The 104,914-nt window shown below is 35.4% G+C and overlaps 4 protein-coding genes across 4 annotated transcripts; 2 read left to right on the forward strand and 2 right to left on the reverse strand.

Moving 5' to 3' along the window:
• Window positions 1–25,972: 25,972 nt before the first annotated feature.
• LOC148597564 (uncharacterized) lies at window positions 25,973–33,869 on the reverse strand. The gene is made up of 3 exons (XM_088562923.1): window positions 33,712–33,869; window positions 28,151–28,559; window positions 25,973–27,177 (listed from the first exon to the last, which is right to left on the reverse strand). The coding sequence occupies exons 1-3, from the start codon at window positions 33,739–33,741 to the stop codon at window positions 26,012–26,014; spliced, it is 1,605 nt and encodes a 534-aa protein (XP_088419049.1). The 5' UTR covers window positions 33,742–33,869; the 3' UTR covers window positions 25,973–26,011.
• A 7,346-nt stretch (window positions 33,870–41,215) lies between these two features.
• On the forward strand, window positions 41,216–52,755 carry LOC148597565 (ras-related protein Rab-27A-like). Its single transcript, XM_088562924.1, has 6 exons — window positions 41,216–41,331; window positions 43,613–43,687; window positions 44,849–44,955; window positions 45,540–45,625; window positions 47,196–47,423; window positions 48,249–52,755. The coding sequence occupies exons 2-6, from the start codon at window positions 43,621–43,623 to the stop codon at window positions 48,436–48,438; spliced, it is 678 nt and encodes a 225-aa protein (XP_088419050.1). The 5' UTR covers window positions 41,216–41,331; window positions 43,613–43,620; the 3' UTR covers window positions 48,439–52,755.
• Window positions 52,756–54,344: 1,589 nt separating this feature from the next.
• LOC148597566 (cytoplasmic polyadenylation element-binding protein 1-like) lies at window positions 54,345–87,395 on the reverse strand. The gene is made up of 14 exons (XM_088563049.1): window positions 87,392–87,395; window positions 86,855–86,997; window positions 82,637–82,802; window positions 80,481–80,591; window positions 80,089–80,260; window positions 77,371–77,542; window positions 74,189–74,456; window positions 72,937–73,050; window positions 69,591–69,653; window positions 66,479–66,603; window positions 64,927–64,953; window positions 63,831–64,124; window positions 60,716–60,918; window positions 54,345–59,483 (listed from the first exon to the last, which is right to left on the reverse strand). Exons 1-14 carry the CDS (start codon window positions 87,393–87,395, stop codon window positions 59,465–59,467), a joined length of 1,881 nt encoding a protein of 626 aa, XP_088419175.1. The 3' UTR covers window positions 54,345–59,464.
• Window positions 87,396–87,495: 100 nt separating this feature from the next.
• On the forward strand, window positions 87,496–101,545 carry LOC148597567 (uncharacterized). Its single transcript, XM_088563432.1, has 5 exons — window positions 87,496–87,624; window positions 95,998–96,345; window positions 100,314–100,475; window positions 100,858–100,944; window positions 101,421–101,545. The coding sequence occupies exons 1-5, from the start codon at window positions 87,564–87,566 to the stop codon at window positions 101,519–101,521; spliced, it is 759 nt and encodes a 252-aa protein (XP_088419558.1). The 5' UTR covers window positions 87,496–87,563; the 3' UTR covers window positions 101,522–101,545.
• Window positions 101,546–104,914: the final 3,369 nt, after the last annotated feature.

Here is a 104,914-nt window from a genome sequence, read left to right on the forward strand (position 1 = left end):
AACCCTAACCCTAACCCTAACCCTAACCCTAACCCTAACCCTAACCCTAACCCTAACCCTAACCCTAACCCTAACCCTAACCCTAACCCTAACCCTAACCCTAACCCTAACCCTAACCCTAACCCTAACCCTAACCCTAACCCTAACCCTAACCCTAACCCTAACCCTAACCCTAACCCTAACCCTAACCCTAACCCTAACCCTAACCCTAACCCTATCCCTATCCCTAACCCTAACCCTAACCCTAACCCTAACCCTAACCCTAACCCTAACCCTAACCCTAACCCTAACCCTAACCCTAACCCTAACCCTAACCCTAACCCTAACCCTAACCCTAACCCTAACCCTAACCCTAACCCTAACCCTAACCCTAACCCTAACCCTAACCCTAACCCTAACCCTAACCCTAACCCTAACCCTAACCCTAACCCTAACCCTAACCCTAACCCTAACCCTAACCCTAACCCTAACCCTAACCCTAACCCTAACCCTAACCCTAACCCTAACCCTAACCCTAACCCTAACCCTAACCCTAGCCCTAACCCTAACCCTAACCCTAACCCTAACCCTAACCCTAACCCTAACCCTAACCCTAACCCTAACCCTAACCCTAACCCTAACCCTAACCCTAACCCTAACCCTAACCCTAACCCTAACCCTAACCCTAACCCTAACCCTAACCCTAACCCTAACCCTAACCCTAACCCTAACCCTAACCCTAACCCTAACCCTAACCCTAACCCTAACCCTAACCCTAACCCTAACCCTAACCCTAACCCTAACCCTAACCCTAACCCTAACCCTAACCCTAACCCTAACCCTAACCCTAACCCTAACCCTAACCCTAACCCTAACCCTAACCCTAACCCTAACCCTAACCCTAACCCTAACCCTAACCCTAACCCTAAGCCTAACCCTAACCCTAACCCTAACCCTAACCCTAACCCTAACCCTAACCCTAACCCTAACCCTAACCCTAACCCTAACCCTAACCCTAACCCTAACCCTAACCCTAACCCTAACCCCAACCCTAACCTTAACCCAAACCCTAATCGTAACCCTAACCCTAACCGCTAACCCTAACCTTAAGCCTAACCCTAACTTTAACCCTAACCCTAACCCTAACCCTAACCCTAACCCTAACCCTAACCCTAACCCTAACCCTAACCCTAACCCTAACCCTAACCCTAACCCTAACCCTAACCCTAACCCTAACCCTAACCCTAACCCTAACCCTAACCCTAACCCTAACCCTAACCCTAACCCTAACCCTAACCCTAACCCTAACCCTAACCCTAACCCTAACCCTAACCCTAACCCTAACCCTAACCCTAACCCTAACCCTAACCCTAACCCTAACCCTAACCCTAACCCTAACCCTAACCCTAACCCTAACCCTAACCCTAACCCTAACCCTAACCCTAACCCTAACCCTAACCCTAACCCTAACCCTAACCCTAACCCTAACCCTAACCCTAACCCTAACCCTAACCCTAACCCTAACCCTAACCCTAACCCTAACCCTAACCCTAACCCTAACCCTAACCCTAACCCTAACCCTAACCCTAACCCTAACCCTAACCCTAACCCTAACCCTAACCCTAACCCTAACCCTAACCCTAACCCTAACCCTAACCCTAACCCTAACCCTAACCCTAACCCTAACCCTAACCCTAACCCTAACCCTAACCCTAACCCTAACCCTAACCCTAACCCTAACCCTAACCCTAACCCTAACCCTAACCCTAACCCTAACCCTAACCCTAACCCTAACCCTAACCCTAACCCTAACCCTAACCCTAACCCTAACCCTAACCCTAACCCTAACCCTAACCCTAACCCTAACCCTAACCCTAACCCTAACCCTAACCCTAACCCTAACCCTAACCCTAACCCTAACCCTAACCCTAACCCTAACCCTAACCCTAACCCTAACCCTAACCCTAACCCTAACCCTAACCCTAACCCTAACCCTAACCCTAACCCTAACCCTAACCCTAACCCTAACCCTAACCCTAACCCTAACCCTAACCCTAACCCTAACCCTAACCCTAACCCTAACCCTAACCCTAACCCTAACCCTAACCCTAACCCTAACCCTAACCCTAACCCTAACCCTAACCCTAACCCTAACCCTAACCCTAAACCCTAACCCTAACCCTAACCCTAACCCTAACCCTAACCCTAAACCTAACCCGGCAACTCAAGTACGGCCAAGTATGGCTTCCCAAGTGCAGGCACCAGAAAAAGATAATTTGAGGGTGAGTATTCGTTTGGTTTGGTTTGACTAGGGAAAGAGTATTCCAGGTATTTACTGAACAAGGTTGAAGATGGTATTATGGCCAACTCAGGAGGACTATTATCATTTGTTAGAACTTTAGTTTCCTCACTCAACAACCTCCTCATAGGTGAAGGAGTGGTAGGTTCATTAAAGAAATCTGCAGTCAGGCATGTCCTTGTCGTAGGTTTCAATTAAATCCTTCTTGTCGGCATCTAAATTCCAGCTTGGGGTAGGTAGTTTTGTAGGTTTAGGTCTTTGAACTACATCAGATGGTCTGGGTATAACAATGGACTGCAATACATGTTCTGGTCTAGGGGTTTCAGCAGGTCTAAAGTTGGCATCTTGATGTTGTCTCAGCCGGTAACTATCCTGAGTGGAACAAGACCAGTTGCACCCATTAACTGGACATCTAAGTCTTGACCTATGCATTCTGCTACAATGCTTGGTAAGTTTTTGTCTCGTAGGGTACCGCTTCCCACAATCATTGGAACCACTCAGCCCAATCTTTTTCTCTTATTACCTCCTTGGTTTTTCATCTACAATAACAATTATACATCATTTTTATTATGGTTGCCTCGGCATTCACAGGTGAATACTCCACCACAGTAATAATTCAGGTCCACATATTAATAACATTGTACACACAAGTATATTATTTAAATACATATAAACATGATGTATATATATTTCATTTTATACATACATGTATTTTTTTATCAATCATTTATACACATTCATGGTAATCGAATGTGTGAACTATTTATACACATTCTTGGTAATTGAATGTGTGGACTCAATTCAATAACTTCAAAACTGGAACACAAAAATCATAAAAAGTCGCCCTGTCAAAGTCAACTGTCCATTTTTGGAATAAGCATTTGTTGGTCAATTACATGTTCATCAATTTCCATTGGTATGTCAACATTGCCTAGAGGTTCTAATTCTCCCCAATCTGCCATTCCTAATTTCTTGTTATATGGTTTTAATTTATTTTGAATAGGTTTTGGTAACTGTTTAAATATTTTAGTGTGAAGGACTCTCATAGTAGAGCCTGTATCAACCAGACAGTGAATAGGAATGTGACATATTTCAACAGTGACAAATAGATCTTCATGATCTGAATTCTTAATTTCCAATAAAGTGGGTCCCTTACTAATATTATCTGTAGCTGAAAATTGACCCACATGTTCAGCCCCTAATAGTTTTCCAGGTTCTGTGTTGAATATGTTGCCCGTGTTGTAAAAGAGGGAAGATTAGCTGGTTTATGTAATTTGGTATACTGATTTTGCTGCACACTACTTTGAGTCATGCTACCATGTTGGTTAACTGTTTTTTTTAGGTCTCGTTTTCGAGTGTTAGTCACGGACTATGTGGCCAATCTTTTGACAATAAACCCAAACTTGGTCTGTGTATGTATGGTTCATTTGATTTTTCTCAAACTCTTTGCTTTCATTTCCTTGAAATCTCAATGATGGTCTTAATTTACTCTTGTGAAATGCCTCATATTTCAGGGATCGATGTACCGCTTCGTCAATGGCATCCTGATTATTTTGACATACTGCCATTCCAGGTTGGTAACATTCAGTGCTTACCTGAAACTTTTATAGGCCAGCTGGTCTTTCAACTCACTGGAAGCAGTTGGATAAGATAGTCTGACTAATTTCTTGATATCTTGTGCTAATTCTTGTGGTGATTCTCCTCTAAAACATTGTCTACTATACATGACAAATGTGTGTCGTACCAGCAGACAAAACCCAAAACAACATTGTTTTTGTCTGCAAAACGTTATATATCCGATGTTTATTATCAGAGGTAGACGTAGAAAATAATAGCAGTGATAAGACCTAAACTGCTACCACTCTCTCCAAAGAAGAGATTGTGGAAAACCATAAATCTGTGCTATCCTCTTTTGGTCTCTCTACCAAGGACGATGATTGTGATTTACCGTCTATGTACTGGATTCCTAAACTTCACAAGAATCCATACAAACAACGTTTCATAGCTGGATATGCAAAATGTACCACCAAACCTCTTTCAAAACTTTTAACTTCTATACTCACAACTGTCAAAGAGGGTCTGCAGTCCTACCACAACACTTGTTACTCCCGTAGTGGTATTAATTCAATGTGGATCCTGAAAAATTCGAAAGATCTTTTGGAGACAATCAGTTCAAGACTATTATCTGAATATAATAGCATTAAAACCTATGATTTTTCAACACTGTATACTTCTATTCCCCATACTCAGTTAAAATCCCGACTTAAAAACATTATACATAGTTGTTTTTCCAAAAAAGATGGTACACCTAGATACAAATATATAGTTCTTGGTAGATTCCTCATACTTTGTAAGAAATAATTCCAAATCATCTTCCAAATATACAAAGGAAGATGTTTACAAAATGCTGGAATTTTTAATCGACTACATATTTGTCCAGTGTGGTGGACGTGTTTTTCAACAAACGGTCGGCATTCCAATGGGAACAAATTGTGCTCCTTTACTTGCTGACCTATTTCTTCACTCTTATGAGGCTGACTTTATAGCTGATTTGATTAGAAAGAAAGAATATCGTTTGGCTAGATCCTTCAATCTCAGTTTCCGCTATATAGATGACGTATTATCTTTAAACAATCCTAATTTCGGGGATTTGATACATCGCATCTACCCAAAAGAACTTGAGATAAAGGATACTACAGACACTGTGAAGTCAGCCTCATATCTTGACCTACAGTTAGAAATCGATGGTAAGGGAAAACTATTGACCAAACTTTACGACAAACATGATGACTTTTCATTCAAAATTGTCAACTTTCCTTTCATCTGTGGCAACATCCCTTCGGCTCCTGCCTATGGAGTGTTCATATCACAACTCATACGTTATACCAGAGCTTGCCGTAACTACGCAGACATTTTGTATCGCGCTAGAACTCTAACAAATAGGCTTCTGGAACAGGGTTATGTTGCTACAAGATTGAAGTCATTACTACAGAAGTTTTATGGTCGTCATCATGAACTCGTGGATCGTTATGATGTGTCCATCAGCATCATGAAAACTGATTTATTCAACGGGTCATAGTTTTCCTTTCCTTGTTAATCTACCCCGGACTTGACTTTTTATGAGCAACTCGGCGGGTGTTTCTAGAAAAACAGAGGACGCTTACCCTACCGGTGCACCTAGTCCATGCTCCCAGTTTTTAGTGGAGTCCGAGTTGCTCATTTACTTTTGTTACTTTGTATGTATGATTTTAGTTACTTTATGTTCTTTGTTGTATGTGTCTGTTTTCCATGTCTGGTCTTTGTCCCTGGATTATATCCTTTTGATTACCGCTATAACCTTGGTTCCCTTGATTACTCTCTCTTATCCTGGCCTCCATTTGACTTCTATGTAGTTCTGTTTTGTTTGGTGGTTCAAATCTCTGAGTTAAAAGGGTGAGTAACTGAAAGTATGATGGGCGACAGTTGGTATTGATATCACCTATTGCAGCGAGTGCATTATCAGTCATGCATGAAATGAGCTTAAGGGGTTTTGTCATGTCATTACAATTATTCAATTTTGAAACTGTTGCTAAATTGAATAATTTACCAACATTTTGAAACTGTTGCTAAATTATTCAATTTAGCAACAGTTTCAAAATGGACTCTATAGACTGATAAACTAGATTTGCCATCATAGGTGTTTGGTTTTGTATAGCCAATGTTGACATGGTTCAGTGGGTTTTGAACCTGCACAGGTCTGAATGCAGGGATACTATTGGACTGAGTCTGAATACAAATATCACTAACAGTATTTGGTGTAGTGCTTGGGTTAGGTGTATGGGCTGGTTGAACAACTTGAAAGGTTTCATTTCTACAAGCAGGCCTTTCAGTCATAGTGTGTAAAACTGAATTAACTGCATTATTGGTTTGACTATTTACTTCATTTGGTACAGCTAAAGGTTGATTGGCAGAATTTATTGTCAAACCCCTCTGGTCAAGTAACCTGTTCAGAATAGCTTCTATCTGCGTATATGTAGGTAATTGTTCAATTCTATGGTCAAAGTCTCTTTGCATTGTGTCAATGTGATTCACAATAGCCCTTATGTCTCTCTGGTTCATTTCAATTTGTCTAGACATTCTTTCCATTTGTGATCTAATTTGATCATAATAGAAGTATGTGTGTTCACCTCTATTTGCAACCCTATCAGAAGGTAAAATTATACTAGGTGTAGAGGCACGTGAAGAGAAAGCACTACTTCTAGGTGATTCATAATGTCCAGGACTATGTATACTGCTAGCTTCAGATTGGTGCTCTAAAGGAATGGTTTCATCCCAGTATTAGCAACAGAATTACTCATAATTAAAGGAAAAAATTCTAATGAATTGTTTTCCCAAACAAACTATGGAAAATGGTAGCAATTTTATAAAGACACTGGTTATAGTCACAAAGGAAAGCTTGGTCGAATCCCACCGCTGCCACCAAATGTTACGCCCTCACGGGTGTGTAGGTATATTTCAAGCGCAAGTGTATGGTAAAATGGTATTTCACATGTTCTTTATACACAACTCTACAGAATTTCAACTTATAAATAACATTTATTAACCTCTCAGGAGTCAATAATTTAATACATACAATATATATAATGTTAAAACCCTACCACTGAACGCTAAAGTATAAACGGAGGTCCACCCAAAATATGATACGGGCTGATAGGTTCTATAGGTTATGTCAAGGTCAGATCGTAGTAAAAATATTTACTACAAAAAATACAGGGACATACCACGGGTGTTGTTCTCCTGGCGAGCAGGTAGCGCTTATTGGTCAAAATCGAGCTGAGTAGTACTGACTACTCTCAGAATAATTCTGCCAGGATTTTTTTTCAGGACGCCGGCCCACAGTATATATATAACTGCCCCACTTTCAGGAATGTGGGGATTCGGCTAATATCATTGGTTTATCCTTGTGGGCCTCCAAACAATAAGAATTCTCTGCATTCCCACAGTAGTCTATATTCTCCTAACCAATTACTTCCGGTCTGCCAAATATAAGCATGGTTGACATCGAGGGGGAAAAATAAAATAACGGAATGGAAAAGGAAGACGGGACCTACTACAGCTGCCCCGTGCAGGTCCGGGTGTCAAAAGAATAGGCCTGCAGCAGCGCTAAGCTTTTCGTAAAAGGCGACTAAATAGTGCTCAGGAACCTAGCCGGGGGTTAAGCGCTCTGCCCACAGAGCAACTGAGATGTGTGCCCCAGGTGGTGGAATGGGGTACCCCTGACGTGTTACATGCTGGGGTTGTCAGGCTATAATACGGAAAACCTGACCGCAAACCAAAGTGGTTCACCGTGTTGGGAAAGATGTCACGTTCCTCGCACGTTAAAGAACCCTGCTGTGGTATTCGATAGGAGTAGGAACCTTTGCGCTCCGGCACAGAAGGCTCAATTGCTCGACCTTGCCCATCCCCCCTTTTTCTAGTGGCAATCAAAATTTGTCGATCCTGTTGTCCTTGTGTCCCATCCATTTTTCATTTCATGTTCATTTTATCATCCATTTCATGTTCATTGTCTGAAAAAAGCTGAAATATTGCTGCTCGGACGTTAAACCCCAATAAACAAACAATACAAACCTACTACAGCTTATAATTCAGGGAAATAAGCCCATAACAATCATATCCTTTACCAGAAAATATGAACATAATGACAGGTGAGGAATATGAATAAATAGACGAAATAAAGCTGGGGAGTGGTCGACAGCCTGGGACTGACTGGACATGAGGGATGCAACAATGAAAACGAACTGTCTTGACCCCTAGAAAACATTCCCATAATAATCCCAATACAATAATACAAATACAATCACATAACTATGTTTAAATTGTCCATATCGCACATGAATTCACTCAGACGGACACGAACAAACAAGAAAAAGGAACCTGCGTGACACTCAAAAATATATCTTCATTATAAACCTACTGACCTAAACCCTATTTTGTAACAGTATTATACAATATGGCGCTACAAATTGATTTGTTTGTGTGTAAAGTCGTATACAATATGGCACTACAAATTGATTTGTCTGTGAGTAAAGTAGTATACAATATGGCACTACGAATTGATTTGTCTGTGTGTAAAGTATTATGCAATGTGGCACTACAAATTGATTTTTTTGTGTTGTGTGTAAAGTATTATGCAATGTGGCTCTACAAATTGATTTGTCTGTGTTGTGTGTAAAGTATTATGCAATGTGACACTACTAATTGATTTGTTTGTGTGTAAAGTATTATACAATATGGCATTTCGAATTGATTAATCTGTGTGTAAAGTAGTTAATGGCACTACGAATCGATTTGTCTGTGTGTAAAGTAGTATACAATATGGCACTATGAATTGATTTGTTTCTGTGTAAAGTATTATACAATATGGCACTACAAATCGACTTGTTTTTGTGTAAAGAAGTATACAATATGGCACTACAAATTGATTTGTTTGTGTGTAAAGTGTTATACAATGTGGCACTATAACTTGCTTTCTTTTTTGCCATGTTTTATATAATTTTAAAATGCTTTATTTTCAAGAAGGGAGAATTCAAAAACCTTACAAATACAAAAATGTCAGATATACAAAATTTCCGATTTAAAGAGTTAATGGTCGTTCACTCAGCTATAAAAAAAACAATTATTAAACCCAAAGAGGACCTTTAAATAACTGATGTTTGATTGGGTAAAGTGGTTTGTCCAAAAAACTGTTAGCTATTATATAGAGGTTTTATGCATTTGAAAATATTTTTACTACGAGGATACGATGAAATAATCTTTTAAAGGCATGGTATATTCGGTTTTTTATATCATCACTAAAGCGATCTAAACAGCTGAATTGACCGATAATATATATTTCTATCTCAAAGTCAAGACAAAATATGTTTCAGTTAAAGAGTACAAAGTTACAATATTTGTAAATGCATGTTCAGTCCCCTATATATGAACATTTAATTCTCGTGTTCGATATCAAAACATCTACCACAAATGTAACCATCATATTTTAGATACAAATAGTGTCCCCTGCATGAATCATCGTTTCTAAGGTTTTGAAGTTACAATGACATAATTGTAGTTAGTCTTTATGTACTATCTGTTTCTAGAATGATTGACAAGAAAACTTTATTTGTCATAGCTTTTCTTGCTTTTTTTCGGAAATGACCTTCATCTAGGCAGCATTGTGGAAGAAAGATAAACAAATAAATGACACACGGCGACGATCTAGCGACACAAACTACTGGCTTCAAACTGCAAGATATACATATGATATAATGAGATACCAAGGAAAGATAATCAGTCAAAATCACTATGTTTAATAGAATCAAAGAGATAATAAACCATTAAGACATATGTCTGTATACATAAGTTGGTTATAAAACATAAAGCTTTGAACATAACTAGTAAATTGACTGATTCATTGTGCAATGTTGTTTATCGAATGTATTCTTATACTTGTTAGAAAAGACGTTTTGATATTGGAAAAAAGTCATAATTTTTGTTGCCTTTGTTAAAATATATTTATACAGCGATCTTATTATTATGGAAGGAGATATTACAAAATATTCATAGAAATTAAGGTAATGTGAACTTTATAATTGAAAATGAAATGCTACACAAGTAAATACACAACTGTTACTTGTAATCTAGGCGCGTTATACTAAAATGTATCTCTCTGATGTGTTTGATATTATGTTTATTCGAAGAACAAATCAGTGGAATGCGTTGATTTGACAAAGTTGTCGTTCTTTAAATGAGACCTCGATTAGAAATTTGACACAGTTAGTTTAAAATGAACCCGGTGCATCGTAGAGAAACGTAACTAAAGATTTAAGATTACACAAGTAAAGGTAATCAGTAAAAATGATCAATTACAATATAAAGTGGCTCACAATTAAATGATCAATTTCTATATAATGTGGAACGCAAATAAATGATCCTCTGTTTTTTTTAAATACCGTAAAGGCAAATTTTGTCCTACAATTATCAAAGGAAGTAGATGCTAAACCAGGGTTATACTGTTAGATAAGAAGTATATAGGAATAAGTATTAACTAGCAAGTTGTGAGTTCCAGGCTTACTTTCTATTGCAGGTCGTCAAGGACACCGTAAATTATGAGAACGGGTTTATACTAGAACTGCCTAATATATATGTATATTCCGGACGTCACTTATGGTGTTCAGAGAAAGTTGCGTTCATTTTTTAATTGTCACTATTTACTACATTTCTTCCCCTTCTGAAAATCTATAATGATAGAAGATATCCAAAACAAATTATGTCTTAATAAGGACTGTGGAATAAACACCGCATTTGTAAACAATTACAGTTCAATTTCGCATCACTGAACAAATAAACGATGAGCAAATAAAATAACATTCATTCACCATATATCAAACACGAAATCATTTTTAACGGTATAATACCTTGCAATTCTTTGTTGTTATGCTAGCGATTTCCTCAAAAGAAAGTGGAAAAAGTCCGTAAAGTGATGATTTTCCGAAATATAAATGGATAGCCGAAAGGTAGATGGAGGTATGGTGAGTCAGTCTCGACAACAATGTCGTCTATTTCCATTTGACCAATGACTGAACGTAACGACTGAACGTAACTCAGCATATTTGTCAAGTATTAAGATGAAGGTGGAAATTCCAAATCTGCAGTTTGCAGTTTGTAAATGCTGACTTCCATTGTATGTATAATTGAATTGAATAGAGCCGTTGAAATAATGTAAGTGAATCCGGTGATCTGATGGTAATATCCCGGTAAGACAATTAAAACACTACTCCTCCTAAAATGAATAACGATAAGTAAACCGTATTTGAATGATAATTTTGCTTGCTTTCTATAATATTTTAGTTGTCTAAGACTAAGACTAAGAAATTTTATTTAAAGTCGGGTTTCAGTACAACATAAAACATAAGCTCTGTAGAGCGTTTAGCCGAAATACATATAACAAAACATAATAAATAATAAAACAAGACACATACAAGAAGCACAGCACATAAACTTCACAAGACACACACAGTACAATGAAATAAATAATAAGTTTAGTTGAGATAATATGTAACTAAAAATGGTTGGAAAAGTAGAACTAGAACTAGAAGAAACACAAAATAAAGATCTGAAGGGGCCACATCTGCATGAGCTGCCATTCCAGATATTGATGAGGCTTTTAAACTGGTCCAAATTTGACTGAGAATTTCATTTGGCAGCTATATTGTATATATGAGTTGAATTAGATTTCTCTTCTATTTATTGTTTTTCGGAAACGGCATTTTCCGTCATCTGTTTTGTTAATTAGATTTTGAGCAATTTTTGTGTCGTCTGTTGCAAGGACATGTGCTTTTTCATTTTTGGGATTTGACAATTAAAGAATATAATCATATACCATTATTATACCTTTCGTTCCCCAATCAACTGATGGTAAAATGGTGGAGAATTCAAAGAAGATTTGAATTTCAGATAAGTATATTTGATTTGTTTTTGGAATTTTGTGCCAGTTCTCGAACTTTGAGAATGAGCTTATCCAGAGTTAACAAAAGGATTCTGGAACAGGGTCATGTTGCTACAAGATTGAAGTCATCAATACAGAAGTTTTACGGTCGTCATCATGAACTCGTGGATCGTTATGGTGCATCCATCAGCATGAAAACTGATTTATTCAACGGGTCATAGTTTTCCTTTCCTCGTTTGTCTACCCAGGACTTGACTTTTTATGAGCAACTCGGCGGGTGATTCTAGAAAAGCAGAGGACGCTTTCCCTACCAGTTTTTAGTGGAGTCCGAGTTGCTCGTTTGCTTTTTTTACTTTGTATTTATGATTTTAGTTACTGTATGTTCTTTGTTGTGTATGTCTGTTTATCATGTCGGGTCTTTGTCACTGGATTACATTCTTTTGATTACCGCTATAATCTTGGTTCCCTTGTAACTCGCCAGAATTCGCCATCTTTCTTACATGACTTAGAAAATAGCCATAAACGAGCAGGTCAAGTTAAACCTAGATACACATCATACATTGGCGAAACTTTGGCTGATACGTATGGCACTTCGGCTACCAAGAGACTATGGCAGCATATAGATCAAGATCTGAGTAAGATCCTTCTCACCCCAACGACTACATGCATTCAGGTCGCAGGTTCTTCCATACTACAAGACTTTGTGTCCTAAATATGTAATAAAAATAATGTGAGGTCTTCCTCATTTGCGCATGAAAAGTATTTGGGTTATATCATTTATTTATTATAAAGGTCTGATATAGAATCCGATTTAAGTGATGCTAGTTCAAGTCTGTTCAACTCTTCTGTTCTCTCTGATAGATTTTTGGTAGAAAACGTTCAAGTCCAATAATCCCTTTTGACCTTGACGAGTTGTATTTTATCACATATACGTCTAACGTCTCTGACACTCCTCTGCTACTTCCAGCTCTCACCTCACAAATAAATCATAAAACTATATATCCGAAAGCAAAATCAGTTCCAGGTGCAACAATCATAGAAAAACAAGCTGTGCTATTGCTTCAAAGAACCAAATGCTAGCTAGGTTAATAAAGAGAGAAGTACGCTGGTGTAATCTACAGGATATTATGCGTATTTGCACAAAGAGCCAACCGGAAAAGGACAGAAATTCAAATATTCGGGACCCTACATTATTCATAAAGTCAACAGTTCGCATATGTTTACATTGAAAGACTCGTTGACTCAAAAATATCTTCCACGGTCTGTCCATATTGATAGATTGAAAACAGCTTTTGTACGCAAACCGGATCCTTCCAAATATTTCATGGACACTGTTCAATCCAAATTAAGCGATCAAATTTTTTCTTTATCAGAATCAGGTTCGTTAAACGAAGAAATGTTTATACAAGAATCAGGTGCACCTGGTCCATGCTCCCAGTTTTTAGTGGAGTCCGAGTTCCTCATTTACTTTTGTTACTATGTATGTATGATTTTAGTTACTTTATGTTCTTTGTTGTGTATGTCTGTTTTCCATGTCTGGTCTTTGTCCCTGGATTACATTCTTTTGATTACCGCTATAAACTTGGTTCCCTTGATTACTCTTTCAGTCGATGAAAGTAATAGTGACGCCAAACATTCTACTGCACTCCACGAAACTGCGCAAGATTCGCATGTACGCTGTTCAAAGAGAAATGTAGGCAAACCAGCTAGGTATAGAGTTAGTTCATTTACAGACAACCCTTCTGAGACTGACAATTCAGTACAATTCAAAGTGTTTTGCCGAAAAAAAATAGTAAACGGACAATGGCATTAAATAATTCTCATAAGACTCCCCCGTTTAGTAATTTCAATCTCGTCGTGAAACAATACTTTCACGAAATCAGATATTGTGAGATCTTTCATATTCGGTAGACCACCTGAGTTTCCATGAACAAGACGAACCCATACTTCACCATGTTAAATGAAACTTCTTTTTAGTGAGATCTTTCTCATTGATAAATATTGACAATTTACAGACGTTTTAAGTCTCATGATACTATTATTTAATTTTGTTATAATGAGTACATGTATATGTATGCATTTTCTATTTTTTTTTATATTTGTGTGCGTGTAGGTTCTTTTAATTTTATTGTAATTACGGTTTTATATTACTTTGATGACAATTTGAATGACACTATTCATTCTTCGAGGTATAAAAGAACATCTTTTATATACTTATACATGTAGGGAGAATTAATTTTGCCTCACTGGAGTAATAAAGTCGTCCGGATATATTGCAGAATGTACGAATGACACATAAATAATTGAAATCGTGTTCTGTGGAATGGAGTGCATGATGTTCAGAAATAAACCCTGGAATATGAAATATTCTACTTGTATACATTTGTTATCAAGTCTTTCTTTTAATATTTCGTGAGATAGTGTGAGAGCTAAGTCGACAATCGAAACTGTGCAAAGTAGGGTTTTGTTTTTTAGACAGTGTTAACCTATGATTATGGAGTATTTATATTCTTGAATATGTTAGTAAGAGTTTGGGCTCTACTGAATTGCTACTCTAGTTTTGTTTTTGCCACTTTTATAAATGAGCACGTAAGATTTCATTGTTTGCAAAAGACGGAAACTAATAGCTCCTTGTACATGTTTAAATATTCTATTGGTAGAGAGAAAAGACAAATTTATTTGAGACACAGAACCAGATATAGTATAATGATGATAAAAGTGGAAGAATATTAAGAATGCTATTGATTACTAACTTAAATGTTGATTTTTATTGATCCTTCTATTTTTTTTTTTTTTTTTTTTTTTTTTTTTTTTTGTAAATAATTATGAAACATGATGATATGGAGATCTGTTTGGTATATTTGTATGTGCATTTTGTATTTTCATATCGCTATGCTGAAATCTGAATTCAACTTAATTGAAAAATGGACATTTTTCTTTGGGTGGGGATATTGTAGACATGAGTTGAATTCGATTTCTCTTACATTTATTATTTTCCGGAAGCGGCATTTTTCCGTTATCCATTTTGTTAATTAGTTTTGGAGTAGTTTTTTTTTTCGTCTGTTGCAAGTATATGTGCTTTTTCATTTTTGTGATTTGACAATTAAAGAATATAATCATATACCATTATCATACCTCTCATTCCCCAAACAACAGATGGTAAACGCTCATTCCAGAGTGTGGCCCAGTATACCTTGCTGAGTGTAAACCAAATCCTGTTGTTCTTACGCTAGGAACTTCTGCAAAATTGTCCTTCCTAAAAGAGTAATTAGATTTTTTAAAATGCTATAATGTCATGTAAATAAGTTGGAGAATTTTTATGGATTATTTTAAAAACTTCTATTGCCATATAGCGAAGACGTCTTATTTTAAGAGATGGAAAACCAGATTTTAAAAGTAATTCTTCATATGTACATTCATAATTTTCATAAATAAAGCGTAAGACGCGTTCTTGTATTTTCTCCATCTATTTTGTATTGCCCTCACTACAGATATGCCTAACCACTGGACAGTAATTAAAATAGACATTATAAAAGAATAATAAATTGTTAACTCCCCAATTTTGACAAAGTTTTCCCATGCGTTTTAAATGGTTAACAGCCTTGACGCTTTTTTACATATATTTGTAATGTGAGTATTAAATTTCATTTGAAAATCAAAAGTCACCCCCAGGAGCTTCACTTCATCTTCACAAACAAATTCGTTCCCGTCCAAATTAAATTTTAGATCCCTATTGTTTAGTCCTTTTCCCAATGGCAATTGCCTGGAATCCGATTATTTGAAAACTAATTTATTAAAATAGCACTTTCATTTTTAACGTTTTGACTAATCCGTCGATGTCGAAGCCTGGGTGTGACAATGTATTACCATTTGCATAGTTATATAAAGTACTTTCTGTAACAAAAGTGAAAATATCGTTTAAAATTATATTAAACAGTACAGGTCCAAGGATAGAACCTTAAGGAACTCCTTTATATATATTTTGCAATGTACTAAATACAGACCCTACTCTGACACACTATGTTCTATCAGATAAACAACTACATACTAAATCAACTGCATTTTCAGATAGACCATAAGATCTTAAAACATAAAATAAAAACATAAAATCATGTGGTAGGCAGTCGAAGGCCTTTGAGAGGTCCATCAACACAGCAGCAACTTTAATCGACTGCTTTTTTCCAGTCCTCAATTACTTTTAGTAACGTGTATTACAGCCGTACCCTGGCCTAAAGACAGATAAAGATGGATGAAAAATTATATCAAAATGATCAATTAGCTGCTGGTAAATGACTCTCTCAAGGATCTAGACATTACAGGTAAAATACTAACAGGTCTGTAGTTTCCGACCTCACGTTGCCTATTTTTCTTATGTAATGGAACTACCTGAGCCTTTTTAAGAGCGTCAGGAAATGTTGATTTCTTTAATGACATATTCACAAGTTTAGCAATAGACTCTAATAAAGCTGATTTTCCAAATTTTAATATTTTCACAGATATACAATCTATTCCGGTGGCTTTATTTACATTTATTTTATTTATCTGCTTTTCTACAAAATCACAATGAATCTTTTCAAAATTTAAATTACCTTCTACCTACTATTTTCAGCTATACCTTTAACACTAGAATGGTTGACATCTGCTTGGCAACTGTTAATCCCAATATATTTGGCTACATTAACGAAACAGTTGTTAAACACATTTGATACAGTTGTTTTGAAGTAGATTTTTTCTTGTGTCGTCATCCAACACACACTCACCTATTGCGTCGCCATCCAACACACACTCACCTATTGTGTCGTCTTGATCATCCAACACACACTCACCTATAGTGTCGTCTTGATCATCCAACACACCCTCACCTATTGTGTCGTCTTAATCATCCAACACACACTCACCTATTGTGTCGTCTTGATCATCCAACACACACTCACCTATAGTGTCGTCTTGATCATCCAACACACCCTCACCTATTGTGTCGTCTTGATCATCCAACACACTCACCTATAGTGTCGTCTTGTTCATCCAACACACACTCACCTATAGTGTCGTCTTGATCATCCAACACACACTCACCTATTGTGTCGTCTTGATCATCCAACACACCCTCACCTATTGTGGCGTCTTAATCATCCAACACACACTCACCTATAGTGTCGTCTTGATCATCCAACACAACCTCACCTATTGTGTCGTCTTGATCATCCAACACACACTCACCTATAGTGTCGTCTTGATCATCCAAAACACACTCACCTATAGTGTCGTCTTGATCATCCAACACACACTCACCTATTGTGTCGTCTTGATCATCCAACATACACTCACCTATAGTGTCGTCTTGATCATCCAACACACACTCACCTATTGTGTCGTCTTGATCATCCAACACAACCTCACCTATTGTGTCGTCTTGATCATCCAACACACACTCACCTATAGTGTCGTCTTGATCATCCAAAACACACTCACCTATAGTGTCGTCTTGATCATCCAACACACACTCACCTATTGTGTCGTCTTGATCATCCAACACACACTCACCTATAGTGTCGTCTTGATCATCCAACACACACTCACCTATTGTGTCGTCTTGATCATCCAACACACACTCACCTATTGTGTCGTCTTGATCATCCAACACACACTCACCTATAGTGTCGTCTTGATCATCCAACACCCCCTCACCTATAGCTACAACTCTATTTGCTCTTTGTTAACTCCCTCATCCACTTCCCCGAGAAAAATCCAGGTCTCTATTATGAAAATTCTTGGGTGGATGTTAAAAATCATCTGTATCCTGTCATCCTCCCGAATCTTAGATCGCACGGAAGTTTCGTTGGAAGCAAAATTTGGCAATTAGATGGCTAGTGAAATATTTAGTCCCACCTGTTGCCCAGTAATATGTCTAGATGGAATTGAGAATCCATTTACTGCATGAAAGGTTTCATTACGATCTGTGGGAAAGGTTTTGGAGCTTCGAAGCTTTAAAAAATCCCTTTGTTTTCGAACGTATTAAAAAGTAGTACCTCAATTTTCCAATGTGGAAGCAAGTGCTGTTTATATGAAATAAATAGAGTTGATGACAGCTCTGATGACGACTCAAGGTTGCTCAGTTTATTGAAAATTTCCATCCCATGTAAGTCTGCGTTCTGTAATGCCGATGGAAACTGGTGAATTTATTGGCGAACCAACACAGATTTTGAGGTGTTCTAAAAGACATTTCATTAATTCCACCCTACAACTTCAACACACATACATGTGATATATCCTTTTTCTATGATATAACATATACTAGCACAATATATTACACTGTCAACCGCTTAAAACATATTATCTTACGACATGTGTCGAAAAAGTAAAGTTCATGTGTATTAAGAAAATGTATAATTAGATTTGTTATTGCATTTTTGCTAAATGTATTGCATGAATTAAATTGTGTTTACAAGTACATGTATCATGTTGTAATGCTTGTTGAAATGTTCTTTATACATGTAGCAATAATGGTGTTTATAATTCTTTGACTCCTTGAAATCCAAGATAGAACTGTATTTAGTTCCATTTTAACATTGCAATAGTTTTGTATTGACTTTGTCTACGTGTATATATGGAATGTAACTTACATGTACCTGTCGAATATCGTTGACACAAAAGAACTGAATTTGAGGCTGTTTTAAACCAAATGACATCCTGTCAACTGGCATCAGTGGTTCTTAGGAATCTGGCCTGATCAGTTCTAAACACTTTGTGAAGTCCTTTACGACATTTGGTTTTATTTTCCATTTCAGTGTTTTATTGCCTGAACCGAAAGGCTCACACATTTATCAGTACCGGCCTACAGCCCATCCTTTTTGGAGTGAAGGGTGGCCTACGACTTCAGTCTCATGGTGTTTAAAATATGCCTGTTAGCTTTAAGTAATTGATTCTCCCTGTATAGTTATTCCTTTGATGCGACATTCCCTTCTTTACATTCTGCTGCGAAGTGACCAGTTTTTCAGTATACATAATATTCATTTGACCTTAGTGAACAGTGACTAGGACATTGTACTCTCTGTGGTGATCGAGAATTATCAGATGGACGCTGAAGTAACTCGAGAATTTTCTGTACACTTAGTTTTGTCTCTTCTAAATCTTTTTCAATCTTTTTTAATCCATCATCGTTTTTCTCCTGTCAAAGCTTCAATCTGTGTGTACTACTCTAACTTTAGCTGTGACTTGTTCATCAACAGATTCTGAAATGTTATATCCATTTTCTACTTAATTCACTCCCTTTATATCATTTTCTTAATCCCATGATGATTCTTTGGTTAGTAACAGCACTTTTTACATACTTTAATGCCTTGTCTAGGTTCTCAGGATCTTTATCAAATGTTGTTAATGCTGCATTCATGTCTGGGATGAGTAATGTCATTATATGACATATTTACATAAAGCATTATCAAATGTATGTGATAAGTAATGCCATTAAATGACATACCAATATAAAACAATATAAAATGTCTGTAACGAGTAATGTCAATATATAACATACCTACATAAGGCAATATAAAATGTATGTGATGAGTAATGTCATTACATGAGACACCTACATAAGGCAATATAAAAGTTCTTATGGATACCATTGAGGACTATGCAAGAAAATGGATAAAACGAGATCAAGAAGACATTGATTCTGTCAGAGTGGTTATAGGCCGTGAGGTCTTTAATTTTGAAACGAATGAAAGTTTTAAGTAGGTCAATGAGTGCCAAAGCTACATCAGTTTTCAAAGACCCCGATTTAGCAAAAACATTGTCTACTATACATGACAAATATGTGGTCGTGCCAGCAGACAAAGCCCAAAACAACATTGTTTTTGTCTGCAAAACGTTTTATATCCAATGTATATTATCAGAGGTAGACGTAGAAAATAATAGCAGTGATAAGAACTACACTGATACCACTCTCTCCAAAGAAGAGATTGTGGAAAACCATAAATCTGTGCTATCCTCTTTTGGTCTCTCTACCAAGGACGATGATTGTGATTGTCTATGCACTGGATTCCTAAACTTCAAAAGAATCCATACAAACAACATTTTATAGCTGGATCTGCAAAATGTACCACCAAACCTCTTTCAAAACTTTTAACTTCTATACTCACAACTGTCAAAGAGGGTCTACAGTCCTACCTTAACACGTGTTACTCCCGTAGTGGTATTAATTCAATGTGGATCCTGAAAAATTCGAAAGATCATTTGGAGACAAGAGTTCAAGACTATTATCTGAATATAATAGCATTAAAACATATGATTTTTCAACACTGTATACTTCTATTCCCCATACTCAGCTAAAATCCCGACTTAAAAACATTATACATCGTTGTTTTTCCAAAAAAGATGGTACACCTAGATACAAATATATAGTTTTTGGTAGAGATTCCTCATACTTTGTAAGAAATAATTCCAAATCATCTTCCAAATATACAGTAGGAGATGTTTACAAAATGCTGAAATTTTTAATTGACAACATATTTGTCCAGTATGGTGGACGTGTTTTTCAACAAACGGTCGGCATTCCAATGGGAACAAATTGTGCTCCTTTACTTGCTGACCTATTTCTTCACTCTTATGAGGCTGACTTTATAGCTGATCCGATCAGAAAGAAAGAATATCGTTTGGCTAGATCCTTCAATCTCAGTTTCCGCTATATAGATGACGTATTATCTTTAAACAATCCTAATTTCGGGGATTTGATACATCGCATCTACCCAAAAGAACTTGAGATAAAGAATACTACAGACACTGTGAAGTCAGCCTCATATCTTGACCTACACTTAGAAATCGATGGTGAGGGAAAACTATTGACCAAACTTTACGACAAACGTGATGACTTTTCATTCAGGATTGTCAACTTTCCTTTCATCCCTTCGGCTCCTGCGTATGGAGTGTTCATATCACAACTCATACGTTATGCCAGAGCTTGTCGAAACTACGCAGACTTTTTGTATCGCGCTAGAACTCTAACAAATAGGCTTCTGGAACAGGGTTATGTTGCTACAAGATTGAAGTCATCACTACAGAAGTTTTACGGTCGTCATCATGAACTCGTGGATCGTTATGGTGTATCCATCAGCATGAAAACTGATTTATTCAACGGGTCATAGTTTTCCTTTCCTCGTTTGTCTACCCCGGACTTGACTTTTTATGAGCAACTCGGCGGGTGTTTCCAGAAAAGCAGAGGACGCTTACCCTACCGGTGACCCTGGTCCATGCTCCCAGTTTTTAGTGGAGTCCGAGTTGCTCATTTACTTTTGTTACTTTGTATGTATGATTTTAGTTACTTTATGTTCTTTGTTGTGTATGTCTGTTTTCCATTTCTGGTCTTTGTCCCTGGATTACATTCTTTTGATTACCGCTATAACCTTGGTTCCCTTGATTACTCTATGAGACACCTACATAAGGCAATATAAAATGTATGTGTTGAGTAATGTCATTACACGACCTACATAAAGCATTATCAAATGTCTGTGATAAGTAATGCCATTTAATGACATACCTACATACAGCAATATCTAATGTCTGTGACGAGTAATGTCATTTAATGATATTCCTACATAAACATATCAAATGTCTGTGCTGAGTAATGTCAGTTATAACATACCTACATTAAATAATATCAAATGTATTTGATAAGTAATGCCATTATATGAGACACCTACATAAAGCAATATAAAATGTATGTGATAAGTATTGTCATTACATGACATAGCTACACAAAACAATATCAAATGTCTGTGATAAGTAATGCCATTTAAAGACATACCTACATCCAGCAATATCTAATGTCTGTGATGAGTAATGCCATTTAATGATATTCCTACATAAAGCATTATCAAATGTATGTGATAAGTAATGACATCATATGACATTCCTACATAAAACAATTGCAAATGTCTGTAATAAATAATGCCATTATATGACATTCCTACATAAAATAATATCAAATGTCTGTGATGTTGCAGAGAAAAAGCTGTCGGATCCGTAAAACAGAAAGTACTACATCAAATCTACAGGTATTTTTCCATGATGTGTTGCTACCTACCACGTTTCGTGAGATTAGGTTGTGTAGTGTCAGAAGAATTGCGATGATAAGCTTATAAGCTGCTTCATTTGTATTTTGGGTTGTTTCTTTTTTCCTAAGCGCTAAAAGGGTATTAACAATTATTACAAGAAACACGTATGCATTATCAGGTAATTACTTGACCAATTCCTTCACTCTTATGAGGCTGACTTTATAGCTGATCTGATTAAAAAAAGCATCGTTTAACTAGATCCGTCAATCTCAGTTTCGGCTATATAGATGACGTATTATCGTTAAACAATCCTAGTTTCGGAGATTTGACGCATCATATCAACCCAGAAGAACTTAATGTAACGGATACTATAGACACAGTGAAGTCAGCTTACATCGTGACATACACTTATAGATTGATGGTAAAAGAGAAATATTCATCAAGCTATACGGCAAGGAAATCACTCACTTTTCATTCCGTATTGTCAACTTTCATTCCATCTATGGCAACATCCCTTCAGCCCCCTCGTATGGAGTTTTCATATCACAACTCATTCGATATGACAGAGCTTGTCGTAACTAATTTTTGTACCAAGCTAGACTTCTTACAATTACACTTCTGGAATAAGGTTATGTTGCTTCAAGATTGAAGTCATCACTACAGATGATTTACATGTGTGGTCGTCATGCATGAACTCCTGGATTATACTATATATCCAGCTGCACCATGAGAACTGATTTGTTATGTGTGTCATAATTATCGTTTCCTCTTTCGTCTACACTGGACTTGACTTTTTATGAGCAGCTCATCGGATGTTTCTAGAAAAAACAGAGGACGCTTATCCTACAACAGTTATAAGTGAAGTCCGAGTACATTTACCTTTGTTGTTGTGTAAGTATGATTTTGATTATTTTATGTTCATTTTTGTGTTTGTTTTCTATGTCTGGATTTAATCCATGGATTAAATTCTTTTGATTTACGCTAGAATGTTGGTTTCCTTGATTACTCTTTCCTTTCTCTTATCTTGGTTCCTGTGAGATTACTCTTTCACTTTTTTATGTGTAATCTGTATGGTTCAGTTCGGTAGTGTGTATATATCGTCTTTGCTTCCTGTTTTCACATTCATGCCATGGTTTTGGATTTTAATAAGTTTGAATTTTCCCAAATGCATTTTTCCCCATATATCACATTGTCTTGATTGCTGTCCAATTCTTATTCAGCTCATAGTCGTAGTTAGATGTAATTTTTGAACCTCCACTTTGTTAAATGAATATTATTATAAAAATACAAAGATAATAAAATGGTACCATAATTCATTGCGTCATTAAGTTTCAGAATATATGTTTTGAGTTATATGCTTAAGAAGGATAGAATTTGGAATGGCTTCCTACTTCGAATGAAGCAGCAGGGAGAGTTTCCCAAAGGTAAACCAGCACAAACCGAAATCTTTTTATTGGGTTTGTTATCGAGTAGACCATTTCAGACGAAGTTTTTATTGGGTTTGTATTCGAGTAGACCATTTCGGCTGAAGTTTTTAGTACGTTCAAGTGTTGGTTTGTGGCCACGCGATAACAAATGACCATAGAGTTAATCTAGACGTTACTGTGTGGTATCGTCAGATACGCATATGCGCCGAATATATAAATATAACATACAGATATAACATATATCATATATGCATTTACATTTCAAACTATATATAAACTCTGGCATATTTCCATCTGCGCCATGAAAACTGATTTGTTCAACATGTCATAATTATCGTTTCCTATTTCGTCTACACTGGACTTGACTTTTTTATGAACAGCTCAGCGGGTGTTTCTAGAAGGGCGGAGGACGCTTACCTACCGGTGCACCTGGTCCATGCTCCCAGTTTTTAGTGAAGTCCGAGTTGCTCATTTGCTTTTGTAATTTTGTATGTATGATTTTGGTTACTTTATGTTCTTTGTTGTGTATGTCTGTTTTCCATGTCTGGTCTTTGTCCCTGGATTACATTCTTTTGATTACCGCTATAATCAAATAACCTTGGTTCCCTTGGTTACTCTTGGAATAAATACAAAAAATACCAGTTTTATATATTGTTAATTTCGATATGCTGTACACGTGTTTCAAGGAGTAACCTCTCATCAGCAGAATTAAAATCAAAAATGTAGGAAGACCATAATCAAAATATTAGTTGTATACAAGAAGTACTAATAACAAAACTATCGAAAGACGAAGCCAAATCCATCACCGAGAGGTTTTACCATATGCAATGCAAGGAATGAAGTCTCGGTGCTTTACGTTTGTTTGTTTGTTTGTTTGTTGTGGTTTAACTCCCGAGCAGCAATATTTCAGCTATATTCAGGCGATGAACATGAAGTTGATGATAAAATGAACATGAAATGATGATGAAATGAAAAATGGGATGGGACACGAGGGTAATGGGGTCGACAAATTGTGATTACCACTAGAAATAGGGAGAGGTGGGTAGGGTCGGGCAATATAGCCTCCTGTGGTGGATCCCTATGGTTCCTACTCCGAGAGAACACCACAGCAGGGTTCTTTAACGTGCGAGGAATGTGGCATCATTCCCAACACGGTGCACCATGGCTTTCCGTATTATAGCCTGACAACCCCAGCATGTAACACGCCAGGGGTACCCCATTCCACCACCTGGGGCACACAACCCAGTTGCTCTGTGGCCAGCGCTGCTGCAAGCTTATTCTTTTGCCACCCGGACCTGCACGGGGCCGGTGTTTTATGTATTTCAAAATTTGGAATTCAGCAAAATTTCATAAATAGGGTAGATAAAATATGATACTATTCGGGGTCAGACAAGTCTGACTACTGGGTAGGTGAATATCCTCGGGGACCTCAAGTTCACCAGCAGTGGTATCGACCCAGTGGTTCCTAAATACAAAAAAATACCAGTTTTATATATTGTAAATTTCGGTATGTTGTACACTTATTTCAAGGAGAAACCTCTCATCAAGATCATTAAAATCAAATATGTAAGAAGATCATAATCGATATATTAGTTGTATACAAGAAGTACTCATAACCAAAACGATCGAAAGAGGAAGCCAAATCCATCACCGACAGGTTCTACCATATGCAATGTAAGGAATGAAGCCTCGGTGTTTTACGTAATTTAAAATTTGGAATACGACAAGATTTCATAAATAGGGTAAATAAAATATGATATTATTCGGGGTCAGACAAGTCTAACTACTGGGTTGTTGAAAATCCTAGGGGGCCTCAGGGTCACCAGCACAGGTATCGACCCTGTGATTCTTAAATACAAGAAATACCAGATTTATATATTGTAAATTTCTGTATGCTGTACAGGTGTTTCAAGGAGTAACGTCTCATCAGCAGCATGAAAATGAAATATGTAAGAAGATCATAATTAAAATTTTAGTTGTAAACAGGAAGTACTCGTGACCAAAACTATCGAAAGAGGAAGCCAAATTCATCACCGTGGTTGGAGGGAAGATAAAGGAAGACATTTAAGACATGAATTGATAGCGTTAAGTCATCCTCATACATGTAAATTAAATATTGTAGCTACTTTTGATCCTTTCTTGCTCTTTGAGTTAGATTTTTTTTTTATGACATCAGTTGAGTTTGACAAAATCATCGTTAAACTTTACATTTATTATCACTTTGCATCACTCTATGACGTGTCACTTCAGGACGGTGATTTTTTTTTTCTCATCATTCTGTTTCCCGCTAACTTCAACGTATATGTTGCCGTAGATCAAGAGTTATCCTCTATGACTGTGTGTGCTTTTTTACAAATTAACAGATTGATAGTGAATACAAATAGGAAGGGCACAGGAAATAGAATAGAAAATAATGCAATGGAGAATTGGAAGTAAGAAAATGAGAAACTTTTAACAGAATTTTAAAGTATCCTTTTATAATTTATTTGATTAGTTTCATTTAGTTTCTTCTGTTGTTAACTTCTTTATTTTTTTTATTATTTACTTATTATTATTATTTTTTTTTTTATTATTTTCATTTTTTTTTTTTTTTTGGTCATGGTTATTGCTGGAATCAGCAATGACAGGAACCTACTTACTAGTGTAATCTGTAACCTATAAAGTACAGAACTAACATTGTAAATATCAATTAAGGAAGTTAACAGTCTCCTTTTTCAAAAGTCTGACCTCATTTAAAACATCTACGATAATAGATTTTTGCTCTCATTCTTTATAAAGGTTACTAAAATTGTTATTTTTTAATGATTTGTATGACACCATCTTGTTTTGTGTCATTTAAGATAGTTAAGAATTCCTCTGTTGTTAAGTCTGATTTTGTAATCTTATCTAACAATTCACGGTTCGCTTCAAGTCTGTCTACTTTGTGAAGATTTCTCAGTCGTTCGTGGAACTCCATAGTCACTTTATTCATTTGAACAAAATGATCTGATAAAGCAATAGGTTCCATGTTATTTACTAAGTCTTTGTATTTGTTCCGTAAAACTTCTTTCAAAGGTGATGAAATTGTTCGAATAGGGTCACAAGCATCTTGTATTAAATGTTTTGTTTGTGGATTAGTAAGTTGGTTTGATGACTGTTCTTGTAGAATGACTCGTTTCTCTATATCTTCTCGAATTTTATTCACATCTTTTCTTAAAGACCTAATCTCATCTGTGTATTCAAGATATTTTAATTCCTTTTGACTAAACTTGTTTTCAATCTTTTGACCTAAATTATGTTCAATAGAGTCAAGTCTCCTAACTATTTCATGTAAAGTTCTCTCATTCACAGTCTCTTTGCCAGCAGCACTTTGTACCTCGTAACCTAAAGTACGGTTTTGGTCATCACACGACGGGCTTCTTGTACTTTTTAAAAGTGAGATATTGCTAATTTCATCACGAACTTCTTGTACTTCCTCTAGCACTAGCTTGGCATCAGGTACATTGCCGTCGACAATCCTTTTCTTTCCAACGCATTCAATGGTAACCCTACAAATCTCGATTATGCAAAACACTTTACTAAATTTCTTTGATGTGTTAATATTTGATCCATTCCTGTGGTTTAACTTTAGTTGCCCATTTTCCATCAACTCAATTCTTAATTGGCCATGTGATTTTAAAGGCAAGTCTTGAATGACAACATCTTTCAATGTGGAAATATCGTTGTAACTCTCTGTAGTAAAATTCACACTGTCAGGGACAGTTTCGGAGACACTAAATTTAATGCTGTAATTCTTTGACTTCTTTCCTTCTCTTACTTGGGGATCTACTTTAAAAATAAAATACTCGCCAATATTCAGTGGATTCGGTAAGAAGCAAACCGCATCGGGGTTTGGATATCGCAACTTTGCCTGACTAAAGCTGTTAAAAAATTCTATATTTCCACCTTTGAGATCAATGAACTTATATTCTAGTGATTCTGAAAGAAATAATCATTATTAAAGATTAGAGTAGAATTTGATTATATCTTTAGTATTTGGTCATTGTAGCTATATAGTTTTTTTTTAAACTTCGATTATAAATAAATATACTGCATTGTAGAAAGGTTAGTTGTTTAAATTGGTATATATACTTAACTTCAACGCAAATCGTTAAACGTCTGTAAATGAAGCATTCGAGTAGAGAGGTGATTTCTTTTTCAAAACTCTTCATTATGGTTATCACGGTGGGTTTGGTTGTCATTCGATAGACAATTTTTTACCAATTTCTAACAAAGTGCAATTTAATAGCTGCATTCATTCTGTCTGTGAATTGAATTGAAATCTGACAGAATTGCTGATTAGCTTAGTTTTTCTTTCTATTGTATTATGTTTTTCGAATCACTACTTTGTTGACATTAAGATCCCCGAAATAAAGGACAATTCAATTAGTGAAAAATATTATCGAATGACATCACTGTCTACCGTGAGAGTTGTAGATCAAGGGTGGGTCCATGATTTTATGAAGGGAAGCGTAATTACGAGAATACGTAATAGAAAATCAGAAAATGACATTTTAAATGAATAAATATGATAAATTGCCATATTCAATACAATATTTAGCAGTTGGCGATATTTTTGTCGTTTTTTTTTTCTTTGAAAAAGGGGGGTGTGTGCCAACTACGTCCTAACCTGGGCCCGCTCCTGCTCTCAAAAGTTTATGACGTAGAGAGTATGTATTTACAAAAGTCGGTTAAATATACCAATGCGTCAACAGCGGGATAATTTAAATGCGTCAAAATCGAAAAAAAGTTTAGACTAGGAAAAAAGACGATCTTAGTACACAATAGAGAGAACCTAATAAAATTTATTACATACAAAAAAAAGCTCAAGGTAAGTTAAACAAGACATCACAAAAAAGCTAAAGCACTAGCAATGTGAATTCCACAAAAAAATCAATGATGATCTACTTACCTATGTTAACCGTAATATCGCCGAACACTAGATACACAGTGATCCAGATCTGTTCCTGCCTGTCTACAGCAATCACGTTTTGTTTGCCTTCTGATTCAGTAACAACCGCAGAATTTGTTCTCCGAATTTTTGTATTTCCGGTCTGCTTATAGATTCTAGCTGTCTGTACGGGGAGGTATTTTTCCCATTTACTGACACCCTTTATGTCCGGTATAAATTGTGGATTCTCCTTTAGGAGTCCGACCTCTGCATGACCTTTACCTTCAAATATGAATGAAAGATCAGCTCTGCCATCAAGACTTCTATCAACAAACAGACGCCCACCAGAGTCAATGCTGTCCCATTCTGCTATCGGACCTTTAACCCTTACATTACATCCGTGGGTACTGGAAAAATGACATCTCTGGTCCTAAAATAGATATAGTTAGTTATTTGTATATATATCATTATTTTATTCAGAAACCACCCCTTTACAACGCGTGGTCATGACGATTGCTTCCATAAAGTTCATTTAAAATACAGAATAATACAGGTTAAAATAATTTAAAGTGACAAGCTTACAATGAATATATGTACTTGTATAATGCAACTGAATGGTAAAATGAGCTGATAATTGCCTCTATAGCAAGAGTGTTCGTTAATATTCTTCTTCCTTAAAACGATACACAAATAGAAACTTAGCCGGAAAAAAGAAAAAAAGTTCCTTACCCATTGGTGACCAATAAAAGAGACGATCTTTTGTTAAAATGATTTTCAATAATTCAGTCCCCAACATATCAAAATAAGTTAGGTAGCATCATCACTTATAAAATAGTCACGTTCGCTATAGTTCGGGTAAAATAATGCGACATAAATGGTCAGTCCATGGGAAACAATGAAAAAAATGGAGTTTCCGGGACTTATTTCTTAAATTCACATTCAAATATTCATTATCAACATAATAAAATACAATTTCTGACACCTACAATCAAGGGCAAATTTTGCGTTTGATGGCCAGAACAGAATTCGCAATTATCAGAATATTTTAGACGAAATCGATTTAAGCTGCTATTTAAGGTTGCACTATACAGATGTGATTGCGTTGCACTGTTTCGTACACAATTTGATCCGATCTAATTTAGTAAAACCTAAAGATGAAACTTGGTAAAAATATTGATTGTGGATAGTTGATCATTGTGAGTAGTTGAACATTCGTACATGAATAGATGCAATATTTGTGAAGATAAAGAGGGGCCGCTAAAATGCATTATTTAAGTTATCCAGAAATATCCAGGTCCTTGTCGCAGTGGGTTCTCTTCTCTGTACCAGCTGGCTGTTTTTGTTTTCAAATATGCTGAATTTTGCACAAACTTATGAACAAAAGAGATTAAAAGGGTGCACATATTTTTGTTTTTTTTTTTTTTAAATAGCACCATGCCTGCTTACTTTCCCTTACAGTTTTAATGCGCCTGATATTTTAGAAAACCTACCTTTTGCCAGTTAATTTTGAGAAGGCATCCAAAATTTGTCATTAAAACTGAATTTATTTTCCATTATGTAACCATAGCTACAGATTTTTATGACAAAATATGAGAGAATATCAATTATTTTCATGGTTCTCCATAATGTAAGGATTTGAAAAATATATACTTTTTTTACAGGAAAAACAATTGTTTGATTTTCTTGTTTGAGTGTCTCAATATAGCTTTATTTCAACAAACTGTCATAAAATTATCTGCATTGGCATATCTATAAAGTGGAAACTTAATATAATGCATTTGTGGGGCACAAAAGCTTCAAACTTGAACCTTCGCTGTTGTCCCCTCCGTCTGTAAGAATATACGTACTCAGACAGGGTAAACTTGCAAATACATCTCGTAGCTGCTCAGAATTCGAATACTGGCCCATTAAAACATTGAAGTTACCTATGTTAACACTATCCGCACCAAAACTGAAGTCAGGTCCAACGTTCTCAAAAACTGATTTGATGTAGGGATGGTAAATCCACTCAATAGAGGAAGTGCGACACAGCTCATTTAACACTATTTTACACAGTCTCCCCTCCGGAGTGTTGAGTAAATACTAATAGTTGTCTACCTATAAAATCATTTATTTATAGGTTCCCTGCCTAGTTCTAGAGAATGGACGGTTTAGATATATTCACTTTAGTTTTTCGGAGAATAATTGTCCCAACTAATCAAGACCTCTTGGCTTGCTTGATAGAAAGACGTTCATGTGCCATATTCGTGAGAAATGACCGGTGTAAGCACATTACTCAATAGAGCTTTCCCAAAATTCAACACAGTTGAAGTTTTAATGGTCACCAGGAATACGTGTCATATAATTAAGTTTGTTTATAAGATATCTGATACAAGTGTTGATATGGTATCAACGCTGGGGAAATGAAAACGCCGAGATATTTGTATTCGTTTGTCTCGGTGATGAAGCTATGGCCTAATTCCCAACGTTTGTCTCTATGGATTCGTTTTCCGACGACCATAACTTTAGACTTATTCGCATTGAATTCCAAATTCTATTTACTATCAAACTTCGCGGATGTATCGAACAAAGTGTATTAATTAGTACAGTGCCTTTTTTTCTGGTGTTCCCTATACACTGTTGCTAAGGTTAACAAAGCATGATTGCATGTTGCAGAGGTTTAGATTTATTGGATGAAAGGACAATACGTAATATGGAGAGAACATCAAGCCCACAACCGAAACTTAATTATTGTCTTCGACATGCTAATATACTCATTTAGGAGAAAATATTTTCTATTTCGACTTTCAACTACAGAATACCTCCAGAGTCAATATTAATTGGTTAAATATCTATTTGTAGGTACATGTATTTGCCTAAATTACCTCACTTTTAAAAAGACATTTAAAACCAATACATATTTAACTTATATACGTATTTTACTCGACACCAATTTATTTATTTTAAAAATCAAGATCCTGAGTCGTTGAATAGAGAATTTCTTGAATGTTTACAAACAAATAAAACCGTTATGGCAGCTCACTGCATGCAATATCATGTTTTATGGAACCCTGAAAAGATATATAGGCTTCGGCCACAGGCCTTGGTCAATATCTCTTTTCAGTGTTCCATAAAATATAATATCGCAGGCAGTGAGCTGCCATAATTGTATAGAATCATATCAGCATTTTTACCGAACATTTTACTTCCATGATTTTCCTATTTAAGTTTTCATCGGAAATTTTTGTAATAAAGTTTGAACTAAGGACTACCGTGTAGCATTTTCGCTCAGTAACGTTACACACTAAATGTACTTCAGATATTTCACATATTCGTTAACTTCCCACATTATTATAATATGATTAGATACGTATTTTAACTCTATAATGAAAATATATTTCTTTGTCCACTTCCATATCCCCGTGTCTACCAGGGGGATATGGTCTCATATCCCCGTCATGCTGGCCAATCAAATTGCAGGATTAGCCCTGTAAAATAGTTGAAAAGTATGTTTGCATGTATAATGGTTTTTCCCATACTTGTTTCCCCACGTATAAAAGTGGACAAATTCATGCTGAGACAGACAAATGTTACTCCATGCTAGATTACCCCTTGTGTATTATAGCTTTTTCCTCTCTAAAGTGTAGAAATTCCTATATGAATTTATAGAGTTATGTCAACTATATTGATTGATCTTCAATGGAATGCTGTGTAGGCTATACAGACAGCAACCCCTTTTTCCCCGTGACATCAACTATATGAAAATCGGAATAGTCGCTACTGGTCCTTGATTTAAAAAAAAAAGTCGTACGGCGTGGACCGCGGACCTTAATCTAAAGAGATATAGTTGTTGAGTCTACGAAAAGGCATGGACCGCGGGTCTTAATCTAAAGAGATATAGTTGTTGAGTCTACGAAAAGGCATGGACCGCGGGTCTTAATCTAAAGAGACATAGTTGTTGAGTCTCAGAAAAGGCATGGACCGCGGGTCTTAATCTAAAGAGATATAGTTGTTGAGTCTCAGAAAATATCGATATTGTAGTTAATACTTTCCAGAGAGTCACCATTTACGGATATAGGATTATAGCAGTTGAGCAACAGAAACCATCTTAGGCACCAACCATTTTATTAGCAATTGGTAGAGGTTCGGCTTTATCATTATACTTTGCAAAAAAAAAAATACTCAGCCATATGATTCAATGTTCTTCCCAATACTAAACGATGTAGATTTCAATGTGAAATTTCAACTCCAATAGCTGGTAAAAAGAATAATCGCTCATTAAAAAAAGCAGACCAAAGGCGGATCAAGGGAGGGCCTCCCCCCATTATGAAATTTACAATATTTAAGAAATAGTTCATGTTAAAATGAGTACAAATCTACCTCCGGAATGAATTATTTCTTTTCTAATATGACAAATACAGTAATTTTTGTGACAAAAATTATCCTAGGCGTACCTAAAATAACGGCTGCTTCGTTTATCCCCCAGTATGGCGTGGGGAAGTGGGTAAGTACATTTTGACCGGGGTTGGGAAAGTGGGTAAGTCCATATTGATCAGGGATGGGGTAGTGGGTACAAGTACATATTGACCAGGGGTGGAAAGTGGATACAAGTACATATTGACCAGGAGTGGGGAAGTGGGTAAGTACATATTGACCGGGGGTGGGAAAGTGGGTAAGTCCACATTGACAAGGGATGGGGTAGTGGGTACAAGTACATATGGACCGGGTGGGAAGTGGGTATAAGTACATATTGACCAGGGGTGGGAAGTGGGTATAAGTACATATTGACCAGGGACGGGAAGTGGGTATAAGTACATATTAACCAGGGGTGGTGAAGTGGGTAAGTACATATGGACCGGGTGGGAAGTGGGTATAAGTCCATATTGACCAGGAGTGGGGAAGTGGGTATAAGACAAAGCAACGCGTACAATGTCAATTTAGACATTAAGAAAATCTAGCTTCTATATTAGGAAATTCTTTAAATAGCTGTTATGACGTAAACTTGTATTACTTGTGGATCATAAATAGGTATTTTCTGTTTTATTAAATTATTACTGCTTTTCTGTAACTAACAGAAAAATCCATTAAGTTCTGAAATGATGAGCTTCAAAAAACAACATTAAAAGGCTGTGAGTTAATCACAATTATATTATAGCAATCGTCACTTAACAAGGGAAATGTTAAACCACGTGGTTTGTATGAAAATCATGCGAGTTGACTTTAATTTGCTCGTTTTTAACACTATTTCGTTGGATATATAAAAAAAACTAGATATTATCACATATCATAATATTGTATACGCCCTCACTAAATTCACAAATTCGAGGTAACTTCCGGGTTTCCAGCCAATCGTTTGGTTGTTGTTTTTTTTTCTTTTTCTTTTTCTTTCTTTTTTTTTGGGGGGGGGGGGTAGTTCCAGAGTTTCCATTTCTGCCTTTTAATCCATACTTAAGTATTGAGACAGTTTGAAACTGTTAACTTACATATAGATATATTGGTAACCATGAGCTGAAATGGGGTTTTTGTCATATAAATAGACCTTTAGATGGCTACCCAAGCTTTAATTTGTGATTATCATCTATAATAGTATCGAGTTTACTCACAGTTTGGGGTATTCCTGGACCTTCAGCCATGTATTAAACCTTAGGAATTAACGTGTCATAAATAGTCTTTATAGACAAGACAAATTACACTACTTGGTTGTTTTATCTATAAATAGATTTCAGGTTTTTAAAACGAAAATGAAGTGGGTTCTCAGAATTATCACTGGAGTAACCCAATCTCTTTGACGTTTAATTGTTCATATATTTATAAAAGTAATTGTATATAAATGTATTGCGGTTTTTGTTTACTATCCGTTCGTTTTGTATGTAGAGCGCAAAAAGTGCTGAGACAAACCCTAACATATCACAATTAAGCTGACACAAGCAGTTACGAAGTTCAAAGAACACATGGCCGATTTATTGATGTGATAACTGAAGACGTTATTTTCTTCCTATTTGAACAAAAACTTCTATTTTTATCCTGGAAATTTTAGTAAAAAAAAATGAACTGGTAGTAAACAACGTACGTTTTTAGACCTAACCCATTTTTCAAACTTTTGCCTAAATTTCCACCTTTTTGAAAATGAGCAGATCATGCCACTGAAATATATAGAAAGTACAATACAGACCCATCTGGTTTGTATCAGTGACTTGTTCAAAAAGACCTTCATCTCATAATACACTAAAAAAATGTTTATAAAGACTTGAAAGTTTTCCTAAAGCGTTGAATGCATCGTTTTCTCTGATTGATAGGGTTTACATTGGCCCTGAGATTGATAGGGTTTACCTTGGCTTTGAGATTGATAGGGTTTGCATTGGCCCTGAGATTGATAGGGTTTACCTTGGCTTTGAGATTGATAGGGTTTACATTGGCCCTGAGATTGATAGGGTTTACATTGGCCCTGAGATTGTTTTTATAGTCTTGATTAGCTGCAAAAAATACAAATAAAAGGCTTGATCATGTTTTATCATATTTATTTGATTATTTTTCTCCAGACTTGGTGTTGTTGGGAATTGTACATTCCCATGTTGTTTTTCTTCAGATTAGATGTTGTTGGGAATTGTACATGTCCATATTGTTTTTCTCCAGATTAGATGTTGTTGGAAATTGTACATGCCCATATTGTTTTTCTCCAGACTTGGTGTTGTTGGGAATTGTACATGCCCATGTTGGTTTTCTCCAGACTAGGTATTGTTGAAAATTATACATGCCCATGTTGTTGTTTTTTTTCAGACAAGGTGTTGTTGGGAATTGTACATGCCCATGTTGTTTTTCTCCAGATTAGGTGTTGTTGGGAATTGTACATGCCCATGTTGGTTTTCTCCAGACTAGGTGTTGTTTGGAATTGTACACGCCAATATTGTTTTTCTCCAGACTAGGTGTTGTTGGGAATTGTACATGCCCATGTTGTTTATCTCCAGATTAGGTGTTGTTGGAATTATACATGCCCATGTTGGTTTTCTCCAGACTAGGTGTTGTTGGGAATTGTACATGCCCATGTTGGTTTTCTCCAGACTAGGTGTTGTTGGGAATTATACATGCCCATGTTGTTTTTTTTTTCAGACAAGGTGTTGTTGGGAATTGTACATGCCCATGTTGTTTTTCTCCAGGCTAGGTGTTGTTGGAAACTGTACATGCCCACGTTGTTTTTCTCCAGGCTAGGTGTTGTTGGAAACTGTACATGCCCACGTTGTTTTTCTCCAGGCTAGGTGTTGTTGGAAACTGTACATGCCCACGTTGTTTTTCTCCAGATTAGGTGTTGTTGGGAATTGTACATGCCCACGTTGTTTTTCTCCAGATTAGGTGTTGTTGGGAATTGTATTTGCCCCTGTGTGGGTCCAGAGATTTTGAAAGGAATGACAAGAAAGATATTATTTACTCATTCTTGCAAAAATTTTCACAGAAATATAAAAGTTTTCCAACAAAAGGGGGACCGTTTGTAAACAGATATAATGTCGATAGTACTTATTTGATGGCAGTTAAACAATTTCCAGTAATCGTAATATTAATAAGTAAAATATATATATATATATATATATATATATATATATATATATATATATATATATATATAAAGGTCTGAAAAATTCCCAACGATGTTAGAACTGTCAAATTTGCGATGCAAATTTTCGGTCGTTCCCTCCGCGGGACTCGAACTCGTACCGCTGTGGCATCTATGGCAACACCGCCTGCCCCAAGTCCAGCGCCCTAGACCACTCGGCCAGCTAGGCTATATAAAAATACAGCTTTCGCTAGCCGGGTCAATATATATCTTTATTGCTCAAGAAAAAATAGATAGGCATGAAAGGTTCATTTGTTGGTGTGTTCACGTTTCTCCAACATTTAATTATTAGACTAAAACAGCATCAATTAAGGTTAGGGATTATTGGGTCCTCAAAAGGGTTTGATAGTTTAAATTTACATGTATTTTACCTTTTCCAATAAAAAAGGTTGGATGATATTTTTAATGATATCATTGACTAAAGACACAATAATATAATAATAATGTAATGGGGTTTTTTTTTGGTTTTTTTCTGCTTTTGCAAAAAAAAGTCAAAAATTAAAGCAATAAATATCTTAAAAAATATATTTCTATCTTTTAAGGTAATTATTTGAATTCTTCATTAAAATAAAATAATTTAAAATTTGTTTATATTAAAATCATCTACAAAAGTAAAAGCCAAGGCAGTATTCAATTCGATTAAAACAGAGATGTACCAAAAGAAACTACACCAATACCAACTATAAAAACTATAACAGAAAGAGCTAAACTACGCTCTTAATCCCTAACCTTAATTGATGTTGTTTTAGTCTAATACTTAAATGTTAGAGAAACGTGAATAAACCCATATGTTTTCCTGATGAAATAAAAACATAAGAAAATAGAATATTGACTACTCAGCATCAGCTCATTAAGATAAGATCTGGTTTGCATGGCTGTTCGTCAGCTCATTAAGCTAAGATGTGGTAGACATTGGTTGTTCATCAACTCATTAATTTGTGACTGGTAGACATTGGCTGTTCGTCAGCTCATTAAGCTAAGATCTGGTAGACATTGGTTGTTCATCAACTCATTAATTTATGACCTGGTAGACATTGGCTGTTCGTCAGCTCATTAAGCTAAGATCTGGTAGACATTGGTTGTTCATCAACTCATTAATTTATGATCTGGTAAACATTGACTGTTCGTCAGCTCATTAAGCTAAGATGTGGTAGATATTGGTTGTTCATCAACTCATTAATTTATGATCTGGTAGACATTGGCTGTTCGTCAGCTCATTAAGTTTAGATCTGGTAGACATTGGCTGTTCGTCAGCTCATTGAGTTTAGATATGGTAGACATCGGCTGTTCGTCGGCTTGTTAAATTTAGATCTGGTACTTATTGACTGTTCGTCAGCTCATTAAGCTAAGATCTGTTAGACATTTGCGATTCATCAGCTCATTAACTTTAGATCTGGTAGACATTGGCTGTTCATATGCTCATTGATATAGTATTCGGTCGGTCATGAAATCTAGATTTTAGATATAATTTCCATTCATTGCTAAGCGGTGTTCATATGAGTATCTAATGATATTCATCGACAATGTTTTTGGATTGGCATAGAACACAATTCCTATTTTCTCTGGGAGTGCAATGCCATAGGTAACTTATGATGAAGGTATCATCCAAAATTATAAAATGGTTTTGAAACTCTAAATTTTCTTTTAAATATCTACAATTAAGAACTTTTGGTTGTATTGAGAATCATTGTTGTTTAAAATGGTATAAAAGCGTAAGTTTATAATTGGACAATCTTATCAAATAGATCTAACTGACATTCCAGGGATAAGTTATGTAGTCTTCCTTTACGCAAGACGTCGTACATAGCACGAATAGCTTTATCGGCATTGTAATTTTTGCTTTAAGAGAGCTACCAGATCTAGCAAAAGTACGCCGAAATATGTGAATTCGTTTTCTATTTCTTTGCCATCATAGTTGAATTTTAAATTATTACGCAATCTTCCCTGGCAAAATATATTACTTTTATCGACATTAACTTTTAGTTTCCATGTTGTACAATGTTCATGCATTGAATCAGTTATCTTTGTAAGTCTTTTTCTGATTCAGATAAGAAAAAAAAGAACAGTATCGTCTGCATGCGTATAATATTAAGAAAAGGTTTACAAAAATATTGAGTTCTCTATCTACATGTACGTACATTATTACTGGACTTAACATTTTTCAAATCATTAATATGTACAATAAATACAGTATAGGGGATACATTTTCTTTCCGTCTGACACCGGTTTTACAAAGGAAAAAGTCAGAGTTTTCTGTACCTTTAGATTCTAGATTTGATATTACTATACATGTAGATGTATCAAGCAATTTTGCCCATAAGCCTGGACGCCGAACAGTATCGAATGCTTTTGAAAATCAATAAATGCACAATAAAGCCTTTTTCTATTCTTTTTGTCTTAGCATTTCATAGAATACACCTGCCTGAATCCAAACTGGTTTTCTTTTCACAAACGATAATCCTCTAAAAAACATGTTCAGTCTGGCATTTTCAATTTCATCAATTAAGATAGCATTAGATTCGTTCTTATCATTGTAAAAATGTATTTTGTCCTTCATCGGCACTATTCAAAACAGCTAAACGGTGCATCGAGGGATATTCATGAGTCTCTCTACGTCAGGTCTCAGTATCGTATTAATTTTCCCATAGACTTCTATAGTGAAGTGCATATTTTTAGGATTTTTTAAAAAATATGTAAATTGATTCAATAAAACTTTCACTTATGTAGCATTTCTAAGGACATGTGAAAAAATAATTTCCCGCAAAAAAATAGGGTGAGTCCACGAAGATTGGACAGAAAAGTAGTCTTGAACTATAAATAGCCATTTTCCCTACTTTCACTTTCGTTTTGCACTCACCAAACCAACCTTTTCAGTGGAACATTTTTATGATATTATGTTAGATTTTCTTTTAAACAAGTTCTTCATCTTACAGTGTGATGTTTGCTCTATTTTTTAAGTCATTGTTCATGTCTTTTGACAAAACATTAGTTTGTAGAGAGGCAAAAAGAAAATGCACTATATTTTTATGGCATCCATGTTTTGACGTACACCCGCTCAGGGATATGCAATACGATACTGGTACCGTCATTTAGTGGTCCATATATCCCAGTATTCTTTTGTATTGCTGCTTCAAATGGATTTCAATTTCTTTTTCATTTGACGTCGGTGTTCAACCATAGATTGATACATTTCACGTTTATTGGTCTTTTCTTTGTATTTACGGCCATTCTTACGTGTATTCATAGGCGATCTGTAATTCTCGTGACCTCTTTTGGTTATACGGAATGCCTTTCATTTTTCCGAACACTTTTTTGTTACACCAAGGTTAATTTTTGTACGCCTTTGTGGTTTATTCTTTTTTTTTCGTAAACTTTAGGGTTATACGAGCCCCTTTCTACAGAATAAGATAAGATAACCATATAAAGATTTATTCACCAATCTTGGACCCTCTTGGATAAAAAAAAACATTAATACAATGCCGGATTACAATGGTTACAATGATTGCAATGATTTTAAATTACAATGTACATTTTTCAATTATAACAATATTATTAAGCTGTCCTATCATCAATCTAAGTTACATCAACAGAGGGGCGTTTTTATGTCTATTTGGGTTGAAAATTTATAAGATGTCTTTGAAATAGTAATAAGTTAAACTCAATAGAAAACTATGTCACATTGTTTTTCTTTTAATTTAATCACGAGTGGTTTGTAACTCGGCAATAAAAACTTACTATGTTAGTTATTGTTTTATATATATGTATAATATATATATATTATGTAAGACGTCACGAGAATTACAGATCGCCTGTATAATTTTGATTTGTTGTGACATGCATCATTAATTTGATCCTCGATGTCCCTTTCTATATATATTTAGAAGGGTCTGAAAAATTCCCAAAGATGTTAGAACTGTCAAATTTGCGATGCAAATTTTCGGTCGTTCCCTCCACGGGACTCGAACTCGTAACGCTGTGACATCTATGGCTACACCGCCCTAGGCCACTCGGCCAGCTAGGTTATATAAAAACCTAGCTTTCGCTGGCCGGGTCATTCCTCCTCGTAGGATTAATCTAGGGCTGTAACTTAGTACACGATGTATGGTAGTACGGGACCGCTGTGACATCTATGGCAACACCGCCTGCACTAAGTCCAGCGCCCTAGACCACCGTGTACTACGTTGCATTCCTAAATTAATCCTACGAGGAGGAATGACCCGGCCAGCGAAAGCTATATTTTTATATAGCCTAGCTGGCCGAGTGGTTTTTATTAGTCATTTCTCCTCGTAGGATTAATCTAGGGCTGTAACTTAGTACACGATGTATGGTAGTACGGGACAGTTCATTTTAGAAGTTATTATGTAGGAGAGAGGATCAAATTAATGATGCATATCACAATAAATCAATATTATACAACGTCTCCGAATGTGACGACTCTATTCACTACACTGCTACATCGGCAGGCGCGTAGCTGCCGTTAGGCAAAAAAGCTTTTGCCTGCACTTAATTTTGTCATTTTTTTATTTTTTTTTATTTTTTTTTTTTTTTTTAGATAAAATACATCCAGGAGAGGCATAAATGATGCTCTAAAACGTTATCTCCGCGGAGCTTCGGCCCCATGAACCCCCTACCAGGGCTCCGCCCTGCACCTGCTGGGGCCTTAAGCGGCCTCCATACCCCCTGCTGTAATTTTGCCTACACTTCAATTTGGCCTCAGCTACGCGCCTGATCGGATCAAATTGATACTGGGAAGATAATGTAAACTTAAAGAACGGTCTGAAAAATCCCCAACGATGTTAGAACTGTCAAATTTACGAAGCAAATTTTTGGTCGTTCCCTCCGCGGGACTCGAACTCGTAACGCTGTGACATCTATGGCAACACCGCCTGCACTAAGTCCAGCGCCCTAGACCACCGTGTACTACGTTGCAGTCCTAAATTAATCCTACGAGGAGGAATGACCCGGCCAGCGAAAGCTATATTTTTATATAGCCTAGCTGGCCGAGTGGTTTTTATTAGTCATTCCTCCTCGTAGGATTAATCTAGGGCTGTAACTTAGTACACGATGTATGGTAGTACGGGACCGCTGTGACATCTATGGCTACACCGCCAGCACTAAGGCCACGAGGGGGAATGACCCGGCCAGCGAAAGCTATATTTTAATATAGCCTAGCTGGCCGAGTGGTCTAGGGCGCTGGACTTAGTGCAGGCGGTGTTGCCTTAGATGTCACAGCGATACGAGTTTTGCATCGCAAATTTGACAGTTCTAACATCGTTAGGATTTTTCAGACCTTTCTATATGTTTATATATCTTCCCTGTATCAATTTGATCCGATGGAGCAGTGTAGCGAATAGAGTCGTCACATTCTGAGGCGTTTGTATATATATTTCTCTTTCATAAAATGAAAGTTATTAAAGATCCATTGTGAAATGAGATTGGCCGAGAAGTTGCGATTGATATATTGTATGATATTTTAAACTGATTTTAGGCATAATGGATACGAAATGATAAAGGAACGATTTGACAATATCTAGGGAAAGATAACTCTTGCGGTTTGTTCGTTGGCAGAGAAATACAGACTTTTCAGAATATATTGCAGACAAGCTGTCGATTCCAGGTTATTCTTAGCATGTATTTTATGAGTTTATGATAACATTTTACAACGTTTTCCTTCCGTAGAACAAGTATGAAAAATATGACTGTTTTCTTTAATTTCAATTTGTTTGGTATTCAATATTTTCGTTTAAATTTGACGAAAGACTAAACACAACACATTTTCTCAAAATCACATTTCTTTTTTCCTTGTAAATACTGTCCATTACTAATTCATTGCTGTGTTTCTGCGAAAAATGATATCAGCTTTGCAGCTTTGTCCCTGTGACCAGGGATTCAGAACCTAAACCAAAAATGGCTTTGTAAATGGATTCCCAAGAAGATTACATACCTATTTTGTCCTTTCCTGTATTTCCTTACTTTAATTACTTCATTTAAGTTGTTAAGAATAAAGAAATGCAACACATGACATTAACTACTGATTACCTTGGACATGATTTTCTTTTGTCTCTTCAACTGTTATGGTTGTATTTTTTACTTTCGACTTACAGGAATTGATTTTCGCATTTTTTACCACTTGCTATAAAAAGCAAGTGCACATTTTTTCTACTTGCTAAAATAAATTGTCACTTGCTAATTTTTTTAATCTGTAGTGATATTAAATAATTTAAACGGCTAAAATGCAATCAAAATACAACAAACAACTATTGGTTCAGGGATTGACACTAACTTTTTTATCTTGGTTGCCACCCAGGCTCCTAAGTTAAAAAATCTAGGAGCCCAGAAAAAAAGTTAGGCGCCCAGAAAATTTTTCAGAATATTAATTTAATGTGTAATTGTTTGAAAATACATTTCTTTTCAAGAGATTTTAAAAGTATTATGGAATAAACTATTTATTTCCCTGTCTTCAGTTTATTACCTAATTGGTTCTCATCTAGTACTGTAGTGAGTACTCACAAATAAACATTTCATGAAATAGTTTTTTTTTATTAATTCTTAAACAATAATGTTTTCTGATGCATATTTTGTGCAAACACTACATTTCATTGTCATATCCGTCTCAAATTAAAGCAACCAAGGTCGACCTTCCTTCCATTGGTTTTGGAAGGCTCTAACTCTTTTATTTGTTTCATACTCTTTAGAGTACTTTCGTTTTTCTGCAGGAGATTGTTTAGTTTGTTCCTTCGCAATCAGCTTTACCCCTTCAATGTATCGCCACATTTTACCATGGTCTTTACTAACTGGTATTTATTATTTGTATTTGTACGCAAAATTCAACCAGTTGCGATTTCCGGTATGCCTAAAAACCGGAAAACAAACCCGACCACGTACCAAAATTACGGTCGCCACTCGGATGACAAACAATGGTTATTATCGTCACCCAGCAAAAATTTAAGTCGCCACAGGCGACTGGGCGACTGTTAGTGTCAATCCCTGTGGTTAGGGCCATAAGAGACAGTATTTGGCCTCTTTGTTTTCTGTCCATTATACCTCAGCGTGTAACAAATGGCCTTGACTTGAAACTGTCTAGTGCCTTCCCACTCATGTCAATTCTCATTAAATGATTTGAAATTCCTTTCCCCATTTCTTAACAGTCTTTAAAGTAGCAATAACAGCTTGATTAATGATAATGTTGTTGTTATTGTCCGGCTGGCTTGTGGTGCCTCTATCTGCATGATCTAAGCCTACTTCTGAGAGTTTTTGTTGGTTAGTTATTAAAAAAAGCTGTAATTTGTCGACTCATGCCGACATAATAAATGTTCAAGGCTGTTTAATTTTCGTGTGTATTACCCTGGTCAGTAAAACGCTTTAAGGCAGGAGAAATAACCCTCGTATCAAGCATTCTAATGATCTTGACTTGAAAGCGAAACTTGGCAATAAAAAAAAAACACTTACTGAAATTTTCTGGCGTGATGTAGCTTCAACTGGCTATATTTCCAGTAAAATTCGATCCCTGATTTACTTCTATAACATAAAACCATGCATTTTATGTTTATCTTTCACATGTTTTCATCAGATACTTTAATTTTTTTTTTTATAGTCAAAATGCAAAAATATCCGTCGAAAACTTAAAAGATAAACATAAAATGCATGGTTTTATGTTATAGAACTAACTTTTGATTTTGCCGATTTCCACTTTGTTTATCAGGTCTGTTACCTGAATACTTTTGTCTTTGAGGAGTTTTAGATGGGTGATGCTACTCCAAGCTACAATGTATGGCAGCACTGACTATGATTATCTGATTACTTTTGTCTGTCTTTGTCGAGTTAGAGATGGGTGATGCCACCCCAACCCATGGCAGTACTAACTATGATTACCTGATTACTTTTGTCTGTCTTTGTAGAGTTAGAGATGGGTGATGCCACCCCAACCCATGGTAGTACTGACTATGATTACTTGATCAAGTTCCTCACTTTAGGTATAATATATGTTCATTTGTGTTTTAAAAAAATCAGCGACATATTTTATTTTTGTATATAAAATAGAACATAAACAGACATATTCAGTGATTGGAAAAGCAGTGTTCATTCCAGACTGTGCCTTTGCATCATTGGTGCGTATATTTTATGTATGGCGCACAAAAAAATGTGAGGCATGTGTCCCTGCATGCTCACAGTATTCCGCAAGTTGATTCTGAATTACAAGATTTTGTTTCATTCCAAGGCTGGACATATTTCCATTATTTAAAGTTCCAATGGACCTGACCATTTAATAGTAAACAGGTGAAAAGAAAGTTAAAATGACTTCGGAAAACAGCAAATGGGTCCACAGGGAACATGATTGTTTCTCTTAAATATGCCACATTATTTTTACAATCCATGTCATAAAACAAAGATGTTGTTAAATTACAATTTTTTGTGAACTGAGTCCCATCCATTGTTTCACTACATTAAAGAGCTACCGTAATTATCTTCTTTATTTTCTGTAAAGGATTGGAAAGGTCACAAAGGTCATGCTGCTATAATGTGACATCTAAACTTGGTATAATCAGGGAATTATATGAGTTAAGGCTTTAGCTCTTCTTCAAATTAAATATCAATTGTCCATTTTTCAGAAAAAAATTAAGGGGGAATTTTAAGGTCCTTGTTCAGACCTTGATTTAACCTCTTGCATATTATGATAATTTATCTGTAATTGAATATTTGATGTTCATCTACCAACTTACAAACTAATTAGCTGTATAGTTTCCAGGTGTGGATTCTAAGGGATAGAGATCTGCCATATACCCCCTTAAATGGCAAACCAATATTTATTGGCATGAAATCTTTTAAATCTTTTCACAAATCTACCCCCAAAATTGTCTTGCCTCACTTTGCTCACCGTTTATTTATATTACACCCCATAACCTGAAATGGTGCATCCACCCTGGTTTATTTACACCCCATAACCTGAAGTGCTACATTCACCCTGGTTTATTTACATCCCTTAACCTGAAGTGCTGGATTCACCCTGGTTTATTTATACTCCATAACCTGAAGTGCTGTATAATGAAAGCTTCAGGATTAGGCATGATGAGTGTAATTATTCTATAATTACAACTGATTTAGGTGCTATGAACCTAATTATTCTATAATTACAGGTGATTCAGGTGTGGGTAAGACCAGTTTTCTCCACCAGTATGTAGACAATACATTTAGTACCAAGTTCATCTCCACAGTGGGAATAGATTTCAAAGAAAAAAGAGTGGTGAGTAATTTGAATTGGTAATGAGTACTCTTTCATGACAGTTGGTGAGTTTTTTTATCATACATGTTATTTGTGTACCTACATTTTGTGTTGAATTATTTGTCAAAGTTTGTGAGTAATTGGTCATGATAAATGCTCAATAATTTATCATACTTGCTTTTTTGTGCCTAAATGTGTTGAATTGTTTATCAAAGATGGTGAGTAATTCATCATGACACATGGTGAGTGGTGAATGGTGAGTAGTTCAGTCTACATTTGTATCAACCAACATATTACCTTATGAGAGAGCAGAAACATTTAATCAAATGTAAAGTAACTACCAAAAAAATTGTCAGTCAACATCCTATACAGCATGCAAATAGATATTAGAGTTACCTCCCTTTGGCAATGTCTGGATGGATTGATTTTGCAGGTTTAAAAGGCAAAAAGATTTGTTGTTAACAAACTTAGCTACTTTTGTTCAAGTAAAAGACTAATATCCTGTATTGGTTGCTTCATCACCTGGTGTAGACCTTTAAAATATTTAACATACATGTCAAGCCAAAAAATTAACAATAAAGATTAAATTATCAACTAACTTTTAGGTACACCGAGTTCCAGGTGTGGACGGAACAGTGGGTAAGAGTAACAGAATCCATCTACAGCTGTGGGATACTGCTGGACAGGAAAGGTAAAACTGACTTATCATTGCTGCCTGCTGTGAATGTTATATTGTTAATATGGTATTAGGCTAAACCAATAACGTACCAAGCTATTTGTTCTTGTTTTGTGTTTTTGTTAGACTTTCTATGACATACACTGTACAACTGTATCTAAAGTTCAAACAATCTCTTCATTACTACATTCATCATTTCTGTTATAACTCACTTTCGACAGAATGGAGCATCTACATATATAAAGAACATCACTGACCCTCTGTTTCTATAATGAGGTATAGAATATATGAAGAGATTGGACTGATATCAGAAATGTGTGGTGGTGTTTAGTTTTAATATGTTTATGTTTGCAAAATGACAAAAGGGAATAAGGTCAATGTAACAGTTGTCTTGTTCTGGTCATGTGGTTAATAAGAGTACCTGTGTATTCTGGTCATACTTCAGGTCAAGTTCAGGGGTTCAAATTAGCTTTGAGAAGTGAAAGGTCCAGTGCTATTCTATTTCTTTGAGGAGTGAAAGGTCCAGGGCTCTTTCTTTGAGGGGTTAAAGGTCCAGGGCTCTTTCGTTGAGGGGTTAAAGGTCCAGTGCTCTTTCTTTGAGGAGTGAACGGTCCAGTGCTCTTTTTTTGAAGAGTGAACGGTCCAGTGCTCTTCCTTTTAAGAGTGAAAGGTACAGTGCTCTTTCTTTGAGGGGTTAAAGGTCCAGCGCTCTTTCTCTGAGGATTGAAAGGTCCAGGGCTCTTTCTTTGAGGAGTGAAAGGTCCAGTGCTCTATCTTTGAGGAGTGAAAGGTCCAGTGCTCTTCCTTTGAGGAGTGAATGGTCCAGTGCTTTTTCTTTAAAGAGTGAAAGGTCCAGTGCTCTTTCTTTGATGGGTTAAAGGTCCAGGCTCTTTCTTTGAGGATTGAAAGGTCCAGTGCTCTTTCTTTGAGGGGTTAAAGGTCCGGGGCTTTTTCTTTTAGGAGTGAAAGGTCTGGGGCTCTTTCTTTGAGGGGGAAAAGGTCCAGCGCGCTTTCAAATTTTAAATCAAAGATACACACTAGGGGAAATGTAAATGTAAGAACTTGAAGGATCGGGACTGAGGTCAAAAAGAGTTCAAAGGTCATGGTTCAGAAATTGAACCTCTGGACCTAGTGTAAACTTATTAGAGATCTTGTTTGGTTTTGTCTTACATAAAAACTACTTAATAACAAGCTCTTAATAGTGGAATAATGTGATTATTCATTTTGTCTTTGTTTGAAATATTAAACCCTAAATAATTAAATGAAGTGCAGGAGTTCAAATTGCAATAAAGCATAGTATAGGTCTGAGGTCCATGACTTTCCATCTCTGGCATATGGTTCATGACCTTCAATACATTGATTTGAATCTTTCATGAGGACCTTTGGTTTACATCAAGTGAACTTTTGATTTTAAATCTACAAAGGTCCTTGCCCTTTAATCCATGATTTCAAATTTGAACCCTGTAAGTGGTGAACTTTTCCTTTTGTTTCTAAAATGTGAGTATATATTTTACAAATAAAAGTTGAATGATTATAATATCTACATGATTCATATGGTATGATCAGTAAGTGACTTTATTTTTAGATTCAGAAGTTTAACAACGGCGTTTTTCCGAGATGCAATGGGCTTCCTGTTGTTGTTTGATTTGACCAATGAGCAGTCATTCCTGAATATCCAAAACTGGCTGAGTCAGCTACAAACTCACGCATACTGTGAAAATCCTGACATTGTTCTTTGTGGTAATAAGTCAGACCTGGAGGATTTACGCGTCATTACAGATGAAAGAGCAAGAGAAACAGCAGAGAAATTTGGGTAAGACAAAGAGAATAAATGCCTGCATGACTGCAGTATGAAATTTGTCAACTCTGAAACTGTCAACAAATATAGGCAAGACCTTAGCATTGAAAGATTTAGTATCACTCCATATAGAATTCATACACTGCTTATGTTAAAGTGATTCATGGTGTAGAACCAAACAAACGTTGTCATTGTGTAGAACCAAACAAACGTTGTCATGGTGTAGAACCAAACAAATGTTGTCATGGTGTAGAACCAAACAATCTACATATGCTATTCTATCACATAAACATTTCTGTATTCAGATCTAAACTTTTTAGAAAATCATACATTCATCTCCCACTATAATCAAGTCAATATAATCAATAATGCAGTCTATATGATTTTTATCTCAAAAGCGCAACAACCAAATGAAAAACTAAGACTGGTTATGTGATCAGTAACTGTTTCTGAACAAGAAATAAACTGAATTCGGTGTGCTTTTGAAATGCATGAATCACATCCTGTCTAATTTTCAGAAAGACTGATACTTAAATAGTCTAATTAACTACTCTTTGACTTCCATTAATGTTTTTTGCATTTTACAGAGGCTTTGATTTCACAGTAATACCTGTTTATTACACTGTTTTCATGTCAATGTTTGTCTGATGACCAAAATTCAAGGTCTACACAGAATAGGATATCAATTTTTAGTGTCACTTTGAGGCTTCCATATTTTTAGATGCCCTGCTGTCAAATCTATTGAATGGTTTTATTTGGTTACCATATTTACAGGCGAGTGCCACCAATGGCCATAATTTTTCCAAATCTATTGAATAATTTTATTTATATCATATTTAGGCTTCCATACTTTGAGACAAGTGCTGCCAATGGCCAGAATGTCGCCAAATCAATTGAATGTTTATTGGACATGGTGATGCTACGTATGGAAAGCTGTGTTGACAAATCACAACTTCCAGGACTACGTAACAGTGCACATATGAATGGTTACCACATGGACGAGGCCAATGAAGGGGGATGCTCTTGTTGAATTTTCAAAATGTCGTCTCCAGCAAAGGGGGGTCACTCTGTTGAAATGTCAACTTGTTATAAATGTTAGTACAAGTTTTGGCATGAAATGGGGGGAGAGGGTGTTAAATGGGGCATTGCTCTGTTGAAATGTCAACTTGTTATAAATGTAAGTATAAGTTTTGGCATGAAATGGGGGAGGTGGGGTCTAGGGGGCGTGACATGGGACAATTTTGAGTGATACACAGGTGCTACAATGTATCATTTGCTGATTGATTTCTTCATATTTCTTTTGATAGATGTACAAATGTATGTTTACATACTGAAAATTGAGTAATTATTGCGTTTATTTTTAATTGTGAAAATTTATGCTCCTTAAAAAAGCAAGGATAGATGTACAAATGTATGTTTTACTGAAAATTCAGGAATTTTTACATTTACTTTTAATTGCAAAATTGTGCTTTTTAAAAAAGCAATGATAAAAGCATGCATGATTACAGTTTTAACAGAACTAAATTTGAATTTTTTTAACAAAATCACAAATATAAAAAGTGCAGATTTGACTAAAGTAACAGATTGCAATGATTATACATGCAATAATTTCTGAATTTACAATAGAAAATGATTTTGATTTATTGGTTTACGGATGTGGTCCTCGGTTCATTTAAAAAATCTCAATTAAAGTTTGTCCAAGAAATACCTCTAAAGTAAAAACAATTAACCCATCAGATTGTTTAATAAATGACGATCTGAGAAAAATTTCATGATCTGAGGAAAGTCTCAGTTTGAGATTTGTACAAAGGTCAAAGGTCAAGGAGAGAAAATACTGAAGGATCAAATGTTACTCTGGTATAACTTAGTTAAGATTTGTTTTCTAAGTGACTGCCAGACACTGATTGTTATTCTAACCATTTTAACCAATTGAAAGATGGTTGTGTGTTTATATTTATTAATATATTTTCTATGTCAATCAATATACAAAATATCTTATTCTTTTAAATTTACATGTATGGGCATTTGACAGAATTTTCACATAAATAAGGCCATGGGTTTGTAAGCCTGTTTACATAATCTGGTTGTCATGACAATTCGTAGATCTGTGATCTTTGTAAAGTAAAATCATAAACAATGTAATTCTTGTCTTGTAGGTTAAAAAAATAAGGTGAAAAACTGTTATATAATATCATTTTTTGTGAAACTGGGTACTAGTTTCCATTCCTAACTGGTTCTTGTTTAGTAGTAGTTTGAAGGGGTAATTCATTATGTATATAAATGTTATTGTTATTGTTGATTTTCAAACATTCTATTTTTACCTGTTAATTGCAATTTTATTTATCTGGTTGTGACATCTTTATAATGAAATCCATTCTTTTTTTTTCACTGTATTTGTTGACTTTTTGTAATTTTGCTGCTGTTTTGGTTGATTGTATTGTTTTATTAAGATTTCTATAGAAAGGTACATGTACATGTATTAATGCAGTGAACAAAGGTCATCAGTGGTTGGGAACTTCAATTTTGTGATTTTTAATGTCAATTATTTTGTAAAGGACAAATCCATATAAAATTCAGACACTGCCATTTGTAGATGTGATTTGTGGTGCAGAAAAACCTATCAAGCTAACCATTTTTACAGGGTTCAACTTAAGGAGGTAGACCCAGGGGAAGAAACATAATTCTTGAAATCAGTGATATGTTTTTATCATAATAAATTTCACCAAAGCTGATCAAGCTTTCAGATAAAACAGAATGAAATCTATTCAAGTTACTTTGATTCTCACATGAGATTGATGTAAAGTCCTGAATACAAATGTTCCAGTGATTTGTAAGAGTTATGTCCCTTACCCTTGGTCTATCTCCTTAAACCACAATTTTAAGTTATTTTTGTCCATTCTGTATATAGATCTGTATTTTGGAGAAAATCAGCCTCCTACATAAATCAACCTAATCTTAAACAACAACCAAATTACATGTACAATCTATATATTACATGTACAATCTATATATTTATTTATCTCAAAAGTTTAACAACTAAATGACAAACTATGACTAGTTATTTGGCCTGTAACCGTTTTTGTCAGAGATTAAAGTGAATTTAGTGGGTTTTTGACATGGCTCACCTCCTGCAATATTTATGTTAAGACTGCTACTTAAATGATCATTTCCACCATACATGATATGTGATGGTATTGACAATATGTGTGTTAAGTCTATTGATTTACCAACACTTTTTCCTGTATTATGGTTTTTTTTTTACACATCTGAAACTGATTTTAAAAACTATTACTATCAAGCAGTTTCCTGTTGTGATGGGTTTTCTGGTATGTGTAAAGTTGGTTTGATAGTAAAATAATGGGAAAAACTTTTATCTTTAAATAAGTCTTCTTTATTCTTTGTTTACTTAAAGCATGATTGACAAAGGGCAGTAAATTGTGAAATGCTTTATAATCCTTCCTATTTCTTTAGATCAGAGGATTGATTATAAGTCAATTTATTTCTACTTGGCCTTTTATCACGATATTATAAGGTATGATGTTATAAATTATGGTTTTATGATATTATAAGTTATGATATCATGATATTATAAGTTATGTTATCATGATATTATGAGTTATGTTCATATCAGTGGATATAAAGATTTGAATTTACTTGATTTACCTGAGATGAAGCCAAGGGTTTACACGGGACAGATATGAAATTATGTAATAAGTTTATCCATTATACCAATTATTTTGCAATCAGAGGAGCACAATGAAAGGTGTGTGTTGATACATTTATTACTATATTTTGACCCTTTTTTGTGTAGTTTATAAGATATGTAATTATAGTTTATGATATTAATTGATTAGTTATAGTATTACCATAGGCCAAAAAAATTACATGTCTGTTTCCTGCTACATACCTGCCCTGTTTTTCAGGCCTATTCACCATTTTATGGCCATTGACTCAAGCAATGTTCCAGTCCATATTCATTAACTTGATGTAAAATGTTTTTCAAGTAAAAACTAGTTTCCCTACCTACTTACCTATTTTTTCCACACTTGTAGCAAGAATCAAGACTATTATTTTTTTTTGGCCCTATATATAATAGTATATACCTTCTAAAGCATAATGTTGCTGCACCTTAAGATATACTTTAGGGATGAGCCAGTATTTAGGTGATTTTATTGAAAAATGATTTGTTAAAATGAGTTATGGATTTTGTTGTCTTAATTTTGTTCTAGGCAGAGTTACCCCTCTTGTATTGTCTCTGCCCATCAAACATTTGGAACTACAAGCTAAATTTCTGACTATTTACATTTTTCTTCCATCTAAATTGATGTTGCTTGTGTTTTTCAATTCATGTATTATTTTTAATTAATTTTTTTTTTTATTTCTAAACTCGTTACAGTTATAGATTTTTCTCAACTAAAGTGCAATAGAACTGATATGTAATCACCATTGTTAATCCAAACCTTCCATTCCAATTTGTCTTGCCACTCCATCTTTCAGCTTTTCCAGCCATTTTTTATCAGATAGTTACAATGTTAGATGATGTTCAGGGGTTGTTTTCTATTGATTAAAACTAACAACCATTAGGTGGAAAGATTTAAACCTTGATCAATATCTATGTATTATCTAAAAGATTTAACTGGTGTATGTAATTATATTTTGGTTATCCATCAGTTGATTATTATACAATGTTTGATCATATAAATTTTCTCAATAATTTATTGTTATTTTTTAAGTTAGCTTTAAATTTTATGATCTGCAAAGAGATGTTCCAAATCATCATTAACATGTAACTAGTGTTTGGAGTAAGTATTCTTGTTTGTTTTTGTCAAGCATTAAAAGCACAGTAGCTACAATGCATGCTGCCTTTTTTCTACAGTTGTCTCTGCTTTCTACTTTCTCTACATTTTTTTAACAGATTATTTGATAAGGGCTATTTTCCAGTCACCTAGTCCAGATTCCTCTCTAATCTACTTCCTGTTTACTCTTTAAGGTGATATAAAATAGAAATTCTTGTTACCAGGTTTGACAGAAATGGTTGAGTGGGGTATTCTAAGCTCAACATAGCGTGCAACATTTTTTTTTATTATTATTACCGATACTATTATTAATTAAATTATTTACTTACATGTTGTTCAGATACTTGTTCTGATGTTTTTTATTACAAAATTATACAGTTATTTCCCTTTCTCTTTGGTCAGAGTTATCTCTCTTATGCTGTGTTTACATTTTGATACTTGTGACTGTTGTATTGTTAATTAAACTTTTTGTCTTTAATTATATATTATTAATTATCTGTTTAACTTTATACATATATAAAATATTTTCAAATAAATATATTGAATAGTTATTTCATATGTTTATATGTACACCCTATCACACTGTTAAGTGAATAGGAATGTCCAACATCATATATGTACACACTCTTGTGAATAGGAGTGTGGGACATCAAGTATGTACACACTGTCATGTGAATAGGGGTGTTGGACATCATACATGTACACAGTCATGTGAATAGAGGTGTCGGACATCATACATGTACAAACTGTCATGTGAATAGGAATATCAGACATCATACATGTACACACTGTCACCCTATCAAGTGAGAGATATGATGGTGAATAGATCGGTATTGCAGCTTGATTATGAACCAAGTGAGTTCAGTCAGGGACACAAATTGCTCCTTTCGGACAAATTTATCAAAAACTGGTGTGTTTGATGTACAAGTGTACGAAGGACTATATAGGCCAATTTCAGCTAAGAGGGGATAATTCCAACTCCCTTGGAGCAAGGTTTTTTTCTCTTGTGACTTGTTCACAATATATTAGCTGTAATTTATCATTTCAATGAAATAATTGTTAAACAGTTTTAAATTTTGTTAATTTCATGTGATAACAGACCAAGGGTTATCAACACTACCAAACCTATTTAAATCCTATTACTCTAGCATCACTTAAAATGTCCTTTTTCTATGAAAAAAAAATACAGGGGAAGTTAAAATTCTTTGATACATTTCATGAAGGTTCAAAAATAATGAGAGATCTATGCAGAGTTATGTTTTCAGATTATACAAACTTCCATAAAATTCTAATATTAGTGACAAGACAGATAAAGCCATGTACGGTAGATTCCACTTATTTGCATACCTGTTAATTGCATAGAAACTCCAAACTAAAATATTTCCCATCTTTTCCATGTAGAAATATTCTCTTATTTGCACAATGTAAGGCCAAACTCGTTCTTATTACATGAATATTTTTCAAAATTTGCTAAAAAAGACGTACCTAAATAGGTAAACTACAATACATCCTAAGTGAAATACATAAGTTTTCTGAAAAAAAAAATTGTATTTACATCAATACTTTTGACACTAAGGCCGAATTCTAATAACAGTAGACATGAGGAAAGACTATTCTCCACCTAAACATTGGAAACATCAGGTATTTTCTCTTGAAACGACAATTTCTGTTAATTATATACTGTGAAAGTTCTTTAATTCATAGATACCAATTTTTGTGGATTAGGGAAGAAACATAAATTTGTGGTTTCTTGAATTCATGATTTTGTGGTTTTCAGTATATCAATGGAAGTCTCCTTTACATGGGGAACCAAATTTCATGATTTGACCTACCCACAAAAACCACATAAATTGGTACCCCACAAACGATAGTACATGTACTTTCACAGTATTGCATATTTTTTCAGACAGGAATCTACTGTACAAACCAAAGGATCAAGTTGACATTCAAAAGTGCATCCAGAATGTTCTTTAATAGAAAGTGAATGGTCCTCATTACATAAATATCATAGATCTAGGACCTAAGTCCTGCATAAAAATTAAAGGCCCTGTATCTCTGAACTTATTTGAACCCCTTGAGAGAGGAACTGGGCAAAACAACAACTCCCAGATGGAGAAATATTATGGAAAACAAAACAAAATGCAAAAAAAAACATTTATTTTTTTTGCAGATTTAGATGCTGAAAGGAAAACATTTGGCCTCAAAATACAGTGAAACAAAAAACTTATAAACAAAAACAGTACAAATCTCTCCCTGAGAATCAGCTGCCTGCTGAGAATCTACCAACATAACTTAATAGTTTGAATTACATTCAAAAAATGTTTAAAAAAAATATCAATATACAAATCTCAGAAGACAATATCACCCATATAAAGTTGGTCAGTACATGACTTTTAATTGTCCTATGTAATGAGTTCTGAAAATAAGTCACCTGGTATCAAATAGCCATCTTTGTAAGAATGATATACAAATCAGAACTGACTCTCATTCTTACAGCAAATAAAACAATAATCTTCATAAACAATGATATACAAATCAAAAGTTACTCTTTCTTACAGCAAATAAAATAGTAAACTTCATGAAACAGACTTGGTCTTCCTCAACAATGACATACAAATCACAACTCTTTTATTCTTACAGTAAATGAAATAGTTAACATCACCAAACCGAGATGATCTCTCCCTTTGATAGAAATGTACGATTGAAACTAATCTATGTCTGATATAAAGTTAAAAAATCTACTTAATTAGGGCAGTTCATCAGATCAAGAGAAAATAACTCTAGTCCCTGGTCATTCAATCAAGAGAAGATGAACTCCAGACCTTGAAGTTATTATTTTTTAAATACGACAAATTATTCTTAAAAATAGGGCATCTAAAGGGACATTAAATGATTCCCCTCCACATTGGAAACATTTTTTTTTTTTTGGGGGGTGGGGACAACTATGGCAATAAGGTTTGTGTAAATAATGCAATCACAGTGGAATTTGAAACAGATAGTTATATCATATCTTACAATTATCGTCAGGAAACTGTTGGGGGACAGATATATAACTTCTTGCAGGATATCACATATGAAGCCACATTTCATTCAATGCCATGAATTCTAATAGATTCTTTTACAAAGTCCACATTTCACAGCATGACATGAATTATAGGAAATAGGATTAATTATATAGTTATCAATGTATCTTTTTCTTAAAAACCCTTAATTTTAACCTTAAAATATACTAGTAAAAAAATAAATAATTGGAGTCACTTTATAAAAAAAAGACATGAGACAAATTTAAAAAGCTGTGCCTTGGGTTGGTGAACAGAAATTAACAAGAAACACCAGCAATATATTGCTTCTAACAAATGATCCTTAATCCACAATGTTTGCAACAAAGGGGGATAGTTTCAACTCCCTTGTGGAGGGATATTACATTCCTTTCCAGTAACTTCTGACTGACAGAAAATTTCCTGGTTGGAGTATTGTAGAACATGACTGGTAGTTGTTCCCCAGTACAGGTTGAACGTTGTCAAAACTAAGGCCATTTATATCCTATTTCTGGGTTCCCAGGCCATTTTTCATGAAAAACAAGTGAGGCGGGAATTTTCTCACCTTTTCACTGGATTCTTAGTTCATAAACAGAGAAAACAGTTTATTTGTTCATGTTTTGTTGATATGGTGATAATGGCTGATGATACATCATCCTCAGCAGGAACAATGGAGGGCCTGAGAAATGGCTGATGATGCATCATCCTCAGCAGGAACAATGGAGGGCCTGAGAGTATTACATATAGATAAGAAATGGCTGATGATGGATCAGCCTCAGCAGGAACAATGGGGGACCTGAGAGCATTACAAATAGGTAAGAAATGGCTGATGATACATCATTCTCAGCAGGAACAATGGAGAGCCTGAGAGTATTACATATAGATAAGAAATGGCTGATGATGGATCAGCCTCAGCAGGAACAATGGAGGGCCTGAGAGCATTACAAATAGATAAGAAATGGCTGATGATGCATCATCCTAAGGAGGAACAATGGAGGGCCTGAGAGCATTACAAATACATTTTGTTGAAAAGCAGGACATTTGTACTAAAAGACAAGAAATGCCTAAATAAGAAGTCAGCTAGAAACATATTTAACTTTAGCATCTATAATCTACCATTTTAGATTAAATTGTGTAAAGCTGATGTTGTTCTTAACTTCCGTTCCCGACCTCAACACAGTTGTATTATCCTTAAAATATCACCAGTACTACTTCACAAACAGAGCAACCTGATCACATGATACTGAATATACTGACCATATATGTTTTATAATCAATGACATAGCTTGTTTTTTAGTTGACTTACCAGTGAACCAGTTCTAGTATGGGTGAAACGAAGACAAAAATTTTGCTTTAGGATCTTCTAATGAAAGAACAGCATTCCAATGTCCCCCATGAAAAAAAAAGAAGTGAGAAAAACTTTAAATTCACTGAAATTTTCAAGTCCAAGGACCATAACGTCCACAAAAATCAGTCAACCCTAACCAAATTCAAATTTAATCTGTAGTAAGACTACAAGCAAAATATAAAATCAATTGGTGAAAGCATTACAAGAAAATAGTGCGGAAAACTGTAAACTCACTGAAATTTCTCAGTCCAAGGGCCATAACTTCTGTAAAAATCATTAAATGTAACCAAATTCAAACTTAATCTGTAATTTTTCATAATAAGGCCATATACCAAAAACAAACTTATTTGGTAAAAGCAAAACCAAAAAAAATGTGGAAAACCCGGACGGACAGAAGGACACCCAGCATTTCTATGTCCCCTTGTGATGCTGTGCTGGGGAACAAAAATTCTATGTAAGTAAAATAAAGTTCCACGCATTCTTGTGCAAGGTATACCTCCAATCATAGCTCAATTAAGACAAAACAGCAGAGATTTTAGGGCCAAAATTTTCTTTCATTCCATATATTAAATAAAAAATGATTAGTCACACAAAACAGGTTATTGATATTGAATATATTCTACCTAAAAATGTTTCGCATCTATTAAAAGTCACACATCAAATTTTAAATAGTGACAATCCATTGAAGACAAGATGATTGTGACAAAACTTAGATTGACAAGATGGTCCCAATATACCACACACTTGTTGAGTGTAGGTATAAATACAGTTGGTTTATAAGCCTGATAATGGAAGCCCTTAAGAATTATTAAAATGAAGAACAGGATATTTGAAAATTTGGAAAAGCATTTTATCCTTGAATTTGACTGAATGTGAAGAACTGACATGTCATTAAAGCATTTCATCCATTGGCTGATTTGAATGTAAATATGAAGTAATTTTAAATCCGGTCATTAAAACATTTCATCCCTGGGTTGATTTGAGTGTAAATAGGAAGTTAATCTGGTCAATAAAACATTTCATCCTTGGGTTGATTTGAGTGTAAATAGTAAGTTAATCTGGTCAATAAAACATTTCATCCTTGGGTTGATTTGAGTGTAAATAGGAAGTTAATCCAGTCATTAAAGCATTTCATCCTTGGGTTGATTTGTTTGTGAAATAGTACTTTATCACCTACACATACTACAGTAAAAGAAAGAGAGAATTATCATCAATTAAGAAAATGACAAAATGAAAGACTAACAATTACATAAAATGTCATCATAATAAACTCTGTTTAGAAATTAAAATTATGCCAGTATGCAAGTCAAACTGGACCTACCATTGCCTTGCCTTAGAACGAAAACCAACATTAAAATATAACTGAGAACACCTTCAACATTTTTAATTTAACCTTATTAGAAATAATTACCCAATATTCTGAATATAAATATTCTCATTGTGTGACAAAAATTTCATGTTGAAAGGGTCTCTCTGTTAGTGTTTTTTTTTTTCTATAAAATCTCTTACATAACTGAGATATAAAAATGCTCAATATACATTTTCTATTGTAAACAGACATCTCATAAAAAAGAGAAAACAATTCTATAAAATATTCAAATCTCAAAAATTACTTTCGCAATTGACATAAAAATGCATGTACAGGCCTAAATTATGTTACAGAAGTAAACTTGAGGTTGACCTCTGTCATCAAAACACGGTTCTTTCCTCCCTTTCAAACTTTGAAAAAAAAAATGTTCAGCTACATGTATCAGAAACTTTGAAGCAGATAGAAAAGAAAGATAAATATAGATTCAAAGGGAGATAATATATAAAATATGAGCAAAGGGAGGTAATTCAGTAAAATATGACTATTTCATGGTCTTCAATCACATTATTTACAAAATAACAAAAAATAGGTGCTCAAAAAACAAATTTGTGACAATAAGAAAATATTTTTTAATAAAAATAATTTTTTGCTTTTTGTTTTTTTTTTTATAATCCTTTTTTTTCAATTGAAGTAAACAAATCATACAAAATTCAATGTATATACAACCGTTACCTTGACAACAAACACAAGGCCTTCCAATTGATTCCAGACTAACCTGATTGTGTTTTGAACTTAAACAACTGAAAATCTTAATTATAATAAAACCTTTGCTATTTCTTTAATGTTCAACATTAAATCTGTTAAGAAATACATTAAAACAAACTATATACTTACTAAAACAATAAATATGTATTTCACCTTATTTTATGTAAAACATACCTTTTTATATAAATTTATCATAAAACTTACTATTTTACCCTGTAAATTAGTTTATAACTGTGTTACATGTCTAAAACATTGCACAGAGCAATTATATAGTCACTACTATAAAAATTACACAATCTGTTTCTTGGTAAAACCTTGTTAATCCATATTTCCCTAAAACTATATCTTTATATTTCTGTTTAAAACTTTGACGACAATGGTATGAAAATCTACCTTTAGCAACAACTACTATAGTACTGAGTGTCTATCATTACAACCCAATATTCATTGAAAGCTTACATCTCCAATTTATTTGGCCATAAACTGTATAAATTTAAACATCAACTTAGTCAAAACAAATTGACATATCTGAACACAATTGTAAGATGTCATTTCTTATCTTATCATCAAAAACATGTTTGGACAAAACAAAAATCTTGTGTCAACACAAATCAAAGAGTCATATTCTTAACACAAAAATAAACAGTAGCACTTCTCATTCATAAAACTATAGTACATCTTCTGTGTACTCCGTAAAAATCACAGTAAAAAGTCATCATGGTATAAAAAAGTTTCTGCACTTGATATTATAGCACTTGTCCTAAATTACATCACTAGTTCATCATCAATGAATCTGTTACTCACACATCAATCCCATTTCTAAAAACAGACATAAAATGCTAGTTATTTCCCGTTCTCTATTAATACCTTGAAAGATTTTCTGACAAGATATACAAAATACAGGTGGAAAACAGATTTGTATATTGCAAATCATCTTATTGAAAGACTTTGGTTTGATCCATCCAACCAGAATCATATTTAAAGTTTATCTGTTTGAATAATTGAGCTAAATTTCCCTTTGCTTAGTGTAGTGGAACATGCTAGCATACTTATTAACCTAGTCAGACCTAATTGTGAGAGATCTCCTGCAATTCATCATAAAATTGCAGGAGATTTTGTGTGATAACATTATCGACATATTTTGTTATGTTGTAAATTAAATAATACAGAGCTTCATACCTGCTAACCTAGTCAAACCTAATCGTGGTAGATCTCCTGCAATCCATCATAAAATTGCAGGATATTTTGTGTGACATTATCGACATACTTTGTTATGTTGTAAATTAAATAATACAGAGCTTCATACCTGCTAACCTAGTCAAACCTAATCGTGGGAGATCTCCTGCAATCCATCATAAAATTGCGGGTGATTTTGCATGACAACATTATCAACATATTTTGTTATGTTAATAATTAAACAGATGATTTCAATTTTTTTTTTAAACCATAAATACATGATATATACAAATGAATCAACAAAATGAATTATACATGTATTCATAGAAGTGATGCTCGATATGGCATAAAATAGATTTTGCCCTGTTCATCACTGGCATGTCAATGAATCTGGTTTTGATGGGCCTGCTTCCATCTTTTAATATGTGAAGAAGAGTTTACAGTTTTCCATCCCTGACACTGTTCATGTGTAGCCTCAAGACTTCATACAATAACCTGCTTTATAATTTTTGGGTACATTAAACTCTTTTACATTAAAATTTCTCTGCAATTTTATTGTCAGGGAATGTATTTTTCACAACGTCAGTAAAATGATCAGCCACAAGGAATGGCAAGTTGTGTTCAGTCACAAACTATCTTGACATAACTATCCATTCAAAATAGTAAATCATGTTATTTGTCGATACGAACAAAGATAATTCTAGAGAGACTCGTATGTAATCGCTGTTCCAAGTGTTTTTTTTTGTTTTTTGGGGTTTTTTTTATGATAAAGCGCTTTCGCCACCCACGCAGTTGACAAACAAAAATGGCTGCTATAATTTTGGAGTGTTTTGCATTTCTTATCACAGGTTTGTGGTGTCTGAGACAGTACTTACATGGAGGCTGCTGCTATAATGTTGGAGTGTTTTGTGTTCCTTGTCACGGGTTTGTGGTGTCGTAGACTGTCCAGAGCATGTTGCCAGTACCAACAAGTCCTACAGAAATACTTGAAACAGACCATGTCTCTACAGAAGTAAGGGCCTTGCTGTATACCACAAGAGCTACACATAGAGTCCTCCAGGTATGGGTCTATCTGGATCTAAAATACACAGAATGGCAATGAAATGATCACATATTGAATCCTCTAAGTATGGGTCTTTCTGGATCTAAAGTACATAGATGGCAATGAAATGATCACTGATGAATACTGCTACTCACAGAAAGAGATTAATGGCATGAAACTTACCGACTCACTGCCCTTACAACAGCCTAGGAAAATTGAATTTGAACAATAGTGGAGGTCTTTTCAATGAGATGGAATGCATTGTCAGTTACCCTCCCCCTTCATAGTATTTTATACATTTATATATTTATTTACGGCATCTCAATTTCAGTCAAGCTGATTTTGATAAAGCCACTCTTAAGTGAAAAAATATTTTCATTCTGTACATCACTTCCCCAGTGAGAAAATTGGCAAGCCTTATACAGTGCACTGTATCTGATGTACACCCAAGAGACAGCCATATATACAGCACACTGTATCTGATGTACAGCCAAGAGACAGCCATATATACAATGCACTGTACCTGATGTACAGCTCACAGACAGCCGTATATACAGTACACTGTATCTGATGTACAGCCAACAGGCAGCCATAAATACAGTAATAATAATAATACTTTATTTCTAGTTACACAGTTAGTAAATACACTAATCTTCCCTGAGGCCCTCAACAGTAAACAATACAAAAAATCAATAATAAATATTTTTAAAATACACACTAACATACATTCACACAAAAACATCAACTCTACTTGTTGAGTAAGTAGCATCTTAATCTGTTCTTAAAAATTTGGCAGTTTTTGGAATTTCTTACAATTGTTGGTAGGTTGTTCCACAGAGTTGACCAGAGTAAAGGTTGTTCCACAGAGTTGGACCAGAGTAACTCAAAGATCTTTAATATATAGAGTTGAGTTTTCTTTCTAGGAATAGATAAGTTACCCTTGATTGTGTTTCGTAATGAGTAAGAGTTGTTATCAGATATATACTTATCATATTAAAGAGATAAGATGGCACTTCATTTCTTGTACTTTTCAAATTTAGAACACATTTGTGATATATCATCCTATTTTCAATCGTAAACCATTCTAATTGTTTGAACAAGGGGGCAGATGGTGCAAGGAAATATGTATCAAGGAGTAGTCATGCAGCCCTTTTTTGCAGTTCAGATTTTCCAGACTACAGTTTCCCCAAATAACTATACAATAATCAATAAGAGGTAAAATATAATCTAAATAAATAAGTTTCCTTGATTCAAGATTTAGAAATTTCTTTATCTCAGATAGCAGATAAATGCAACTGGGTATTTTTAGACATACATCTTATATCTGCCTTGACCAGCATAATTGAGGATCTATCATATTGCATAATAACTTCTCACTGTTGGAGTTTTGAATAATATTAGAGTATTGTAAATGATGGAGTATCACTTTGTGACAAAATTTTCTGTCTAGTTCCAATTAACATACATTTCCACTAGGTCTTGCTGTATTTTAGGTTTTAGTTTGATTATATCTTTTCCAGATAAATGAATTGTTGAGTCATCTGCATGAAGTTCAGTATTACAATTTTTTATGTGAAGTGGAAGGTCATTTATGTATAAAATAAAGAATAGAGGACCAAGAATTGATCCTTGAGGTACACCATACTCCACTGGGAATTTTTTTTTACTTAACATTCCCTATTTGAACTTGCTGGGTTCTATTTTCCAAATAAGCTTTTAAAAAGTTTACACTGTTTTTGTCTAAGTATAGAATGGCCAACAACATCAAATGCTTTTTTCAAATCTAGAAGAATTGCAATATTAATATTTCCCTCATTAATTTCCTCTAGAAATTTATCAACTATATTGATCAAGGATGTCTGACATGAATGAACAGGTCTAAAACCTGATTGTGCAGGGTGGAGCAATTAAAATTATGAGAGATAATCATAAAGATAGGAGTGAACATTGCACTCAATAAGTTTTGAGATAGTTGGTAAAACCAATATCGGTCTATAATATGTTGGAAGAGCATGATCACCAGCTTAGAAAATTGTTGTCACTTTTGCATTTTTTAAATTATCTGGAAAAGTACCAGTATCTATCATTTTGTTGAAAATACACGTTAGAGATGATGCAATAATAGGTGCACTTAGTTTAGCAATTTAGGACCAATGTTGTCTCTTCCTGAAGACTTAGTGACATCAGTACACTGTATCTGATGTACAGCCAATAGGCAGCCATATATACAGTACACTGTATCTGATGTACAGCCAACAGGCAGCCATATATACAGTGCACTGTATCTGATGTACAGCCAACAGGCAGCCATATATACAGTGCACTGTATCTGATGTACAGCCAACAGGCAGCCATATATACAGTGCACTGTATCTGATGTACAGCCAACAGGCAGCCATATATACAGTGCACTGTATCTGATGTACAGCCAACAGGCAGCCATATATACAGTGCACTGTATCTGATGTACAGTTTACAGCCATATATACAGTGCACTGTATCTGATATACAGCTTACAGACAGCCATATATACAGTGCACTGTATCTGATATACAGCTTACAGACAGCCATATATACAGTGCACTGTATCTGATATACAGCTTACAGACAGCCATATATACAGTGCACTGTATCTGATATACAGCTTACAGACAGCCATATATACAATGCACTGTATCTGATATAAGCTTACAGACAGCCATATATACAGCGCACTGTCTCTGATATACAGTTTACAGACAGCGGCATATACAGCACACTGTATCTGATGTACAGCCAAGAGACAGTCATATATACAATGCACTGTATCTGATGTACAGCCAACAGGCAGCTGTATATTCTAATTGGTATCAATTATTGCCTTTGATAATATTTATTGTCTACCTCCCTTATTCTCAATTATATTTGGCATTAACAGACAAACCAAGTTTTTAACAACACTGCATTACCTTCTTAGTAAACTTTGGAGTTTTAATTTCAACAAATGCAGCCTGCACAGCTTTCATATAGCTCTTTTTACTGCTGTAGGTGACACGCCCACTTCCTATAGGGTACTTGTGTTTGTCTGTGTCAATGCCAGCATACACAACATTTCCAAACAGGTCATTCATGATACATCCTAAAGCCTCTGCATTCATCATTCCATGAAGAGCTCCAACAAACACAGTCTTGTTGGAATCCAAACGCTGTGAGGGCTGGCGGACATAGTTACTGTCACTTAGAACCCAGGGAATAACTTGTACCTTAGAATGGAAAATATACAATAAGGAAAAAATTCAACCCAATTCAAAAATGCAAAGTATAAAATTAAGACAACCAATGTTTCAATAGTTTGTAATATAAGCATGAACAGATTCATTTACCTTTATCAGTAGAGCTTGGGGCAGCCCTCACCCGTAAAAATATTTAACAATTGAGATGTAATACAATGCAGTGTTATTAACAAAAATACATAAAATTTTACCAAGATTACAACTTGCATGATATTTAGGATGAACCTCAGACACAGAGATCCAGTGTTATCTAATTTAGGCTCAATTTTCCAAAAAAAAAAGAAATTATAAACTATTCAAAGGCATTATAAGGAAATAATTAAGATATTTTAGAAAAGACTGTATCTACATATATTAGAAACAGAAACAGAAAATATTCTATATAGTAATATATGGTGTTCCAGGATTTTTCAAAATTCATGTTTTTATTAGGAAAACTCTAAATGAAGATTAACTTTCCCACATTAAAAGTTTGCTTGCCAAACTTAACAAATCCTTTTGAAAATTCAAGCTTTCTACTTGCCAAAGAGGAAGTGGGGCTTTATAATGAACTTTCCCACTTGCCACCAGTGATGGGAAAAGTGGAATCCTAGAACATTGCATCCATTTATGGTACTATGCTGCAGAGGAAAAGGACTAAACAAAAAACTATTCTACAAGGAAAAAGAATAAAGAAAAAGACTATACTACTGATAAAAGAGAAATATATACAACAAAGAAAAGTCCATATGTAAGATAAAGAAAAACAGACTATACTAGAGAAGTATCTTACCGGCACCAACTTTACTCTCATGTAGGCCTAAAATTCAAAATTTCATTAACAAACAATGCAAACAAACCTGAAGTTAACAAGTGATTAACAAGTCATGCTTAGTACATGTTAGTGACCTTAATTAACATCGCCCCGTGCAGGTCCGGGTGTTAAAAGAATAGGCCTGCAGCAGCGCTAAGCTTGTCGTATAAGGCGACTAAATAGTGCTCAGAAACCTAGCCGGGGGCTAGGCGCTCTGCCCACAGAGCAACTGGGATGTGTGCCCCAGGTGGTGGAATGGGGTACCCCTGGCATGTTACATGCTGGGGTTGTCAGGCTATAAGACGGAAAACCTGACCGCAAACCATAGTGTTGCACCGTGTTGGGAAAGATGCCACGTTCCTCGCACGTTAAAGAACCCTGCTGTGGTATTCGATAGGAGTAGGAACCTTTGCGCTCCGCCACAAAATTTGTCGACCCTATTATCCTTGTGACCCATCCTTTCTTTTTTTCATTTCATGTTCATTTTATCATCCATTTCATGTTCATTGTCTGAATATAGCTGAAATATTGCTGCTCGGACGTTAAACCCCAACAACCAACCAACCAACTTTATTAACATCAAGTTGCACCTGTTGTGCTATTTCTACTGCCACTTATACATCAAGTTGATATACTACAGCAACCAAAATTCTCTGTACAATGTACGCCCATCAATAAAGTCACATAGCAATTTTGAAATCAATCTATTCTTTCGTGAAAAAAATGAAAATGTGGACAGACGGACAGACAACGTGATTTCAATACATAGGTATAATATCCAATCAATTTATTCAGAAATTGTTACAAATTAACTACTAATATGATCAATAAACAGAAAATAGATGAATGACAAACCTCAAAAGGGGGTAAAAGTACCAGTCATCTTGAGAAAGCCTTATTTAACAAATATATAAACATTCGCTCCAATGGAAGCTGAGAAATCTGTTACAAAAATTTTCATTATGTATCACCTAAAAAATTACTAAGTCGATTGGTAAACCCTGAAAATAGGAGACACAGTACAAGTCATCATGAGAATTAAAGCAATTTAACGAATATCTAGTCATTCCTCCAATAGAAGCTGAGAAATCTAACATGAAAAAACATAATGGATTGACTGACAAGGTGATCACAATATAGCCCTCACTCTGATGAATTGGGGTATAATAATGTATCTTATTAAATAATAATTGCTTCAAATCGAAGTTGAATGTGACAACAATGTGAAAGTGAAAGTAGATAACAATGTGTGCATCACGTGATATCCCAACAACCAATGACATTGTAGCTGACATTGCAGTGAGGTGAAACTTTATGGAATACATAATTATCTGAATCCAATGTGTATTACTTTTTATCATTATGCCACAACTATAATATTAATATGCATATTAAACAAGTGGCCGAGATATTTCCTATAGGCAAGTTAATTGGACAGTTAGTGGCAAAAATAATAAAGTTGGACATTTTTTTACAGAAACCATTAAATATCACTCTCCCAACAATGTCATGTGTACTACAGACTGAGTACCTCCTTAGCCCTCATCCTGCGACTTGAGATCTTGTAATAGTAATCTCCACTGCTAAAATCATGTGTACAGTCTTGTAACAAACTTCTGACAGCTTTCTCAGACTCAAATAGTAAATAGACATAACCTAGAGTAAAAGATATATCACATGACAGACAGTGAAAAGATATATTACATGACAAACAGTAAACAGATACATCACATGACAGACAGTGAAAAGATATATCACATGACAGACAGTGAAAAGATATATCACATGACAAACAGTAAAAAGATACATCACATGATAGACAGTGAAAAGATATATCACATGACAGACAGTAAAAAGATACATCACATGACAGACAGTAAACTTAGATCTTTTGAAAGGGATTAATATACTGTTATGCAGTTTTAGATTTTCTTTTTATTGAAAACTGTACATTTGTTAGTAGAAAAACATCAAATACCGGTACCTTCTCCCGGCCTCGTTAACTATTAGTATCGCAACAAACAATGGTTAGTATGTGTTACTCAATAATATCAAATTTGTATAAAACAGTTGCATAGGACAAGGACCAACAAATACACAAAATTCTTTTTATATAAAAAAGAAAGGAAGGTAGAGAGAAAAGAGGAAGAATTGAAGATAGAGAAAAAAGAAGGGAACCAAAAAAATAGAAATAAATAAATAAAGCGAGGATTGATATTGGATATTATCTCTAAGGGCATATTGAAAAAGACAGTTTAGATAAGAAAGCATGGATCACATAAATTATAAACAAGCAAACTAGGAAAATCTACTATAGGTATATATTATATAGACGTTCGGGAAGAATATATAATGAAACTGTCTCAGATAGACATACAATGACTGAATGTACAATAAAAAAGCACTGATCTTATAAGTATAATAGTTTAGGGTACATTTGTTTTGAGACTGTATCATGAACAATATCTATCAATTCATCGTGTTCTATAGGAACATGGGAGTTACGAGACAACCTTAATTCATTCTTGTTTTTGATTACACAAAATTTGGAGCCAGGGGCCCCAGCAGGCAGTGGCAGCTTCTAATGGTTCATTTTTAAATGTATTAAGTTTTTCTATATTAAGATTTTCTTTCATAAAGTTCGTGAATTTTCCATTTTTGATTTATATATGTAACATTTGGCATATAAAATTATAATATTTCTCACTTTATTTCTACTGGAATTTTCAATTATCCCCAACAATACTATTTCCATGTTTAATGGAAGTTCAATCTCTAAAATTTCAAAAATCCATGCATTCATAGCCTCCCAGAGCTCAAAACTGTAAGGACATGACCAAAACAGATGTTCAATAGTTTCAGGTAATTCATGGCAAAAGTGCAGGTATTTTGGTGTATTAGATTCATTTTATTCAGAAGATCGTTTGTTTCTAAGATTCTATGTAAAATTCTTGTTTGAAACCAATGTAGCTTTGTACTTTTTGTAACTTTGAAAGGAAGCCTGTAGTATTTTTGCCATTGTATATTATTTTTATTGATAATAACTTGCCATTTTTCTTCTGATTTTATTTTATTTTCATTGGATTGCAGAATATTATACATATCTTTTGAACCTTTTTTCGATTTTGTAAAAATCTTAGGAGTCCTTGGTATAACTGGTCCATTGATTCTAACAAAATTGGTATCAATATCATATTTTTTCCTAAATGTTGTAATAGTTGTTATTAGTCCATGATACTGTATGAAATTTGTATTGACATTGTATTTAATTTGGAATTCTTGTATATCCATAAAGTTTCCATTCTAATTTAGTAGATCATTCATAAGCCATACACATTTTCTAGACCATTCTTTGTACCACACTGGTATATTTCCAATTCGGATATCTTCATTCTTCCATATATTTTATTAAAAAAATCCTGAGTATTGCTTATAGGAAGTTTGCATTGAAGTTCTGACCAATTTTCAAAAACTTCTTTCCAAAACAGGTTTGTCAATTGTTTTATAGGACCAGTTTTAGATTTGCAAAGCAAGTCGATTCAAGTAACATCATCCATTTACAAGCACTTATGCACCTTCAATTTCATGGCAACGTCAAAAGGGATACCAATGCACTTCCGCTTCTTCATGCAATACCAATGCACTTCTGCACTTCTGCACATTAGCATTACACATCCAACTTACTTCAGTGTTAACATTGCAGAACAGCGTGATCATCACACTTTGGCATCCCCATCACACTTCTGTGTCTTACATATATGTCAATGTGCTAGGTATACACGTTGTGCTAGGTCTGCCCTTAATGGCATGGTAATCCCACAGGAAGTTGATAAAATCACTTACAATCTAAGCGTTGTCTATATAAGCCATATACTGAATTTGAAATCAATCCATCTATAGGGGGTAGAGTTATTCAGACAGACAACAGGCTTCCAACAATTTATATTTCATATAAAAATCTTTTTCATTGGTTTACAAATGTTAATAGGATAGTTAATTGGTATGGGTGAACCATGAGTGCTGAAAAAGGCCGGTTTATCAAGTATGCAGATTGTGCACGTTAATCTTAATGTTCTCTTGGCACGAATGGTTATATCTGTTATTCTCAATAACCAATTAATTATCCTATTTATCATACACATTTTCTCTGTTATTGGTTAATGTTTTCAACATAAATTTAAAATTTTGAGGACAGTGGATTGATATTGGATTGAAAATTTAGTAAATCACTTCTATCTATATAATAACAATCACCTGGTATACCACCCTTTCTTCATGAAGACAACCCTCTACTCAAACCAGATTTTTTTTCTTATCCTTTCAATTCCATTGTTTGCACTTTTATACTACTACCTAAACATGTCGGGTGGTAATTTTTTTTAAAATCAATTTTACAAATTTACATGAAGAAAATATCAGTATTTATCTGGAAATATAGATGCAAAGAGGACACAATGAATTGTGCCCAGAGGAGTGATTAGTGTTCCTATTACAGTTCATCAGATTGTTTTGATAATTCATCCTAACACAAATTCAAAGATATTTAGTACAATATAAGACATACTGCCTGCAGCTGAGGGTGGTATACTAGATCATCACAACGTGAGTTGTAAACAAATATATCTAGAATATCTAATACAAACCATCCTTTCCTGGCCACTCAATCTTAAAAGCTCCAAATTTACTGAATGCCGTCTGTAGCCCAGCTAAAAAACAAAAAAATCAAGGGATTAGACATGTAGATAAATATAATCATCCAGGGATTAGAAATGCAGACAAATGTAACTGTCCAGAGATTAGAAATGCATACAAATGAACCGTCCAGGGATTAGAAATGTAGACAAATGTAATATAACCATCCAGGGATTAGAAATACAAACAAATGTAACCATCCAGGGATCAGAAATGTAAATATAGCCATCCAGGGATTAGAAATTTTGACAAATATAGCTATCCATGGATCAGAAATGAAGACAAATATAGCCATCCATGGATCAGAAATGTAGATAAATATAGCCATCCATGGATCAGAAATGTAGACAAATATAGCCATCCAGGGATTCGAAATTTAGACAAATATAGCCATCCATGGATCAGAAATGTAGACAAATATAGCCATCCATGGATCAGAAATGTAGACATATATAGCCATCCAGGGATTAGAAATTTAGAAAAATATAGCCATCCATGGATCAGAAATGTAGACAAATATAGCCATCCATGGATCAGAAATGTAGACAAATATAGCCATCCATGGATCAGAAATGTAGACTTCAACAATCATAAGTACAAGCTATTGTTCTAAACTCCTATTCATCCAAATATTTGTCTCTAGGCCAAAATAAAACGATTGTTTGTTGCCCCTCACCCGACTGACTCTGTGAAAACCCCATCCTCCCAAAAGTTTTTATTCAGATTTTTCAGCGATATTTTTTTTACATATTCAAGAAAAAAAAAACGGAGTCATTCCCATAAGCGCAAATTTTAATTTAGCCTAACCGGAAGTCATCAGAAGTCTCTCTTTTTTCTTTGATATCTTACCAAATTCAAGAAACTACTCGAATAAAAGCCTTGTCTGCTATGGAATGACTTTACATCGTCTACACCGGGAAAAACGCTGAAGGATGACAGTTCACCCTTTGCTCATCTGTGTCTGTAAAGTGTTGAATGAAAGCAAAAATATTTGTAAGAACAGATTGTTCCAGTATGAGGCTGAGGACAGATTGAACGATGTTCTTTGAGATGTTTTGGACCGTGGTGACATTGATGATTTTACTTTTCACAAAACAAACATTGCAAGACAAAGTCACGGGAACGACCAACTTTTCACCTGACATAGAAGGACGAATTGCCAAATAAGATAAAACATTGAAATACGTTACATTTACGTTTAACCGAGACGAAGATGTTGGATTGACCCAAGACAGACACAAACCTGCCCACTTCTGTCACAGACACCGTCTATCATAATTCGTAAGATGAAAGAGGCAAATTTTAAAAAGTTTCCTAAACTCAAGGATACAACAGTAGCAAATTTCACAGGTAGGATACACATGGATGCAAAAAAGAATAAAAAAAAACATTTTTATTTACTCAATGAGGTTTGATTTATTGAACCATTAAGATAAGGGAAACCTTCTCCTATCACCTCTTTGAATTTTTTTTGGAAGGTCAAATTTCTTAGACACTTCTCTGAATTGGAAAGTAAATGGATGAACTTTTTTTTAAAAAGGGGGGCCAGGTGCTCCCACTCAATTTCCTTTTTGAAGGTCAATTTTTCGTTTCTTTTTCTTGATTGAGAGTAGTTACAAACAGCTTTGAGGGGTGACACTGGGTTCCACTTTTCCAATTCCAAAATGAGGGAGCTAGGTGGCCGAGTGGTAAAGGCACTGGACTTTAAACTATGAGATACTGACAGCGCTGTTGGTTCAATCCCCACATGTCATGGTTTCCAGACACCTGCCAAAAAGGGATTACACTGATTTTCAGTCTTGAAATATCAGGCTCCCCCCTCCCAAGCCTGATGACCATGCAAGTACATGGAGAAGAAAAAAAATTTGAATCCTTCAGAAATGCTTTGATCTGCACTAGAAAGGGGGCTTATATGAAAATAAATATTATGACAGTGCTCGCCTTTAGCTGAAGCCCAGGGCTAGTAAATATTGATTCGGGCTAGTGAAATGATGTATACTTTTCTTGTTTCAGGCTAGTTGAATCCTATACAGTCCTCCATTATTCAGGCTAGTTGTTGAGAATTTTGAAGGAAAAGACTGTTATGAGTTTGTGTGTATGAGGAAAACAAATATTTTGATCATAAATATAGTGAAAATGAATATTTTGATCCAAAGAAATCTTCATAGACCCCCTAAAAGTTTAATGGTCCTTTTAAAGAAATCTTACCCTTCTCAATGTTTTGGGGCCTTTTTTCCCCCAGTTTCTTTTTTTTTACCTGTTAATTTTCCCAATTCCTGAACCAATTTTCAAACTTTTTGCTATTTCCAAATTGTTTTATTTCCTAATTCTCAATCCCCAAAACAAATTGACCCATTTTCCCACTTCCCAAGACTGATTTCCATTTCAGCTTTAGAATGGGGGATACCTACTTTTTCCAAAGGGTATATTTTTATTTATTTCCTATCTGTTCTTTCTGATTTTGAAATATCCCCTCTAAATTTGCAATTTTGCTTTGTATTTTTAGCCAATCAACTTTTTAGCAACCTAGTACAAGAGTTCAAAGAAACTGGTGATGGTTTTCCAGGATCAATGTATGAAAAATCCATTGCTCAAAAGTTGTAGTTAGTGGTGAATGCATTTTGAAAGAAATGACACTCCTCATGACTTTCCTGAAATGACTATTTACATTTCTCTTCAATGCCAATTGATTGTTTCTACTTGCTTGATTCTAGTCGTGAAAAAGCATGAAATAAAATTATAAGAAATAATATATTTTTTTCTTTCTCAACACAACATGCAAGACTCACTGCTATTAAATACACATCAGACTTCTCAAAAGGCAAGTACAATATGTAATAATTAAGGCTGCAATTTGAAAATTACAAATTTATATTGCATTCAATTGTGCATTTGTTCTCGGGAAATCAAATAAAGGAATTCATACAGCTTGGAAAAAGAAAAAAAAACATTTTGCCTACCTACCTACCCAACTGCAAAATTCAGGGTTGGAAGAGGGGAAACAAACATATAAGAGTCAAGATGTGAATTCGCAGCGCGTATTTTCATACATGACTCCATGGAAAATACAGACACACATACAAGTAAAAAGCTTTGCAGTTCTAACGCAAACTTATACCATAACATAGTAATACCAGACCTGTTTCTGCAAATATGTAAAAGAAAATATTTGGCTGAATTTTACGAAAATGCTCCGTAAAATCCTGAAAAGTTCACAAAACGAGTGCAATTTGACATTAAAACTCGTAGAAAATAAAAAGTTGGTGAAGGTAAACACGACTATTATCTGTAACTTACACTCTGTAATATCCCAAGGTACTCCTCCTAGAAATACTTTACAGGAATACGTTGGGTTTTTATAATTCCTTGGTGGCAACTGGCCACTCCATGTACAGCTTGCTTCACACATGGCTGGAAAGACACATAAATGACATGCAGATATAAACTTGAAAAAAATATAAGCAATGCTTATTAAATAGAACCCCTCTGCTCTCCCATTCAATAGCATGCACCCTTTAACCTCAAGTTTGATTTGGACCAAAATCAGAAATACGAGGTACAAAATGGGAATATCTGTAAGATTCAGTAATTTTTTTTATTAAATTACATTCATATAAGTGTAGGAGACACAAAGTAACAGATAAAAGATGTGACTATCTCTCTGTGTAGCAGAATGAAGTTAGTTAATTTCACCCCTTTCAAAACATGAATTTGTGTGATGGACACTATCAATTGTACAGGATGCTGATATCAGTCAGCCAAGATTTCTATGTAGTCAAATAACTTTCTCTCAAGGTGGTGTTCCAGACTGGGTCCTTGCGCTTTTATAGCAGATATTTTAAGCATAGCGCACTAAAAGTGCAGCATGTGGACCCTGCGGGCGCACAGTATTATGTAGGTCAATCTCTGAATTTCCAGATTTTTTTTAGGTTCCATGTCTGGACATGTTACTGTAATTTAAAGCGCCAATGGCCTAGACCCTTTTGTAGAAAACAGGAAAAATGAAAGTTAAAACTTTTTTGGCATGCGGTGCTGCGGGGGATATGACCCTGCTGACATCACATAATAAATCATAGATGAGCTGACTGACTGAAAACTAACTGACACGACTGGGGAACCTAGAGAATTATGAGTAAAATGGAAACATGAATGTCTGTATCAACTCTGTATAGGTTAGGCTACATAACTGCAGCATTTGTGTCATCTGGCAGCACCATCTATGGTGTATGGCTACATACCTGCATCTTCTCTATGTAGTCTGACAGCTCTATCTATAATGTATGGCTACATACCTGCAGCATTTCTATGTTGTCTGGCAGCTCCATCTATGGCCTATGGCTACATACCTGCAGCATTTCTGTGTAGTCTGGCAGCTCTATCTATGACGTATGGCTACATACCTACAGCATTTCTATGTAGTCTGACAGCTCTATGTCGTATGGCTACATAACAGCAGCATTTCTATGTTGTCTGTCTATGGCGTATGGCTACATACCTGCAGCATTTCTATGTAGTCTGACTGCTCTGTCTATGGCGTATGGCTACATACCTGCAGCATTTCTATGTAGTCTGGCAGCTCTATCTATTGCATAGGGATCAACGTTTGACATCAGGAATGGGTTAATAACAGGATAGCCCCTGCCTGATGTGACAACCTGACTGCCAGCAGAGGTTACCTCCCTTTGTTGTTGTTGTAACTGTTGTAGCTGTTGCTGTTGTTGTTGTTGCTGCTGTTGAGCATTAAACAATTGTGTTGCAACATCAGGCTGAGCTTGTTGAGCAGTCTGTTTCTGTCTGTTTCCTATGTTCAGTGAGTGCTGCAAAGGAATAGTACTAATCGAACATGATTTTATGAAACCAATACAAAATGGAAATGGCAAATTTAGAAAATAGGTGAAAAAAAAAAATAGTTCTTGGTTTCGCCTAACCCTGCTGAGTCAGTTTTAAGGGGCCTGATCATACATTTTTTTTAACCATTTTCAAAAAAATAAAATTAAAAGATGACCTGGCTGGTCCTTTTTAAACACTAAGATTATGCACAAGTTACCTTAATTTTGATTTCAGCTACAGAGTATGAAATTTTAAAGAAGTATGAATGTTTCTAATAGGAAAGAAGATAAATGAACCTAAATCTGGTTGAATATCACTCAAAATCAATAAATGTTTTTTTTTAAATAATAATTTTCCTGCCTGCCAGATCTCTAAAAAAATTCCATGTTAGGGGAAACCTGAACAATCATTTTTCATTGGCCTTAGCATAGTTAAAAGACACAGAACAGAAAAAATCCAGAAATGAAATGATGGAATTCTCTTTTAAGGGATAAGAAATTTTAAATCCTCATCCATCTGTGCCATGAAAACTGATTTGTTCAACGTGTCTTAGTTTTCCTTTCCTCTTTCGACTACCTGGACTTTTTTTTTATGAGCAACTCAGCGGGTGTTTCTAGAAAAGCAGAAGACGCTTATCCTACTGGTGTACCTGGTCCATGCTCCCAAGTTTTTAGTGGAGTCTGGGTTGCTCATTTGCTTTTTTTACTTTGTATGTATGATTTTCGTTACTTTATGTTCTTTGTTGTGTGTGTCTGTTTTTCATGTCTGGTCTTTGTCCCTGGATTACATTCTTACAACTGCTATAACCTTGGTTACCTTGATTACTCTTTCCTATGTCCTGAAAGACTCTTAGCAAACCAGTCAGAGAATCAGTAACCCAAAGGAAGGCATATTATCTTAAAAGACTCTAATCCAACTACTGAGAGAATCAGTCACCCAAAGGAAGGCTTGTTATTCTGAACAACTCTTATCAAACCACTGAGAGAATCAGTTACCCAAAGGAAGGCATGTTATCCTGAAAGACTCTTATCCAACCACTCAGAGAATCAGTAACCCAAAATAGGCAAGTTATCCTGAAGGACTCTTATCCAACCAATCAAAGAGTCAGTAACCCAAAGAAGGCATGTTATCCTGAAGGACTCTTATCCAACCACTCAGAGAATCAGTAACCAAAAGTAGGCAAGTCATCCTGAAGGACTCTTATCCAACCAATCAAAGAGTCAGTAACCCAAAGGAAGGCATGTTATCCTGAAGGACTCTTATCCAACCACTCAGAGAATCAGTAACCCAAAGGAATGCATGTTATCCTGAAGGACTCTTATCCAACCACTCAGAGAATCAGTAACCCAAAGGAATGCATGTTATCCTGAAAGACTCTTATCCAACCACTCAGAGAATCAGTAACCCGAAGGAAGGCATGTTATCGTGGATGACTCTTAACCAACCACTCAGAGAATCAGTAACCCAAAGGAAGGCATGTTATCCAGAATGACTCTTATCCAACCACTCAGAGAATCAGTTACCCAAACAAAGGCATGTTATCCTGAATGACTCATATCCAACCACTCAGAGAATCAGTACCCAAAAGGAAGGTATGTTATCCTGAAAGACTCCTATCAAACCACTCAGAGAATCAGTAACACAAAGGAAGGCATGTTATCCTGAACAGCTCTTATCAAAGCACTCGGAGAATCAGTAACCCAAAGGAAGGCATGTTATCCTGAAAGACTCTCATCCAACCACTGAGAGAATCAGTCACCAAAAGGAAGGCATGTTATTCTGAACAACTCTTATCAAACCACAGAGAGAATCATAAACACAAAGGAAGGCATATTATCTTAAAAGAGTAATCAAGGGAACCAAGGTTATAGCGGTAATCAAAAGAATGTAATCCAGGGACAAAGACCAGACATGGAAAACAGACATACACAACAAAGAACATAAAGTAACTAAAATCATACATACAAAGTAACAAAAGTAAATGAGCAACTCGGACTCCACTAAAAACTGGGAGCATGGACCAGGTGCACCGGTAGGGTAAGCGTCCTCTGCTTTTCTAGAAACACCCACCGAGTTGCTCATAAAAAGTCAAGTCCGGGGTAGACAAACGAGGAAAGGTGAACTATGACCCATTGAATAAACAGTTTTCATGGTACTGATGGATACATCATAACGATCTACGAGTTCATGATGACGACCATAAAACTTCTGTAGTGATTACTTCAATCCAAGGCATGTTATCCTGAAAGACTCTTATCCAACCACTGAAAGAATCAGTCACCCAAAGGAAGGCATATAATCCTTAAGGACTCATATCCAACCACACATGACTCAGTCTCTTACAGGCCCTGTGCTTCATTGAGTAAAAATGACAACCAAATTCAATTTCTTTGGGTATGATCATCGTCCAAAGAACTTAAAATTGGTTGTCATGATGGACTTACAACTTCTGCTACTTAAGACAAACAGGATGCAGCACAAAGGCAGTTAGATCCAATAAGAGGAAATGGGAAGTTTGATATACTGGACGTAGCGATCACATACCGAGAAAGTATTTCAATTTGTGGATACCAATTCTTGTGGATTCTTGAATTTGTGGTTTTGAGGTCTTCAGTATACACATCTATGGAAATCTCCTTTTCATTGGGAACAAAATTTCATGGTTTGGCCAACCCATGAAAATTGGTACCCCACAAACAATAGTACTTCAAACAGTATTCTACCATCCTCCCACAATAATAGATGTGACAATGGAGCATATATAACTTGGACTAATACATAATGGTCTACTGTATTGTTAAAAGATTGCATTGCAAGTAATTTTTCATTAACCAAAAAAATGACTGACAGAAAGATAGACTGTCATTTTACACTTTTTAAATAAATTGACCTTTGACCTACCATCATATCAATTAATGCTGCCTCTGACCCTTCACTACTGATACCACTTGTGTCCGAGTCAGAGGGTGATGTACTTCTCCTTCCTCCTGATATCAGATTTGAGTAAAGTATCTTCTCCATGGGAGATAAAGTATCATTCATAGAACTGCCAGGAGATGATGTTCCATAATCACTATAAACAAAAAGATGTTACAGTTACAAGAAAAATCTGTGTGGTATAATTTTAGGTTTTAGGTACAGAGCTATTTGTACTAAAATAACTTCACTGTCAGTTTGCAACTGGCAATGGGATATAAACACCTGGGTTCAAAGTTCAAACAATTACTTCTGAAGTACATACCAGTTCATCATTCCCACAAGAATAATTTTAAGCCCATCATGTTTAAGAATTGAACCTTGTCAATGATGTTGTTCTTCTATGAAGCTACTACTACAGTCATCCAACAGAAGTACTGAAAATAGTTCTCACAGCTGCTTCAAAATTTAATGAAAATTAATGCCTATATACACATCCACATTTCATAATGATAAATCATGCCAAATATGGAAGGTATTCAACAAATAGTGGAACAAAATTTTGTTGGCAAAACTGTAATGAGGGACAGATCATACCAATGAATGGCTATCATACCAGGCCCCTCCTTCACTATAGGGCTATCATACCAGGCTCCTCCTCCAGTATACAGCTATCATACCAGGCCACTCCTTCACTAAACAGCTATCATACCAGCCCCTCCTTCACTATACAGCCATCATACTAGGCCCCTCCTTCACTATAGGGCTATCATACCAGGCCCCTCCTTCACTATACAGCAATCATACCAGGCCACTCCTTCATGATAGGGCTATCATACCAGGCCCCTCCTTCACTATACAGCAATCATACCAGGCCACTCCTTCATGATAGGGCTATCATACCAGGCCCCTCCTTCACTATACAGCCATCATACTAGGCCCCTCCTTCACTATAGGGCTTTCATACCAGGCCCCTCCTTCACTGTCCGGCTATCACACCAGGCCACTTCTTCACTATACGGCTATCATACCAGGCCCCTCCTTCACTATACGACTATTATACCAGGCCCCTCCTTCATTATATGGCTATCGTACCAGGCCACTCCTTCACTATACCGCTATCATACCAGGCCCTCCTTAACTATACGGCTATCCTTGAACAAATCGACGCAACGTTTTGACGGATTGATGACTGCCGACTGATTGATCGTTGACGGATCTATAACCGATGATCAATGACAGACCTGACTACAGTGTTTGTTATCTAAAATGACAGATCATGTTTAAAATAAAAGAAATGTGAAATAAAGGTATAAATTGATGTTAAATCTATTGCATTATATAAATATGTGTAAAATTGAGAAAGAAAACAACAATAACCATAAAAAACACTGACTGCTCTGTGGCCACGTGATGCGATCACCGGTTTAATCACAGTTTTTGTTGCATGGATCATTCAGGAGCTGTATTGATGGGACATCAGCCTGGACCTCTAATAGTCCTGGAAAATTCGGTTGCATAGAGATAACAGCTATAAAGGACCATGACTCATACCTTGGAATACTGATACTTCTATCTGGGCCTTTGATGGACCCTGGATTACATGCTTAATGTCACGTAATGAGGACTATAATACATACCTCTGTCAACTGGGACTTCTGTTTGGACCTTTAATGGTCCAACTGTTTGGTTGGTGAGAGCTTTAGAAGACCATGATATATACCTTGGTGTGCTGGGACTTCTTTCTGGACCTTTGATGGCACTGGAGTATTTCGTTGGTGTCAACTTAAGAGGACCATGATACATACCTTGGTGTGCTTGAACTTCTGTCTGGACCTTTGATGGCATTGGAGTACAGTCAAACTTCATTAAGTTGAAGTCGAAGGGACCATGCAAAAATGGTTATCCGAGGTTCGAATAGAAGCTTATTTGTTAGAATTCTAGCGTGATACAAAAAGCCTGCGTAGTCTCGGCAAGCTCTGGCATAAAGTACGAGTTGTGATATGAACACTCCATACACAGGCGCTGAAGGGATGTTGCCACAGATGAAAGGAAAGTTGACAATTTTGAATCGTCAAACCATGTGCTCTAAATTATTACAATAAAATTTAAAATTCACTAGCGAAACACATGTAGTCATTGAAATACACTTACTATTGTCTGTTTGATGTTTCATTAAATAGTCAGATACCATTACAATTCTTATGTATTTTTAAAAAAATTATCAAAACATCAAAATATCTGATATCACTATTAGTGTGAATTCCAATGTGTAATTAATAAAATTCTTTCTTTTCACTACATGTGCAATTTTGAATAAATTAAATACACAAATCAAGCCAAAAAAGATTGTCAACAAATCAATTTTAAAAGGCACTCTTATTCGTTGTTAAAACACACTTCCATCATGGTTTGTAATAAAACAATCAGTTTTCCGACTAATTAGCTGACTTCGAGACATCAGGGTTATTCAACCTTTCTAAGTCCTATCGAGGGGACTGATTGTTTACCGCGAGTTATCTGAGGTTTCTATTCATCCAAGTTCGAGTCATCCAAGGTATAATTGTATTGGAGTAGGGGGAGTTTTGCAGGGAATTCGTAATTAGTTCAAGTTAACCTAGGATTTCAACTAATCCGAGTTCAACACATCGAGGTTCAACTGTATTTGATTGGTGTCAGCTTTTAGAGGACCATGATACATACCTTGGTGTGCTGGGACTTCTGTCTGGACCTTTGATGGCCCTGGAGTATTTGGTTGGTGTCTGGTACATGTCAGCAGGTTTGTAACTGTAGAGGGAGGACTGAGGGATCTGTTGTTGTTGTTGTTGCTGCTGCTGTTGTTGTTGAGAGGCTGGGACTGAAAATAATTGGAACCCTGAAAAATGTGAAGTAGACTAAAATGTAAAAGGAAATAAACTGAAACCCTGAAATATGTGAAGCAGACTCAAATGTAACAGGAAATAAACTGAAACCCAGAAAAATGTGAAGTAAACTCAACTGTAATAGAAAATAAGTAACTGGTAACTAGTGGTCAGCAATGTTGTCCTGTGACAAGTGGCTGGCTCTTATTGTCAGGTGTTGATCTTTGACCTTACCTGGATAAATGGCTGACATGTTGTTATATAGACTCTGGTCGTAACTAGTGGCGGGCACTTGCTGGTCATGGGTTGAGTGAGGCATCTGTATTGGCATCTGTTGCATTGTTTCTGTATGAAATATTAAAGGATAGTGAATAAAAGAACAGTGTAACAATGTCTCCAACATAAACAAAAATTGTGGAAAACTACATTCACTGAATTTTTTTTAAGTCCAAGGGCCGCAACTTCTGTAAAAATCCCTCAACCATAACCAAAGTTGAACTTAATCTGTAACGTCTCATAATAAGACTACACACAAATAATTAAAAAACAGTTCATAAAAGCATTACAAAAAAAGTGCAGAAAACTCAATTCACTGATATTTTCTAAGTCCAAGGGCCATAACTTCTGTAAAATTCATTCAACCGTAACCAAAGACAACTCAAAATGTAACTCTTCTTAATAAGGCCACATACAAACAAGAGGCTCCCAGGAGCCTGAATCGCTCACCTTCTTGACTTTTGCCTTTCAAAGGCAATAAATTAAACAAGAAGTTGTCCAACAATTTTGACTAAAGAAGTCTTTGGTAGGACTATCACAAGATCTTTTCAACAATTGAAAGTTTCTTTTAATCTATCATAGTTTTCAAGATATTGACTGAAAAATATTAAAAAAGTCATTTTTCCCCTTTCAAGGGCAATAACTCTTACAAGGAGTCTGAAGACTTTTGTAGTCCTAATAATATGGATCATTTCAGCAATTGAAAGAATTTGGATAAACCTAATGGTTTAGGAGATATATGTGAAAAACTACTGTCTGACCCCTATGTTCTATTTTTAGTAATGGCGGCCATGTTTTTCCACAAATCAGAAATCCCCACATCAATTCTATGCAGTATACCCCAAGGAACATTCATACTAAGTTTGGTTTCAATTGGTCAAGTAGTGTCAGAGGAGAAGCTTTTGGAAAGACATAACATTAAAAATAACAAAAATCGTTGAAAAAGGGCAATAACTCCAACATGGCTTAACGGATTAAAACCAAAATTTGACCAGAGATAGATCTCTTCATGCTGAACATTTTTACCCACGTCAAAATTCAGCTAAACCTAACAGTTTAGGAGATATATGTAAAAAAAACTACTGTCTGACCCCTATGTTCTATTTTTAGTAATGGCGGTCATGTTTTTTGACGAATCAAAAATCCCCACATCATCTCTATGCAGGATGCCCCAAGGACCATACCAAAGAACACCTAGATTTAACAAGTGTACATTTTCTCTATTATTTATTTCTATATTCTCCATAAATTTTTAATTCAGCAAGAAGTGGACTTGTATTTATCTTGGTGTTTTGGCAGAGGAAAGTCCAAGAGTGAAACATACCAAATTAATTTAGCAGTGTGAATTTTTAAATTATTTACAAATAGGAAGCATTTGATATTAAATAACTGCTATCTATAAAATTAAAGAACCTTAGTAAATGCGCTCACATATCCCACGTGTCCACATATTGGACTCTCAAATAAAAAGTATTTGGGAAAAAAAAAGAAAGTTCAAAGGGCTTTAATTCATAGAAAAAACAATGGATCATAAACTTGATCTGTTACTCGTCATAGTAGACTCGCACACACAGAATCAATTTGACAACTTCAAGTGTTTGTGAAAAACACATGCCAATAATTTGATGCCTCAACATGTGGCACTTCCTGATGATTTTATGCTCTAAGTAAAACATGATCAGCAAGAAGAAAAAGGACTGTAACCAAATATTACCGCTGTTAACCAAGACCTTATAACAAGTAAGTTACCCAATTAGTATTCAAAGGGAGCTGGTAGCAGGAAACAAGGATAATGATTTCTTTTGGCCTACACTTAAGTTTTTACTGTTCCTGTTGAAGAACCCATGTTTGTGCAGGAAACAATGATATTAGTTGTTTTGGTCTAGACTTATATTTGTAGGACCAATGTTCCTTCAGAAACAATGATATTAGTTGGCCTAGACTTATGTTTGTAGGACCCATGTTCCTACAGAAATAATGCTATTAGTTGGCCTAGACTTACATTTGTAGGACCAATGTTCCTACAGGAAACAATGATATTAGTTGGCCTAGATTTACATTTGTAGGACCAATGTTCCTACAGGAAACAATGATATTAGTTGGCCTAGACTTACGTTTTTGTTGTTCCTGCTGTAAAGCTGAAATGCCTGTCAGTGAACTTAAATCTAGCGTGTTACTCAGTAAGGCATTTATACTTTTGAACAGCTCCACATTTGGGTATTTTACACCTCCTTGCTGACTCTCATAGTCCTCCACGTTTATAGCTGGGATTTCTGAATTCTGTAAGGAAGACAGAAAGTATACACTGATGTGTTAAATAACATTAGCCACACTGTAATACAGGAGTTCAAGTTAGAGTAATAGGTCCAGGACCTTTTTTTCAAATTTCAAAAAAAGGTCCACAATAAAATGTCAATGTAGGAAAATGGAAAAGAAGGTACATTGAGAGTTCTGGATCCTGGACCATTACTTTTTTGAACACATAGCAATATGAAAATTTTGTGGCCAATGTTCAATGTATGTGATGGGATTTCTTCTTAATTTGACCAACCACATCCAACCAAAATCAACGATTGGCTAATCTACCTAGCCTGACCACCAACAACTTACTGAATTAACCAAGCTCAGGAGCAGATCCAGGATTTAAGGCTAGGGGAATATACAATTAAAGGCCTTAGAAAGAGAGCAAGAAATTTTAAGGGGTAGAAATTGTGAAAAATTAAGATCTCTTACATTGTTTTCTGAATTTTAGGGGATGTACACTTGGTCCATCTCCCTACGAACCCATGCCTGGAGCCAACACATTTGTACTTGGAGTCAATGGAGAGAAAACAGAGGTTAACAATGTTTAAGACAGTTTATTCAAATCAGTCATGTATAGACACCAACCATTTTATAAGCAAAGCAGGCCCAGTCTTTTTTTTTTAACTCAGTCAATTAGGCCCAAAACATATATGGTTTGTGCTACCCAGTTTTTTGTGCCTACCCTAAATATATGATCACCATTTTGGCTCAAGCACTGTTCAAGATTGTAGATTGTTTCTACATTAACTCATTGTAAGATGTTTTTGAAAAATAAAATAATTTCCCTATCTACCTACACCATTTTCCTTGGTGGTAGCAGGAAACAAGACTATAATTTTGTTTTGCCTTACTTAACTATGGAAGTTTTCAAAATCATAACTCTGGTTTCTTCTGAAAAAAAAATATTTTGGCTTTGCAAGAAGAAAACTTTCTACATCAGCATAAAATTTTATAACCATTCCCCTTAAGAAAAACGGTCTGAGCCTAACATTAGAGTGAAGGGAGAGAAAGCCGAGGTGAAAATAAGAGTTTCCAAAAATTCCTGTCATATATAAAATATAGCTCATGCTACATATATAGGCATTCAGTTTTCATCAGGAGCCGATACAGTATTTGAAGAATGTGCACACCTTTATGCTTCAGTGATTTTCTTCCATTTCAACATGAGGGTGCACAAGCAGTGTTTATATGTTACATTAAAAAGCTCTGCAATCTTTTAAAAAAAAGAGAAAATGTTCTGAAAAAGTGCATTTTTAGTAGTAACTGAACTTTTACTTTGCATTTTTTTTAATGAACTTGTAGGAAACCATGGTCAAAAACAATAACAGTAAAAAAAGTCTCTAATATGTATTAAGAAAATACATGTATAATACGTACTATGCTTTCATTTATTCAATATTCTACAAGTATCTATTTAATCAAGCTTGTGATAGTCCTGAAACCAGGTGTGGATTTCCACATGTGACGTCCTAATGATAATATATATGTTTGTATACTGCTGAAAAAATGGGCAGTTTAAAAGTACTGTGCTAAAAATTGGAAGAAAAAAAAATTCTCATTAAAAAGATGTACATTTTTAAAATATAAATATATAATAAATGGGCAAAGTTTGAATTGTTTTAATACTTTTTTAATTACAATTCACAACATTAAGTGATAAAAGTAGTGGAGTTCAACATACTCAAAATTTAGGACTAATTTCTCCATATTTTCAACATAGCCTAATGATAGCATATAATGCTGAAAAAATGAACAGTTGAACATGCCAAATATGTAAGAAGAAATTTATCAAACTTTTCCATAATAAATTGTGCAGATTTTCAATATGTGTATATAATTACTGTGCTAAGTTTCAATACTTTTTTCAGTTACAGACTACACAAAGTGAGTGGCTATTAATATGACAAATAGACAAAGAGATGGTGGATGGAATAGAGCGGCTACTAAAAAAAAAGATAAAACTTTTATTAGACCTCAGTCTTGCATTGACCTTCCCATAGATTTCTATAGTGACGTAAATACATATATCTTCAGGATTTTTGTGTGGCACTACTATGGACATGTAGAAATTCAATTTTCTACAAAAAAATAAGTTGTGTTAACAAAAATAGGGAAGAAAAATAGCCATTTTCTTAACTTTCACTTTTGTTTTGCACTCATCAACCCTACTTTTTGTCACAATGCAATTTTTCCCTAACAAAAATTTTGCTCTATTTGATAAGTCATACTGTTCATATTTAAAAAAAAAAAAACAAACAAACAAAACGTAAGTCTATAAAGAAATAAAACAGAGGTTTATCTGAGTATTTTGGGAAATTCCTTCTTCAGACATTTTGGGAAAAAATTATCGACAAATTTGCCATTCAGAGTTCAAAATTGAGATCAAGTCAAAATTTTGGAAGTATTGTATGATTTGGGAAAGTGTCCTGCTAAATGCTAGAAAAATCCATGCAAAGGGAAAATGCACTGTTTTAATTCTCTCCATGATTTGTACATCTGCTTGGCTCAAGGATAACAAACAACAAACAAACAAATTCTTTATTTGCTAACTTAGCGCCCTACTGGGCAGTGAATTGTACAATGTAAAATTTAATGTACAGATACACATAGCCAAAAGTTATAAATTGATTCAAATTCAAATACATATAATAGCTGTATTTTTTTAAAATGAAGAAACAAATATCATTGATGATGTTTTCAATAAATACAGTGACCATACTCAAGAGAGACAAGAGGCAGAGCAAATCACAATGGATAATACATGGAAAATATATATAAACTGTTACTTTAATCATAAATATGATTTATTCAATTAAATATATAAAGCGACCTTTTTCATCTAACTAGATACAATTTGTTTATTAAATCATATAGCATCTGGTATATATAGGTGTGTTCTGCAGACCTAAGCCAAATAAATAATTCATTGTAATTCAAAATCTTAGGTTTCATGAAAATTGATGTACTTCTGAAATTTAAAACAATCTAAAACAATATATACCATTTAAAGTAAACACACTGCATGAAATATTTTTTTGGTAAAATGTAGTCTCAAAATGGGAATAAATTAGGCATTCTTTTTTTTTTTAGGGGTTCCAGGATATTTTTGCTCATTTTTACCAAAATAACAAAAGGTTAAATAACAAAATTTCAACAAAAAGAGGGGGTTCCAACCCCCTGAGCCCCCTACATCTACCACTGGATGATGTATTCCACACTTTTCCCTATAAAATAAGAACTCTTACCAGGTTAATGATCAGAAGATGAAGATCACACAACATTTTATGAAATCCTTTATCACCCCATGGACACTGACATAAACCTCTGATGATGTTTATTACTGTAATTATTTAACATCCTGACCAGTGGCTTAAGTAATCTACCAGGTGGCTACTCATTATATTCCAATTCATTATCTTACTCAATAGAGAACATAACACAAGTTGGTTCCCAGGTGTTTGGGTGTGGGGTCTCGCAAGTATGATCAATTAAAATCAGCATGAAATAACTGTGCATGCTGGAATTGTGAAGTTCTTGGTATCTCAAAGACCAGGAATTAATTTAGGTTTATGATAAAATCCACAGACTGCTACAAATCCTGGGTTGATTTTTCTCTAGTTATCTTTAATCTCAATTTAACAAGAGGTATAGATTTTTTTTTAAATACTGAAGAAAGGTGTTGCCCTGTTGTACATCTCTATGGAAAACTTAAGAAACTTTGACGTCGACAAATCGAGCAAACCCAGGAGAAACTTGACGAAAAAAATAAACCAATGTCATTCACCCAAGTATTTATCTCAAACTTGTGAAGCATTGTTTCTCTGAATTTCAGACATAAGAAAAAAGAGAACGTTCCAAAAGACCATGCACACTTCAATGAATATCGTCTGCAAATTCTATCAACTTTCAATTAAAGACTTCCTACCATGACCTCGTCTGCAGCAGTCCCACGAACAGCAGAGGAGAAATGACAGTTCAAGACACCTGTGGCGCGAATGAAATTTATATTCACACGAATGAAGACTCACCTGTTGATTGGAAGAAATTGAATTTGCATACGAATTGGTTCTTCTGTCAGTAGCGATGATTGGGAACGTCCGGTCACTTCCACGTGCGTCAATCGAATTGTATAAAGGGGATACGGGGTACAATAAGTTACCGTTACTTAGCTCTGTTTCAGACAAAAACAATTTGGTGTCCTAGAAACTATTTAACTGATTACTTTTTTTAATCAATGTGGTCTCCTTATAAGCATAAACCTGTAATTAGTCACAAAATTCCGTGTCAACTAATCAACACCCCTGAAGGTCGACTGATCCATCACTTCATTCATCAAAAATATATGACGTAATTCTCAATCGGAACCGTGGGAACAATTTTGAAATCTGGACTCGAAGAGGAAGCTATTTTTTCTAACGCAATAATTTAACAAGTGAAAAAGTGAAACGAGAACTTTATTACAACATCCCATCACACAATAAAATAAACTCCCTTGAAAAAAATGCCAAGGATTTTTAAATTACTGGGGGAAAGCGGTTGGTCGTATCCGAATGTACATAAAGTACTCATTCCAGCTAAGAAACTTTTTTTCATATATCAGAATGTCTTTCTATAACACGGTTTTTATACTTGGATATCTGTAGATTCAGGTAGTAATCGTTGTAAGATAAGATATTGCAGATGTCTTACCAAGGGGAGATAATATTGTGACGGCACACCCATTGAATATTTATCGAAATGAGTCACCAAAAATTGCTCGTATTTTTGGTTTTACTATTTTCCAGGAATATCGCTCAGGGTAAGATTATAAACGTTAGTTACGAACAAATCTATAGCTAGCTTTCATGTGTAATTTTAGCTGTTTCATATATAAGGCCCCCTTTGAAATTGCAATTTTGATTTAAGCAGCCCGATGGATATGTATACGTTGCAAGTCCAGAAAACTTTTACAACAAAGTTGCAGAGTTTTGTTAATACCTGTTGTCTTTTCTTTAAGTAACTATTATCCTGCAAACTATTTGGGAGACGTGACGCCCCCCCTTTTGTAGTTTTCTTAATAACTTTCTTAATTAACAAAAGTAAGACAAAAAATATTTTCAAATCTTTTAGATACACACTAAATGCAAAGACAAGTATTGCACATTCTAGTTCAAAGGTTTTATTATTTCAAAACAGAAGCTGGTATTTTGAGAAACAGATTCCAGCTATATATTTTTGAGTTTGCAATATTATGATATTTTGACAAATTTGAAGCAAAACGTGTTTACATTTATGTGTACTATAACAAGTTTATTAAAAAAATATTACATCGCTTTTACGATTTTTATCAAAGGTCTCATAAAAACGAATATAGTTTGTTTTCCCCATTAGGGCATTTGTGTGATTTCTTTTTCTACACATATATATATATGTAACAAACAGGGGCGATTGCAGGTAAGGGCGTAATAGGCGTACGCCCCCATACCCTCGAAAAATATTGAAATCTGCTAAATATTGTATTGAATAAGGCAAGTTATCATATCCATTTATCAAAATCTGGTTTCCTTTTATATTGATTCTCGTAATTACGCCTCCCCTTTACAAAATCCTGAATCCGCCCCTGGCAAGTATTGGCACATAAAAAGAAATGTAGACAAATGCATATAAAAGATTATTATATGCTCTTTATATAAATTCAAATAAATTGATGCTCCAAATAGAATTTAAAAGCTTTTTAAATGAATTTTGCACATACCGATGTGCTACTGTGAAAACAGAAGTAAAATATGCAACTAAAGACTGATAAATTTTTCTCAAGCTATAATCCATCAGGTTGAAGATTACACAGACATGCTGAAGCTTATTCAAGATACAACCCACCATGCTGAAGCTTACTCACTCTACAATCCATCATAATGAAACTTACTCAAGATACAAGCTTACTCAAACTACAATCGATCATGCTGAAGCCGACTAATGCTACAATTCATCATGCTGAACCTTACTTACGTTACAATATATCATGCTGGAGTTTACTCAAGCTACAATCCTTGATTTTGAAGCTTACTCAAGCTACAATCCTTGATGCTGAAGCTTACTCAGCTACAATCCTTGATGCTGAAGCTTACTCAAGCTACAATCCATGATGCTAAAGCGTACTCAAGCTACAATTCTTGATGCTGAAGCTTACTCAAGCTACAAACTTTGATGCTGAAGCTTACTCATCTACAATCATTGATGCAGAAGCTCACTTACAATACATTACATGTTCAAGCTTACTCACGCTACAATTCATCATGCTGAAGCTTACTGACACTACAGTCCATCATGCTGAAGCTTATTCAGCTACAATCCATGATGCTGAAGCGTACTCAAGCTACAATTCTTCATGCTGAAGCGTACTCAAGCTACAATCCTTGATGCTGAAGCTTACTCAGCTACAATCCTTGATGCTGAAGCTTACTCAGCTACAATCATTGATGCTGAAGCTTACTTAGGTTACATTACATCATGCTCAAGTTTACTCACGCTACAATTCATCATGCTGAAGCTTACTCACACTACAGTCCATCATGCTGAAGCTTACTCAGCTACAATCCTTGATGTTGAAGCTTACTCAGCTACAATCCTTGATGGTGAAGCTTACTTAGCTACAATCCTTGATGGTGAAGCTCACTCAAGCTACAATCCTTAATGCTGAAGCCTACTCAGCTACAATCCTTGATGTTGAAGCGTACTCAAGCTACAATCCTTGATGCCGAAGCTTACTCAAGCTACAATCATTGATGCTGAAGCTTACTTACGTTACATTACATCATACTCAAGCTTACTCACGCTACAATTCATCATGCTCAAGCTTAGTTGCACTACAATTCATCATGCTGAATCTTACTCACACTACAGTCCATCATGCTGAAGCTTACTTACACTACAGTCCATCGTGCTGAAGCTTACTCAGCTAGAATCCTTGATGCTGACGCTTACTCAAGCTACAATTCTTGATGCTGAAACGTACTTAAGCTAAAATTCTTGATGCTGAAGCTTACTCAAGCTACAACCCTTGATGCTGAAGCTTACTCAAGCTACAACCCTTGATGCTGAAGCTTATTCAGCTACAATCATTGATGCTGATGCTTACTTACGTTACATTACATCATACTCAAGCTTACTCACACTACAGTCCATCATGCTGAAGCTTACTCAGCTACAATCCTTGATGCTGAAGCTTACTCAAGGTACAATCCTTGATGCTGAAGCTTACTTAAGCTACAATTCTTGATGCTGTAGCTTACTCAAGCTACAATCCTTGATGCTGAAGGTTACTCATGCTACAATCCTTGACGCTGAAGCTTACTCAGCTCCAATCAATTATGCTGATGCTTACTTACGTTACATTACATCATACTCAAGCTTACTCACGCTACAATTCATCATGCTCAAGCTTAGTCGCACTACAATTCATCATGCTGAATCTTACTCACACTACAGTCCATCATGCTGAAGCTTACTTACACTACAGTCCATCGTGCTGAAGCTTACTCAGCTAGAATCCTTGATGCTGAAGCTTACTCAAGCTAGAATCCTTGATGCTGACGCTTACTCAAGCTACAATTCTTGATGCTGAAACGTACTTAAGCTACAATTCTTGATGCTGAAGCTTACTCAAGCTACAACCCTTGATACTGAAGCTTACTCAAGCTACAATCCTTGATGCTGAAGCTTACTCAGCTACAATCATTGATGCTGATGCTTACTTAGGTTACATTACATCATGCTCAAGCTTACTCACGCTACAATTCATCATGCTCAAGCTTAGTCGCACTACAATTCATCATGCTGAATCTTACTCACACTACAGTCCATCATGCTGAAGCTTACTCAGCTACAATCCTTGATGGTGAAGCTTACTCAAGCTACAATCCTTAATGCTGAAGCCTACTCAGCTACAATCCTTGATGTTGAAGCGTACTCAAGCTACAATCCTTGATGCTGAAACTTACTCAAGCTTCAATCCTTGATGCTGAAGTTTACTTACCTACATTGCATCATGCTCGAACTTATTCACGCTTTAATTCATCATGCTGAAGCTTACTCACGCTACAATATATCATGCAACTCCTCATCAGAAACTACTACACGGATTTCGCTCAAATAAAGTACGATTGTTAATTATATGTAGTTAATCATTTACACAAATTTTATGGGAGTTATGGGACTTTCTTTACAGCGGCGGGTAAAATATGACCTGTAGCAATCTGCATGTTAAATTTTATTTTACAGTCCTCGGCTTTGAGCGAATAACTATAACTATACTCATTGTATGTCTCAATTCATATGTCCCTCTGTCGTGCCGGGTGCATAGACCATACTGATTAAGTGACATTTTTTACAAATAACTTCAAGATTTTTTTTTTCATTCCGATTGGTAAATCCTTTGCATTTTCAGTATTGCTTTTTTGTGCATTATGCACAGTATATTCCAGTAATAATGACATACATGCACTATTATGTGACATACATGTACTATTATGTGTAATTGCACAACAGCGTCAAGATTATTTTTAGTTCCGGAAGACGACCTCTGCGAGGTGGTGACTCTGAACACAGTCATGTACACCTCATTTTGGGCTAGTCACGCCCCTGTACGATCAAGATGGTCAGGTTGACTTGAATCATGTGACTAAAAATTTAACTTTTTTCAATTTATACAAAATAGGTTTAGTGGCATAAATAACGACCGCTTATGTCAAAGATAATCATTTGGAATAATATAACTATATTATTTTTTTAATATTTTTCAAACACTATTAATTAGTTTATAGAAAATATATTCGTCTGTATGATTTTGCAAGATGACAGAAAAGAATTCACCGTGTATTGTCTCCTTTTAAATGCCAAGACAAGAAAGGTTGTGTACTTTGTGTAAGAGTGGAAATGAATATCGTATTTTATTTATATGCCGTAATATTTTGGTAACAGAAGTCTAACTATTACATACAGTATCCAAGGATATATTTACCAAATTATTCACCTACTGTCATATTGAGGTTTACAAGAAAAAAAGTACATGTAACTCTTTTTATAAGAAATATCAGTCAATTATTTATAAGTACATGCATTGTTTCCCGGTTCTTTCTGCCATGTATGAAATATATATATATGTTTCGCATCAGGTTACACATATTTCATGATGCCTCTCAACGGTTTTTCATAACTATAGGTCAATAGACAAAAATAAAAAATCAAGACATTTTTGGAGCTCCTGTGACAGTAGCCGAATAAAGGTATAGGGAATAGGTAGAGTAGTTCATATCTAAATCTCAGTACTGAATAACCGAATTATTTGTTTTAATTTAACTCATGATATAGGCTAGAAACCACTAATTCCACTTCCCATAGGCTTCTATGCTAATTTCACAATATTCAATGGCTTCTCTGGACTTTACCTTAACTTTAACCTGCAGAGGACTATATATCAGCATGATTCTACATATGTCAGCTCACAATCCTCGGAATGGCATGTGGGGTTAGCAGACTTGTAGTGCAGTACTGGTCACCGAAAGTGAAGTGTCTATAAATAGCAAGGGAAATCCCAGTGTTTTCACAAGATTGGGGTATATTTAGAAATCATTATGGAGGCTTCACATCACAAGAAGCAAAATGCACCTATAAAATGTACAGAAATGTTTTTCCTTTCAGAAACTGTTTAAATTTTTTAAATGAGATGAGAACTTTTTTTCACAGCACTATGAGGAACAGGGGTAATTTCTGCGTAGGACTATTTTTGCACGTTCCAAATGCTCATTGGTTGAATTGGTGGTCTGTAACCTATACAACTGAACACAAATATAAGATAAAATTGATCATATCAACACCACAAAGACTACTCAACAATATAAGATAAAAACTTATATGTAATAATAATTATTTATAGCTTATTCAATATACTGCACGACCGCTTCTGTTGGTAGTGTGCTCTCCTCCAGTGGTAGACCGCTTCTGATTGTAGTGTGTTATCCTTCAGTGGTAGACCGCTTCTGATGGTAGTGTGCTCTCCTCACTGCTAGACCGCTACTGATGGTAGTGTGCTCTCCTTCAGTGGTAGACCGCTTCTGATAGTAGTGTGTTCTCCTTCAGTGGTAGACCGCTTCTGATGGTAGTGTGTTCTCCAGTGCAAGACTGTTTCTGTTGGTAGTATGCTCTTCTCACTCCTCGTTTGTTCTGGTTCAGAGTATACAAAGCAGGGTCTATTTTTGCTTAGAGTGTACAAAGCATCGTTCTGGATAAGTGTGTACAAAGCTGCGTCTGTTCTTGCAAAGGGTATACTAAACAGCGTCTGTTCTGACTAAAAGTGTACTAAGTAGCTTCTGTTCTAGATGAGGATGTGCAAAGCAGAGCCTTTTTTGGCTGAGGATGTCTATTCTGACTAAAGCTGTACAAAGCGTCTGTCCTACCTAAGGATGAACAAAGCTGCGTCTGTTCTGGCTGAGGGTGTACAAGAATGCATCTGCTCTGGTGAAAGGTGTACAAAGCTACGTGTGTTCTGGCTTCAGGTGTACAAAGCTACGTGTGTTCTGGCTAAAGGTGTACAAAGCTGCGTCAGTTCTGGCTGAGGGTGTACAAAGCTGCATCTGTTCTGGCAGAGGGTGTGCAAAGCTGCACCTGTTCTGACTAAGGTTATACAAAGCTGTGTCTATTCTAGCCGAGGTTGTAAAGTGCAGCGCCTGTTCTTGGCAAAGATGTACAATTCTGTGTTAGTTCTGACTGAGGGTTTAATGTTGCATCTGATTTAGCTAAAGATGTACAAATCAGCGTCTTCTGGCTTAATATGTAGAAAGCAGCGTCTACTCTGGCTAAAGATATACTAAGCAGCGTCTGTTCTGGCTTATGTTTTACAAAACAGCTTCTGTTCTTACTGAGGATGTTCAAAGAAGCGTCTGTTCTTGTTGATGATGTACAAAGCAGCGTCTGTTCTGGCAGAAGGTGTACAAATCCAGTGTCTGTTTTAGAAAACGTTTCAGTCTTTAAAGCTAAAACATTACAGCTACAATCAATCAGTCAATGAGTCGGATAATACAGTGAATCCTGAGTAATTCAAACCTGATTGAACCGAAAACCTGCCTACACAGGATACACATTGGAGTCCCGTCGTATTAGTTTAAATGAACTTTAAACCTGGGTTAACTAAACACCTATGAACTTTAACATGGGTTAACCAAACAAAGGGGTTCGTTTAGGACACGTTTCACTGTATCAATGAATAGCGAATATTGAATCTGCGTGATTATATACATATCTAATTATAAATTTTAACAACCTTTGAATTATTCAAGTAACAAATCATATTATTGATATCTTCTGTTACTTTCATATTTAAATAACAATTCAGATTATTTTCGATATGTTCAATGGGTGTCAAGTGGAAAAGGTTCTCCATTCTAGCAATTCACTTATTTGACTAACAGCATGTAAAGCCACTGATAAAATGAACGGTGCTTAATTTAATTGATTATTTTCTTCTGATCAACCTAAATGAACTTCAAATTAAAGAGACAACTGATACATCCTCTTCCACCTCAACTTAAACCTCAATCTTTAAATAGATGATACGCACAAGTATACAAGACGCTTGAAACGGAAATATTTTGACAAACCTTGATGATTTTGACTTTTCATTTCTGAATTTCCCCTTTCTTTATGGCAATATACCAACATCCCTAACCTATGGAGTAAACATTTCAACTTGATACGTTACTGTCGTGCGTGTGATTTTGTGAACTGTCTTTCTCAATAGAGCAAAGATACTTACTATTAAGCTTCTAAGACATGGGTACTTGTAGCCTTTCTTGGTAACTTCTTTGGTTACTTTCATGTCTGAATAACAACGCAGATTATCTTTGATATATTTTATGGCAGTGGAAGAAGTTCTGCATTCTAGCAATTCACTTATTTGACTTGACCCATTACTGTGAACTGTCTTTCTTAATAGAGCAAGGATACTAACTATCCAGCTTCTAAGATATGGGTACGTGTAGCCTTTCTTGATGTCGTCATCGCTGCATTTAGTTTCTCTTCAATTTAATTTCAAGTCTTACGGGTTTGACAACACACAGTCTATATTTCTTTAAATGAATAAGACATCACTTTTTGCCTCCAAGAAATAGTAGAGAGTAATCAAGATAACCAAGATTCTAGCAGAAATCAAAAGACTGTAATACAGAGATAAAGACAAGACAAGGAAAACAGACAAAGAACACAAAATTACCAAAATAATATGTACAAAGTAACAAAAGTAAATAAGCAACTCGGACTCCACTAAAACTAGGAACATAGATTAGGTGCACTGGTAGGGTAAACGTCCTCTGCTTTTCTAGAAACACCCGCCGAGTTGCTCATAAAAAGTCAAGTCCGGGGTAGACGATAGAGGAAAGGACAACTAAGACACGTCGAACGAATTTTTTTTAGGTGCAGATGGATATATTCTAACGATCCTTGAGTTCATGATGACGACCATAAAACTTCTGTAGTGATGACTTCAATCTTGTAGCAACATAACCCTTTTCCAAAAGCCAGAAGTTTTAAAAGCTTGGATATGCGACTCATTCAAAAAGCCTAGGCATACAAGTATAAAATGTTCCGAAAAGTGGAACATGATGTTTTTGGGAGACGCGTTTTCCTTTTTGTTTAATGACATGTTTCCAATTGAATTTCGATAATTTTTTTTTATTTATCTGTTGTTTTTGACCGGTATTTTTTTAACTGATATCTACCTTTCTCGTTTGTGCCTTATCGATTAAGGGGGTCGGAGGTTGTCTTGAAAGACCCGTAAAATGTCTTTTGATTTCCCACTTGTTTCGTGTCAACTGCCCAAGGACAAGCTTAGTATACACTTCCGAGGAGAACTCCTTTGTTCGATCTGCACCAAGCCCTACGGCCTCGCGACACTATATGTCACGCATATGCTTGCTAATCGACTATTCGTCAGTTAAAGGTCAGGGGCCGAAACAGGAATTGGAAAACGGGAGGGCGTGAAACTGACTTAAGAGGGACACGCACCATCACGCTTCAGTGATTTTTTTTCATTTCAACCATTTTTTCTTTTCAAAAAAACGAGAAGGCGTGCACCCGATACGATGAGCCTTTATCCGCCTTTGAATGCCTTGCTCTTATTTGGAATATCTTTTTATTGCAGGGTTGTTTCTGGACCAGTTGATGACAGATTGCCATGGACTTCCGTTTGCATGCATGCAGCAAAACCACCACGAAGCGGGTGAACCTTCTCGTCAACGAACTATGTATCCTAATGCTAAGTCACTGCCACAATCTGGCCCAATGCCAAACTCTTTGATACGACAACATACCATCATGATGGCCAAGAAGGGAGGTTATAATCCATCGGACATGTCCCGGGTAGTTGAACAAAGTAATACAGGGAGAGTGTTAGGTTATGTAAACAACGGGGAATACACAACACACATACAACAGATACATGGCTGGAATTCTCAAAGGAATCAAATGACTGGGGAAACAAATAAAGCAGGTTTATATATTTCCGTTTAAGGCTCGAACAAATTGTTTGGAATAAAAAAGCGCGCATTCGATCATAGGAGTTGACGGCCCCTAAAATTGGAGAAAATATTTTTTGCATGAAATCATGATTTTTCACAATTTCTACTCTCAATTATTTCCTTGCCTCCTTCCCGTCTTTTTACTCTATTTACTATGAAGCCCCCACCGTGAAATCATATACCCTGTTAAGGTTTTTTTTAGATTTAACCAGATATTTGAAAAGGGGTGCACTTGTATACAGTTTCATCTTTCAAAGGGGTGTACATCCAATTTTAGCTGCAATTTCTGTAGGAATGTTAAATATTTTAAGCAAAAAGAGGGTGCATTTACACCCATGGCACACCTTCTGGCTACGGCAATGTAGGTCAAACCAACAACTGGGTGAAGATTATTTAGATTTTACGTAAGTTCTGTACCAAACTGTGTTCAGATCAAGGAGTTGAATATAATTGCTATTTATAAATCCTTGTCCAGATGAAGCTTTATTTGTTTATCTGTTTTCAATGTGTTTTCTGTCCGCGTTGCTATTTTATTTAACGTTGTAGTAAGGTCCACAATTTCTATGTCATATATATGGAATGGCGTATGAAGTTAAGAAATGATTGTTTGAATTTTTCCGACGCAGTCGGTATAGTTGCGCTTTTTACCCTTTGACCTTAAAGACGCTCTTTTATGGAAACGCAAGTCACATGACCGCAATTCTGTTTCCCGATTGGCGAAATACTAATAACTTAGTGCCGTTCGTAAATATGTATCGAAAATTGCGTTCCATGTTTTATTTCCTGTATAAAATGTAGACAATTATAAGTAAAAAAGAACGAAATGTTACCGCGTCGGCTAGTACTTGTTTATGCATACGCACACAGCGTGTGTTAGAGAAAGTCTTGCATGTTTTCGATGGTCGAGACGTCAGTGAAATAACGACATAGCTTTATTCCGTGAACGAATACAAACGTTTGTTTTAGTGCAAATAGTTCCGTCCTTCAAAGCTAAAATCATAATGACATTTTAACCAATACGGGTAACAACAAAATTACCGAACTCTAATCCGATCCATGATCAAGTCAGGTCCAAAACAAATCTGGTACCGCTATGGTCCTGACTTGATACAGGCATTTCAAACGAAATGGTGTGTTAAATCTAGGTTTTACAGTGCGCCATACCCCTTCTTCCATTGCGGCGTGACTATACCAGTAGTGTTTTAAAAAAAATTTGCATGCTATTGTCATAATCGGTAAATCAGCGGTCACATCAGCGCGAAAAAATATTTACAAAAAACAATCATTACTAATTGTTTTAGAAGAAACTGAGTATTTTTCAACCAAGGACTGATATCTAAGAAAGAAGTTGGTAAGAAACCTTTTAAGACGCATTTCCTTGTACCCCTGATTCATGAGTTTTTTACGTAGATATTTAAGGCGTTCAAGAAAATCAGAGTAGTTAATTACTTGCTCGGGCGTAGCGAATCAGTTGTGAAATATCAAAATAAAGGGATATTGCTGCACAGGTAAGGACAATTTATGACATTAAATTAAAGTCGTCCCTTTTATCATAAATCTAAGTGCTGAGATGACCACTGCTATAAAACTTGAATGTATAGGGGAATGGTCGAGTAGTTCTACCAATTCAATAACCACATCTACTCCTGCTAATCGTACCTATATAACAACCATATCTACTCCCGCTAATCGACAGTACCCATAACAACCATATCTACTGCCGCTAATCGACAGTACCCATAACAATCATATCTACTGCCGCTAATCGTACCTATATAACAACAATATCTACTCCCGCTAATCGACAGTACCCATAACAACCACATCTACTGCCGCTAATCGACAGTACCCATAACAACCATATCTACTGCCGCTAATCGTACCTATATAACAACCATATCTACTCCCGCTAATCGGCAGTACCCATAACAACCATATCTACTGCCGCTAATCGTACCTATATAACAACCATATCTACTGCCGCTAATCGTACCTATATAACAACCATATCTACTCCCGCTAATCGACAGTACCCATAACAACCATATCTACTGCCGCTAATCGACAGTACCCATAACAACCATATCTACTGCCGCTAATCGGCAGTACCCATATAACATGAAAAAGTATTCAAGGGAATCAAGATGCTAGTGGAATTCAAAGGAAAGTAATACAGGGTTAAAGACTAAACAAGGAAAACAGATATACACAACAAGAAATATGAAATTACCAAAATTACACATACAAAGCAACAAAACAGGGCCGGAGCATGGACTAATTGGAATGGATGGGTAAGCGTACTCAGCTTTTCTAGAAACACTCACTGAGTTTCTCACAAAAGGTTCGGGGTTGACGAAAGAGAAAACTATAAAATGTTGTCGGTTCTCATGTTGCAGATATATACATCGTAATGATCCATGAATTCATGATGACGATCATAGAACTTCAGTCTGTAGTGATAACTTCAATCTTGTAGTAAAATAACACTGTTCCAGGAGCCTAATTGTAAGAAGTCCAACGTGGTGCAAAAAGTCTGTGTAGTTACTACAAGTTATGGCATATAAAAATATATAGTTTTGATATAAAGGTCACAAATGAAACGAAATTTGACGGAATGATAAGTCCTCGCATTTGTCGTATAGTTTGGTCAATGGTTTTCTTTACCATCGATCTCTATGTGTAGTTCAAGACATGAGACTGGCATCACAGTGTGTGTAGTTTCCTTTATCTCAAGTTCTTTGTGGTAAATGCGATGTATAAAATACACAAAATCCTATATTTTTAACGATAATACATCATCTATTAGTATATAGCAGAATAGTATATAGTATATAGTATATAGCGGAAATTGAGATCAAAGGATTCGGCTAAAATATTTTCTTTCTTTTTGATCAGATCAGGTATGAAGTCAGCTTCATAAGAGTGAATGAAACTCAATACGTCAGCGAATAACGGAGCACAATTTGTTCCCAATGGAATGCATAAAATTTGTTGAAGAACACGTTTACCTCACTGGATATATTTGTTCCATCATTTTGAAGACATCTCCGGTATACTTTTGTCTAGGTGTACCGTCTTTTATGGATTAACAACAACGTATAATGTTTTTGAGTCGAGATTTTAACTGAGTATGGGGAATAGAAGTAAAAAGGGGATCTTGATGCTGTTGTATTCTGATAATAGTCATGAGTTGCATGATGCTTTCCAGAAAATCTCTCGAATTTTCAGGATCCACATTGAATTAATACCACTACGGCAGTAACAATTGTCATGGTAAGGAAAGAGTCTATAAGAGTACTTGTCATGGTAAGGAAAGAGTCTATAAGAGCACTTGTCATGGTAAGGAAAAAGTCTATAAGAGTACTTGTCGTGGTAAGGAAAGAGTCTATAAGAGTACTTGTCATGGTAAGGAAAGAATCTATAACTTGTTATTCGTTTTACGTTTTTTTTAAAGGTCGGTTTTCTTCTTTTATGAATACTTTCACTTCATGTATGTAAGGGCTTATTACAGCTTACTTTATAGTATTGGTTCCCAGGGGGGCATCCAGGATTTGATTTTAGGGGCGTTAATTAAATTAAATGCCGTGCAAAGCAAGGCAAAAAATATTATTGGGTGAAACTTGTGGTTAAAAATTTTATCCTTACCGATTTAGTAGGGAGCGTACGCCCGGTACGCCAGTCTTTGGATCCGCGCCTGGTTCCATCATTGCAGAAGACCGTGTGGTGACCTGTACAAGTTTGATTGTTCATTGCTTGGTATTTGGTGGGTGACTATCTCATTGGCAGTCATACCACTTCTCCTATTTTTATATTATACAATCATTAATGCTTAATGAACAGGTGATTGACTTTAATACGAAAACAAAACAACGCTTCAAAATATTTATAAAAAAATCTATTAAACTATTGGAAGTTGAGAAAACTGAGTTTAATGTTGTAGGTAACCTTGAAGCAATGTTACTGAAGATGTTAAGTGATTTTTGTGACATGAAGTGGCTACAATGTCCCGAAGACTGTTCCCTTGTCAAAGGGAGCACAGGATGTCCATTATGTTCTTGCCCGGAACAAGATCAGGCTCTTTATGAAAACCAAAAAGTACATGGTAAGGATAACGCTATAAACACTTTTAAGTTAAGTTGATGAGCATGCTCTACAATTAGCACAAAAAGGTCTATTTTAACAAGCATGACCTACTCAGCCATGCAGTCTCGTTACACGATAGAAAATTTGTTATTAACTATTATAGACGGAGGCATTTGTACTGGATTTGTCCCATCCGATTCTAAAAGTATCCGTTAAACCGGTATCTTTTTCTAGACACTACAATGTAATGTACAAGCACATTTGTTACTTTTTGAAAACATTGACAGAACATATTAAGTGATGCATTCCAATGATTTGTGTCAGTAACAACAGAATTAGTCAATATAGTGACGGAAATCATTTGTTTCTGTTAAGTAAGCAGTTTTAATGTTATTTCGTAGAACGAAGACGGTGCTCTCCTGTATCAGGAGGTTGTCCAGAGAACTGTGTAGTGTTTGACGAGTTTTTCTGTACAGTATGTTTATGTGGTATGCATGTATAGTTTATAGAAAGCCATTTCCCCATGTGATGACCATGCAGTAAAGGAACAATTCGTGTTCTATTAATATTTGTTAGGAATTCATGTCTTTTCCACTTCAAGTTTTTCGGATGGAGAGCACAAGTTGCAGTAAAAAATATTTGTTCTTTGTGTAAACATATAGTATTCGTAAGATATTTATAACCCGTTGCAAAACCAAGTGTTTTCCAGGGGCGGATCCAGGATTTGAGTTTGGGGGTGTTAATTGAATTAAATGGCGTGCAAAGCAAGGCAAAACATAGTATGTGGTGAAACTTGGGATGAATTTTTTTCTTACCGATTAAGGGGGGGGGGCGTACGCCAGGTGCGCCAGTCCTTGGATCCGTTCCTGTTTTTAATCTGACATACAGCAATAACTAACAGATAGCCTTCAAGCATGACATTAGTCCGAATAACTTCAAGTATAATAGAGAATTTATTTTATAGAGGAAGTCAGAAAAAACTCCAGAAAAGTTTCTATTGCAACCTGGGCACGACAGAACAGACCTAATGAAACATCATGGTACGATAAAGTATGGAGCTCGTAACTATTAATAAAATCTCAAAGCTTTTGTATTGTTGCCTTGACCTGCATCACTGTTACATATCTTCAAACACATGCTTAATCACTATGGAAACGCTAATAGAGTTATTCAAACTAGGATCTAGAGAAGAAAGTGGAAACAGTGAATGGGCCATAGATTGATTGATTGTAGTTTAACGTCCAATTACAGGTATTTCTTGCATTTCAGGACAAAAAATTGACCGTACTCGTCCGACACGGGATCTTTTCTCTCAGAGAGAGAAGCCGACAGGTAGGCCACCTCGCTCAAACACATTCTAACCCCGACCGGTCGTCATTCTTACCACTTAAATACATGTACCGCGTGCCTTCCGGAGAAGCAGTGACTAATAATTTTAAAAGTGTCTAGTGTGACTCGGCGGTGGTCGAACCTACGAAATTCCGCACTCGGGGTAAGCACGCTACCGTGAGACCACCGAGGCGGTTACGTGTCGAAGAGAAACAACTCAGACTGTGATTGAAAAAGGCCATTAGAAGTCGGTCTATGACACTCGACTGACTATGAAACGATAGCTGTACCGGGTTCAGTTAAATGGCATCATATTTCCTGATGAAAATGACTCAATTAATATGTATATGTTATACGGAAGTTGAATTTTTGTCAAATTGTAATTTGTATGAATATTTTGTACAAAGTATAATTTGTATTTTCAGTTTAATCAAAATTATGAAATTATAATGTGTACAAAATCAGTCAAAAAATCTGTTATAACTTGTATAGATTTGTAGTGCCTGAAACTGTACGCAAACTTTCAAAAAGGTTGCTTTTTTACAGTTGTAAAGGTTCGTCATTTTAAACAATTACAAATGGATGAAAATGTGTACGTACAAGTTATGAATGATTATTTGGCTAATTCTGTACATTTTTTCTCTAATTTCATATAAATCATAATTTGTACAAACTGGAAATACAAATTATATAATGTTATAAAATTTTCATACAAATTATTTTGTGTACAAAATTACGATTTACACAAAACGAATATATATAAACAATGGTTTAAGTCTGATACCTACTTGTATGCTGCTATATAGGGACAACTTTTACGCTGTACCTGTGTATAGTATTGTTGTTTTGGGGCAGGCTGTACACTTTTATCTGTAAAATATACGCTCGAGAGGCTATTGTTTTCGGGCCATTCATGTGCCCAAACCAATCTATTGAGGACTAGTTTAAAGAAATGTGACAATAAAACGATAACTGGACAAAGGCGTAAAAAATAATCAAATGATTCGAGGGGCGCAGCTAGTTACGCACGCAGATGTTAACTCTGAACCTATGGGACATATGGCCGCAAAATTCACACCTGATATGTGTTAGAGTTTTGATGATGATTTAATGGTTAACAGTTTAGGTAAGATATTGACCAAAATGGAAGTGGTTCGCTATAACGTACACAGGTGGACAATTTGATTTCTATATACCCAAAAATTTGCTTCTGGAAGGTATACTATGATAAATAAAACCTAAATGAAGATTAATCGAGGAAATTCCGTTAAACTGGTGGACAGTTTTTGAATAACTGTCTGAAAATGGAATCGAAATTGCTACGGTTTTTTCTGAGAATAAAGTTCTCAAAATATGTAGTCATGTAAACGTCTCAGGATGTGACGACTCTATTCGCTACAGTAAACGTCTCAGAGTGTGACGGCTCTATTCGCTACAGTAAACGTCTCAGAATGTGACGGCTCTATTCGCTACAGTAAACGTCTCAGAATGTGACGACTCTATTCGCTACAGTAAACGTCTCAGAATGTGACGGCTCTATTCGCTACAGTAAACGTCTCAGAATGTGACGGCTCTATTCGCTACAGTAAACGTCTCAGAATGTGACGGCTCTATTCGCTACAGTAAACGCCTCAGAATGTGACGGCTCTATTCGCTACAGTAAACGTCTCAGAATGTGACGGCTCTATTCGCTACAGTAAACGCCTCAGAATGTGACGGCTCTATTCGCTACAGTAAACGTCTCAGAATGTGACGGCTCTATTCGCTACACTGCTCCATCGGATCAAATTTATACAGGGAAGGTAATATAAACTTATAGAAAGGTCTGAAAAATTCCCAACGATGTTAGAACTCAAATTTGCGATGAAAATATGTGGTCGTTCCCTCCGTAGGACTCGAGCTCGTACCGCTTTGACATATAATATTAATATGTTGTGACATGCATCATCAATTTGATCCTCTAGCCAGGGACGGATTCAGGCGGGGGCGTGGCGGGCGTGCTCCCCCTAAAATTTGCAGAGCATGGGTTATCAGGGGCAGTTTTATGTTGAAACTTTAATTTCTCGCTAATTTAATCACAAAAGGTATCTACATTGCACCCTCTCTAGAAGAATATTTCAAAAATTAAACCTCAAATTTTTTTTGTCTCGCTCAGCTCGGCGAAATTTCAACTGTGTCCCTTCTAATCTAAAATGCTACATCCGGCCCTGCTATCCTATATGATAACACCTAGATGAACTATCCCGTACTACCATACACTATGCACTAAGTTACAGCCCTGGATTAATCCTATAAGGAGGAATGACCCGGTCAGCGACAGCTATATTTTGTATTGCCTAGTTGGCCGAGTTGTCTAGGTGATTGTACCTTTATCAAAGGCACACATAAGTAAAGTATAAGGAATCTGGATGAAAACGAGAACGGGGGTATTTTTTATCAAAAACTAGAAATGAATTAACTATTAAAAACAATTAATAAAAATCAAATTATAGTAGTACAGCGTAATGTATAGCATGTAGTGTTGTACCAGCTTAATTTAGACCAAGACCTAAAACTGAATTATTTTTTCTCGTTTATTCTATCTAAGTTGTTGATAATTTTTTCATCCAAAAAGCTTTCCCAAGACACTCTTTTACATTTTGACCAGTTGTTATTATGTTCTATGATCGTAACAACAATGTTGTGGCGATCGTCCTAGGTCTGTCCGGCAGATATAAGATTACGACTTAGAAGGAGGTCTGGTTTACATTTTTACTTTTTGTAGTCACTGCGATGACCATTCATGCCCTGTAGAAAGGTTGTTCTGTTTCGCCAACGTACTGCATACCACATCGGCACTGGAGAAAGTATATGGTGTTTTCGGTTTTGCAAGTCACGTTGCAAAAAATGACAAATATATCTTTCCAATGCAGTAACTTTTAAACGTTTGGGTGTGCAGTTTCTGGGTACCGGTCTTACATCTTTTATCTCCACATGGTTAACACTGGCCTGTTGTATTTTGTTTGGGCTGAGATAAAATCCCTGTTCTTATTAGGGCATCTCTGAGACTCCTAGGTCTACGGAATGCCAAAACTGGTGCCTCAGGAAAAAATTTGGAGAGCTTAGGATATTTTTGAATGGCTTCCCAAT

The sequence above is a fragment of the Perna viridis genome, chromosome 15, assembly GCF_037379345.1.
Source record: "Perna viridis isolate PV_CMFRI_1.1 ecotype Kerala chromosome 15, ASM3737934v1, whole genome shotgun sequence".
Taxonomy (NCBI): domain Eukaryota; kingdom Metazoa; phylum Mollusca; class Bivalvia; order Mytilida; family Mytilidae; genus Perna; species Perna viridis.

Excerpts from the sequence above, each read along its gene's own strand:
- LOC148597564 (XM_088562923.1), bottom strand. The coding sequence starts at position 33,741 with ATGGCTGAAGGTCCAGGAATACCCCAAACT. Across the intron at positions 28,560-33,711 it reads GTCCAGGAATACCCCAAACT|GACCAGAGATGTCATTTTTC; the intron begins GTGAGTAAACTC and ends TATCTATTTTAG. Across the intron at positions 27,178-28,150 it reads CGATATTACGGTTAACATAG|AATCACTAGAATATAAGTTC; the intron begins GTAAGTAGATCA and ends TATTTCTTTCAG.
- LOC148597565 (XM_088562924.1), top strand. The coding sequence starts at position 43,621 with ATGGGTGATGCCACCCCAACCCATGGTAGTACTGACTATGATTACTTG. Across the intron at positions 44,956-45,539 it reads ATTTCAAAGAAAAAAGAGTG|GTACACCGAGTTCCAGGTGT; the intron begins GTGAGTAATTTG and ends ACTAACTTTTAG. Across the intron at positions 45,626-47,195 it reads GATACTGCTGGACAGGAAAG|ATTCAGAAGTTTAACAACGG; the intron begins GTAAAACTGACT and ends CTTTATTTTTAG.
- LOC148597566 (XM_088563049.1), bottom strand. Across the intron at positions 82,803-86,854 it reads CAATTTCTTCCAATCAACAG|AATTCAGAAATCCCAGCTAT; the intron begins GTGAGTCTTCAT and ends TCTTCCTTACAG. Across the intron at positions 64,954-66,478 it reads GCAGGATGAGGGCTAAGGAG|GCCTACATGAGAGTAAAGTT; the intron begins GTACTCAGTCTG and ends TTTGAATTTTAG.
- LOC148597567 (XM_088563432.1), top strand. The coding sequence starts at position 87,564 with ATGAGTCACCAAAAATTGCTCGTATTTTTGGTTTTACTATTTTCCAGG. Across the intron at positions 87,625-95,997 it reads TTCCAGGAATATCGCTCAGG|GGTTGTTTCTGGACCAGTTG; the intron begins GTAAGATTATAA and ends TTTTTATTGCAG. Across the intron at positions 100,476-100,857 it reads TGAAAACCAAAAAGTACATG|AACGAAGACGGTGCTCTCCT; the intron begins GTAAGGATAACG and ends GTTATTTCGTAG.